At 40.5% G+C, this 128,551-nt stretch overlaps 2 protein-coding genes and 1 non-coding gene across 7 annotated transcripts; 1 reads left to right on the top strand and 2 right to left on the bottom strand.

Moving 5' to 3' along the window:
• Window positions 1-304: 304 nt before the first annotated feature.
• TRAFD1 (TRAF-type zinc finger domain containing 1) lies at window positions 305-22,796 on the bottom strand. Of its 2 annotated transcripts, none has more exons than XM_086681729.1 (12): window positions 22,674-22,796; window positions 20,214-20,293; window positions 13,483-13,618; window positions 13,320-13,373; window positions 12,281-12,686; window positions 10,894-11,100; window positions 6,133-6,209; window positions 4,425-4,655; window positions 3,009-3,129; window positions 1,784-2,123; window positions 1,455-1,527; window positions 305-1,231 (listed from the first exon to the last, which is right to left on the bottom strand). In XM_086681729.1, exons 2-12 carry the CDS (start codon window positions 20,258-20,260, stop codon window positions 1,172-1,174), a joined length of 1,752 nt encoding a protein of 583 aa, XP_086537855.1. In that variant the 5' UTR covers window positions 20,261-20,293; window positions 22,674-22,796; the 3' UTR covers window positions 305-1,171. The 2 variants fall into 2 exon arrangements, with proteins under 2 accessions (XP_086537855.1, XP_086537854.1); XM_086681728.1 differs by having other exon boundaries at window positions 20,214-20,279; window positions 22,664-22,685.
• Window positions 22,797-47,092: 24,296 nt separating this feature from the next.
• On the top strand, window positions 47,093-127,357 carry NAA25 (N-alpha-acetyltransferase 25, NatB auxiliary subunit). Of its 4 annotated transcripts, XR_015242228.1 has the most exons (25): window positions 47,093-47,226; window positions 59,969-60,054; window positions 61,011-61,149; window positions 64,666-64,784; window positions 69,175-69,249; window positions 70,498-70,605; window positions 70,898-70,976; window positions 74,984-75,095; window positions 75,688-75,777; window positions 76,991-77,160; window positions 80,498-80,610; window positions 87,880-88,087; window positions 88,882-88,971; window positions 94,325-94,505; window positions 95,861-95,960; window positions 101,209-101,360; window positions 101,920-102,045; window positions 105,355-105,598; window positions 105,980-106,103; window positions 106,786-106,851; window positions 114,977-115,074; window positions 116,145-116,255; window positions 120,599-120,745; window positions 124,341-125,329; window positions 125,376-127,357. XR_015242228.1 is itself a non-coding variant. In XM_086681702.1 (24 exons), the coding sequence occupies exons 1-24, from the start codon at window positions 47,169-47,171 to the stop codon at window positions 124,461-124,463; spliced, it is 2,919 nt and encodes a 972-aa protein (XP_086537828.1). In that variant the 5' UTR covers window positions 47,093-47,168; the 3' UTR covers window positions 124,464-127,357. The 4 variants fall into 4 exon arrangements, 3 of the variants coding, with proteins under 3 accessions (XP_086537828.1, XP_086537830.1, XP_086537829.1); XM_086681702.1 differs by having other exon boundaries at window positions 124,341-127,357; XM_086681703.1 differs by lacking the exon at window positions 47,093-47,226 and adding an exon at window positions 58,673-59,073 and having other exon boundaries at window positions 124,341-127,357.
• On the bottom strand, window positions 102,885-102,991 carry LOC112870532 (U6 spliceosomal RNA). Its single transcript, XR_003224487.1, has one exon. It is a non-coding gene; the product is annotated as a U6 spliceosomal RNA (small nuclear RNA).
• Window positions 127,358-128,551: the final 1,194 nt, after the last annotated feature.

Below are 128,551 nucleotides of genomic sequence, written 5' to 3'. Positions count from 1 at the left end.
ACTATGAGAAAAGAGGCTTTTAAGGAATCTGCCTTTCTCGATTCAGTTGGAGGCAACTCCGCCCCCATGCCAAATCACAACCAGAGCTGCAGAAACTGCCAGTTTCTTTGAAATCCAATAGAAAACTATATAATGAATGTCTGGCTCTGAGAAGCAGCTTATGCTAGAACTGCTAGGGCTCCAGGAAGCACAGAGAAAGCCTAGTCCTGCTCACCTTTCCCCATACTCAGGGCCGACTCTCGCCTACTCTGTCTTCCCTCAGGTCTCTACAGAGGGCAAAGGAGAAGGAACCACAAGACTCCACTGAACTCCAAGTACAAACTTTATTTCTATTACAAGGATGTTAATAATAGTAGTAGTAGTGGTAGTAGTAAAATAAAAAGAGGGGAAGGGGGCTCTGATACTTGGTTTTCAGAGCAAGCCACGGAGCTTAGGCCTCAGGCCTGATCCCAGCAGAGCCCAGCATGGCCCTGGTGGCAACAGGGAGCCCCCAGCCTTCTCCAGCCGAAGGCAGTAAAGAAAAAGGAGCCGTGCTCCCCACCAGAAACAGAAGGCAGTTATGCCAAATGCCGAAGAAGCAGATTAAAACAAAGCCTCTAGTGCGCTCACCTCTAGCTCAACTCATCTCCAAAAGCCTTGTTCCTAACATATATTGCAACTGGCCTGAACACTCTACCAGGTGCCTCCATACATACCAGAGGCCCAAATTCTAGAGTGTGGAGGGCCAGTACACAGGAGAGGTTACCTAAAAGTTCCCAGATCGAGGCCCCAGCAGGGAAGAGAATCACTCCACTGGTGAGTACCAGGTTTCCAGAACCTTTTCTCTCCTCTTTCCACCAGGACCATACAGCACCAAGAAGCAGTGGTAATAGTATGTCAAAAGATGGAGCCCTGGTGGGCTGAGAGGCCATACACTGTATTTCTGTGAGGCCAAAAGGCAGGCAGCAGCTAAAGCTGAAACATTTCTCAACAGCCTCCCTGCTAACCCTCCCCCAAACCTTCAAACTCCCACAGCACAATCTCAAAAGACACAAAATGGCCATAACCTAGAAAAAGTTAAAATCTGTAAAATCTCCCCTGCCCATAGAGCCCAAGAGGTGGGGCCTGAACTGCGGCAAGTGCTGCTGTGCAGAGAAGATGGAACCAACGTGCAGGTTCTTTGCCGACGCCATTACTCCTCCTCTTCTTCCTCCTCTGCATCCCCAGCTCCCTGCTGCTTGGGGGTTTTTGCCTGAACAACAGAACACAAAGTAGAAAGCAGGAAGTGAAAAAGCAGTCCTCCTCCTTTAGAGCCCTGGAGATGTCAAACTTCTATGGAAACCTCCTCATCCAAAGCCAAAAGAACAGCCCTTTGGCCACGAATGCCTGACCGCTCACCTCTGACTTCAAGAACCACACCAGTTCCACCCATTTCTGAGTCCTAGCTGAGCATCATGGGCTGGATCCCCAATTACCTTTGCAGTTCTGTTGCGGTAGTTGGTGGCTGTGGAGGTGACCCGCGAGTTCCTGCCACCCTCACTCCTACCACTGAAAGAGAAGGATTGGAAACTAGTACCTGAGAGGTTGCTGAACGAAAGTCAGAAAACTCGGGAGAGAACAAAAACAGCTGGAACCAGACAAAAGCAGCTTTCCGCCAGCAGACCAAACAAATGAACAACGGAAAACCCACCAATAGCAAAAGAACATTTTGGAATCAGGTCACAATACACACAAAAGTCCACACACTCCCACTATGTTCTCCCGAGCTATTCCCAAGCTCCACTCCTGGGCTACTGATTCTTACCTTGCTCCATATCTCCCGGAAGGCCCACGGGGGAAGGAGGGTACGAGGTTTTCTGGGTAGAGATTTCGCACCGGGTGAATCACTGGAGCATGTCCAGTGGCCATGGCCGAGTTATGGCTGTTTCGATTCCGCCCCCGGCTGTCTTGGCTGTCTAAGTTGTTGAGCTTCAGTATGCGAGGAGGACTGGGCTGGCACCCAGGTCTGGGGCTTGATGTGGATGTTGACAGTCGGTTACAGGTAGCTGTCATATTGTTAATGGGTCTGCTGGGGGGAAGAGGGTAGGTGGGCCCTTTAGCCATTTCCTGCTTGATATCATCCATGTAACCAGAAGACAGATCTCCTGAGAAGAGAAAAAAGCACCAGTTTTAGGGAAAAGCCTACTCTTGCTATTAGTGCTGGATTTGGGGCAGGAATAATAGAATTCTGGGTAGAAGAGAACTGCCTTAGCCCTAAAGACTGCTGAAACCCACATCTTCAGGACAGGTTTGGGTCCTGACTTATTTTGTCCACACTTATTACCTGGGTCCTCAAACACAGTCTTCCTGACTATTCAACAATGGTGTGCCAGCAAACCTCGAAAAATAATTTGTAATTGGCTTTGTAATGGTTAGGTTTAAAAAACAGCTTACTTGCCTAGTCATGCGGGTTTTTGGGTTTTTTTTTAATGTCTATTTTTGAGGGTGTGCATGTGCTCTAATGGGGGAGGGGTAGAGAAAGACAGAGACAGAGGATCAGAAGCAGGTTCTGCGCTGACAGTAGAGCCTGAAGCAGGGCTTGAACTCACAAGCCATGAGATCATGACCTGAGCCAAAGTTGGACACTTAACCGACAGCCATCCAAGGACCCCCAGACATGAGGTTCCTAAATAATATTATTACTAATGAACTTGAGTACCCTAAACTAGAAACAGGGACCCAGTGCAGACACAGTAAGATCTGAAAATTATTTCCAAATTATCAACTGCACAGATAGAAGACCTACAGCTGAATAAGCACTGACGAGCCTTTCTCATGGCTGTCCCCAAAGCCATTACCCTATAATACACTTGAGACAGCTCAGTCTAACATGGGACCACAACTAGCCTCAAGAGAGACCCCAGTGAGATCCTACTGTGCTTGGGAATTCAGAATTCAGGTAACCCCCATGTTAGAGTAGCAGATGACAAGTGGTAAGCAGGCCTGAGCCAGCAGCAGACCTGTGGCCTTGGCTCAGCCCTGGCTAATACCCTGGTGTCTGACACGCCGCTTGGGCAGCTCTGGTGAAGTCTCTGGATGCTGGAAATCCTGTCTAGGAATCCCCTCCGTCACATGGTTGTTTGCTGTGGTTGGACGTTGGTCACACTGGTCCTGACAAGAAAAAACAGAATTTGTACTTCAGAATTGAGTTAACCCTAAGAGAGGGAACAACAGGAGGAAAGGAAGGAATGGCAGGTTGGGCAAACACACCTTATGGGGGAGGGAGGAGACAGATACAACTTCAACAACCACCGTGAAAAAGGGCCCAGGACTAAGAGGAAACACATCTGGAATGGCTCAATCATTCCCATTAGCACCTAAGGCACTAAGAGAAGCACTCTGATTTCTACTAGGATAAGGGAAGGGTTGATCTCAGGAACCCAGAAAAGCACATCAATACTTTGATCAAAGAGGATATACACGGTTACTTCTTTCATAGTATCTCCTTGGAGACAACAAGCAGTTACTTATGTACTGCTTGATCCAAAAGCAGATGCTTTCTTATAGAAACGTGTCATGTTCTAGCAACAGCTATATCAGACCAACTACATAAATGACGCTGAACACAGCTCCAGGAGTAGCTTCTCATAACAAACAAGACTAGACAGAGAATATATTTTTTACCAACAGGTTGGAATCCTAGACTGCAAAGCTGAAAAAGCACTTTATTTATTTTCAAATGTTTACTTATTTTTGAGAGAGAGAGAGAGAGAGAGAGAGAGAGAGAGAGAGAGAGGGAGGAGACAGAGCACAAGTGGGGAAGGGGCAGAGAGAGAGGGAGACACAGAATCTGAAACAGGTTCCAGGCTCTGAACTGTCAGCACAGAGCCCGTCGTGGGGCTCGAACTCACAAACCGCAAGATCATGACCTGAGCCGATGTGGAACGCTTAACCAACTAAGCCACGTAGGAGCTCCTGAAAAAGAACTTTAGACTGTCTAGTCTAATTCCCTCATTTACAGACATCCCCAGTGAAGGGACAGAACCTATCCAAGGTCAAACATAAAGGTAAAGCCAGAACCAGACCTTCAGGTCTCCTGGAATTAGAGACTCAAATGCCACCAAAAGGAAGAAACTGCCTTGTCAAAAATAAAATGTTGGTCAGTGATCTCAGGGAACCTCGCATCAAAATCTTTTTGGCAGGTCCAGGATGCTTGCTTAAATGGAGTCCTGGCTCCTAGGTCCTCAGCTAATGACATTATGGTTTTAGTTGACAGAGGTAGAGAATGTCTGAAAGCCTGAGGTAGTAGACCCCTTTGATAATTCACAGAACAGGGCATGGCCAATAGCCAGGTCAGGTTTACATGCAACTTAAAAGCTAAAGAAGCATTCTCAGTTCTTAAAGTCTCAGGTTTACTCAGAGGATCTGCATGGAATGAAGCGGACAGGTCCTCTAGAGACTCTTACCTGGTGATGGAACAGCACCTCCTCCTCCAGCTGTACCCCACAGAATTCACACGGGATGATGATGCTATCCTCTACAGGGGGTGAATTGCTCAGGCCCATCAAAGAGTCTAACTGGTTACTTGCAGCCTGCTGCAAAAACTTTTGGAAGATGACATCAGGGTCCTCCACCTCTTTGGGGGGAGTGCTGCCCATACTGAGTGAAGGTAAGGCACAGGAAGGGTTACAGCTTGTCTGTCTCAAAAAACATAGATTAAAAAAAAAAAAAAAAAGCAGAAGTTAAGGAAAACACTACATTCCTAAATCATTATCTAAAAGTCACAAAATGTTAATAATGCTTAATACTGGGGAGAGAGACTAAAAAGGGTGAGTTAGGGCAAACGCAGATGAAACACTCTACTTTTATTTTTAATATTTCTGCTGTTTTGTATTTTTTTTACTGTGTTCATGTTATTTTTTCTTTAGATATTTCATTTTTGGGGTTCCTGGCTGGCTCAGTCTGAATATCTGACTCTTGATCTTGGGGTCATGAGTTCAAGCCCTATGTTGGGTATAGAGATTAAATACATTTCAAAAAAAAAAAAAAAAGATTTTATTTTTAAGTAATCTCTACACCCAACATGGGGCTTGAATTTATAAACCTGAGATCAACAGTCACCTCTCTACCAACTGAGCCAGCCAAGCACCCCAGTGATTATTCTTTTTATTTTTTGGGGGGGCGGGTTGTTTTTGATTATTCTTTTTAAGTTGAAAAGATTGGAGATTCTCCCCACAACCACAGAATAAGAGAGGCTGTTATCCCTATTAACGGGTTTTCTTATGCTGCTCCCAAGACAAAAACTGGATGTATTCAAATACTGTTACTATTCCACTTATGGAGGGGGCACATATGTTCCACCTAGAGCACAGGGATTACTTAATAGTTATGGAAATCCCAAATCAGAGACAGCAAGACTGTGGGAAGAAAAATGGTTCCCTCCACCAGGTAATCCTCAAACACAAAGGCTATTCTCTAACCATTCCTAAATGGCTCAAGAACTTTCAACCATTCAAAAAGAATATGACACCTTTCATATACCAGGTATTGAGAGATTCAGTAGCTAGGAAAACACAGAACATCCTCAAAAAACTCAGCCTAGTGGTGCAGACCAACAGGGCATCAGGAGCCCATACCACAGGGTGACAGGCTAAAAGAGAAGCAGGCACAGCACTTTCAAAGAGTGGGACTTCTGACCTAGCCTTCAGAATTTAGGATAGTTTCCTGAAAGTCATGCAAGAACTAAGTCCATGAGCAAGGAGTCTGCACTGTTGAGTGTGTTGGGGAGACAGGATGGATGGCCACACACCTTGCAGGCAGAAAAAGTCAAGTGCAAAAAAGACCCTTAACCCTTCCAGGGAACTGCAAGGACTTCAGTATGCCTCCAATACATCAAAATGTGGCATGAGATGAGACCAGCTTATAAGATGGTCAGTAGAGATGTACACTAGTGACCACAGAATGGGAGGAGCAATCGGGCCTGCTGGAATGAACATTACTTTTTCCAAGAGGGAACAAGGCAGAGTTTTCAAATCTGTAGGTCAGTCATGCCATGTTAAGAAATATAGTTGCCACTTCTGCCACAGGTGCATTAAAATAGTTTGCTCAAGATCTCATGTGGTCTACAACACCAACGATGGCCTGCACATATTCCTCAAGTAATTCACAACACACCTGATGGTCAATCAGCAGTTCCTCTGGGTAGAGCTCCTCACAGAATTCACAAGGCAACATGGTCCGGTCAGCCGTACCTAGGTATCAGGCCATACAGTCAAACTCAATGAACAAAAACAAACTCAATTCAACCTTTTATCTCCCTTGTGAAGTTTTGTATAAAAGTCCAACTTCCTTTGACATTTCTTATATATAGCAATTTGTGGGGCTATAAATCCTCAAAGGGAAACCATCTAAGAGACAGGCGCTAGGCAAAAAAAACTTCCACTATGAAAAAAGAGATTTCTTTGTCACCATTTCCTGAGTAGGAATAAAGTGATTACTCTAATTAAGGAAGAATTCAAATGTGTACTAACTCTAGGCACTAATCTAAAATCTTAAATTTTTTTAGAAAATTTACGTCATAAATGGATAATCCTAATTCTGAGGGCACTGTATTAATTGGGAGAACTTTATCACTAAGATTCAGTCTTTGTTAAAATAAACATGTTGAAATTTCCAGGGCAACCGTGACAAGAATAGCGACAGAGAATATAAATTCCATACGAGAGGAAAAATGGAATGAAACAAGCAAACAAAAGTCAATAAAACAATCTAATAAATAACCAAGAAAGGAGAAAATAAAGGAAACTACACTGAACCCAGTCTTCACTTGTGACTACTATGCTACTGCATCTTACTTTCTTCCATACCATGAAAGTCAAGTCTGAACAGTTGACAAGGAGACTCACATTAAAAGACGCTGCTTAAGTGTGCCTGGGTGGCTTAGTTGGTTAAGCGTCCAGGTAAGTGTGCGACTCTTGGTTTTGGCTCAGGTCATGATCTCACAGTTCATGAGATGGAGCCCCAAGTCAGGCTCCACACTGATAGCACAGACCCTGCTTGGGATTCTCTCTCTGTCTGCCCCTACCATGCTCACGTGTGCAACGTGCACGCTCTTTCGCTCTCTCAAGATAAATAAAGTTTAAAAAAAAGATACTGCTCAGAGTTTGGAAAAGGCTTTCTTTGGGGCTAGGGCATTTTCCTAAGGGAAGAAACAGCAACTATTAGGTAAAAAACAAATCAAACGTGGGGCCCTGGGTAGCTCGGTCGGTTAAGCATCCAACTTAGGCTCAGGTCATGATCTCATGGTTTGTGAGTTTGAGCCCTGCGTCAGGCTCTGTGCTGACAGCTCAGAGCCTGGAGCCTGCTTTGGATTCTGTGTCTCCCTCTCTCTCTGCCTCTCCCCCACTTGTGCTCTCTCTCTCTCGAAAATGAATAAAATGTAAAAAAAAAAAAAAAAAAAATCAAAGGTATCAGCATACCATAAAAGGTTGTTGAAATGAAAAGAATTCAAAGCTAAACATTACAATGGGAAGCCTTGTACTGCTCCCCAAAATGCAGGATGCCTCTCTAATGAAACCAGCTTTTAAACAATCTCATATTACACATTCACATCCTTTTATACACAAGGACTATAAGGTCACCTAATTACCTGCTGAAAGTGGTAACCTCGGGGGAGAACCAGGAGACTGTTTTCAGTGGGTAAAGACAAAACTTAAACTCCCTCTTACACTCTTTTACAACATTAATTTTTTTTAATTATTTTTACCTTTCTTCTTTAACAGATTGGGATATAATTTACATATAATGCAATTCACCTATTTGATTTATACACAATCATTTTTATTACATATGCAAATTGTTTTAAAATATTGTCTACTCACAGGGATGGAAAGTATAACATAGGGAATATAGTTAATAACTTGTAATACACTTACTGTAGTAAACATTTCATAATGTATATAATTGTTGCATCACTAGGTTGTACACCTGAAACTAACTTAATGTCAACTATACTTCAGTTGAAAAAACCTATAATACAAAGAACATTTTCTTAAGGAAGAAAATACAGCCTAAAATAGTGTTTTTCCAATCTGTGGGGACATCACCCTCTAAGGAGCCAGACTCATCCCTTTATTCAATCTTTGAATTTACATGAATTTACATGTTAACCAGTCACTAGAGTAGATCATAAAAACAAATTATTTTACATATATTTACTATTAAAAAGAATTTTTTTAATGCTTACTTATTTTTGAGAGAGAAAAAGTGTGAGCAGGGGAGGGGTAGGCAGAGAGAGAGAGAGAGAGAAAGGGAGGGGGAGGGAGGGAGGGAGAAAGGGAGGGGGAGGGAGGGAGGGAGAAAGGGAGGGGGAGGGAGGGAGGGAGAGAGGGAAACACAGAATCCAAAGCAGGCTCCAAGCTCTGAGTTGTCCGCACAGAGCCCAACGTGGGGCTCGAACTCACGAACCATGATATCATGGCCTCAGCCAAAGTCAGAGGCTCAACCGACTGAGCCACCCAGGCACCCCTATTTTTTAAATTAACTTATTAGAAACTACAAAAATTTTTTAAAAGGAAAAATACATCAACACCTATCCAAGTTTCTATTAACACTACCATTTACTTCCTTTAAGCAAGGCATACGACACTCTACCATTTACCTCTTTTAACCAGGACCAATTCCTATTTTATCCAAATGAACAAAATGTTAAGAATTATCCTACTATTCTTGGAGTCACTATTCATACAGTGGTATGAAGAAAACTCATAGCTGACAGCTGTGTAATTTTAGGTCCCCAAAATCTCTTACAACTCAAGCGTTTTAAATATGTAGGACATGCATCCCTCAAATATACTGTTCTCCAAACTAGAGACCCAAAGTGATGGTTTACTGAACACAATCCAACTTTTATTTTTATTTAAAAAATTGGGGGTGGGGGAGTGGGCGCCTGGGTGGCTCGGTCGGTTGAGCGTCCGACTTCAGCTCAGGTCATGATCTTGTAGTTTGTGAGTTCGAGCCCCGTATCGGGCTCTGTGCTGACAGCTCAGAGCCTGAAGCCTGCTTTGCATTGTGTCTCCCCCTCTCTCTGCCCCTTCCTTGCCCATGCTCAGTGTCTCTCTCTCAATAAATAAATGTTAAAAAAAATTCTAAAAAAATAAAGATCGGGGGGGGGGGATAAAAAATGTTTAAATAAATAATGTTTATTTTCTTGAGAGAGAGAGAGAGAGAGAGAGAGAGAGATACAGAATACAAGCAGGGGAGGGGCAGAGACAGAGGGAGACAAAGAATCCGAAGCAGGCTCCAGGCTGTGAGCTGTGAGCACAGAGCCCAACGTGGGGCTTGAACTCAAGGACTGTGAGATCATGACCTGAGCTGGTCAGATGCTTAACCAACCAAGCCACCCAGGCGCCCCTATTTTTATTTAAATGTTTATTTATTTTTTATTTTTGAGAGACAGTGCAAGAGGGGGTGGGGCAGAGAGAAAGGGCGAGAGGGGATCGGAAGCCAGCTACATGCTGACAGCAGAGAACCTGATGTGGGGCTCAAACTAACGAAATGTGAGATCGTGACCTGAGCCGAAGTCAGATGTTCAACGGACTGAGCCACCCAGGTGCCCCCCAACTTAAACTTAAACTTAACTTAAACTTATAAGTTTAGTTTTATTTATTTTTTTTAGGAACCTCTACATCCAACATGGGGCTTGAACTCACAACCCAGAGATCAAGAATCGTATGCTCTACCGACTGAACCAGCCAGGTGTCCCAGAATTTTTATTTTTATTTTAAAAGTTGTTTGTTTCTGTGTTTTGAGAGAGAGTGAGCAAGCATATGCGAGCAAGTAGGGGAGAGGGAGAGGGTGAAAGAGAATCTTAAGCAGGCTCTGTGCCCAGTGTGGAGCCCATCATGGGCTTGATCTCCACGAACTGTGAGATCATGACCTGATTCAAAATCAAGAGTCAGGCACTTAACCAACTGAGACACCCAAGTGCCCCCAGAATTGTTTTTAAATGCAGGCAGGGAGGGGAGCAAAGTTCTTTATAGAACCATAACTATTTAGAACAAAGGATAAAAACAAAATCACTATTGCACAATTGTCAGTTATACCTGATTCAAGCAAGAAACCTTAGTGAATAGAAAAAACTACTAAATAAAAGATGGTGTAAATATCTCATTCCCCCACAATCTCAAAATAACAATCTGCATGTAGCTATTATAAAGATAAAAGCTATCCATATAATGAAGGTACCTGACAGACTTCATTTTAATGAGTAATAGGATAAACTGACATGTTGAGAAGGACAGCATCACCAACATAGCAATTCTGCCAAAACTGTGTAACCTGAATCTAAACATGGGAAAACAATCAGACAAATCTAAATTAGGAAAGAAATATTCTGCAAAACAACTGCCCTGGACTCTTCAAAAGTACCAATGCACTGAAAGAAAGAAAGAAAAAAAAAAAAAGACAGGTGGAGGGGGCTAAACTAAATTAACCTAAAAAGAACACAACGTATAATCCTGGATTTTGAAAACAAAAAAGCTCCAAAGAACATTATGTATAAGTCGGGAACCTCTGTTAAATTTCCTGAGAGTGGTATTTGTATTGTGTTTACATAGAATACCCTTGTTTTTAAGATACATGCTGAAGTATTTAGGGATAAAATGTTATGTCTGCAACTTATTCTCAAATGATTCAGGGGTAGAAATAAAAATATATAAAATAAATGGAAAACACTAAAACTGGCAAATATAAACAAGCGGTATATAGATAGGAACTGTACTATTCTGACAATTTCTATGAATAAAAAGTTGGGGAAAGCAAAACAAAAAAGGCAAATCTTATCTGATGGAAAACTTACAATTTTATATAAATTATATGGTGTTAGACAAAAAAAACCTGTAGAGACAGAGACTAGTGCAGAATAAACAAACCTACCCTTTATGTCATTCAGAGCATTGGGACCTTCAAGGGACTGGTCTGCACCACATACAGCCCTCCAGAAGTCCTGCTCAGCCATGCTGTGGGCCTGCCCTTCATTTTGCAGACTTAGGGCCAACATGAAGTCCAGGTTTGCACTATCTTCACCACCCTCTTTTGGGGGCTGCCGGGTTCTATTCCTTTCCTGCCTTTCTTGTTCTTCCACTGGATGGGAGAAAAAAATAAAACAGTACTCAAAATACATTAGAGATGTTGCTACCCCTCAGCTCAAGTCCATGCCGAGCAACTATTCAAGGTTTACAGGCATCTATGCAGGAACAAAAGAGGCCTAGCCTTCCTGTTCTCATAGGACTCCAAATATTAAGTCTGCTGTGATAAAAGTCTCCACTATTATTTTGTTTTATTAATACCCAAAACAATGGGTGTCCAGCTAGCTCAGTTGGTAGAGCATGAAACTCTTATTAATACCCAATATTATTGAACTATAATTATGAAACAAGCACCATGCTTAACATTTTATATATTCTCGCACTATAGCAGAATGGTTTGAAGCATGGCGTCAGATTGCTTGAATTCAGGTCCCAGCTCTGCCACTCACCTACCCTCAAAAGACTGCTTATGACAACTAAATCAGTTAATACATATAAAGCACTTTACAAATGCCTGAAGCACATCAGGTATACTCAGTAAATATTAGCTATTAACAGCACCGTCACTGTCATTGTTATCATTATCATCAACCCTAGCTGTAATCCAACAGTAATCCAACAGCAAAGAGTTTCTACTGTTTCCCATCTATAGGAAAGTTATTCTTCTTAATGTTACCTAAATAAATAGAAACCTGATTGCAGTTTGTTTATTTTGAAGGAGAAAGAGCATGCATGCACGCAAGCAGGGAAGGGGCAAACAGAGAGGGAGAGAAAGAGCATCCCAAGCAGGCTCCACACTGCCAGCACAAAGCTCTACATGGGGCTCAATCCCACGAACTGTGAGATCACCATGAGGCAAAATCAAGAGTTGGATGCCCAACTGACTGAGCGATTCAGGCGACCCAATCAGATTTCTATAATTAAGATCTATTTGCCCCCAAAGCACTCTTCCCATTTGCCCTGAGATTCTGACACCATTCCAGTTTTCTTTTTTTTTTTTAATGTTTATTTATTTTTGAGACAGAGAGAGACAGAGCACAAATGGGGGAGGGTGAGAGAGAGGGAGACACAGAATCTGAAACGGGCTCCAGGCTCTGAGCTGTCAGCACAGAGCCTGACGCGGGGCTTGAACTCATGGACCGCGAGATCATGACCTGAGCCGAAGTCGGCCGCTCAACCGACTGAGCCACCCAGGCGCCCCACCATTCCAGTTTTCTAAACCAAACACAACTCACATAGATTATTCTGAATTGGAAAATGGGCTGTCATGTTCCTTTGGTTGGTAGTCCTACTATGGAAAAGGTCCAAGTCAAAGGCCCTCAGCGGTCTTCGGGGTAGCCTCATAGGTGGGTCCAGAGCCTCAATTTGTCTGAGGAGCTGGGATGCAATCCAGATTCCATCTTGACCCCAAGACTCATCATATGCATTAGGAGGCATGGCAACCTCATCTCTTTTTTCCTCTCCGTCTCTCCCACAAACTTCAGGATGAGTCTTCAGATCTTTCACCAGGACATTGCGCCCACAATTGCCACATAACTCCGTCCGGGCACCACAGTAATCTTCATGGTCCTTCAGTTTGAGAACAGAAAGTTCCAAATCACAGTGCTGGCAAAGGGCAAGCCGTAAAGGACACTCAGTTTCCTGCAACACAGGGTAATGAGGCAGTTAATACGCAGATCTAAGAGAGCCTATGTTTTAATCAGGGCAAGGAAAGCCAAAAATATATATTTACTTCAATATTCTCTTCCAGCCCTAGCTTTGCCTGCCATGCTTTTCTATGCATTTAAGAGTCACAGCTTCCCTCTTGGTCCCTGTCACCAGGTTCTACAGAGGGAAAGAAATTCTTAAAAGGAATCTACTCAGCCACCCTATCATCATTTTTTGCACACATTACAAAGTAACCTAAAATCAGAGGCGCCCAGGAGCAAATAGCAAAAGCATAGCAATTCAGATATGTTTGTCAAAGTTACACCAGCCTAATTTCCCTTTACCATTCCAATCTCTTAAATACCTGGTAATGAGGAAAACAGGCTGTTCTTCAGAAAGACACTGATTTCTCTAATCTGCACATTTGTATATAGCACTGGCTTTAAATTGATTGAATAAACCAGGAATTACCAATGAAGATGACCCCAAGAGTATACATACTCAGCAGATGAAGGACAAAACTTTCATACTTATTTTGAAATTGTAAATAAAACGCTTTTAGGTCAGTAATCTCAGTAATGTTGGCCCTATGATAACGCACTCTCTTCATGGTGCAGGAAAACTAACCTCATGCTTCTTTAATTGCCTCTTCTCCAACTTCTTATTACATTTGCAGGTCACCTATGATAAGAAGTGACAATAAATTGGCTTTGTGACAACATAATCACTTGCTACTGCAAAACAGCAAGTATAATACATTTATGAACATTTGAGTACTTGGGTGGTTCACCTGACAATGTTCTGTATCCATGTGACTCTCCATGTCAGATTTGGGAAACGGTTCCTTGCAGATAGGACACATACCAATGTTCCTTTGACAGTGGATCTCATGGATGGTAAAATTAAACACAGGAATTTCTTTCTTGCTACAGAAACAGATCAAAGTGAAAGACAAGCATTACTGACTTCTGCACAGTGGTATCACATGGAAATCTGGCTTGTCTGATCTTTAGTCTCCATTACTTCTCTTTACTAAATCTAGTCTATTATAAGCCCTTAAGATTGTTACTACCCCTGCTTTTCAAGAAGTCCTGAAAGTTTTGAGTCTTCTGCACAACAATGAGTTATCAGTACTATGTACTACCTTTACAAGCTCAGCCTCACTTTCTACATGCCAGAGCTAATCAAAGCCAGCAACATGAAGTCAGACACCAAGAAATGAGCTGCGCTTCTCTATTGTTTTTTAAATGTTTATTGGGGCGCCTGGGTGGCGCAGTCGGTTAAGCGTCCGACTTCAGCCAGGTCATGATCTCGCGGTGAGTTCGAGCCCCGCGTCAGGCTCTGCGCTGATGGCTCAGAGCCTGGAGCCTGTTTCCGATTCTGTGTCTCCCTCTCTCTCTGCCCCTCCCCCGTTCATGCTCTGTCTCTCTCTGTCCCAAAAATAAATAAACGTTGATAAATGTTTATTTATTTTTGAGAGCACAAGCAGGGGAGAAGCAGACAGAGGGAGACAGAAGATCTGGGGCGGACTCTGCGCTGACAGCAGCGAGTCCAATGTGGGGCTCAAACTCACGAACCATGAGATCATGACCTGAGTCAAAGTCGGACACTCAACTGACTGCCACCGAGGTGCCCCAAGCTAGGCTTTTCTAAAACCATCCATGATCCCAAGCACAACGATACACTCCAGGACTGTTTAAAAAAAAAAACAAAAACAAAAAAAACCAGAACAAAACAGCCTACCATTTATTTTCACTCTCAGTCTGAGGTAGGTTTAATCTCATTAGACTTTATTCCACTAAAAGTCAAACCAAAAAGAGCAGATGCCAGCATTGGGATAGCCAGTGGGGAACAGAAAACTGCCTCCCTGGGGCACCTGTGTGGCTCAGTTGGTTGGGCAGCTGAGTTCAGCTTAGGTCGTGATCTCACGGTTCAGAAACTGGAACCCCTCATCAGGCTCTATGCTGGCAGTGCAGAGCCTGCTTGAGATTCTCTTTCACTCTCTCTCTTCTCTGCCCCTACCCCTACTTGCACTCTCTCTCTCAAAATAAGCTGAAAGAAAGAAAGAAAGAAAGAAAGAAAGAAAGAAAGAAAGAAAGAAAGAAAGAAAAAGAGAAAAAACTGCCTCCCTTATATCCCAGATGCCTTTCAAAGTGGGCTAGATACTAGTCAGGAACATGCTCTCTGTCCTTGTTGATATAAAGTTCACTGCAGAACTGTACAAAAATGAAGTCCTGAATCCCTTCCCCCAATCTTGTCTCCTCACTCACTTTCTGCCATTCTCTTTTAGTTTAAGGAATCCAATTAAATATCCTATCTAGGGGTGCCTGGGTGGCTCAGTCAGTTGAGCGTCTGACTCTTGATTTTGGCTTAGGTCATGATCTCATGGTTCATGAGTTTGAGCCTGCGTTGGGCTCTGTACTGACAGTGCAGGGCCTGCTTGGGATTCCCTCTCTCTCCCTCCCTCTCTGCCCCTCCCTAACTTGTGCCCATGCCTCTCTCTCAAAAGAAATAAATTTTTAAAAAGTCTTGGGGTGCCCAGGTGGCTCAAGCAATTAAGTGTCCAACTTCAGCTCAGGTCATGATCTCATGGTTTGTGAGTTAGAGCCCCTCATCAGGCTCTGCACTAACAGTGTAGAGCCTGCTTGGGATTCTCTCTCTCCCCCTCTCTCCCTGCTCCTCCCCAACTTGTGCTTTCTCTCTCAAAATAAATAAACTTCAAAATTTTTTTCCTTAAAAAAATATTAAAAAATAAAGTCTTTACTTTGTCATTTGGATGTGACCATCAGAAAACTCCCAATTTTAGTCTAGCTAAAAACTGTATTTAGAAAATGTGTCTATGGGGGTGCCTGGGTGGCTCAGTCAGTTAAAAGTCTGAATCTTGATTTCGGCTGAGGTCATAATCTGACAGTTAGTGGGACTGAGCCCCGAGTGGGGCTCCGAGGGGCACTGACAGCAGGGAGTCTGCCCTTCTGTGAGCATGTGCTTGCGAGCGTTCTCTCTCTCAAACTTTAAAAGAAAAAATGTCACCTAGATTAAAATTTCAGAAAAATACTGAACACAATAAATAATGACAATTATACAAGAAATCTTTTTTAGAAGTTTTTTTTTAGTGTTTGTTTATTTTTGAGAGAGACAGAGACAGAGTGTGAGCAGGGGAGGGGCAGAGAGAAAGGAGACAGAATCTGAAGCAGGCTCCAGCTGTCAGCACGGAACCTGATGCAGGGCTTGAACTCACAAACTGCGAAATCATGACCTGAGCCAAAGTTGGACGCTTAACCAACTGAGCCACCCAGGCGTCCCTATACAAGAAATCTTTAATATCCTATTTCACCTCCAAAGCTAAGTACTATAGGAATTCTCTTCCACACTGAAATATAGACAGCTTAATTCTCTTTTACATAGTTTTAATCTCCAACCATAGTGTAAAAAACATTTTAAAGTAGGATGACTGATGTGTCTCCAGCGACAGTCATACTCCTAGTCTGAAAGACCAAGACACCAAATAAATGCAAATTCATTTTTACCGAATGGTGGAATTATTAAGGCAGCTCTTATAGAGAAACTGGAAGGTAATCAACTGTGAGATGGGAAGGAAACTCAAATGGATAAAGAAACTACCAATGTCTTGAAAGATTTAATTTCCCCTATTTCTCTAAAATTCCTAGCTTTCTAAGGAAACCAGTAGTTTTAATTCAGTTTTATTTTTTTCAACTAGAGAATATTAAAATATATAGAAGGAGCTATAAATCAAAGTTATCATCTAAACCTATTAAATTAACAAAAGTTAAAAATTAGTAAATTCTACCATTAAATATGTTGTGAAACTAATATTCTAATACATCACCAGTGATACTGTAAACTGCTTAAAAATAGCCTGAAAATGTGTTTCTAGGACCATAATACAGTCTTTAACGACGTAATCTCACTCTTGGGATTATGAAGATTTTCATTAGTGTGACAAAATGATTAAAAAAAACACTAAAAACGTCTAAGTAAGTTAATGGCTATGTTAAATATGTACAACAAAATGAAAGTAGAGCTATATCATGATTGCAAATCATACATGTACAAATGCCACAAAAAATTAAGCTAATAATTACTGCTGAAATTCATAATTTTAAAAATAATTTTCTTTTTGGGGCACCTGGGTGGCTCAGTTAAGCCTCCAACTTCAGCTCAGGTCATAATCTCATGGCTGGAGTTTGAGACCCCATGTCAGGCTCACTGCTATCGGCACAGAGCCCACTTCAGATCCTCTGTCCCCTTCTCTCTCTGCCTCTCTCCCACTCATGCTCTTTCTCTCTCTCAAAAATAAACATTTTTGGGGGTGCCTGGGTGGCTCAGTCAGTTAAGTGTCCGACTTCAGCTCAGGTCATGATCTCGTGGTTTGTGAGTTCAAGCCCCACGTCAGGCTCTGTGCTGATAGCTCAGAGCCTGCAGCCTGCTTCGAATTCTGTGTTTCCTTCTCTCTCTGCCCCTCCCCTGCTCATACTCTATCTCTCTTGGTCTCTCAGAAATAAATACATGTTAAAAAAAATAATAAAAAGAAACATTAAAAAAAAAATAAAATAAAAAATTAATTTAACTGCCAAGACAGTCACACCAAACATTCCAACCAGACAAAATACCAATATGGTTGCTTCCTACCTACAGATAAAAAACAAGATGTTTTAAGTAAGAAAATGAGAACACAATTCCATATCTAAATAAAACTGCTAAAAAGCCTTAAGGATGGAGGAACTAGCAAGTTAAAGATGAAATTTCATTTTATTTGATTTTTTAAAGTTTATTTTGAGAGAGAGAACAATCAAGGGAGAGATGGAGACAAAGGGAGAGAGAGAATCCCAAGGTTCCTTGTGGTCAGCGCAGAGCCCAACGCGGGGCTCAATCTCACAAACTGAGATCATGATCTGAGCTGAAATTAAGAGTCAGACGCTTAACTGACTGAGCCACCCAGGTGCCCCTCATTTTATTTTAAATGTTTGTTTATTTTTGAGAGAGCGTTCAAATGGGGGAGGGTTAGAGAGAGGGGTCAGAGGATCTGAAGCTGACTCTGCACTGACAGCAGCAAGCCCAACATGGTGGCTTAAACTCATGAACCGCAAGATCATGACCTGAGCCGAGGTCGGATGTTCAACCAACTGAGCTACCCAGGCACCCCTAAAATTTTATTTTAGATAGAAGTGACTGAAAGGCAAGCCAAGGCTTCCAGAAAAATTCCCATCAGCCTTCTAAATGCTAAACACAAGCTAGAAATCAATTCTTTAATACATACAAAAATAAAAGTCTAAGCCTTTTTGTTTGCTTTTTGAGAGAGAGAGAGAGAGAGAAAAGCAGGCCTCACCCGAAGTGGGGTTCAAGCTCACCTGATGAGGGGCTAGAACTCACGAACTGAGATCATGACCTGAGCCAAGGTCAGATGCTTAACCGACTGAGTCACCCAGGCGCCTCCCTCCCTTTTTTTTCATTGGTTTTAGTAATCTCTACACCCAATTCACATTGGGCCTGAACTCATAATCCTGAGATCAAGAGTCGCATGCTCTTCCAACTGAGCCAGCCAGGTGCCCCTAAAAGTCAAAGCCTTCTAACACTGAAGTTCCTGTTCCCTAGAACTACTCCCCACAATCAGAGAAGGGAGATAACATGCAAAAAACATCTTCAATAACAAACTACTCTTTTTACTGGTCTAGTGGATCTAAGGGCAGCTCACATTTTTAACTTTTTAAATTTTTTTATTATTTTTAGTATATTCTATGTCCAAACTCAGGGCCCCAAGATCAAGAGTTGCATGCTCTACCAACTGAGCCAGTCAGGCAAGGCACTCCAGCAGCTCACACGTTAAAGATTATCTTAACTTTTCTTAAGGAACTATAGAAATATGGCTCTAAAAACAAAAATTTTAAACCTGGAATTCAAATAAGGTTACTTAGATGAGAGGCCTGTGCTGGTTTAGTCACCCTTCCATGCTAATCTTTTTTCTTTAAATAAATTGCTTTGGCTTTGAATAACCCTCTTTTCATTAGCTTTCCATTAACTTACCCTTTTTTTTTTAAACTCCCTTAGCATAGTTATTTATATATTGTCCTGGCCTTGAGATTCCTTCAAATTGAAGTGGACTTATAAAGAGTATCGTAACTGATGACACTGCCAGTATGTTTTCTTACATAATCACAATATTTTCTTGTGATTATTAGCATAACTGATTGTTTCATTAACAGTAATGGCATATGTGAAACACAAAGCTCAAGTAGTTTTTAAATTGGCAGAAAGTGATAATGGCATAGTAGGAAAAAAATGCCCCATAAAGCAAGCGCCCTCTTAGAAATGAATCTTAATTCTGTTCAGGGAAGGAATACTGCAATCAGCAGTTGCTCTGATTATATCCTAATTTTGCTGAAAGCCCTGAGCAAAAATTGAAAGAGGCAATAAAAAAATAAAATTGTTGTTAGGTGGCTCGAACCTTCCATCAATCTGAGTCAAACTATTTTCCTTATTCAACATCTCTCCCCTTCTACACTTCCCTTAATTTCGTTAAGTTAAACATAGCTTTTTTTCTTTAGCATTCCATAAGAGCACTTATATGTCACTAAAATACCAAATTCTCAAGAAATTATTAGCTACACTTCTAAGTTTCATTTCAGGAAGAAAAAGCTGCTCTTTCATGTCACTCACGTGGGTTACACACGCCAAAACAGAAAGTTTAATATTCAAGACTACACCCAGTCTTCACAAACAGTTCTGGAATCACAAAGTGATAATGATTAAGCTGGACTGCCGAAGACTTTACCCAGACTTTTTTTTTTTTTTTTAAGTGGGGGAACATTCCTTCGGCAAAATCCTTTATAAAAAGTTGAGCGGCTCTGGTTGAACTGCTCTCACTGTTAGATGTAGAGCCAAGCTCACTAAACCTCTTCCCAATCATCCCCAAGAAAGCCACTGCAGCCACACAGGGAAATCTTTGCAACACATCTGAAAAACACTCATCTACTCCAGACATTGCATTATATTTTTAGTATCTTTTTAAAAATGTATGAGGGGCGCCTGGCTGGCTTAGTCGGTAGAGCATGGGACTCTTGATCTCAGGTCTAAAGGTTGTGAGTTAAGTAGGGCAGTGCCTACCTAAAAAAATAAAAATAAATTAAAAAAAAATAAAAATTTAAAAGTCTGATGTTTTTCAGAAAGACAAAAAATAAATTTGCTGATTTATACATCAGAAAAGTGAAGCTCCAAAAACAGTCAGTGGGGTCATTTGCCAAGTCATTAACTAAAGGCAGGCACCAGAGCTCCAGACTCCCAGCTGCATCATATCACTCTATAGTCATTTCTCTACACTATCTGAACCCACTATCTTCTCAAATTAATAAAACAATGTTATATAAAATTGTTAAAAAGGCTTTAGTCCCATATATTTCCACAACATATGTGGTCTCAATTTTAACCTGCCAATAAATAAACCAACCCTTTACAGAAGCAAGTTTGTTCTCATTCCAATAACATTTCCTAGATTTAATCTCTTACCAGTTGTCACACAGTTGAGTGTCCTGGTCATCTAGAAATTCAGCCATCTTTAGCTCTTCCTGAAAACTATAAAGGAAGAAGTGTAAACTTTCAATTTCGTTTCTGCTTTTAGGATGACATGCAAAACACAAAAGCAAAACACAAGTACCCAGAAAAATGTTACCAAAACCAGTACATTAAAGCATTTTATTTAATAGCTCATACCCTTGGATTTTACCTTTTTATTTTTTAATTTTCATTGTAAAATAATTTGACTTGCAAAAACAGCACCAAAAAAACTCCTGTATACCCTTCACCCAATACATTTTAAACAACCACAGTAAAATTATCAAGTGCAGGAAACTAACACAATATTAATAAACCTATAGATCATATTCATGAATCATCCCACTAATTCCCTTTTTCTTGTTCAAGATCCAATCCAGGGTCACATAGGGCATATAGTTATTTCTCCTTAATCTCCTTTGATCTACGATATTTAGTTTTTCATCTTTCAGAACCTTGTTAAGTGTCCTGGCTAGGTATTTTGTAGAATTCCCTTCAGTTTGAGTTTGTTTGATGTTTTCTCATGGCTAACACATCTTTAGCAAGAATACCACAGAACTGATGTCGTGCTCATTGTCAGTGCATTATATCAGAAGGCACATGATGTCAACAATCTTATTATTATAGATGATGTTAACTTCGATCCTTAGCTGAGAATGTCTGCTGGGTTTGTGCACTGTAAAGTTTTTCCTTCTTTTTAAACAAGATGTCAGCAGAGAGCAAAGTGCTGGCAATTTTTTTTTTTTTTATCACTATTTACTTCAGATTTACAGTGACACAAAAATGGTCTTAAACACTGCCCCGAAAGGGCTCTTTCTTTGATGGATCTGACGGTTCTAAAAGAACTCACTTTTCAAAGCACATACTCATTCAACATACTGAGACGCCGTGTGCCACACACTGGGCCCAGGCACTAAGAACACTTTACAAATTCAAGAAATATATACTGTCTGATCTAACAGATCAACTTAGTAATGGAGAAAAATAAAGAAACGGATATACATTGAGCATTTCTATGGAAAAGTAGGTAGCACACAAATGGAGATGAAGGGAGTCTACTTTAGATAAGGGTGATGAGAGAACTTTCTGAGAAGATGACATTTAAACTAAGACCTGAAGTGTGAAAAGGAAGTAAGAGGACGGGCGTGGGGGAAAAACCCAATCAGGCAGAGGGCCTCAAATGCAATGAAAGAGAAAGTAAAGGTAGCTCTGGAAGAGCATAATGAAAAAGGGGAATGATTCAAGGCCTTATCAAACAGAGCAGAAAGGGTACTGGATTATATTCCAAGCCCAAAGGTAAACCACTGATGGGTTTTAAATTAGGGAGTTACATGAGTCAAGCTAACCGCTCTGATAGGAAATGTAAAGGAGGGACAGGAAGCACCTATCTGTGAAAACAAATCACGGTCCCAAAGCGTCAAGACGAGATACTTCTCTAAGGGCAGTCTGACTGTTTCTAGGTGCCCTCTAGAAACTAAACCAAGACCAGAGCCTCGGATGCGGAAAGTGCCCTCTGTCGGCACGGAGAATGGGGGTGGCGTGCAGGGCTCAGAGCGGGGCCCCCCTGAGGGTCGAGCTCCGGTCCTGACCTTCAGGAGACACGGGACTTAACCTTTCTGGGCCTCAAATTCCTCAGGCAGACAAGTGACAATACTTCAAAGGGTCGTTGTACGGAGTAGATGAGCGAATGCACGAAGTGCTCTGCTACGGCAAGTCTTCGACCTTAGAAGGAGCCCCCTTCTTAGGCATTGGGGGGGGGGGGGCAGCTGCCCCCTCAGAGTCCAGACCCAGGAGGCGGTTTCCAATCGCCCCTTCACCCGGGGAGGCCCGGGAGTTCGGGGATGGGGCATGGAGAGGGCATCAGCTTCGCAAATAACAGCGGTTAACATTTACTGTGCCTCTGATAATCCTAAACGCTCTCCACGTTCTCTTCTCCTTCAGACCACAGCCCCAGGAGGTGAAAGTCATTATCCCATTTCGGAGCCCGCGAAAGCAGAAGTGAGGGGAGACAGCCGCCGCACGGTTGGTCGGAGGGGGGACTAGAGCCGGCAACTAGGCTAACGCGACCCCCCGCCCCCCCGCCCTACACACACACTCGCGGCTCCGCCCGGGGCGCGGTGCCCACAGTGGCGCTCCGGACGACGCCCACTTCCCAGACGCCCGTGCCCAGGCCTCCGAGGGGCGGCGCCGCCGGGGGCTGTCTAGGCTCCGGTTCCCTGAGGACAGCGCGCGGCCTCCCCCACTGGCCTGAGGAGACGCGGCGGCATGGCCGTCTTTCTCCTTACGGCCGCGACCCCCGGGGCCCACAGTCCCCTCGCCCACACACCCCGCCGTCAGGATGCCGGCCTCCTCCCCAACCGGAGGCCACAGGGGGCTCCCAAGGCGCGGGCCACCGCTACACTCACCCGAGACGAGAGCAAGGACTTGCAGCGGACCCGCTAGCCACGGACGCACAGAGCCGCCTCACTCGGCCCCCGCACTGAACAACGGCCCCCGGAGCTGCCTCACCACTTCCGACCTCGCGGAGGAGCGCGCCCATTGGCCACAGACGGCCCCAGCTGTCGGCCCATTGGGTGGCACCGCTGTCGCTCCCAGGGCTCCGCCTCCTACGCGCCCATTGGCGCCTCAGAGCTCCACCGGGGTGAATCCCTGCAAGTCCCAGCCCCTGCACATCTGGGATGAGCAGCTGAGCTCTGAGCTGTGACCCTGGTTCTGTGGGCCCAACGACTGCCCCTGACACAGGCTAATAATATTTGCATGAATAATACTGCACAAACATTACCAATACGCCTAAAATATTAGGATAATTAATAGCATTTGTTCTCTTGTCATGAGCCATTAATACTTATTAGTCATTCTTGTTGCTATTATAATGCCCTGTGCAAGACCTCTGCAAGGCTCTATACGTATTTGAACACTTAGCATTTTGCAGTGGAAGAGGGAGCATCTGAGTCGCAGGTTTGACTCCCCAGTTTCTCACCTGCTGCCTGTATGGATACTCTGAAGTCCTCTTCCCTCATGAATAAAAAAAAAAGAAAAGAAAAGAAAAATAATAAATATTTAAATATAACCAAGAATATACTATCCACAATGCAATTTAAAACCATGATTTTTATTGCACATTTTTAAAATGTTTTAAATTTTTATTTATTTTTGAGAGAGAGAGAGAGGGGGTGTCAGCAGGGGAGGAACAGAGAGGGAGAAGGGGACACAGAATCCAAAGCAGGCTCCAGGCTCTGAGCTGTCAGTACAGAGCCCGATGCAGGGCTGGAACCCACCAAATCGCGAGTTCATGACCTGAGCTTAAGTCAGATGCTTAACCAACTGAGCCACCCAAGCGGCCCTTTATTGCAAATTTTAATTGCAAAATGTTCGTGATATCATGCTATGTAGGAAAAGCAAGTTACAAAGCATTATTTATTTGTAACAGGATAGAATATTTAGTTTAAATAGGCAGTATGTTATGTGTGATTCCAAAGATATAAAGTTCAAAAACAGGCAAAACTAATCTAAAGTGAGAGAAGTCAGAATAATGGTTCCATCTGAAGGGTATGGACTGCAGGGGAATCTGAGAAAGATTTCCAAGTCCTGGAAATGTTCTGAATCTCAATCTTCAAAGTGGTAAATACAGATGTATTGGAAAATAGCCACTAAGCTGAATGCTTAAGACTTAAACACTTTGTAGTATATGTTAAAGAGAACATACCACTCAATATTGTTCTGCACCTTAACTTTTGTTTGTAATACTACATAATATGTCTTAGAGATCTATCCATTATTAGCACATCTGCCTAGAGCAGCTTCAATCTTTTTTGATGGTAACTCCGTTGTATGAACAAACCCTGATATTTTCAACTAGTTCGCTACTGATAGACATTTTGGCTGTGAAATGTCATTTTTTAATACAGCATAAGCAATATCTGAAGTCTAAAACTACCTCAGTGCCAGCCTCATTGATTTGCTCAGCAAATGTATAGAGTGTACCCTATGTGACAGGCCCCAAATAAGATTCTAGAGCTTCAGTGGCAAACAACAGGATGAGCTTCTGCCTTCCCAGAGCTTATCCTGGAGACAGGCCCAGTGGCAATGACAAAGAGTATGATACACACTGCGGCACCTGAAAGAATGTATCTGCCAACAACAAATTGTATATATTTGTAAATCAATATATATGTGTGTACAAATAATTCAAAAAAATAATTAATTTTTTAAATATTTGTTCATTTTTGAGGGAGAGAGAACACAAGTGGGGAGGGGCAGAGAGAGAGGGAGACACAGAATCCAAAGCAGGCTCTAGGCTCTGAGCTGTCAGCACAGAGCCCCCATGTAGGGCTTGAACTCATGGACCACGAGATCACGACCTGAGCCGAAGTCAGATGCTTAACTGACTGAGCCACCCAGATGCCCCTAAGTTTTAAAAAGAATGGATGTAGTTTTTGTCACTGGCTCCTGGCCCAGAGCTTCAAAAGAATGGGATTTCCTGAGTGACAAGAGTGTCTTTGTTTTGGTAGTAGTGACGCAAGGTGTGCCCCTATGTAGCTTCAGAATGGTGGGCTGGTCACCAGAAAGACCCAGGCACTTGATCAGAAGATCGGACCTTTACCCTTCTGAGGAGGGGAGGGCTCTGGATATTGAGTTTAATTAATCACCTGACCAATGATTTAATCAATCCTGCCTATGGTAATAAAACCCCAACAAAAGCTCTGGACACCTAGGCTCGAGGGAGCTTCCTGGTTGGTGAACATACTGATGTACCAGGAGATACATCCTTACTCCACAGGAAGAAGGCACAGAAGCTTTGCATTGTTCCCCTAGAATGAACCTGATGTGTCTCTTCATTTGGCTGTTTCTGATCTGTATCCTGGCGCAAGAGCTTCTAAAACTTTGAAATTCCATGAGAAAATTGTCTTTTGTTGTTCAGTATAAGCTCCTTTCAACCATATGAGAGTTTATGCTCATGAGGTGACTCTTGGTGAGCCCCTAGGTGACTTCAGGATGGGACCTAGTTGCCAGGACAACTAACATTGTGAATAGAGAGTTGGAAAAAATTCAGCCCCACACCACTCCTCTACTCTTGCCTCTGGGGAAAGGAAAAGGGCTGGAGGTTGAGTTAATCACCAATGGCCAATGGTTTTCTGAGTTCTGTGGGTCATTCTAGTGAATTGTCAAATCTAAGGGAGTCATGAAAAACCCTGAATTTACAGCCAGTTAGTCAGAACTTCAGTTGGCCTGGGGACTCCTAACGTGTGGCTGGCGATTGCAATGAGGGCAGTCTTGTTGGGACCACTAAGATCTGTTTTTCACTCACAGCAATTAAGTTCTGGCAACAAATGTGTAGATTTTTTTCTCACATCAACAACCAATCCTTCAACCCTCCAGACTTCAGCTGGGTATCCTACAGTTTAATTCAATTCTGACCCTAAATACCTGGAGTTCGCATCAGATCTTACAAGTTAAGGGCTCAGACCCACAAGATCCCCTCCACCCCCCCACCACACACACACTCACTTCAGATGCCAGTCCCAAGTTCATGTTGTTACCTGTGCTTCTGACCAACTTGTTATAAATCAGAGGTTCCCACAACCCTCTCCTCAGGTTCTATAATGGCCCACAGAACTCAGGGAAACACTATACTTACATTTAGTAGTTAGTTGTAAAGGATATTATAAAAGGTATAGATAATAGCAGGGCAAGGTCTGCGATGGGTCCTGACCATAGGAGCTTCTGTGTTAGTAGAGTTAAGGTGTGCCACCCTCCTGGCAGATGGATGCATTTACCAAACCAGAGGCTCTCCAAACTCCATAGTTTAGGGTTTTTATGAAGGTTCCATTACATAGGCATGATGGATTAAACCATTGGCCATTGGTGATTAACTCAACCCCCAGCCCTTTTCCTTTCCCCAGAGGCAAGAGTGGAGGAGTGGTGTGGGGCTGAAATTTCCAGCTCTCTATTCACAATGTTAGTTGTCCTGGAAACTAGCTTCCATCCTGAAATCGCCTAGGGGCTCACCAAGAGTCACCTCACGAGCATAAACTCTCCTATGGTTGAAAGGAGCTTACTTATACTGAACAACAAAAGACAAATTTCTCAGGGAATTTCAAAGTTTTAGAAGTTCTTGGGCCAGGAACTAGGGCAAAGACCAAACACTTATTTCTTATTATATCACCATATCACAGGAACGGAGCCCTTAAACCTGTGTAGCCGGGTCCTAACTCCAGAAGGTTAGCATCAGAATTGAATAAGTACACCCAGCTGAGACTGACAACAGAACACATGCTTTAGGAGAGAAGCCCGGTTAGGTATAAGACCACCCAACCTACAGTGGGTGTTCAGAGAATCTTTGAGTCACAGCAACTAATTAGGTGCAGTCTCTGCCTGCAGTGAACTTAGGTTATTTGTAAATAGGTTTCTTCTGAACTTTGAAACAGATTTTTCCATAGAAAGAGTGTTATAGTAGTGATTCCTATCTCAAACTGCCCCACAAAATGTTACTCAATTTATAACAACACTCTCCAGGGGCGCCTGGGTGGCTCAGTTGAATAAGCATCTGACTTCAGCGCCGGTCATGATCTCACAGTTCGTGAGTTCCAGCCCCAAATGAGTTCAAGCCCTATGTCAGGCTCTGTGCTGACAGCTCAGAGCCAGGAGCCTCCTTCAGGTTCTGTGTCTCCCTCTCTCTCTGCCCCCGCCCTCAAAAATAAATGTTAGAAAAAATTTATAACAACACTTTCCAGCAATCCTGTAAACGAAATAGGATTTAACATTTTCAATAAATCACAGAGTTTTGTGTCTTGTAATTGATAATCTTGTCTAAAAAAAAGCGCATTATAGGGGCGCCTGGGTGGCGCAGTCGGTTAAGCGTCCGACTTCAGCCAGGTCACGATCTCGCGGTCCGTGAGTTCGAGCCCCGCGTCGGGCTCTGGGCTGATGGCTCAGAGCCTGGAGCCTGTTTCCGATTCTGTGTCTCCCTCTCTCTCTGCCCCTCCCCCGTTCATGCTCTGTCTCTCTCTGTCCCAAAAATAAATAAAAAACATTGAAAAAAAATTTTTTAAAAAAGCACATTATAAAAACCTGAATCTCTGCGAATATATTTCCTTCTCCCATCCACAGATCCTGTGGCCACAGCAAAAGAAGGGGAGTAATTTTTCCCCTCCTTAAAAGTATTAGGCCTTTTCTCAAGGTTCATGAGTTCCAACCCCACATCAAGCTCTGCACTGGTGGGACAGACCCTGCTTGGGATTCTCTCTCTCCCTCTCTCTGTCTGCCCCTTCCCCACTTGTGTGTGTTCTCTCTCTCTCTCAAAATAAATAAATAAATAAACTTAAAAAAAAAACAACAACACTATTATCCTTTTGACCAAGCAACTTAACCAAGAAACTTATAGGAAGCCAACTTATATGTAGAAATACTCATGCTATGTAATTACAGGGATGCCTATTAATGTTTTCAGGAATGAAAAATAGTGACAAATGGTCCCTCAAAAGGAGACCAATTAAATAAATTATACTTCAATGGAACCATCCATACAAAAAGTAAAAAGAATCAAGTATGGAAAGATAATGCAAAATATTTTCTTTTATGAAAAGAAAGTTGAAAACCAAATTAGTAGGATTCTATACTTGTAAATACAATATTAACAATATTAGTAAATTAAACTATCTAGTAGTATGTTAGAATAGGCTTAGAAATAAATTGGAGGAATAATCCATTCCCAGTGATGGACTCTAAAAGGTTGGGCTTACAAGGACTTTGACCTCTTTCCATTAAATAATTTTGCAAGTGGTTTATTTTTGAAAGCAGGGGGAAAAAAATGAATCCATATCTCTTTCTGTGCTCCTGGCTTGCATACAATGTATTGATGGGAGAGACATAAGCCAGATTTTCAGACTTGATGACTGCTTTGTATGCCTTATTGAATGATCTATGGCATGTTTTTCTTTTTTAATGTTTATTTATTTTTGAGAGAGAAAGAGAGACAGAGTGTAAGCAGGGGAGGGGCAGAGAGAGAAGGAGACACAGAATCTGAAGCAGGCTTCAGGCTCCAAGTTGTCAGCACAGAGGCTGACGCCAGGCTTGAACTCATGAACTGTGAGATCATGACCTGAGCCGAAGTTGGACGCTTAACCGACTGAGCCACCCAAGTGCCCCCTTTTTTTTAAAAAAATTTTTTTTTTAACGTTTATTTATTTTTGAGACAGGGAGAGACAGAGCATGAACGGGGGAGGGTCAGAGAGAGAGGGAGACACAGAATCTGAAACAGACTCCAGGCTCTGAGCTGTCAGCACAGATCCCCACGCAGGGCTTTAACTCACGGACCGTGAGATCATGACCTGAGCCGAAGTCGGACGCTTAACCGACTGAGCCACCCAGGCGCCCCTCTTTTTTTTTTTAAGTTTATTTATTTTGAGAGAGAGAGAGAGAGAGAGAGAGCGCGTGCACAAAGAAGGGAGGGGCAGAAAGAGAAGGAAAGAGGGAGAGAATTCCAACAGACTCCAGGCTGTCAGCACGGGGCCCTATATGGGGCTCAATCTCACAAACTGTGAAATCATGTCCTGAGCAGAAATCAACAAAAGGCAGACACCTAACCAACTAAGCCACCCAGGTGCCCCTAGGTTTCTTTCACTCAGCATGTTTTTAAGGTTCATCCACACTGTTGATCACATCAGTAACTCATTTCCTTTTATTGCCTAGAAGCATTCTATCACATGGATATACCATAATTTGTGTTGATGTACAGTAGAGTTGATTCCAGCTTTTGGCTAATATGGATAAGCTGCTATGAACATTCTGTACAAGTCTGTTGGCAGGGCATGTTTTTATTTCTTTTGGATAAATACTTAGGAGTGGAACTGCTGGATCACATGGTAAGTCTATGTTTCAATTTTACAAGAAACTGCCCAACTGTTTTCCAAAGCGATTATACCATTTAACATTCCCACCAGCAGTGTATGAGCACTGTAGTCGTTCCACATACTTGCCAACTTGGAATAAATACATTTTCAATAAATAAACAGAAGAATAGTGGTCCTGTCTCCTGGGAAAAACTTTCTTCCCTTGCTTAGGAAATCCAGACATTCTTCTGAATTCAGGCTTTACAGTGGGAGACAACATCACCCAGGGCAGGATAAAGTAAGAATGACAAGCTGAAACTTGCCTTAACTCCCTGGGGGTGTCTTATTTTTTCTTGCCTATATCCAGCAGGGAAAAAAAAAAAAAGTTTACCAACATTTTATTTCTTACCCAAAGAGGCAGGCAGGATTGTGGTGATTACAGCGGCAGTAGAAAGGATTTAGACGAGATCTGAGGAAGACCTGGCTCCTGTTTTACTAGGAGACTATTGGGAAAAGAGGATTAGATGCAGTTCCCCTTCAGTGCTGTTTCTCCAGCTGTAGCGGAATTTTAATAGAGCCCTGGGGATAGGTGTTGCCTTATCCTTCCCAGCTCGGCCAAACTCAGGTCCCAGCCAGGATGGGGGCAGGGAATCCCTCTCTTCTGGCCAAAGCTGTCACCTACCTAGTCTGAGAAGCCTGAAGGGACCCCATCCCCAACATTTCCCCACAGCCCCTGTCCTGGGCCCCCTTAATTCCCCACAGTCCTCTGCTCCCTCAGCCACAGCCCCTGCCCTGTCTAGGGATTTTCCCTAACCGAAAGCAGCTTTTCCTTGTGTCTCCAGTAGCCAACCTCTTTCCTTCCTCCCATGTTTGCTTCTCAGCAGTGCCTGGAGTCACATATTCCTGGCCTGGTGCCCAGCACAGTCTCTGACACATAGAAGGCAATTAATTCATACTTGTGGAATTACATCAAGGTGTTTCTGATAGTTATCTCTAGTTTGGAGTCCTGATGGTTTGCTTTGTGGGCTGCTTCATGATAAACATTAAAAGTTAGTTTGGGCCAAAACAAAATATGTTTTCGTTTAATTGAATTCCATTTCTCTCTTTTGGAGCATCCCAGCCTTCTTTGCACCTTGCTCAGCTGTCCTCCAGCTCCATCTGTCTTTTAGGTCACTGGCCAACCCCCCCTCCTTGCTGGATCTTCCTGTCACTGTTATGGATGCAGCAAGGGGCAACTTGGCAGGGAGTGAGTCCCTGGCTCCCTGGCATCTCAGCAAACACCATCCCCAACACCTTCTCCCTCTCCACTCATCTTCTCAAATACCTCTGGAGGAAGGGACTACCATTGTCTTGTTCTAATGTGTACTAGGGTATCATCAAACACAATAAAGTGCATAAATCTTAAGTGTACCATGAAATGTATGATTTATAACAGCTTTATTGAGATATAGTTCATGTATCATACAATTCACCCATTTAAAGTGTTTTGTGGTTTTTAGCATATTCACGAAGTTGTACAATCATGACCAAAATCTAATTCTAGAATACGTTTTTTTTTTTCAAAAATGTTTATTTATTTTTGGGGGGGGGCAGAGAAAGAGAGAATCTCAAGCAGGCTCTGCACTATCAGCACAGGCTCAAACTCACGAATCAAGAGATCATGATTTGAGCTCAAATCAAGAGTTGGACAATCAAATGACAGCCACCCAGGCGCACCAGAATTTTTTTTTTAAAGATTTTATTTTAAAGTAGGCTCCATGCCCAACACGGAGCTTAAACTCACAACCCTGAGATCAAGAATCACATACTCTACCAATTGAGCCAGGCAGGTACTCTCATAAGATTTTATTTTTAAGTAATCTCTACACCCACTGTGAGGCTCAAATTTACAACCCTGACACCAAGAATCTCATGCTCTACTGACTGAGCCAGCCAGGTGCCCATTAATTCTAGAATATTTTTGCCATCCCCAAACAACTCTTGGGGATTGTGAATAGTCACCCCCTATTTTTCCCTTATCTTGGCTCCTGACCTGGTGACCACTAATCTCCTTTGTGTCTTCCCAGATTTGCCTATCCTGGACATTTCACATGAATGGAATTATATACTATGTACACTTTTGTGTCTGGCTTCTTTCACTTAGCGTGATATGTTTTCAAGGTTCACCCATGTTGTAGCATGGATCAGTCCTTCATTTCTTTTTACAGCTGAATGATATTCCATTGTAGTGGATATGACCAGATTTTATTTATCTGTTCATCAGTGTGTCCTTCAAAAGTTCCTATGTTTAAGTCCTAATCCCCTAGTACCTCAGAATGTGATTGTATTTGAAGATAGCATCTCCAAGGAGATAATTGAGTAAAATGATGACAGTAGGGTCATCCAATGTGACTGCTGTCAATGTGTCTTCAGAACAAGAGGAGGTTAGGACACAGACACACTGAAAGAAGACCATGTCAAGATACAGGGAGAAGACAGCCATCTACCAGCCAATGAGACAGGCCTCAGAGGATACCGATTAGGCTGAGACCTTGATCTCAGACTTTCCCCTCCAGAACTGTGAGAACATCACTTTCTGTTGTTTAGGCTGACTGGTCTGTAGTACTTTGTTATGGTAGCTCTAGCAAACTAATTAAGGGTTGTTTCTACTTTTTTTTATTCATAATGCTGCTGTGAATATTTGCATACAAATTTTTGTGTGGACATATATTTTCATTTTCCTAGGAGAAATTCCACCTGGGAGTGGTGTTTGCACAGTGAATTTTTACATATGTGTATGCCCATGCTACTACCACCCAGATCAAGAAATAGAAGATTTCTAGCACCAGAAAGTTCCTTTACACTGCATCCCTATCTGTTCACATCCACTGGGTAACCAGTCTTCTGACTTCTACTACTTATGAATAGTTTTTGCCTGTTCCTGAACATCATGTAAATAGAATGACCACTATACACTCTTTTCTGCCTGACTTCTTTCATGCAATATTTTGATTGTTGTATTCACCCATGGTCTTACATGTAGCCTTAGAGTGTTCATTTTCATTGCTGTATAGCATTCCACAATTTATTAATTATAGTATATGACAGTATATAGTATATTATTTATAGTATATATTACAATCTATTAACTCATTCTACTCTTTTTAATTTTTTTACTTTTTAATTTTTTTTAAATGTTTATTTACTTTTGAGAGAGAAACAGAGCGTGAGCAGGGGAGGGGCAGAGAGAGAGAGGGAGACACAATCTGAAGCGGGCTCCAGGCTCCGAGCTGTCAGCACAGAGCCCAACGCCGGGCTCGAAGTCACAAACCGCGCAATCATGACCTGAGCTGAAGTCAGACGCTTAACCGACTGGGCCACCCAGGCACCCCTACTCTTTTTTTAGATGTTTTTTATTTATTTTTTTTTAACATTTATTTATTTTTGAGAGATAGAGAGACAGAGCACAAGTGGGGGAGGGGCAGAGAGAGAAGGAGACACAGAATCTGAAGCAGGTTCCAGGCTCCGAGCTGACAGCACAGAGCCCAACGCGGGGCTCGAACTCACAAACCGTGAGATCATGACCTGAGCTGAAGTTGGATGCTCAACCAACTGAACCACCCAGGTGCCCCTAAATGTTTATTTTTGAGAGAGAGAGAGAACATGAGCAGGGGAGGGGCAGAAAGAGAGGGATACAGAGAAATCAAAGCAGGCTCCAGGCTTTTTGCTGTCAGAACAGAGCCTGCTTGGGATCCTCTGTCCCCCTCTCTGTCTGCCCCTCTCCTTCAGCCTCTCTCTCTCTCTCTCTCTCTCTCTCTCTCAAAAATAAATAAACATTACAAAAAATACACGACATTCATTTCTTTTTTCAATTTTAACTAGGCTCCATGCCTGATGCGGGGCTTGAACTCACGACTCTGAGATTAAGAGTTGCATGCTCTACCGACTGAGCCAGCCAGGTGCTTCACCACTTATTTCCATTAGGTGTACAGCCAAGAATGGAATTGCTAGGCTGAGTTGTGTAATATGCATTTATTTAGCTTTTTCTCATTAAAGATTTTATTTATTTATTTATTTTAGTTTTTTTTTTTTTTTATGTTTATTTATTTTGAGAGAGAGCAAGGGAGGGGCAGAGAGTAAGGGAGAAAGGAAATCCCAAGCAGGCTCTGCAGAAGCAGCACAGAGCCTAATGTGGGGCTTAGACTAACGAACTGTGAGATCATGACTCGAGGCAAAACCAAGAATCAGACACTCAACTGACTGAGCCACCCGGGTGCCCCAAGATTTTATTTTATTTTTATTTTTAAAGTTTATTTTGAGAGAGAGGGGGGAGGGGCAGAGAGAGAGGGAGATAGAGAATCTCAAGTAGGCTCTGTGTTATCAGTGCAGAGCTGGACAAAGGGCTTGAATCCAAGAAGAGTGAGATCAAGACCTGAGCAGAAATCAAGAGTCAGACATACAACCAATTGAGCCAGCCAGGCACCCCTTATTTTTAAGTAATCTCTATACCCAACATGGAGCTCGAACTCACAACCCCAAGATCGAGAGTCACATGCTCTACTGACTGAGCCAGCCAGGCACCCCTAGCTTTTGCTTATTAAAAGTTCTAGCCAGGGGCGCCTGGGTGACTCAGTCAGTTAAGTGTCCGACTTTGGCTCAGATCATGATCTTTCGGCTCATGAGTTCGAGCCCTGCACCTGGCTCTGTGCTGACAGCTCAGAGCCTGGAGTCTGCTTCAGATTCTGTCTCCCTCTCTCTCTCTCTCTCTCTGCCCCTCCCCTGCTCATGCTCTACCTCTGCCTTTCTCTCTCTCCCTCTCAAAAGTAAACAAACATTAAAAAAAAAAAAAAGTTCCAGTCACTGGGGGCACCTGGGTGGTTAAGCATCCAACTCTTGATTTTGCCTCAGGTCGTGATCTCACACATTGAGCTCTGCACCTGGGCTGACAGCCTGGAGGCTTCTTGGGTTTCTCTCTGCCCCTCCCCTGCTTCAGCACACTCTCTCGCATGGTCTCTCCCTCTCTTTCTCTCTCTCTCTCAAAATAAATAAACATAAAAAAAAAGTTCCAGCCACGTATGTGCCTATAAATATTTCCAGTTCTTGAGAGTTGATTTTCAAGTATTTACACTTTGTTTCATTTTTTTTTCCACCTGCAAGTCTTGGGATTCTATCTTCTTATATTTCTTAGTGACCCCAGGAGATGTCATTAGCCTGTCACTTGATGGTTACCAAGAGGGGCTTAGACAACTGATAAGCTGGAAAGAGGAAATAGGGCCTCTACTTGTGGGTAAGGGGGTGGAACGTAGCTATTAGGGAGGCAACCCACAGTATCTGCCCCAGGAAGGGCACTCATCACACATATTTACCCTGTTGATGGAGGTAGGACTTTCAGGGAGGGCTTTAAACATCCACTTTGTTTGCTACTTTGCACATGGTCACAAGTATATTCATCTACTGCTAGAGATTTCACTACTTGTGAAATCACTGCTAAAAACCAATTTCCTCAGCAAGGTGCCAGGCCCCAGAATGTTTACATCATTTTGTCAATTCTGAAGTGGGGGTGGGGTGGGGGAAGGGCGTGGCTAGGAAACTCAGCTGACAACTGGGTACTCATACATATTCATAAGAAGAATGGAGATTGTACCTGAGTTCTCAGAGCATGCTGGGAAATTTTCGAGTGCCTGGTTTACTAGGCAGAATTCCCAGAAGCTGCTGCTCCCTTTGCCTGATGGCTTCCTCATCCCTTAGATGCTTGCACAGTGCCCTTCTAGTGTTGAGAGGAGGAGACATCTTAGGCTCACTTGCGTTGTGGTCTGCTTTTCCAGAAAACCTCTCAGTTCTCTCACCCTGATGCTGCCTAGGAAAGTACTTCTCATTTCCTAGAGGGAAAAACATTAATGCTTAAATTGTATTTTTCAGAGGGTTGTTTGAGGGCTGGCAGGATTAGCATCCTTTGGGGCAGGGAAAATGCTTGTAAAAATGCAAGTGCCCAGGCCCACTCCCCACCTATTAGATACAAATTTCTGTGGTGGGGTCCCTGAATATTCATTTTAGAAGTTTGTGGGTGATTCTTATGCTCAATGAAGTTAGAGAACCCTCTGGCTTAAGTGATCAATTAAAGGAAAATCAATAACACAGACATATTCTTGAAACTATATCCAGTCCCATCCACCTGCTCCCACCAAACTGAGTATCTTGCAGCTTTACCTACCCACCCTTGCCCCACTAGGACTTCTCAAATACTGTTTCTTTCTGCTACAACCCATCTGATTTCCCTCATCCTTCAAGGCTTAGTTTTAATGTCACATATTCCTAGAAATCTTTCCAGAACTCTGTGTAAGGTGCCTCTCCTCTGGTTCCTATTGCTTCCTGTGATTATCCCAGAACCCCTGGAAAGCTGCAGTATTGTTGTCCAAGCAGGCACCTGTCTGTCCCATTGTACTGTTGGAGAAATGAATAAAGTACTGCACCAAAGATGGCTGATGGGACTAAAACAAGCTCTGGCCTCTAGCTTAGAGACCCCTCTTCCGGGTTCTTCCTGCCCTGTTTGCCATGTGCATGTGCGCAAAAACCCACCATGGATGTGGAAGCTGACAACTATAAATTACCCTTCCCACTTGCATTCAGGGCTCAGATCTTTGGAGAAACAGTCTCCTCTGAGCCCACCGGTGTTAAATAAATCTCCAATCCACCAAGATCTCTGAGTGTCACTCGTTTTTTCTGCCAGTGTTCCAGCCTGGTTCCGCAACAGTACTGAACCAGTTCCTGGAAGACTGGGCAGACTTTTTTTTTTTCATGGGCATAGCTGGCACCTAGCATAGGGTGGGGCACACAGTAGGCACTCAGTAAATGTTGAATAAAGTCAAGAATTACCTATTATGACTAATGCTTTTTATGCCAACTTAAGAAATCCTTGCCTACCTCACCACAAAGGTATTTTCCCGTTTTCTTCTAGAAGCCCTATTGTTTTACCTTTTACATTTAGGTCTACGACCCATCTTGAATTAATATTTGTGAACGGCATGAGGTAGGGGTAAAGAGTTTTTTTGTTTGTTTTGAGGTGAAGATTTTTTTTCTATTAAATTTTACTTGGGCCTTTGTCATAAATCCAGTGACCATCCATGTAGGAATCTATTTCTGGACTCTTTGTTCTACTAATCTGTTTGTCTATCTTAAGCCAATATCGCACTATCTTAATGATTATAGCTTTAACATAAGTCTTGAAATCTGGTAATATAAAATCCTCCTCCTGGGGCGCCTGGGTGGCTCAGTTGGTCAAGCGTCCAACTTCAGCTCAGGTCATGATCTCATGGTTCATGAGTTCGAGTCCTGTGTCGGGCTCTGTGCTGACAGCTCAGAGCCTACAGCCTGCTTCAAAGTCTGTGTGTCCCTCCCTCTCTCTCTGCCCTTCCTCTGCTCCTGCTGTCTCTGCCTCTCTCTCAAAAATAAACATTAAAAAAATTTTTTTAAATCCTCCTCCTGTGTTCCTCTTTTTCAAGATTATCTTGGCTATTTTAGGTCATTTGCATCTGCATACAAATTTTAGAATTAGGGGTGCCTGGGTGGCTCATTGGGTTAAATGCCTGACTTCAGCTCAGGTCATGATCTCATGGTTTATGAGTTCAAGCCCCACATCGGGGTCTGTGCTGACAGCTCAGAGCCTGGAGCCTGCTTTGGATTGTGTGTCTCCCTCTCTCTCTGTTCCTCCCCCACTTGCGCTGTCTCTCTCTTTCTCTCTCAAAAATAAATAAACGTTAAAAAAAATTTAGAATCAGTCAGTGAATTTCCTGACTGGTTTTACTCTATTATCTCTTATGCTTTATCTTACCAGAAAATTGACCACACAGCAGGAAATTGCATTATTTCCTAGAGGCTCCTTAATTTTTTTTTTTTTCCAGAGGCTCCTTCATTTTAAATCAAGGGCCAACTTTTTGGCATCCAAGCAGCCAAATGCAGCTAACAAGGCTCTCCCCAGAGTTCAGCAACTCAGAGGCTGAATAGAGCAAGTCCAGATTTAGAACACAGAATCCAGCGAGCTTGGCAAATTCCTTCTTTGGGGCCCCCAGCTTTGACCTGCCCTTGAAGGGAGCCTGTAAACTGTTCCATGACTAGACAGAAGTGCATATGGAAATTTAATACACGATAAAGATGGCATTGTGTGCTTTGTGAAAAAGATGGATTATTCAATAAATGAGGTTTGGAGCAACTGGAAAAGATAAAATAAGACTGGAACCCTGCGTCATTATTCATACCGAAATAAAGTCCAAATTGACCAAGGACTTAAATTTTAAAAACAAAACCATAAAAATACCAGGAGAACTAACAAAGGAATTTTAAAATAATAGTGGAGTGGGGAAATGCTACAAAAAATAAAACATTTCTTCACTATAAAACAACCCATGTCCCCCAAATGAAAAAGCAAACAATACACTGGAAAAAATATGTGAAACACCTGTTTATGGCATAAGGCTAATTTCCTTAATATATAAAGGGTGACTATAAATTAGTAACAAAAGACTAACAATCTGAAAAAAAATGGAAACAGGACATGACCAGGTTGATAAAAGAAAATGCATTACCAATTGGTCTTAAACAGATGAAAATATGCTAAATATCATTCATAACCTGAGAAACATGAGTTAGAATTACACTGAGATATCATTTTTCACTGTGAGATTGTCAAAGATACAAAAGTTTGAGAGCACAGTGTGGCAAGGGAAATTGGCATTTCTACATACTGGTTGTGGGAATATAAATTGGTACAACCTTTGCAAGATGCTATTAGGGAATACTGATTCCAATGTTAGGTGAAAAGAACAACTTACAGAAGCAGATGAATAGTATGATAACATGGAATTTTTAAAGAAAGCAAAACTATCATATATTGTTCATGCATATATACATATGCAATAAAAATATTAAAACATGGAAGGAAAAATACCTGCCAATAGCATAATAGTGGTTATCTCTGGAGAAGTAGGGAGGGGGAGAGATAAAGAATTGTATGTCCAATATCAAATCTCTATGCTTGCAAAATGTTAATGTTTGTTAGAACTGTGTAATATGTATACACGGGTACTCTCACAGATCTTGAAACATTTGAACATTTTTTTAAATTAAAAAATATAGTTTATAGAAGGATATTATTAGGGTGATGGAAATGTTCTAAAATCTGATTATTGGAATGGTTCCACAACTCTGTAAATGTACTAAAAATCATTGAATTGTGCACTTAAAACGGGTGAATTTTATGGTATGGAAGTCATATTTCAATAAAATTGGTATAAAAATGATAGAGATAGCTCACAAAAAGTTCACATTCATATATTCATATTTGCTTTGTTTTATTAAAAAAGTAATTAAAATGAGTACCTGGCTGGCTCAGTTGGTAGAGCATATGACTCTTGATCTCAGAGTTGTGAATTCATGCCTCAAATTGGTTATAGAGCTTACCTTAAAAAAATATTAAAATGAAATCCATCTTAAAAATATATAAATGTAAAAAAACAAAATGAGATCCATTCTTTCCGAATTTGGAAACTGGGCTGGGCAATTTGGCATTCGTGTGCCCCCTGGTGGACAGAATTGGAAGTGCTGGGATGGATTAAAGAGCTAGGAGGCCTCAGACCTATCCTTTCTTTTCCTGATGAGGAAAATGAGTGAGGCCCAGGGTTATACTGCAAATTACTGACCTAACCAAGACCATGACCCTGGTTCTCCCAACTCTTATCTCCAGGTTCTGCGTTTCTTTGTCTTGAACTCTACCTTTAATTCTGTGCCTGCTTTGTACTTTTGGCCTTTTTTATGCTAAGTAAGTGTTTGGACCCAAGCCTGTTTGATTTCAGAGCCAGAATTGCTGTTTTATTCTACTGTCAAAGTGCAGGGAATCAACTGTGAAAACTGAAATATAGCACTTTTATTCCATGAAGGATTAGGATTAGGTATTGAAACATATCCATCAAGGGGCACCTGGCTGGCTTAGTCGGAACAGCATGTGACTCTTAATTTCTGGGTTGTGAGTTCAAGCCCCACAGTGGGTGCAGAGATTACTAAAAAATAAATAAATAAACCTAAAAAAGGAAAGTAACATATCCATCCAGATGGGAAAATAAAAACAAAGAAAAATTAGAAAAGTCATTGGGTGGAGACACCCACAACCAGTACAACCAGTCCCCCAATGCCATGTCACCCAGCTTTCAGGCACAATGCACTTATGTGTCTCATGCCCTTAAACAAGAGTTTCTCACCAGAGCAAATCTGCCACCAAATATGACAAGAATGAAGGGCGTACCCCCTTTTTCTAAGTCAAGAAAATGGAAACTACCATTGAATGAGCACCTGCTGTATGCCAAGCATTTCCTCATAATGTAACGTTGGCTCTAAAATTTTTGAGTTCCAACTTGTACAGCACAAAAGATGGGCTTTTGGCTCCCGTGGGGGTCATCTCCTTTGTTACCTGAAATGATTTAGGTCTGTCAAAGGGTGTAGAGGCTGCCTCTCAGGCAGGAGCAGGTAAGGACAAGCCCAGAGCCAGGTCACTGCTTCAGCCTTAGGTGCTGAGGACATGGGGTAGGAATGGGAAATAAGAAAGGCCAATTCATCCTACTTGGATGCCAAAGAGGCTTTTGGGGTGGAGGGAAACACATTCCACCCGGAAGCGTGACTCAAGGATCTAGAGGCCTCGGTTTGAGAGGTCCATAACGCCCTGGCTTTGCCAAGTGCAGGGAACAGGGTACTGAGCCTGACAGTGTTCTTCTGGGGCAAGGCCAACAAAGGTAATCTGAGAATGTATCTGAGTAACCACAGTCCTGGCCAGAAGCCTCCTATGTGCCCCTACTTGAAGGTGCTGTATTTTTCCATTCTGGGAAATTCTTAAAATGCAGGTGACTCACCAGCTCTTTCATTTACACCAAAGATGAGCCCCAGCCCTCCTCCCTCCTCTCTCCTTTCCAAGCCCAACCTCAGCCTGGTCCTACCTGGCCAAATCATCTCAGAATAATCCTGCAGTCAGTTTACCTAGGCTCTCACCCTCCACTCTTGCTGGTTAGCATGATTTGGGGAGCATGGATTCCTCCTTGGGATAGGGTTGCCAGATTTAGCAAATAAAAATATAGGTATCTGGTTAAACATAAACTTCAGACAAACAATGAATATAATTTTAGTATTAATACTCCCAAATATTGCATTTTATTTTACCTGACATTCTATCCTGGGAGTATTTAAATTTCTTTCATTACTCTAGATCAGGGTTCAACAAACTTATTCTGTAAAGGACCAGACAGAAAATGTTTTAGCCTTGTTGGGTCACTGTTGGGTCTCTGTTGCAACTACTCAACTCTGCTTTTGTAGCGCCAAAGCAGCTATAGACAATACATAAATAGATGTGTCTGTGTTCTACAGAATTTTCTTTATGGACATTGACCTTTGGATTTTATATAATTTTCACGTTATGAAGTATTATTCTTCTGTTGATATTATTCCCAGCCATTAAGAAATGTAAAAACCAACGCACCTGGGTGGGCCAGTCAGTTGAGTGTCTGACTCGATGTCGGCTTAGGTCATGATCCCAGAGTCATGGGATCAAGCCCAGTGTCAGGCTCCATGCAGAGCATGGAACATGCTTGAGACTCTCTCTCTCTCTCTCTCCTCCTCTCTCCCTTGCTCATGCTGTCTCTCAAATTAAAAAAAAATAATAAATAGTTAAAACCATTCTTAGCTTACAGGTTGTACAAAAACTGGTAGAAAGCTAGATTTGGCCTATTGGTCATAGTCTGCCTACCTCTGATCTAAAGCCAAAGAATTCAACTTTTGTCTGGATCTGAATCACTAGAGGATTTATAACAACACAGATGGCTGGGCCCCACTCATAGAGTTTCTGATTCAGTAGGTCCGGGGCAGTGCCTAAGAATTTATATTTCTTTCTCTTTTTTTAAAATGTTTATTTATTTTTGAGAGAGAGAGAGACAAGGTGAGTAAGGGAGGGCAGACAAAGAGGCAGACACAGATCTGAAGCAGGCTCCAGGCTCCAAGCTGTCAGCACAGAGCCCAATGCGGGGCTTGAACTCACAAACCATGAGATCATGACCTGAGCCGAAGTCAGATGCTCAACTGACTGAGCCACCCAGGTGCCCCTCTTTTTTTTTTTTTTAATGTTTATTTATTTATTTTTTTAGAGAGACAGAAACAGAGCGTGAGCAGGGGAGGGGCAGACAGAGAGGGAGACACAGAATCTGAAGCAGGCTCCAGGCTCTGAACTGTGATGACAGCTCAGAGCCTGACATGGGGCTCAAATTCATAGACCACAAGATCATGACCTGAGCTGAAGTCGGACGCTCAACAGACTGAGCCACTCAGATGCCCCAGAATTTGCATTTCTAACAAGTTCCCAGATGCTGCTGATACTGCTAATGGGGGACCACACTGACCTAGGAAAAAATCACATACCCATAATGCCAACCTATTTGCAGTATTTTATTTATTTATTTTTTAAATTTTTTTTTTCAACGTTTTTTTTATTTATTTTTGGGACAGAGAGAGACAGAGCATGAACGGGGGAGGGGCAGAGAGAGAGGGAGACACAGAATCGGAAACAGGCACCAGGCTCCGAGCCATCAGCCCAGGGCCTGACGCGGGGCTCGAACTCACGGACCGCGAGATCGTGACCTGGCTGAAGTCGGACGCTTAACCGACTGCGCCACCCAGGCGCCCCTATTTATTTATTTTTTAAAAGATTTTTATTTTGGGGGCACCTGAGTGGCTCAGTTGGTTAAGCGTTGAACTCTCAATTCAGCTCAGGTCATGATCTGGCAGTTTGTGAGTTTGAGCCCCACGTCAGGCTCTGCACTGACAGTGAGGAGCCTGCTTGGGATTCTCTCTCCCTCTTTCTGCCCCTCCGTTGCTCTCTCTCTCTCTCTCTCAAAAACAAATAAACATTAAAAAAAGATTTTTATTTTTAAATAATCTCTACACCCAACATGGGGTTCAAACTTACAACCCAGAGATCAAGACTCACACACTACTGACTGAGCCGGCCAGGCACCCCTACCTGGAGTACTTTAAAGCCTCCTCAGCATTAGGAATGATTTTCCACACAGATCACAGACTATATCTTTGTTTGAGAGCCTCCCATTCTCAGTAAGAATTTCTCTACGCACTTGCTACTGGAATCTTCTCTTTTAGCTAGCCTTGGGATACAGTTAGGCCGAGAGTTTCCCATACATTTGGTTTTGAATAAATAGCTCTCCTCAATTATTAAAGATGATGCGGGGCGCCTGGGTGGCGCAGTCGGTTAAGCGTCCGACTTCAGCCAGGTCACGATCTCGCGGTCCGTGAGTTCGAGCCCCGCGTCAGGCTCTGGGCTGATGGCTCAGAGCCTGGAGCCTGTTTCTGATTCTGTGTCTCCCTCTCTCTCTGCCCCTCCCCCGTTCATGCTCTGTCTCTCTCTGTCCCAAAAATAAATAAACGTTGGAAAAAAAAATTTAAAAAAAAAAAAAAAAAAAAAAAAAAAGATGATGCATTTACGGGGCACCTGGGTGGTTCAGTTGGTTGAGCGATCGACTTTGGCTCAAGTCATAATCTCACGGTTAATGAGTTTGAGCCCCGCATCAGGCTCACTGCTGTCAGCACAGAGCCTGCTTTGGATCGTCTGTCCCCCTTGCTCTCTGTCCCTTCCCTGCTTGCTCTCTCTCTCTCTCTTACACACACACAAATAAATAAAACATTAAAAAATGGTGCATTTAAAAAATTTTGTGGGGTGCCTGACTGGCTCAGTCAGTAGAGCATGTGACACTTGATCTCAGGGTTGTGAGTGCAAGCCTCACATTGGGCATAGAGATTGCTTAAAAAAACATCTTTTATTTTGTAGTAATTTTAGATTTACAGAAAAGTTGAAAAGATGGTAAAGTTTATATACTCCTTGCTCAGGTTTTTTTTCGGTTTTCATTAATGTTAACATCTTACATTACCAGTGTACAAGAGGCCGACATTAGCACAAACTATTAACTCAACTCTAGACTTTATTTGAATTTCAACTGTTTTTCCACTAATGCCCTTTTTCTGTCCCAGGATCTCACATTACTTTAGTTGGCATGTCTCCTTAGTTTCCTCTGACCTGTGAGTTTTTCTGTTTCCTTAGTTTTCATGACCTTGACAGTTTTGAAGAGTACTGGTCAGATATCTTGTAGAATGTCACTCAAATTAGATTTGTTTAATGTTTTCCTCATGATTACTCTGGGTTTATGGGTTTCCTGCAAAAATTCTACAGAAGTGAAGTTCCTTTTTCATCATCTCATATTGAAGGTATATGATATGAACATGAATTATTACTGGTAATGTTAACTTTGATCACTTAGTTAAGGTAGTTTTTACCAGGTTTCTTAACTGTGAAGTTATTATGTTTCCTTTTCTATACTTAACTCTTTGGAAATTAGTAATTCCAGAGTGTGGATTTCACCACAGACTTACTGTATGACCTTGGGCAAACTATCTAATATCTCTATGTTCCAAATTTTTCATTTCTTCCTCCCCAATTCTCATTTTATTATTATTAAAAAAAAATTTTTTTACATTTGTTTATTTTTGAGAGACAGAGTGAGACAAAGTGACAGTGTGGGAGAGGCAGAGAGAGAGGGAGACACAGGATCAGAAGCAGGCTCCAGGCTCTGAGCTGTCAGCACAGAGCCCGACGCGGGGCTCGAACCCACAGACCGTGAGATCGTGACCTGAGTTGAAGTCGGACGCTCAACCAACTGAGCCACCCAGGCGCCCCTATTATTTTTTTTAAATTAAAAAAAAAATTAGCACCTTTTTTAATGTTTATTTTTATTTTGAGAAAGAGAGAGAGCAGGGGAGAGGTAGAGAGAGAGAATCCCAAGCAGGCTCCACACTGTCAGCGTGAACCCAACTCGGGGCTTGATCTCACAAACCGTGAGCTGAAACCAAGAGTCAGACACTCAACCGACTGAACCACCCAGGTGCCCACCAAATTCTCATTTTAAAATGAAGATCAAAATGATACCTATTCCACCAGTTTGTAAGTCTGAAATGAGAAGATACACGTGAAAGAGCTTAGCACAGTCTCTGCAACATAAGTGCTCAATAAATTCACACTATTATTATTGTTACTATTATCATTAGGTTTTTTTTCTAGGCATGTATATTTAAATTAAAAAAATTTTTTTTTTCAACGTTTATTTATTTTTGGGACAGAGAGAGACAGAGCATGAACGGGGGAGGGGCAGAGAGAGAGGGAGACACAGAATCGGAAACAGGCTCCAGGCTCCCAGCCATCAGCCCAGAGCCTGACGCGGGGCTCGAACTCACGGACCGCGAGATCGTGACCTGGCTGAAGTCGGACGCCCAACCGACTGCGCCACCCAGGCGCCCCTGTATATTTAAATTTTAATAGCAATCGTCATGGGGTGCCTGGGTGGTTTATTCGGTTCAGCATCCAACTTCGGCTCAGGTCATGACTCGAGGTTCATGAGTTCAAGCCCCACAAGGTGCTTGTCGCTGTCAGTGCAGAGCTCGCTTCAGATGCTCTGTTAACCACCCCCTCCCCCCCGCCCCAGCTTACACTCTCTCAAAAAGAAATAAACATTAAAAAAAAATAAATTTAATAGCAGTTATTAACTTGCTGTTACGGTGGATTCTAGAGACTTTTGAGGGGCACCTGTGGGTTGTCAGTAAAGTGTGTGGCTACTGATCTCAGGGTTTTTTTTAAATTTAATTTAATTTTATTTTATTTTTTAAAAAATGTTAATGTTTATTTATTTTTGAGAGAGAGAGAGAGAGAGAGACAGAGTGAGCCAAGAAGGGGCAAAGAGAGAGAGGGAGACAAAGAATCCGAATTAGGCTCCAGGCTCTGAGCTGTCAGCCCAGAGCCCGACACGGGGCTCGAATCCACGAACCATGAGATCATGACCGGAGCCAAAGTCTGGTTTTTAACCGACTGAGCCACCCAGGCATCCCTGGATCTCAGGGTTTTAAGTTCGAGCCCCACACTGGGTGTACAGTTTACTTAAAAATAAAATCTTTCAAAAAAAAAAAAGTAAATAATGACTTTTGATCTATATCCTTTAATTGGTATTTTTCAAAGAGTGGTCCTCAGATTGAATTAGAACCTCTGGGAGTAGAATCCAGGAAATGTTTATCAAGTTCCCCAAGGGATTCTGATATGCACTGAAGTTTAAGAATCATTTTCTTGGACGCTAAAAAGCCCCGAAAGGGAGAGGGAAGGAACACCAGTAGAAGGGGTCAACCCCAGCTGTAGTGCAGGGGCTGACTCTACTCAGAAAGACCTGAGTTCGAATCATAGTGACTAGTGTGGCATTAGGTTATGACCCTAATGAGCTTGGCACACCTAAGTGGCTCCCTCCCTCTCCCACTCCAAGTCTTTAAAAAATTTTTTTCTTAAGGTTTATTCACTTTTGAGAGAGAGAGAGAGAGAGAGAGAGAGAGCACAAGTGGGGGTAGGGCAGAGAGAGAGAGAGACAGAAACCGAAGCAGGCTCCAGGCTCTGAACTGTCAGCACAGAGCCCAACGCGGGGCTGGAACTCTTGACGGTGAGATCATGACCTGAGCTGAAGTTGGACACTTAACAGACTGAGCCACCCAGGTGCCCCCCACTCCAAGGCTTTTAAATATTTATTTATTTTTGAGAGAGAGACAGAGAGAGAGAGAGACAGAGAGAGAGAGAGAGAGAGAGAGAGAAGAATGGGGAAGGGCCAGAAAGAAAGGGAGAAAATCCCAAGCAGGCTCTGCTCTGTCAATGCAGAGTTGGATGTGGGGCTCGAACCCATGAACCATGGGATCATGACTCCAGCTGAAATCAAGAGTTGGTTGCTCAAGGGGTGCCTGGGTCACTCAGTCTATTAAGCGTCTGACTCTTGATTTCAGCTTGGGTCATGATCTCACGGACTGTGGGCTCCAGGCAGCATCGGGTTCTGTGCTGACAGTGTGGAACCTGCTTGAGTCTCTATGTCTCTCTGCCCCTCTCCTTTCTATCTCAAAATAAATAAACTTAAAAAAAAAATTGGTCGCTCAACCAGCTGAGCCACCGAGGAGCCCCTCCCGCTCCCAGTCTTTGACAATTGTCACTTTTTCAGCTAGGCTTTCCCTGACCACATTATACACATAAAAAAATTGTCTCCCACTTTCACTCCCCAGTCCCTGTTTTTTCTCAGAATCATTCATCACCACCTAATATACTATTTTATTTGTGTCTCTTCCACTACAAGTAAAGCTCTATGAAATCTTTGTCTATTTACTGATGTGGCTTCCGTGCCTAAAACTGAAGGTGGCACATAATAGGCAGTCAGTAACTATGTATTGTATGATTTGAATTACTGTTTCCCTCCAGTTTTATTAAGGTGCAATTGACAAACCGATTGGTTTAGTATTAATCTAGGACGCTTCTTAGCTGGCTGAGCCCCATGCGAGGGATGAAGGGATCTTGAACTTCTCAGGCAGATTTTATTGTTGATAAGCCCCCTCCCTTTTTTTTTTTTTTTTTAAAGTCAGCTCGGTGCCCAACGTGGGTCTTGAACTCCCAATCCCACCCCCTCGCCCCAGATCAAGAGTCGCATGCTCTACCGGACTGAGCCAGCCAGGTGCCCCTGATCACCCCCTTCCCCTACTGTCCCCTGGGTCACTCACCCAGAGGAGTTCCCGGTTCCCCAACAATTACTCAGACAAGTCTAACTGTTCCTCCTTCGGGTACAGAGGATAAATACGACAAGCAGGAGCAGCCGAGCCCCAACTTTGATCAACAGTTTTCCTCTCCTTTCCTCGCTACTCAGTACTTGACTCGGAAGGGATTTCAATACCAATAGCTGCTTCTTCCAGCCAGGTTGATTCCATCAGCACAATTGAGAGAAGTTCCCTATAGAAGACAGCACTGCGGTACCCACAGGGATCCGCGGGTGGGGGATAGGGGGTGGGGGATAGGGGGTGGGGGTGGGGCTTCCCTTTCCGCGCAGGCGCCTTTTGTCGCAGCTCCGCGACTATCGCGATAGAAGAGCGAGATCGGCGCTGGCCCTTTAACAGCCCCTTCCCGGGGGCCTGCCCCACGCGTGCGCACTGCGGTTCTGCGCTTGTCATCATGGCGACGCGGGGCCATGTGCAGGACCCTAACGACAGGCGCCTCCGGCCCATTTACGGTGAGTGCCTGGGGCCAGCCCGGTAGTTGGCCGGACGTATCGAGGGCTGTTGAGGCCGGGGCAAAGGTCCAGGAGGGGCGCGGAGGGGGCGGGCGCGGAGCTGTAGGGCGCTGGGGACGGACCGCGCGGGCCTCTAGGCCGCAGCCACGGGCCTCGCGTAGGCGCCGGCCGGGCCTTCCTAAGCCGTACGGTGGCAGTGGCGTGGTCCAGACGGCGGCAGGTCAGCGGAGATGGCCCGGCATGCAGGCTCTGTGAGGGACTTACTCTCACAGAGACCTGCGCTGCCCGTAGGCTGCGTTGTGCCAAGGAAGACCCAAGATCTCAGGTGGATCCCGAGCCAGGTGGAAGCTGGCTCCGGCGTGAGGGTGCGACGTTCTGCTTGAGGGAAAATTCCTCACTAAAGACTTTTTACTTACGGGAAGCGGGCTTAGGGGGTTGTGACTAGCGGTGCTCGATGCACATGGAGAAACAGGTCCAACGAGAGGAAGGGGCTGGCGCAAGGTCACCCCGATCGAGTCTGGAGCAGGCCCGGCTTCGAGGCTCCCTATCTAGAGCTCTTTGGTGGAGAAACAGCTGCTCTGGGCGCACGTGGGAGGCAGCGGCGGGGCTTAGGGAGGGGTCTTGGGCCCAAAATAACGGTGAGAAGACTGTGATAACTCATGTCAGAGGGGCATGCAGGGCTGCTGCAGGGCTTTTCCTTTCTGCAGCTTCTCTGGTTTTCTCTGCAGCTTGCCTTCTGCTTGCTAAGTGGTTCCCCCTCCATAACGCTTACCTCAGCCCCGCAGGCTTGCAGACCTCGAAGTCATTCTGATACCCCGGTTGGGAAAAATCGACAGATTTGAGTCAGGGGAAATGCCTTTTCAATAACCGAGTTGTTCTGTAATTGGACAGTGGCCCTTTTTGCAGCTCTTCTCATAGATGGCTGGTCTCAGTTAATGGTGAGGAAGGCTTCAAGGTCAGTGGTATCGCCAAACTAGACCTCGCGTCTATAGTGTAGATGTTAACTAAATGGAGGTCTCCCCATGGCTGAGATCATTCAAGGTTTTTCGGGGAGGGGCAACTTTATTTCTGGCACAGTTGGTCCTGCTTTTATAATTTGTATGCTGCTTTACTCTCACATCTCATTTGATTCTAGCAACAATCCTGTGAGATGGGAAATGATAGCTGATGTGTATAGACGGGTAATTATGTCATTCTCTGTCATTGGCCCTTCATATGGGTTATCTCATTTAATTTGTACACATTCTTATGAGGTGGGAAGTTTTTTCCAGTCCCACAATGCCCCTCCCCCCTTTTCCCCACGGATGAGGAAGATGGGGCATTGTTGATGTGTAATTATTTGCCTAAGGTTATTCAGGTCACATTTGATGGAGCTAGAATCTTAACTCCTGTGGGCTGTCCTAGGCTCACTCTCTTAACCACTGCTAGAAGGTACCTCACTTTGAGCTGAAGACACTGACTTGCCAAAAGTCACACAGGTGGCGAGTGGCAGAGATAGGACTCTGTTTGCAACAATTTCCCGTTGGTGCATGTTATCATACCCTCTGGTATATGTATATTCATTCAGAGGGCAGGGTTGAAATGAGGTGATTGAAGATAGGAACTGAGTCCAGGCAGGGCTCACACTTTCTGGCTTATTAAAAAACTCTATGCAGCAGCAGCTGCCTGTGGACTTTTTTTTTTTTTTTAAGTTTATTTATTTATTTTTGAGAGAGAAGAGAGAGAATCCCAAGCAGGCTCTGGACCGTTAGCACAGAGCCGGAAACGTAGGGCTCAGACTCAAATCATGAGATCATGACCTGAGCCGAAGTCAAGAGTTGGATGCTCAACCTGACTGAGCCACCCAGGCGCCCCGGACTTTTTTTTTTTTTAAGTTTTATTTATTTATTTAAATAATCTCTACACCCATCATGGGGCTCAAACTCACAACCCCAAGATCAAGAATCACATGCTCTTCCTACTTAACAGTCAGCACTCTCCCCCCCCCCCCACCTCCCGCCTTTAAACTAAAAAAGATTCAGTACTTTTAAAAATAATTGGATTTCAAAAATTGTTGTTGAGGCCCAAAGAAAATGCTTTTGGTGTCCCATAAGTTATTTAGAAATAACAGTGTTTTGAACTACCCAGTAAGATAAACCATGTCCATTTCGCGTTGCTAACCATTAGGATATGTTAACCAGAAGTGACAGGTCATATTTTCCAAACTGAAGCTGGAATTATGTAGCTTTTGTTATAGTTACATGGGAGAGGATTAGAAGAAGCTTTCTTTAAGAATTCCAGAGCAATTGGGGCGCCTGGGTGGCTCAATCGGTTGAGCGTCTGACTTCGGCTCAGGTCATGATCTCACTGTTTGTGAGTTCGAGCCCCGCCATCGGGCTCTGTGCTGACAGCTCACCCTGGAACCTGATTCTGTGTCTTCCCCTTCCTTTGCCCTTCCCCTGCTCTCATGCTCTCTCTCTCTCAAAAATAAACATTAAAAAAAATTAAAAAAAAAAAAAGAATTCCAAAGCAATTAATATAAACTGGCAGGAATAGGAAAAGAGAGGTTACCAACTGTCCCTTGTCTTCAGCACTTTTGACTTTTGACTTCCAGACTTTGGACAGCCCCTGCTTTTGTGTTTAAATATATTAGTCCCTAACCACTCTTGTTCCTTGAATTCAGAGGTTTATTAGCTGGTAAATGAAAAGCTTATGCTTGATAGGTAGTGCTTGTCCATCAGTCAGAAGTTCAACAACTGTCAGGATTAATTGAGTGCTTATTTGTATGCTAACTGTCCTATTAGGTAGTAAGATTATTGTAATCATAGTGGTAAACTAAAGGTCAGAGATTAACTTGCTCAGAGTCGCAGTTATTAAGTTGCAGATCTGGGATTTGAACATAGGCATTGTCACTGAGAGCCCAGTTCTTCACTGAGTTCAGAATTAGCAGCATCACTATCTTTGTATAGCACTATTTATACTGCCAACGTTTTAGCATTTTACAACTGTTGGAAACTTGCCTGTGACCTCAGCTCTTGCTGAATACGGTTTAGGGTAAAAGTGGACAGGGCTGTATGGGTGATTAACTGTGAAATTGTGGTCAGTTGAGATGTGGGTTAAATTTATATTTTCAGTGTCTAGGTTTGGAATAAGTTTTCAGAAATTTCATTAGTTGAAACATCTTCAGAGTGCATCTCATTACTTATAAATTGGTAAGTTTAGGTATTGTATTTTTGGTGTTTGAAAACCACCCCTGACCTTACTAGAGCACCTATTTCATTCGTTTTTCTTTTGCTAAAATTACTCTCCTGTGCTGTGTGGTTTTTCACAGATTTTGTATTCTCATGTGACTTGGTGAGCCCCAGTGCTTTCTTGTACCATTATTATTAATTTTAAACTGTTTTTAGTGGTTAGGGGAATAAGTGGGGTGGAAGTGATGGTCATATATGGCACGTCATAAATTTGTGTAGAAATCAGGAATTACTAGGTCAGCAATTGCAAAATAGGGAAGTTTCAAAGAAAAAAAGTTTCCCATATCCTTTGAATGCACATACACATTTATATTTACTTTCCGGGTGCAATATCTTTTGTTCTAATCTGTCCTACTGGCTTCCAGTCTTGCTGTAGTCTGGATCAGGTATAATATACTTCCTAGCTGTGTTTCCTGAATGATAATCACTTCTTTGGTGAGTTACTATGTTTCCCTTTGGTGCCTGGCCAACTCCAGGTAATTATTCTGATGTAGTTCATTAGTAAATGCTCCTGAGTCCTCAGTCGAATGTGGTATTTATTCTGAATCTTCTGTTGGGCATTGTTAGCTCGCGAGTTGTGTCCTGTTTTCCCCCAGGAATGGCAGGGCATCTTGGGGACTGAAGACCATCTTGCCTTTTTGTAGAAGAGTCACTTGGCACAACCTCTTTTCTACTGTGTGGAAATTATTATGACCATTTAAAAAGCTCTGACTTAGATCTCTACATTCTAAAAGCATTTAATTTAATTTAATTTACTTAATTCATGGGGCGCCTGGGTGGCTCAGTCGGTTGGGCGTCCGATTTCAGCTCAGGTCATGATCTCGTGGTGTGTGAGTTCAAGCCCTGCGTCGGGCTCTGTGCTGGAGCCTGCTTCGGATTCTGTCTCTCCCATTCTCTCTGCCCCTCCCCCACTCATGCTCTGTCTCTCTCACTCTCAAAAATGAATAAATGTTAAAAAAATTAAATATTAAAAAATTTTTAATTCATTTTCTTAAATATTTATTTTTGAGAGAGAGAGAGTGAGAGTATGCGTGTGCAGGCAAGTGGGGGAGGGGCAGAGAGAGGGGGAACAGAGGATCTGAAGTGGGCTCTGTGCCGACACGGGGCTCCAACTTGGGAATCTCGAGATTATGACCTGAGCTGAAGTCAGATGCTCAACGGACTGAGCCAGCCAGATGCCCCTCTAAAAGCATTTTAGACTTAAAGGTTTTAATGCACAGGGGCTCTCAGGTGGCTCGGTTGGTTAAACAACTGACTCTTGATTTCGGCTATCAGCACAGAGCCCACTTGGGATTCTCTCTGCACCCCTCTCCTTTTCATGTGCTCTTTCTCTCTCAAAATAAACAACGTGAAAAAATTTTAATGCACAGAAAATTCTTTTTTTTTTTTTTTTTAACATTTATGTATTTTTGAGGAGAGGTGGGAGAGGGGCAGAGAGAGAGACAGAGAGACACAGAATTGGAAGCAGGCTCCAGGCTCTGAGTTGTCAGACAGAGCCTGACATGGGGGCTCGAACCTGCGAACCATGAGATCCTGACCTGAGCTGAAATCAGACACTTAACTGATGAGCCACCCAGGCTCCCCTGCACAGAAAATTCTTAAAAGAATACATAGAGTAGAACATAGAGCATAGGGCAAGATTTATAGACTAATGCTTTTCATGTTATGCTCTTATGAACTATTTGGATTTTTTTTTTTTTTTTTTTTTGTTTTACCATCACTTGCACAATTTTTGTTATTTAAAAAATTAGTTGAGGGGTGCCTGGGTGACTCAGTCGGTTAAGCATCTGACTCTGGATTTTGGTTCAGGTCTCATGGTTCATAGGTTTGAGCGCCACATCAGGCTCCATGCTAGTGGTGTGCAGCAAGATTTTGCAAAAACTTTTAATAGAATGAAGCCATCGCTAATACTTGGTTCTTTGAACATCCTGTTGTGGTCACTTTGCATGCATATATCTCTCATTTCCCTGATACATTACCTCAATTTCTAGAAGATTGTCTTTTTCTCCGCCCCCCCCCCCACCCCGCCCCATGCAGTTTGTTAATTTATGTATTCCTTTCTTCATTCAGCTTATTTATTGAGAGCCCAGTATGTGCTAGGCACAATGTAGATTCGGGGAGTGAGTGAGTACCAAATAGCACAGCATAGACATGGTTTCAGCTTTCAAGAAGCTTGCGGTTTCAACAGTTTTGTTTTTTTTTTTTCAATAGAATTTTAAAAGATAATGTTACATATAATCAATACATTTGTGTTAAGAGCTTTGAGGGAACAATATAGGTTCCCATGAGTGCATACAAATGTGCATCTCAGCCATTGGGGACAAGACAAGAACAGGTTCTCTGTGGAAGTGACATTTTAAGAAGAGTAGAGGTTAGTCAGGCAGTGAGTGTGTAAAAAGGAGCTTGTTACACTTGAGGACCTAAGAAAAGGCTTGCATGGTCGCAGTGTAGAGATTGGTGAGATGAGGCTACATGGGTAGACAAACTCAGCATTGTAAGCTATTTTAAGAATTTTGAAGTTTGTTGTTCTCCTGGGTGGCTCAGTCGGTTAAGCATCTGACTTCAGTTCAGGTCGTGATCTTGCGGTTTGGGAGTTTGAGCCCCGTGTTGGGCTCTGTGCTGACAGCTCGGAGCCTGAAGTCTGCTTCGGAGTCTATGACTGCCCCTCTCTCTGCCCCACTCCTGCTCATGCTCTCTCTGTCTCTCAAAAAATAAATAAGTGTTAAAAAATTAAAAAAAAGAATTTTGAAATTTGTTTTAAAGACAGTGAGAAGCACCAAAGAGATTAACTAGGAGAGTGGGGTGATCAGGCTTGCATTTTAAAAGGATAGTCCCCCCACCTTTTTTTAATTAAGTAGGGTCCACACCCAGCATGAGACTTGAACTCATGACCCTGGGATCAAGAATCACATGCTCTACCAACTGAGCCAGGCAGATGCCCCTAAAAAGATTGGGAGAAATAGGCTAAAGGGGGGGGGGGGGGCAAATGTAGACTGTGAGGTAATCAGGAGCTATTATTCATTTTTATTTATTTTTTAGAATTTAAGTTTATTTTGAGAGAGAGAGAGAAAGCATGAGTCAGGGAGGGGCAGAGAGAGAGGGAGAGAGAATCCCAAGCAGGCCCCATGTTGTTAGTGCAGAGCCCGATGTGGGGCTCTAACTTCTGAACTGTGAGATCATGACCTGAGCTGAAGTCAGACGCTTAACTGACTGAGCCACCCAGGCACCCGCATCGTTCATTTTTAAATTTAACCTTTCCTGCAGTCTTGCACTTAGTACATATTTAACAAAAGTTTGTTGACTCAAAGAATGTTTCACCTACAATTTGTACTCTTGGTAAAAGCAAGTCTTCTAGCCTAAAACATTTAGGATTTTAAGCAAAGGACATTGTAATTAATTATTTTATTAATGTTTATTTCTGAGAGAGAGAGAGAGAGAGAGACAGAGCATGAGTGGGGGAGGGGCAGAGAGAGAGGGAGAGAATCTGAAGCAGGCTCCAGGCTCTGAACCGTCAGCACAGAGCCCGATTCGGGGCTCAAACCCATGGACTGCGAGATCATGATCTGAGCTGAAGTTAGGCGCTTAACCAACTGAGCCACCCAGGTGCCCCCAAGGACATTGTAATTTAAAGGTGGGGCTATGTTTAGGTGCCTTGAGTGACTCAGTTGGTTATCCGACTCTTGGTTCTGGTTCAGGTCATGATCTGGTTCATGGGATCGAGGCCCACATTGGGCTCATGCTGACAGTGTGGAGCTTACTTGGGATTCTGTCTTACCTCTCTTACCTCTCCCCACTCGTGCTTGCACTTTCTCTCTCAAAATAAATAAACTGAAGGAAAAACGATGGAGTTATGTTGTATTCAGTCTTTTTTTCTAAATTGGAGCAATATCTTTGATAGTCTTTTTGATAGTCTCTTGCCAATGATTTGACTCATTGTTTCCCAAATTTGTTTCATTTTTCTACCCCATTTGATGATTCCAGCTCTATTATAGTATTATCTATACTATTACGTATTTAATAGTTTTTTCTAAGTTGATTTTTTTTTTTTTAAACGTTTATTCATTTTTGAGACAGAGAGAGACAGAGCATGAACGGGGGAAGGTCAGAGAGAGGGAGACACAGAATCGGAAGCAGGCTCCAGGCTCCGAGCTGACAGCACAGAGCCCGATGCGGGGCTTGAACTCACGGACCGCAAGATCATGACCCGAGCCGAAGTCGGCCGCCCAACCGACTGAGCCACCCAGGCGCCCCTCTAAGTTGATTTTTAACTTAAAGTTATTAAAAAAATTTTTTTAACATTTATTTACTTTTGAGAGACAGAGCAAGACAGAGCACAAGCAGAAGGACAGAGAGAGTGGGAGACAGAATGTGAAGCAGGCTCCAGGCTCTGAGCTGTCAGCACAGAGCCCGAGGCGGAGCTCAAACTCACAGACCTCTATCTAGATCATGACCTGAGCTGAAGTCAGAGGCTTAACTGACTGAGCCACCCAGGCGCCCCTAACTTAAAGTTATTTAAAAATAATGTATATCATTATCCTTAATGGAGGACCTGTCGCTTGTGCTGAGAAAAAAAAGCCACAAAATAAGTAAGATGAAAACAATACAATGGTGTTGGAGTCTTTACTAGATTCTGATACTTTTGTGAAACTCTGAGTTTGAGGTCTTTCCTTCGTCATTAAAAAACATTAGAAAGTATTAAAGAAGTGGGGTTCTTGGTGGCCTCAGTTGGTGGAGATGTGACTCTTGATCTTAGGGTTGTGAGTTCAAGCCCCATATTAGGTGTAGAGGTTACTTGAAAATCTTAAAAAAAAAATACTAAAGAAGTGACAGGCTAACACTGAACTGAGACGGTCTCCTTAATATAAGGGAAACATTGGAACAGGTCTGGTTTCTCACTGCGTCATCTAGTGCTGACTGCAAGGGCAGCTTAAAAAACCTGTCACTGAGGATGGCACCCATTCTTTGAAAACTTTGCTTTCACTTATGCATCATTATCTTATTGTTTCCTAGGCCTGATTTGTAAATGGCTGATTTTGGCTTAACTCTTATTATTTTTTAAAATTTTTATTATTTTTTAGTGCTTATTTACTTTTGAGAGAGACAGAGACAGAATGCGAGTGAGTTAGGGGCAGAGAGAGAGGGGGATACAGATCTGAAGCAGGATCCAGGCTCCGAGCTGTCAGCACAGAGCCCGATGTGGGGCTCAAACTCATGAAATGTGAGATAACCTGAGCTGAAGTCGGCTGCTCAACCGACTGAGCCACCCAGGCGCCCCGGCTTAACTCCTGTTATTATAGGAACAACACCAGTCCTCAAGGTCAAAAACCACAGTTACCCTTGAGTAAATTTTAAAACAACTTACTAAAAAGACAGACTTAGGATATCATATTTATTGGCCTGTTAGCTCCAAGGGCTAAATAATTTATATTCCAGAGTTAGTAATGTAGAATGAAAATAGACTTTTCCCACCTCACCATCCAGGAAGGGGAAGTCTGACAGCAGACTGGCTGAATGTAGAGGAGTGTCTTAGTTAAAACTGTTTTGGGTGCAAGGAGCAGAAGAAACTCATTGACACAAGCTCAAGGAAGAGGTTGCTATAAGTCGCGGTGGGATCTTAGAGTAGGAATGTAGTGTTCAGGGGCTGATGGAAACTGGAGAGCTGTCAGGATCTAAGGCTTTTTTTCCAGATTTTCATCTTTATTTTTATCTGTGTGTGTTTATTTTCAGCTTGGTTCTTCAGACTAGTTTTTTCCTCCTTACTCATCAGTTTACCCAGGGCCCAACATGTTGGCTTGGCCCACACCAAGATGTGACCTCTTCCTGCAAGCTTAAGTTAATCAGCACTGCCCTCCTCCCAATCTTTTGATAAAGTGACATTTTAAATTCTTTTATAAAAGTTATGTAAATGAAGAGGCAAGAGATAACTCCTTTTCTTCACTCTCCATCAACCACTTTGCATCCCCTAAGGCTCCTTCAAAATGGAAATTGTGACTGGTAATGTCAGACTCAGAATTATTTATTGCCTTCCAAATGAGTTTTCTCTATAGCTTTCTGACTCTGGCTTTGTGACTCAGTGGTGCAGTTATAGATTACCAGGGAGAAACCTGAGTTACCCTTTGGTTAAATATCCACCTCATTTGGTGTAGTTATGAGCTCTAGATATGGTCATCTAATCATCCCCCTGCAGCAAAGGTAGTGGAAATCATTTCCAGAGAAGCGGGCATGGGCAGGTAGGGACTGAGGGAAAAGTTGAATACCCTTCTATTCCCGACTTCTGGTCTCATCCATTTATGGGCCGATCCTCAGACCTGGGGTCTCATCAAGGATTTTTTATTTTTTAATATTTATTTATTTTTTGGAGAGTGCAAGCAGGGGAGGGGCAGAGAGAGGGGGACAGAGGATCTGAAGTGGGCTCTGCCCTGACAGGCTGACAGCAGCGAGCCTGATACGGGGCTCGAAAACCTCTAGATCCTGACCTGAGCTGAAGTTGGATGCTCAACCTACTGAGCACCCAGGTGCCCCTCATCAAGGACATTTAATTACTGTTGGAGAAGGCTTCAGGGTATGCCCTATGAACCTAGAGTCTTGCAGGAATGAGTCAGAAGTGATTTGGAACTGACTCAGAAAGAGATCAGCATCAAGTTTTTAGGAAGAGAAAGTGTCCTTTATTGAGGTGAAATGTCTCTTGTCAGGTATTCTGTGAGGACAAATGGTGGCATATTGGCTGAGCTATTTAAGAAAACTGGTGTTAGATATTTGGGTATTCAGGCCAAGATTGTATGCATTTACTTATTTATTTAGTTAGTTAGTTAGTTCTTTAGTCTCTCCATCTGAGTGTTTGATCAGAGGCCTGAAAGTTTTTGATCTTCCTTTCTAGATTCCCTGCAGAGTAAAGCTGCTTCTTTTTTTTAAGTGTATTTATTTATTTTGAGAGGGAGAGAGCACACGATCAGGGGAGGGGCAGAGAGGGAGGAGAGAGAGAATCCCAAGCAACTATCAGCGTGGAGCCCATTGCGGGGTTCGAACTCACGAACTGTGAGATCATGACCTGAGCCGAAACCAAGAGTTGGACGCCCAACCAACTGAGCCACCCATGTGCCCCCAGAGTATAAAGCTTCTTAATTTTTTCACCTAAGAATTCTTGGTGCTTATCAGTGTTACATGGATTGAAGAAGGTCTGAAGAGAAGAAACTCGTGTTCATGTGACTGTTTTCAGTTTTAGTAAAGTATTCATTGAAGAAAAATTGAATTTATTAGATAAAATGATAGTCTATTTCTGTTACTTGGGAAACTCTGGGCCACCAGGGCCATAGATTATTTTGAGTTGTTTATGCTTTCTTTGTCCCTATGCTGATTTGGGACCTTGATGGACAGAGAGGTACTATTAGAGGTAGTAGATTGCGAACTGGCCTCTGTTCAGTCATCTTTCTATATTTAGAATTGACAGCTACCACCCTGTTTCCCACTTGTAACACTTCTCACTTTCCTTTTATATACATATATACACACACACACACACGCGCACACACATTTTATTAATATGCTATATTTGTTAGAGCAGTTTTAGGGTTGTAGAAAAATGAGTGAAAAAGTAGAGTCCCTGTATATCCCCACACTCCCACCTCTACCCTCAGTTTCCCCTGTTGTTAATATCTTGATTCAGTGTGGTACTTTGTTTCAGTTGCTGAGCCAATATGATAGCTTATTATTCTTTTTTAAAGATTATTTATTCTGAGAGAGAAAGAGTGCAAGCAGGGAGGAGCAGAGAGACGGAGAGACAGAATTGCAAGCAGGCTCTGCCCTGTCAGTGCAGAGCCCAATGCAGGGCTCAAACTTAGGAACTGTGAGATCATGACCTGAGCTGAGATGAAGTGTCAGATGCTTAACTGACTGAACTATCCAGGTGCCCCAATATATTGGATAGTTTATTTTTAACTCATGTTTATGGTTTTCTAATTTACATTAGGGTTCATTCTTTGTGTCGTACCTTCTGTGGGTTTTGACAAAAGTATGATGACCTATATCCATCATTATGGTATCATATAGAATGGTTTCCCTGCCTTAAAAATCCCCTGTGCTCCACCCATTCATCTCTCCCCCAGCCTCTGGCAACCATTGATTGTTTCACTGTCTCTATAATTTTTGCCTTCTTTAGAATGCCTTATAGTTGGAATCATATAGTATGTAGCCTTGTCAGATTGGCTTTTTTTTTTTAATTTTTTTTCAAGTTTTATTTATTTTTGAGAGAGAGAGGGAGACACAGAATCTGAAGCAGGCTCCAGGCTGTGAGCTATCAGCACAGAGCCCAATGCGGGGCTCGAACTCACAGACTGTGAGACCATGACCTGAGCTGAAGTCAGACGCTTAACTGACGAAGCCACCCAGGCGCCCCTCAGATTGGCTTCTTTCACTTAGCAATATGCATTTTGAAGATCCTTCTTGTTTTTTTGTGCCTTAATAGCTCATTTCTTTTTATTGCTGGATAATATTCCATTGTATGGATGTACCACATTTTGATTATCCATTGGCCCATTGAAGGACATCTTGGCTGCTTCCAAGACTTGGTAGTTATGAATCAAGCTGCCATAAACATTTGTGTGCAGGCTTTTGTGTGGAGGTAAGTTTTCAGCTTATTTGGGTAGAGACCAAGGAGCACGATTGCTGGATCTTAAGGCAGAGTAGTATGTTTAGTGTGTGAAGAACCTGGCAAACTGTTTTCAAGGTGTGTGTACCATTTACATTCCCAGTAGTACTGGGTGAGAGGCACTGATGCTCCATGTACTCACCAGCATTTGATCCATAATTTATTTTGAGTTATCTGTGCCTCATCTGCTCCTACCCTGATTTGGGACCTTGATGAGCAAAGAGGGACTTGGTGTAGTAGTAGTAATAGGTTGTGAACTGGCTTGTGTTTAAGTCATCTTTCTGTATTTAGAATTGACAGCTACCTCCATTTCCCATTTATGACACTTCTTTTCTTTTCATTTTGTTTTATTTTTTATATGTTTTTATATGTTTATTTTTGAGAGAGAGACAGACAGACACACACACACACACACACACACACACACACACACACACACACACACACACACAGATCTGAAGCAGGCTCCAGACTCTGAGCTGTCAGCACAGAGCCAGACATGGGGCTTGAACTCCTGAGACGTGAGATAATGACCTGAGCCAAAGTCACATGCTAAACCAATTGAGCCACTCAGGCACCTCTCATTTTCTTTTAGATCTTAATCTTGAAATTAATCTTTGCTTTTGTTAGACTTTTGGATAATAATTGATTCCTATTTTTACTTAACTCAATTTTTATAACAGGTCTGAGAGATGACTATAGGAATATAAGATTGTATTCTGGATCATCCTAACCATTTAGAGTTAAAATTAGCACCATGATGTTTTTGATACTGAATTAAGATACTTTATGGAACATCTGATGACAGCCTATGCATTTTTCCTATCTTTTGAAGGAATATAATAACTATCGTAATTTGTTTTCGTAGATTATCTTGATAATGGTAATAATAAAATGGCAATTCAGCAAGCAGATAAATTGTTGAAGAAACACAAGGATCTTCATTGTGCTAAGGTAAATTCGTTTGCCCTTGACTTACATATTTGGTGGATTATATATTGTAATCTTAAAAAGAAAAAGATGTTTAATCCTTTTAGTGACTCTGTTCAGGGTTTGTCCCCCCCCCCCCCCCAGGGTATTTTTTTTTTAAAGATTTTATTTTATTATTATTTTTTGTTTGTTTTTGAGAGACCGTGAGCAGGGGAGGGGCAGAGAGAGAGGGAGACAGAATCTAAAGCAGACTCTGTGCTGTCAGTGCAAAGCCCAATGTGGGGCTTGACCCCATGAATGGTGAGATTGTGACCTGAGCTGATGTTAATTAATTAATTTTTGTAAAAATGTTTCTTCAGTTTTGAGGGAGACAGAGGGTGGGAGGGAGAGAGGATGAGTGGGGGAAGGGCAGAGAGAAAGGGGGACAGAGGATCAGAAGCAAGCCAGCAAGTAGGCTCTGAGCTGACAGCAGTGAACCTGACGTGGGACTTGAGCTCATGAACTGTGAGATCATGACCTAAGTGGAAGTTGGATGCTCAGCCAACTGAGCCACCCGCTGCCCCTAAAGATTTAATTTTTAAGTAATGTCTATACCTAACATGGGGCTTGAACTCACAGCCCTGAGGTCAAGAGTCATATGCTCTACTGACTAAGCCAGCTGGGCTCCCCTTGAAGACATTTGTTTTTCTGATTACTTAAATGCCATAAATAGTATTTACTTACAAGCTAGCTGTTTATTTCTTTGGATATAGCTAACTTAATTATACTATTTTGACAGACTTTTTTTTAAACAGTGTCGTTACATCTTACTATGAAACTGAGAAAGAATCTTGATTTGTTGATATTTTTGGTAAAATATGGTTTACTTGATTAGACCTAGGCATACCTTACAACTTATGTTGTGTTTTTGAATTCACCTTGTTTTGTTCATATTTTCTTTTCTGTCCTTTTAAAATGAATTTGTCTTTCTTTTGTATCAGGTTTTAAAGGCAATTGGTCTACAGAGAACTGGAAAGCAAGAGGAAGCCTTCACCTTGGCACAGGAGGTGGCGGCCCTTGAACCCACAGATGACAACTCGCTGCAGGCACTGACTATTCTCTATCGGGAGATGCATCGACGTATGTTTCTCGTTTTCATTGTTTTATTACTTTTCGTTATTTTTTTAATGTCTTACTTATTTTGAGAGAGAGAGCAAGCTGGGGAGGGGCAGAGAAAGAAGGGGACAGAGGATCCAAAGTAGGCTCTGTGTTGACAGCAGCGAGCCCAATGTGGGGCTTAAACTCACGAACTGTGAGGTCACAACCTGAGCCGAAGTTGGATGCTCAGCTGACTGAGCCACCCGAGTGCCCCTTCTTTTTCATTGTTTTTAAACCTGAGCTTAAGGTTTTGGTTACTTCTTAAATTTTTTTTAATGTTTATTTATTTTTGAGACCGAGAGAGAGAGAGAGAAAATGCACATGCGAGAGCTGGGGAGAGGCAGAGAGAGGGAGACACAGAATCTAAAGCAGTCTCTAGGCTCTGAGCTGTCAGCACAGATCCTGACTCGGGGTTCAAATCTAAGAGCTGTGAGATCATGGCTTGAGCTGAAGTTAGATGGTTAACCGACTGAGCCATGAGGCACCCTGAGTTTTTGGTTATTTCTGATTGAGTTCTTTATTTTTCTGTTTTACTGATCACTCATGAGTTGAGTGGATGGCAATAGGTAAAATAATGCATTAACCATGATTTACAAAGACTGTAGGCAAAAAGGATATTTAATTTTATTTTTTTTAACATTTATTTATTTTTGAGAGAGAGCAAGGGGGGAGTGGGGCAGAGGATCCAAAGTGGGCTCCAAGCTGACAGCAGCAAGCCTGATGTGGGCTTGAACTCCTGAACCGTGAGATCATGACCTGAGGTGAAGTCTGATGCTCAACCAACTGGCCCACCCAGATGCCCTGGCAGAAAAGATATTTTGCATGTATTAAGATCCTTGAATTGGAATGAGGACTTGAGGTCAGTTTGTGGCATTTTGACTTATTAAATTGAAGAGTTACCCTTTTTTACTATTTGATATGGAAAATTTCAAACATAAATAAAACCAGAATAGCATAATAAGTCCCATTGTACTCCTTACCCACATTTAGCAGTCATTGTCACATGGCCAATTTTATCTATATCCCATCCCCCTCCCAGATTATTTGTAAGCCTATTCTAGATAGTCTACCATTTCACCTGTAAAGTTTCTCACTGTTGATTTCTCAGATCTTTTACTATGTAATAATACATATCTTCCATAATACATATTATAGAAGTACGCATTTTTGATGTGGAATAATGAATATTCATGGACCTACCAACCAACTTAATACTAAGATGCTTCCTGTGTGTTCTTCATCAGTCTTACTTCTTTTTTACCTTCCAAGATGTATTGGCTTTCCTGAATATATTTTATTGTCTTGCTTTTAAAAACATCTTTATCACATTTGTCTAAGTAATACTTTGTCAATTTCTTACTTTATTATTATTTATTATAACTTAGTTAATAAGTTACTTATTAATAGAAGTTATTATATTGATATAATTGTTAATGTAGTAATACCATATTAATTAGAACTTAATATAAATGTATTCATACTGTGTATGTTCTGTGAGTTGCATGTTTCATCTAATATATACATACTTTTAGTTCATTCATTTTTACTATCACAAAAACATTTTTCTCGGGGACTGCAGTCTAGAAGTAGAGATACTAAGTCCTAGGGTGTGTGTATGTTCAGCTTAAAGATGAAGAAAAATAACGTCACCTTGTTTTCCAAATTTACTCTCCTAATACCGGTGTATAAGAGTTCCAAGTTGTTCCACATCCTTGTTAACACTTGCTATTCTTAGACTTTAAAAGTTTTGCCATCAGGGGCACCTGGGCGGCTCAGTTGGTTGACCGTCCGACTTTGGCTCAGATCATGATCTCAAAGTTCATGAATTCAAACCCCGCATCTCACTGTGTGCTGACAGCGTAGAGCCTGGAGCCTGCTTTGGATTCTGTGTCTGCCTCTCTCCCTCTCTGCCACCATTGCCTTGTTAATGTTGTCTCTGTCTCTCTCTCAAAAGTAAACGTTAAAAAAAAATTAAAAGTTTTGCCATCAAATCATCATGTTGTAGACCTTAAAATATAGTTTTTATTCATCAGTTATTCCTCAGTAAAGCTGGAAAAAATAAAATTTTTGCCAACCTAGTGGGCAGAAAATGTTACGTTTTAGTTTTTTCATTTTTATAAAAGATAAAACTTAAGAGTTGAGGTATTGCATTTGATTATAGGGATTATGTTGATTTAGAGATATGGATTCTCTCCCACTGTTTTTTTTTTTTTTATTAAAAGAAATTTTTTTTTTAACATTTATTTATTTTTGAGACAGAGACAGAGCATGAACGGGGGAGGGGCAGAGAGAGAGGGAGACACAGAATCAGAAGCAGGCTCCAGGCTCTGAGCCATCAGCCCAGAGCCTGACGCAGGGCTCGAACTCACGGACCGCGAGATCGTGACCTGAGCCAAAGTCAGATGCTCAACTGACTGAGCCACCCAGGCGCCCCTCCCAGTGTTTTTTAAAAATCATTTATCTCACAAATATGGTTGAATTTTTTAAAATGTTTATTTGAGAGAGAGAGAGAGAGAGAGAGAGAGAGAGAGAGCATGAGCGGGAGAGGGGCAGAGAGAGAGAGGGAGACACAAAATCTGAAGTAGGCTCCAGGCTCTGAGCTGTTAGCACAGAGCCTGACGCAGGGCTTGAACTCACAGACTGCGAGATCATGACCTGAGCCGAAGTTGGACGCTCTACTGACTGAGCCACCCAGGCATCCCTGGTTGAATGTTTTTCTATGAGAAGTATTATATCAGAAGCAAAGATTAAAGATGCTCTCTCTGCCCTTGTGTTACTCACAGTCTATAAGGGGAAATTCATGGGTGCCTGGCTGGCTCAGTTGGTACAGCATATGGCTCTTGATCTCAGGGTCATGAGTTCAAGCCCCATGTTGGGCATAGAGCTCAGTTAAAATAAAGGGAAATTGGTCAATAAACTGTATACTACATTATATGTTAATAAATGTTATAAGAGACTTACAAAGATTTAAAGATGGCAGAGGGGAGCAGTAATCAAACTGAGTAGAGGAGCACAGATGGTGCTCAGGGAAGGATTACATTTGAACTTGCACAATTCCTTGTAGAGAGGATTACATTTGAGTTGGGTTTTGGATGATGTTCATTGAGTAGAAAAGAGAGGAAAGGTGAATTTAGGCATGGGGAGCAGAGTAAAGGCATGGAGGTATGATAGAGCACAGGGAGTCTAGTGGAACTACAAATAGTTTGGTGTGGCTAGAACATAAAGTGCTGGGGGAAAGAATTAGGAAGGAGAGAGAGGCTAGATTGTGGAGGGTCTTGTATATTGTAAGTGTGTTAGGGGAGGCCTGAGCTATTCCGTGCTTCATTGAATAATGCCTAACCAAGAGAAGAGTAATGATCGGATGAGGCAAAACAAGTACTTTCTTCTTCCTTAATGGTAGGAGACATCGTATCCTCCAAAGGGGGGAGAAATTAAATGCTGTTAAGATTTAAGATATACTTCAATAATTAAAGACTATCTTATTTCTCTTTATTCTAGCGGAGTTAGTTACAAAACTTTATGAGGCAGCTGTGAAGAAAGTTCCCAATAGTGAGGAGTATCACTCTCACCTCTTCATGGCTTATGCCAGAGTGGGCGAATACAAGAAAATGCAACAGGTAACTTTATCCTGGGTTGTGGGATTTGCTATTAGAGACTAAAATTTCTTTAAATGTGATTTAGTTGTAGGAGTGTGTGGGTGCATGTGTGTGTTTGCATATGTGTGTAATACTGAATCTATGTGTGTGGAGATCAGGCATGTGTTTTCTTTGAATGTTTTAAGGATGAACTGTTATTCAAGTTCTTTAAGCATTTTCTTAGGGGAAATTTGATTGTTCTTTTGTGGCCTGCTAGCATTTTTTATTCTGGTACGTTGGCTTCAGATTGTCCCACTGCATGAAATTGCTGTTATATTTTCAGAAAATGGGCAGAAATCCCAGAATAAAAAATGAACAGACTATAGAAAGGCAAACTTTAATGTTTACATTTAGGGGCATCTGGCTGGCTCAGTCGGTAGAGCCTGTGACTCTTGATCTTTGGGTTGTGATTTTGAGCCCCATGTTCCTTATAGAGATTACTTAAAAATAAAATCTTAAAGAAAAAGAAAGTTTACATCTAATTTATAAATTTAATTTTGTTTGTAGCCTGCTGAAATTTTTAAATTCACCTGGGAAAAATCCCCACTGTTTGGAATACTTGTCTTTTTTGCAAAAGGCAGCTTATTTGCCACTTGATACATTTTAGATGTTCCTTGTAGACATATGAAGAAGCCTCATGTGGATACATTTGGACTAGTGGGTGGGTAAAGTCATCATCCCAGAGGAATGAAACTGTTAAGCCCATAGACAGTTATGATGTCAAGCTAGTATTTATTTTAGAAATGTTTTGTTTGTGGGTACAATTTCTTCTGAAAACAAAGCTTTCTTACCTGGGTCTTTGTCTTACTCTTTACTTGAAGTATCAGACTATAACAATGGATGAGTTAGGGAGGGTGGAAGATCCTATATTAAAATAAATCCTTTCTCCATAAAATTAATCTTCGTATTTGCTTATATACAAGTTTTTAAATTGGAAAAATTTTATTCCCCAGATACAATTCTTTGAAGAAGTTTTATTTACGGATGGAGTTTATTCTCAGGAAAAATAATTCAGAGATTGTAATTTTTCTTTTAATGTAAAGTGGGCATATATTTTAAAATTGGCAACTGACATATATATATATATATATACACACATGTACACATACATATATATATGTGCATATGTGTATATATGTATATGTACATAATATATATAAGTTTAGTATTTTTATTTCTAGGATTATGTTTAAAGTATATTAAATATTAATGGTAAAATGCAACATCCCACTCCTCTCAAATAGTACTGTATGTCTTTGTTGACATAGAAAGATGTTCCTAATATATGTTAATGGGTAAAAAGTTGTAAAATGGCCTTCCCCTCTACTCCCTTCACATCTATGGTTCCTTAAAGGATATATCTGTAAGGTTATGTAACCAAAATGTTACCAGGCAGGATACAGGCCTATAGATACTTTTCTTTCTTTTAATTTCTTTCTTTTTTTTTTTTTTTAAGTTTTTATTATTCTGAGAGAGAGTGTGAGCAGGGGAGGGGCAGAGAGAGAGGGAGAGAGGGACTCCCAAGCAGGCTCTGCGCCATCCACACAGAGCCTGATGTGGGGCTCGAACTCAAGAACTGTGGGATCATGGCTTGAGCTGAAACCAAGAGCCAGACTCTCAACTGACTGAGCCATTCAGGCGCACCGCCCCCCCCCCCCCCTTTTAAAGTACATGTTAATATTATGATACCACAATATGTTTTTGAAATACATATACACATACAAAAAAATAACAAAAGGCTAAGTTCATGCAACAACAATATTAAGGTAAATAATGTGCCACTTGAATGGATTTTGTTTTTTATAGTTTGACTTTACATGTGGCCAAAGATAGACATACTTCTGCATCTTGCTCTTTGGAGCCACTGCTTTGATGTGGCTTAACAGTTTTGGATCTTTAATATATTGTAGCTATAGCTTGTTTTTACATTATTCTAATATATTGGAAGAATGGAGCATTCTAGTGTTAAATGTTTTAGAATGAAATGTCTAATTTTACCTTTTTTGCTGCTTAAGGTAGTTATTTCTTAGTATACATGTAGGATTATATTGAAAATGGTGTGTCAGTCTGGGATAATAAGTAGTTTACAAATTAAATGTCAAGTTTTATGAGGGTGAGAGTTTTTATTTTGTTCACTGCTGAATCCTCAGTGCCTAGAATAGCATCTGCACAATAAATTTTTGTCAAAAAAAAACAAATGATTAACCTGGTGGAGGTAGAAGGGAGGGAAGCTAAGGAATCAGAAAACTTAAGGACTTTTACTGACCCAAATGACATCCCTGGCAGGCAGTATTTAAAATCATCTTGGGGGAGCCTGGGTGGTTCAGTTGATTAAACATCTAACTCTGGATTTCAGCTCAGGTCACGATCTCTTGGTTCGTGAGTTCGAGCCCCGTATCGGGCTCTGTGCTGGCAGTATGGAGCCTTCTTGGGATTCTCTCTCTGCCCTTCTTGCTCACTCTCTCAAAATAAATAAACTTAAAAAAAAAATCATCTTGAATGAAGAGTTGCCAGATGTTCATATGGTGATTGGACTTTCTTTTTCTGTAAATGACATTCCTATCCTTTTGTCTTTACTCTTTTTTCTCTTTTCTTTCACATTTCCATATTCTGAGTCACCAATTCATAGCCATGTTTTTTAAACTTGTCTATCGTCAAAAGTTTCCTGTATCAGCAGAATATAAGTGTCGGCAAGATAGTAGGTTATGGGCATGAAATTTTTTTCTTATGTTTTGTGTTAAAAATTCATATTTTATATTCTACTTTTTATTTCTGCATGTCATTATAAAAATGTTTTCCTTCCCCAAATGATCAGGTAAAATAGATTTTCTAGCACTTTTCATTCAATTCCTCCAGAGTTTGGTGTTAGAAGCTGAAACCTTAAGCTATCTTAGATTCTTCTAAACCTGTACGTCATATTGTTTCTACGTCATCTTGACTCTTCCTCCACATTGTCTTTGAGGTCTCTTTTCTATTTGATGTACCTCATCCTGGTGTAGTTCCTCATTACCTCATCTCTTTCTATTTTCTTTCTTCATGGTCCAGTTAAAATATGTTCTTAGAAGAGTGTAGATGTGTACCTATTACTCTTTTACTCTGTAACAGCCTGATTTTTGAGTGCTTCACAATAAGGGTATCTCAGTTACTTTTCAGCCCCATTTCCCTACTAGTCCTCTTAATCCTTATTTTTAGCCAAATGTCCTATTTCTTCTTGTCAATATGTCTTTTTTTTCTTTAATATTTTTGTTCAGATTCATTTTACTCCTACTTAGAATTGATTCACTTACTTACCCACTCACCCCAAATATTTGTATTTGTATATTTGTATCCTTACCTCCATCTTTGCCTGTAGACATACTGTTTGTCCTTCAAGGTTCATTTGGAAGACTGCTATTTGAAGAAGGCTTTATCGATAAAGTTCCCTTCCCTACTTTCCCTTAAAGAAAGGAATAAACAACTTGCCTTTTTTTTTTTGGAAATAAAAGATATGATGTTTTTGTTGTATAGGACATTTTTTTTTTGCCAAGTGTATATTTTAGTCATTTAAATATTTGTCTTATCTCTGTCTCTAGCTTCTAAATGCATTTGGGACCAAGTCTCAATCTTTCTATCATTGGCAGGAATAGACATTTCCTTCCACTTAATAGAGTCTCCGTGTACTTTTTCAAGTGGGTTGAAGATAGGCAAAACATTAAAAAAACATAAAATAGTAACTGTAATAACTAGCTGACTGATTTCTTGGCATTGATTACTAATTGGCTAATTATGGGAGGATTCTCAGTTATGCATGAGTAGATCTACTTTATTCCTTCTTGCCATGTCTCTGCTTTAAGTATTTCATATTATACATTTCACAATGAAAGAGTTCAGTTCTAGTTAATGGTATCTTGGGAGAACCTGATTATTTTCCTAACCTAAGAATTACTGTTTTTTGAATAATGTCAGAGAAAACTTTTCTAATTTTAAAATTTAAATATACTGTCTGGATTTTTAAATTTGTTTTACTATAACTGGTTAGTGCAGTGCCTTTAGTAAAGTTTATTGGTGTACATTCATAAGCCAAATTTTGTGTTTGTCAGTAGTCTACCAGAACCATATTGGATTGCTATATTTTCCAAAAATACTGGGCTTTAATTTGAAGAAATCTGGTTCAAAAGGTGAAATATTTCTGATGTTGTAAAATTTCACCTTTGTGATTACTTATATTGCTATCTACTAGAGAATATTCATCAAGTCACTAGGCATTTATAGTAACTGGGATATGTAGATGTGTTGCTATTCTCCTAGGAACTTCTTGCCACATATCTAGATCGTTAATTGCCCTCTGTGTGACGTTTTCTAAATTAAGTATTTATGGCTCTCTGTCTTTCAGGCTGGCATGGCTCTATATAAGATTGTCCCCAAAAATCCTTACTACTTTTGGTCTGTGATGAGCTTAATTATGCAAGTGAGTATGGTATTCAGAATGGAATTGAGATTTGTTTTTATTTTTGTATATAGCTGTTGTCCTAATTTGTCTTCTGAACATCTTGGGTAATGTGTTATAGCATGTGTCAAATAGGGACTTTCCATATTGTCAGTTGACTTTTTGAGTTGGGGAGTTTTGGCATTTATTCCTTATGAGTTGGTATATTGGTTTATTTGTGTGGAGCACAGACTGTATTTCCCCTGAATCTTAGATCTATTACTGGGTTATTTGATCAAATATGAGACTCGAAATATTTGATATTTTGACTTGACGTTTGTCTTTAAAACAGTATTGTTTGTTAGTGTACAAGTTATTGAACTGGATGGCCTCGTTCTATCAATTCTGGTTTTTGAGCCTCAGTTTCTTCTTTTGCAGAAGGGAGATGCTCATCTCCCAGAGCTACTGTAAGGACTAAAAGGAGATAGAGTATAAGAGAAGATGGGGAGGAAGGAGTTAAAATGTAGCAGTTCAGAACAGAAAGACTCTGGGTTCAGACAGGTCTGCATTCATATACTGGCTTCAGCATATGTCTTAGAGAGCCGTTGGGGAATCTCTTAGTTTATCTGTGAGATAAGCATAATAGCTACTTTGAGTACTGAGGTTCGAGCAGAATCTCAGGCAATGTTAAAATTGTTAATATGCATTGATTTTAATTGTCAATCTAAGATCATCTTAATTATCCAAGCTACTAAGCTGTGTAAAATAGAAGGAATTGGAGTTTTCCCTTTCATATGTGAACATTTCAAAAAGACATCTGATAGGGGCACCTGGCCGGCTCAGTTGGTGGAGCATGCAATTCTTGTTGGGTGTAGAGATTACATAAATAAAATCTTTAAAAAAAAAAAAAAAAAAAAGACACTTGAAAGGCTTTTCTCTTCAAACAACTGATGATACCCCTTACATGTAATAAACAGTGTAGGCATACCTACTGCTTCTTAATATAGTTCTAGAAAAATGTATGAATAACCTATTTAAAAGTTAGGCCATATTGTGGAAACTCAGTATGTCAAAAATATATAGGATAATAAATCTTTATTAAAAGAAATCTCTTCTAAGGCAAACCACTCTGTAATGTATCTTCGTGGCAAGTTCAAATTAGGTCTGATATTGGACATAGTGGAGTGATAAATATGTGCTGGGGTCCCAGTAATGGTCTGCCTGGTAATAATATAAATAGTGCAAGCAGGAGAGAAATAAGAATAGAACATTTATTTTTTTCTCCTACAGTCTATATCGGCACAGGATGAAAACCTCTCAAAAACAATGTTTCTGCCCCTCGCTGAGAGAATGGTAGAAAAAATGGTGAAAGAGGACAAGATAGAAGCTGAAGCTGAAGTGAGTAGTGGAAGCCCTCCTTTTGTATTCCCATGATTTGATATTGCTACTATGTGATGCTACAGTATTGTAAACTGCTGTCTTATTCCAGTTAGAGAGCTGGGCCTCACTCTTGCCTCTTGTGTAAAAGGAAGCTTTGGAAGTACCTAGCTTAGGTATCCGAACATTGTTACTGCTAATGTCATCTCATTTGAAGATAGTGTTCTTTTCTGTTAGGTAACTTTTGAAAGCATGCAAATGATTATATTGAGAAGTTTCATTGGCTGCATTTCTTGTTTGTTTTTTCTGTAAGGTTGAACTTTATTATATGATCCTGGAACGTTTGGGAAAGTACCAGGAAGCCTTAGATGTTATCAGAGGAAAATTAGGAGGTAATTTTTAAAGTTTTCTTTTTTTTCTTATTTAAACATGCAAAATACTTAATTGTGGAAAAATTTCTCCTTGTACAGAAAAGTAAAGATATCAAGACATTAAAAAAAAACAATTACGGTGGTCATTTTATGTTCATATAGATTTTTCTGTATGTTGTATATTTACTTTTTAAAAATATTTTTGAATTGGAAATAATTTAGGAATTAAGAAAATTGAAGATGTCAGAAAGAGTATGACCTCTAACCTTTTGCCCTCAAAGTTCTTTGCCAGTCATTTGTTCTGTATGTCCTTCTTTTTTTTTAATTAAAAAAAAATTTTAAACGTTGTTTTTAATGTTTAGGGTGCCTGGGTGGCTCGGTCACTTAAGCCTCCGACTTCAGCTCAGGTCATGACCTCACAGTTCGTGGGTTCGAGCCCCGCGTCGGGCTCTGCGCTGACACCTCGGAGCCTGGAGCCTGCTTCGGATTCTGTGTCTCCCTCTCTCTCTCTGCCCCTCTCCCACTCATGCTCGCTCACACTCTCTCTCTCTGTCTCAAAAATAAATAAAAACATTAAAAATTTTAACTAAATTTTAAATTTTAATTAAAATTTTAAATTTTAATTATTTTAAATGTTTTCATTTATTTTTGAGACAGAGACAGAGCATGAGTGGGGGAGGGGCAGAGAGAGAGAGGGAGACACAGAATCCGAAGCAGGCTCCAGGCTCCGAGCTGTCAGCGCAGAGCCCGACGCGGGGCTCGAACCCACGAACTGTGAGGTCATGACCTGAGCCGAAGTCGGAGGCTTAAGTGACTGAGCCACCCAGGTGCCCCCTGTATATCTTTCTAAAGATGTACTTTCCCCTCCCCCTGACTCGCCCCAGTTTGTTCAAGTCACAAACGAGAACATACTGTACCTAAGCTAATAGAGTACTCTTACTGAGCTGGCACAATGTTTTTATTCAAAAACTTTTTTCTTTTTTTTTTTTTAATATTTATTTATTTTGGGAGTGAGAGCATGAGTGGGGAAGGGGCAGAGAGAGAGGGAGAGAGAGAATCCCAAGCAGGCTGCACACTGTCAGCACAGAGCCCAGAGTCCAGAGTCTGACGTAGGGCTCAATTTCATGAACTGCGCCATCATGAACTGAGCCGAAAGTGAGAGTCAGATGCTTAACTAACCAGGCCACCCAGGCACCCCTCTTTAATATTTTTAAATGCTAATACCTGTAGTCAGGATTTGTACCCTGGGTGCAAATTTTTTTTCTTTGTTTACCTGCCAGCCCTATCAAGGATTTGATTTTGTGACTTCTGCTCTGTGTACTGTTATACCTATTTTAAAAAAACCTTTTTTTAAATGTTTATTTATTTTCAAGAGAGAGATAGAGACAGAGTGTGAGCAGGGGTGGGGCAGAGAGAGAGGGAGACACAGAATCCGAAGCAGGCTCCAGGCTCTGAGCTGTCAGCACAGAGACCAGTGCAGGGCTCGAACTCACTAATGGTGAGATCATGACCTGAGCCAAAGTCGGAGGCTTAAGGAACTGAGCCACCCAATGCCCCACTGTACCTTTTTTTTTTTTTTTAACTTAAGTGTGTCTTAGAGCTATACCTCGCTACCTCACTCCCTTTAGTGACTGTCCAGTGTTCCATACTATAAATGTAGACAATTTACATAACCAGCCTTTGATGACTATTTGCAAGGAACACCTTGTTACAAACCAGATTACCCTACAAGAGGCTATGGGGTGTGCATTCCCACCTGCTTTTACTTTCATCATGTGAGAGGGTATGTTTCTTTGTATACTTAATAACCTGTATTTTTAAGCTGTTACTTCAAACTTTTTTTTTTTAAAGAAAGCTCTACGCCCAACATGCGGCTCGAACTCACGACCCTGATATCAAGAGTTGCATGCTCTACAGACTGAGCCAGCCATGCGCCCCTATTTCAGACTTGTTAATGTTTTTCATTGTGATAGATAAAACATATCTTACAATTTTTATTTAATTCTGAGGAAGGATAATTACTTTTTAATTTGTTTAAAAGCCATTGATATTTTCTTTGAACTGCTTTTCCTTATCGTTTTCCTATTTCTAAAAATGTGGTTAATCTTAATGATTTGCAAGAGCCCTTTGTGCGTTAAAGAAGTTAGCTTTTGGGGCGCCTGGGTGGCGCAGTCGGTTAAGCGTCCGACTTCAGCCAGGTCACGATCTCGCGGTCCATGAGTTCGAGCCCCGCGTCGGGCTCTGGGCTGATGGCTCAGAGCCTGGAGCCTGTTTCCGATTCTGTGTCTCCCTCTCTCTCTGCCCCTCCCCCGTTCATGCTCTGTCTCTCTCTGTCCCAAAAATAAATAAACGTTGAAAAAAAAAAAAAAGAAGTTAGCTTTCTTCCATTATTGTGAAAATACTTCTTCCCTTTTTGTTGGAAAACTGATTTGTATGAACCGCATAGATTGATCTAACCATTCCTCTTTTTGGGATGTTTGTGAAAGAGATTTAGGTTCCCAAACATTTAAATTCCTGGAAGTGCAGTGTTTTGACAAACATGGTTTTTAGTTGTGCCTTTACAGTGATTGGGAGAAGCTAACTGTAGATGAGTAGCCTCAGATCTCTTATTAGGAATAGTCATTAAAAAACTTTATTTTATACAAGTGTGTATATCCTTTACTAGCCTGTGTGGCCATAAAACTGTAACACTAACTGATAGTTAACTACCTGAATTATATAAAATGGAAGTTTTGTTGGTTTAAAAATTTTTTCTTTTTTTTTAATGTGTATTTTTTTTTTTTTCCAACGTTTATTTATTTTTGGGACAGAGAGAGACAGAGCATGAACGGGGAAGGGGCAGAGAGAGAGGGAGACACAGAATCGGAAACAGGCTCCAGGCTCTGAGCCATCAGCCCAGAGCCCGACGCGGGGCTCGAACTCACGGACCGCGAGATCGTGACCTGGCTGAAGTCGGACGCTTAACCGACTGCGCCACCCAGGCGCCCCATTTAATGTGTATTTTTGAGAGAGAGAGAGAGAGAGAGAGAGAGAATGGGGGAGGGGCAGTGAGAGAGGGAAACACAGAATCCGAAGCAGGCTCAAGGCTCTGAGTCGTCAGCACAGAGCCCGACACGGGGCTCGAACTCACGAACCGTGAGATCATGACCTGAGCCAAAGTTGGACGCTTAACCAACTGAACCACCCAGATGCCCTACCAAAAAAATTTTTTTTCAATGAGAGAGTGGGAGAGGGGCAGAGAGAGAGAGGGTGGGGGGGAGGGACAAAGCATCTGAAGTGGGGTCTGGGCTGTCAGCAGGGCTCGAACTCACGAACCATGAGATAATGACCTAAGCTGAAGTCGGATGCTTATAACCGACTGAGCCACTCAGGTGCCCCTGTTGTTGTCTTAATGTTACTTATTCTCTAACTTCAGCCTCCTTGCAGATGGGTGTAAGTCAGCCTTTCTGGTTTTACCCAGCTGGATTATAATCGTATGGTTGTTAAAATGAAGATTCCCTGTAGGAAACTCATAATGTAATTATTGGTATATGTAATCTGCTGAGCTGCTCTAAAAGGTCAAGGCAAATTTAATTTGGTCAGAAATAATAGTTGTAGTTTTCTGTTCCTAGCTCTATTTATTTTTGTATTTCTAATATTTTACCTTGCACATTCCATTCCAGTTCAAGCTCATTCGATGTTTGGGAACTATATGTATAGATGGGAAGCCTGTCTGTGGATCAGATATACTAGTCCCTAGATGCTTTTTCTGTTTTACAAGTTTATCCCATATACGAGATTCTCACTTCAATACATTCGTGATCCTTGTATTTTATAGAAAAAGTGATAATAAAATGTTTAGTATCAGAAATGTACTTTTTTCAGCAAAATAATCTTTAATAAGATAATAGTTTATATCTAACTGTGGTCCCATTTTCTCATAGAATGAATAAGAAAATGCAACATTTTTCTTCTTGTGTTTGGACTTTATTCTGATTTCTGAGCAGAAGTGAACCCAGCTTACCAATTTTTATAACTTTTAATTGTAGAGAAGTTGACAAGTGAGATTCAGAGTCGGGAAAATAAATGCATGGCTATGTACAAGAAGCTGAGCAGGTGGCCAGAGTGTAATGCCCTTTCCAGGCGCCTCTTACTGAAAAAGTGAGTAGAGGCTTCTCTTTGGACTATGAGACTGTAGCAGGGCTCTCAGTTTGCACTACTGCTTTTCTTTCTTTCTTTCTTTCTTTTTTTTTTTGGTTGTCTTTTATGTTGTCCGGGCATAAAGTGAAATCTTGTAGTAGTGTGTTTTAGGTATTTTTAAAAGTTTTTGATGAGCCTTCATCTTTCAGTAAAGAGGTATAATCATACTTACACCACCAGGGTGCTGAGTATTAGGTCTTGAGAGTGAATGCTGAAAATCATTAATTTGTTAAATTCAGTATTGGTCTAAAAGACACACCTTCCCCTCCCCAACACCCCATCCCACGGCCCTGTTTTGGGGAAGTGCTAATACGGGTGTTTTAGGAGCATTTGTTTTCTGGATCTGGTCATTTCATTGAAGGAAATAACAGTTCCTTAAAAGTTTTTTACTTGGAAAAATGCCTCTGGAGTTGCCCTTTTAGGGAAACTTGGAAGGGTGGGCTTCTCCTTGTAAAGACTAAAATATAGAAAGTAAGTTGAGTATTATGGTTCTTAGGGCAGACTTGTCACAACTTGGGTTTAATCCTGTGTGCACCATTCAATCTGATTTTAGCTCAGATGACTGGCAGTTCTATCTGACTTATTTCGATTCTGTGTTTCGACTGATTGAAGAGGCCTGGACTCCTCCTGCTGAAGGTGAACAGTAAGTTGATTCCTGAATTCCAGTGGCACTTTTTAGCACATTGTAGCAAAAGGATTTCATTGGAAGCCTAATTGAATTCTGTTTTTCAGTCTCAATAGTGTATCCCTTTCAAAATAAGATTTTTCATTTTTTTTATTGTAAAATAAATATGTTCATTGTAAAAATGTTAAACTAGTGGAGAAATATATGGTGTAGAAAGTGTTAGTTCCTGATTATCCTACCATCCCAGAAATAACATTTTTTTTTTACCTTTTTCCACTTTTATTGAGTTATAATTGATCCAAAGAGCGATCTCTCTCTCTCTCTCTCTCTTTCTTTCTCTCTCTCTTCCTTTTTTTTTTTTTTCTTGAAGTGAGCTCTCTGTTCAGTGTGGGGCTTGAACTCATGACCCCGACCCCAAGATCAGGAGTCGCATGCTCTGCTAATTGAGCCAGCCAGGTGCCCCCAGAGATAACTCTTGATGGCAGTTTAGAGTTTTTTCTTCTAGATTTATTTCTGTCCATATACTAACATAATTATTCCCCTTATTTAACATAAAAATGCAATCATATTAGTGGTTTGCAACTTGGTATTTTCTCCCTTAAAATATATCTTGGGCATTTTTCCATTTTTGGTACATAGAGATCTGTTTCATTCTTTTTTAGTGACTTAAGAGAACTCCCATTTTAGAGATGTACTGTAATTCATTTAACGTGTCTCTTGTGGATGGACTGATGGACACTTGGATTGTTGCTGATTTCCTTTTTTTTTTTTTTTTTTTGATATTACAGATAATATAATAAACATGAATGGAATCTTTTTGAAAAGTGAATACATAAGCAGGATTTAAGATGCTGATGAGCTTGTGCTTACTTTGTAATATTAACTAAATCATCTGAATTTTCTTAGCCTTCATTCAAGCAGTAAAGTAAAATTTACTTAGACTTTTTATTAGGTGATATTTGATATATATAAAGTGATCCCTTGTCTTTTTAAGAAAGAGGTATAGGTAGTTAGTCACTGTGTAGTAATCAGATGCCAAAATTGGGAGTAATCATATCCTATGTTACCTGTCAGAATGTGCGCCTAGTTCTCTTTTGCCCCCATGTTATTTTATAATTATCAGAATGCTTTTTATTTTTTAATTTGTTTTTTGAAATCAATTTGGCTTCACTTTAAGTTTTGGGACAGACAGTAGAGGCACAAAATACCTTTTTCATGTGTTTACACCTAGCTCTTTAGAAGGAGAAGTCCATTATTCTGCAGAAGAAGCTGTGAAATTTATAGAAGATCGGATAACAGAAGAATCTAAAAGTTCCCGCCATCTCCGAGGACCACATCTTGCTAAACTGGAACTGATTAGACGTTTAAGACGTCAAGGTTTTAATGATGAGTACAAACTAGGTAAGAAACCCTAATATTATTTGGGAACCCTGGAGAAGATGCAGGGATGCCTTCCATACCCAAGTGCAGTATTCATTATGTGAATTTTGTGAGGTCATTATGTGAGGTATACGATGATGCCGTCATGTTTGGGAAGCAGACATCTTCATAACATGAAAATATTTACTAACAAATGGATTACTGATAAAATTAGCCCTCGATCACATCTTCAACTTGACTTAACATTAGCATCTCTTCCTATTCCACCAGAGTCTTTTTCAGGCATTCTTTTTGACCTGACATTAATGTCAAAATCAGTTTCAAAGTAAAATAACCAGTTTTGTAAAAGTTCTAAGATTTCATGAAGAGGATGGAAAGTTTCTTGAAAATCTCCAAGCGCTCAGAAAACCATTGACAAAACAACATCTGGTGGAGTTAGAGCAATTAACAGTTAAAGAGAAAATTTACAAGGACAATGACAAGATAGGAGAAAAAACATGATTTGGATAGTAAAGCATGAAGAAATGCCTTCAGGAAATTTGATGAAGTGCTTAGATGTTTATTTGAAAATGCCTTTTTAAAAAATGATTATTTATTTATTTTGAGAGAGAGCACATTTGTGTGAGCATGAGGAGGGGCAAAGAGAGACAGGGAGAGAGAATCCCAAGCAGGCTCTGTGCTGTCACCGCAGAGCACATTGTGGGGCTCCATCTCATGAAACGTGAGATTGTGACCCAAGCCGAACCTGAGTTAGACACTTAACCAACTGAGTCACCTAGGTACCTGAAAAAAAATTTTTTTTTTTTTTTTTTAATTGAGAGAATGCACAAGTGGGGAAGGGACGGAGAGAGGGGGACAGAGGATCTGAAGCTGACAGCAGAGAGCTTGATGCAGAGCTCCAACTGATAAACTGTGAGGTTGTGACCTGTGCCGAAGTCAGATGCTTAACCAACTGAGCCACCCCGGCACCCTGAAAATGGTTCTTTTTTTTAAAATGCTCATTTATTTATGAGAGAGAGAGAGGGAACACGTGTGCACGTGAGAGGGGGTGGGGCAGAGAGAGGGGGACACAGAATCCAAAGAAGGCTCCAGACTCATAGCTGTCAGCACAGAACCCGATGTGGGGCTTGAACCCACGAACTGCGAGATCATGACCTGAACCAAAGTTGGACACTTAACTGACTGAGCCACCCAGGATCCCCAAGAAAGAGAATCTTAAGCAGGCTCCACATTCAGAGTGGAGCCTGACACAGGGCTTGATTCTATGACCTTGGGATCATGACCTGAGCTGTAGTCTAGAATCAGATGCTCAACCGACTGAGCTACCCAGGTGTACCTCTCACAACCAGTTTTGAATTCCATGTTGACTTCTGTAGGTCTACTTAAGGAACCTTAGTCTCTGTTATTTCCAGAAATGCAAACGAAAATTTTCATGTGACCCTCTGCAAAATGTTGAGATAGATTCCAAAGAATTGCTTTTTTTCCAAAGCTGGATAGAAAAGTTTGAATCTGCATTGACACTTGGCTGTATCTATCTCTTGTCTTTTTCTTCCCTCTCACCAGCCTTCATGTTAGAAATTTGTGACTTTTTAAAATTTATTTATTTATTTTTTGTGACAGAGAGAGAGTGAGAGTGAGAGTATGCACATGCATGCGAGCCAGGGAGGAGCAGAGAGAGAGGGAGAGAGAATCCCAAGCAGGCTCTGTGTTGTCATTACAGAGTCTAATGTGGGGCTTGATTCCACAGACCGTGAAATCATCATGACCTGAGCTGAAATCAGTTGGACACTGAGCCACCCAGGTGCCCCAGAAATTTGTGACTTTGTCTAGTCTACCCAAAATTCTTTTTGAAGTAAACTCTACCTCCAACAGGGGGCTTGAACTCATGACCCTGAGATCAGGAGTTGCATGCTGTACCGACTGAGCCAGCCAGGGGCTTCTGCACAAAATGTTTTTTACCCAGACGAGTGAGTGATTCTTAGTGACTTGGATTATAGTCCTATGAGAATCTGATGAAAGCCATGGACTTCTGTTCCCAGAATTGTGAATAGGAACCAAGACCTAAAATCTTACCGAAATTCCAGGTTAAAATTTTATGTTTCTTATTTTAATTTTTTAAAAAAATGTTTATTTTGAGAGAGAGAGAGAACGCTAGCAGGGAAGGGGCGGGGAAGGGGAGAGAGAGAATCCCAAGCAGGCTCTGCACTGTCAGCTCAGAGCCTGAATTGGGGCTTGATCTTACAACCCTGGGATCATGACCTGAACTGAAATCAAGAGTCTGAAATCAAGAGTCAGATGGTTGGGGCACCTTGGTGGCTCAGTCCATTGAGTGACTTCGGCTCAGGTCATGATCTTGCAGTTTGTGAGTTCAAGCCCCACATCAGGCTTGCTGCTGTCAGCCTGTCAGCACAGAGCCTGCTTTGGATCCTCTGTCACCCTCTCTCTGCCCCTCCCCCGCTGGTGCTCTCCCAAAAATAAGTAAATATTAAAAAAGGAAAAAAGTTGGATGCTGACTTAACCAACAGAGCCACCCAGGTGCCCCCAAAATCTCTGCTGCTTAAATCTAGTTCAGTTTGAGAGTATCTTACTATTATTATTATTATTATTATTATTATTATTATTTTAATGTTTACGTAGTTTTGAAACAGAGTGCCAGCAGGTAGGGAAAGAGAGAGGGGGGGAAGGAGGATCTGAAGTGAGCTCTGTACTGACAGCAGTGAGCCTGATGTGGGGCTTGAACTCAGAAACTGTGAGATCATGACTTGAGCTGAAGTCGGATGCTCAACTGACGGAGCCACCCAGGTGCCCCTATTATTTTGTTTTTAATGTGAGGAAAAATAAAAGGAACTGGTAGCTTTCTGCAGATCCAGGTTTAAATTTTCCATAGTGAATGATCTTGTTGGAGTTACTGGCTTGTGACTCTCCTCATTTATTTTCTCTCCGTTGGTGTGCCTGTTAAACATTCCCTTCCACTTAGTTAACATTTATTTAATACTTGGTAAGTATTTCAGGAACTGTGGAAAGAAACGTGCTTGTTTAATGTTTGTTTATAAACTTAAGTCTTTATTTAAACTTTAATGAAAACTTTTTAGCTATTTAAACTTTAATTCAATGGAAAGCATCATGTTTCCTACATGTAATAACATGTAAGCTGATTTTGTAAGATTCAACTTCTTTTTAAAGTGTTTGTTGAGTTTTAAATGGGCAAGCCATCCTCCAGCCCTCACTGCCATTCTCATTTAAGCACTCAAGCAGAATTTTTATTTAATTGAAATAAATATTTTTCAAATCATACCTCTTAATATAAAAATTATTTCAGTCCTTGAGTTAATTTATTGATTTTTGTTTTCTCTCTTAGGTGATCCAGAAGAATTAATGTTCCAGTATTTTAAAAAGTTTGGGGATAAGCCTTGCTGTTTTACAGACCTCAAGGTGTTTGTTGACCTCTTGCCTGCTACACAGTGTACAAAAGTAAGTATACTTCAGAATCCTGTTGGGTGCTTGTATTGAGGGTAACAAGGGTAACTGTATGTAAGTTGGTGGATGCTAGATATCAAGATAACTGCTCTAGCAAGCAGGGACTCTAGGTGCTATCAGATGAAGACATGATTTCTTGTTAAGCCACAAGGAAGATAATTGGATTGTCTTTTTTGTTTTGTAGTGTGTGTGTGTGTGTGTGTGTGTGTGTGTGTGTGTGTGTGTATGTGTGTTTTGAGATAATTGTAGATTTATACGTAGTTGTAAGAAATAATACAGAGATCTCTTTATACTCCTTCCCATTTTGCCCCAGTGGTAACATCTTGCATAACTACAGTATAATAACTTAATTAGGAAATTGACATCGATACAATCCATTGACCTTTTTCAGATTTCACTGTGACATTTGTGTGTGTACGTGTGGTACCTTACATGTGTGTTTAGTGTGGTATGTAGTGCAGTGGATTCGGTGACCTCCACTAGAGTCAGGATACAGAACAGCTTCGCCACCAGATTCGGTGGCTGCCTTTTTTACCTGCAAACTTTTCCCTGCAGCTCTCTCTCCTGCTTTCACCCCCTCCCCCGGCAACCACAATAATGTCTTCTATTTCTGTAATTTTGTTATTTTGAGAATGTTGTATAGCTGAATCTGAATCATATTATATGTAACATTTTCAGATTGGCCCTTTTTCCTCTCAGCATAATTCTCTGGAGATTCATCCATGTTACATGTATTACTAGTTCAGTCTTTTGTATTGCTGAATAGTGTTCTGTGTTATGGATGTGCCACCATTTCTTTAACCTGTTGAAGGACATACAGTTTCCTGTTTTTGGCTGTTACAAACAGAGCTTCTGTGAACATTTGTGTGCAGGTTTTTTGTGTGAACTTAAGCCTTCATTTTTCTGAGGAAAATGACCAGTAGAGCAAGATAGCTGCATGTTTAGTCTTTTTTTTTTTTTTAAGATATGACCAAACTTTTTCATGGTGACTGTACCATTTTAAATTCCTGTTAGCAGTGTATGAGTGATTCAGTTTCTCTGTGTCCTCATCAGCACTTAGTGTTGTCACTATTTTTTTATTTTAGCCATTCTCATAGGTGTGTAGTGATATTTTATAATGGTTTTAATGTGTATTTTCCTAATGGTTAGTGATGTTTAACATCTTTTCATGTGCTTATTTGCCATCTTTATATTCTCATTGAGATGTGTTCTTCTATCTTTTGCTTGTTTTCTAGTTGGTTTTGTGTTTTTACTGTTGAGTTTTGAGAGTTTAACTATTCTAGATACAAGTCCTTTGTCAGATATGTGGTTTCACGTTTTCTCCCAGTCTGTAGCTTGTCTTTTCGTCCTTTAACAGGATCCTTTGAAGAGCAAAATTTTACATTTCGATGCATTTATTTTGGAATACTTTTCAATTTACAGAAAACTCACTTGGATAGTGCAGAAAATTACACTACACCCTTCACCTACCTTGTTAACATCTTAAATTACCATGGTACACTTGTCAACAACTAAGAAATTGACATTGGTACATTACTATAACCTCTAGATTTTATCTAGATTTCTGCAGTTTTCCCATTAATATCCTTTTTCTGTTCTGCGATCTAATCTAGAGTACCACACTGTGGTTAGTTGTCATATATTGGGAGTTTTTGATGTGAATGAACCAATGTAAGATTGTTACATAATGAGATGGAGAACCTTGTTTTTAGACTCCTCATCCATGGCAACATTTATCCAGAGTATCCCTGGTAACAGGCAGCTGGAGCATTCTATCAATTGGAAGGACAGTGTATGTAGAGTAGGAGAGAGCACCACATAAAGAAATACTGGCATGTATAAAGAAAGTCTGTGACTCTGGTCGGCTTTACTCATTAGTGCCTCTGTAATTAGTGAAGGTTGGAAGCCTTCCTAATGCAGGGGTGCCACCACCTGTTCTCTCAGAAAGCCTTCTGTCACCTCCCATAGTGGAGGTGACTAGACTATGTTTGGTGAGTCATGTCTTCAGTCCATCAGGTTTGATACTTGGCAGTCTTGAGGTGACACATCTAGGGCAGATGGAGCAGTGTTTTCCGAAACTGGTAAGTCGCCAGTGGTCTGTATTTAGTTATGAAATGAGGCTCACCATTCTCTTTGATTTAGTAAAGCTATTCTTGGAGCACCATGTTACAGGGCTCAGGCCAAGCTTTAGAAGTTTCTGGATTAATTACAATTAATTACATTTACAATTGTAATTAATCCAGAAACTGGATCCTGGGTTGTAGGAGGACGTGAAAACGTATGAGAGAGAAATAGTTGAGTGGAAGAGAGAGGTTTGGTCTGATGAGGACAGAGTCCTTTTCTCATATTTGAAAAGCTCCCTTATAAAAAGCGGATGAGAATTGAGACCAGCAGGAAATTGTTACAGGGAACTTGGAATTTGGCCAGTGAAAAATAGATTTTTTTTTAATAGAATTCTCTAAAAATGTAGTGTGTGAGTTTCATGGTGCTGGTGGGATTTAAGCAGAATCTAGAACCACATGGGAGAACCACATGGGACAGGCCTTCAGTTAATGTTTGTTGCATGTATTATGTGTAAGTGCTAAGATTTGGAACAATTGATCTTAGTGTCCTTCCCATCTTGTAAGTTGAAGCACTAAATGATGGGACTGCATTAGAGGAAACCTTAAATGGCTTTCAGCTGAGATTCATAAAGTTTTGCTAACATAAATCTAGTACAAGGAGATCTACTCTGTTGGTTATGTTTGACAATCTTAGGTCACCTCACATGACCTCATATATTAATAATCTGTGGAGAGGAACCCTCTAGAAATGCTGGGATACTGTCAGTGATAGGTAGTCTTTGTTCTGTGAGACAAAGGATGTGAAGCTGTTGCAATGAATTTGTAATTCCACTTAAATTTTTCATTGAGGGGTAATTTTGCTGCCAAAACTTTTTAAATGTAGGATGACTTCAATAGCTAAAAATCCTGCTACTCAGCAGTGTATTTGTCAGAGGATTAAACTGTTTGAGTAAAGTTCAGGCTGAGAACTGTAGTCCCAATTAATTAGGAGCCAAATGCTTTTAAAGTAGGCCATTGAATCCAGTTATCTTGAAGTGGCTCAACCAGGGTGATGTTTTTATCTTCTGTTTTCTTTGCCTTGGAATTTTAAGCTAAACATATGATTCCAGTTTTTAAAGAAGCTTTTTGTACAGTAGTAAAACTATACAGACTGAAATAAAGAATGAATGTATTCTTTTATGACAAAACCTATTTGGAAGATTCTTTAAGCATTCCCTAAAGAAGGCATTAATAGTAAACATCACTAATATATAAAATGGTTTACAACAGTGGAACAGCTGGCAGTAGAAGCTATACAGGCATTTAATCAAAAGCATGGAGACCAGTGCTTTAGTTTCTTTGTTGCAAATGATTACCTGATCATAATAATTAAATTTCATACAATTGGAGATAAATTGAAGCAAAATTGTTACAGATGTGAAACTGCACAGCGTGGGGAGGGGGGTGGTTTATTTTACTTTAATTTTTATTTGTGTAGAAAATATTACATGTATAAAGTTAAAAAGCCAGGTAGTACTAGAAGGCTTTTGTTGAAAAACAGCAGTAGCTCTTTGCCACCTTCACCCTGGTTCTGGCGCTCTACAGGCAAATCACTCAACTCCTGTTTCTTCTGTTATTTACCTCCGTATTTCTAAGTTATAGACTTGTCCGGGTATTCGTTTATTTTTATAGTTATAGTCTTCATCTGTTGGAGCCCCACCACTGAAGATGATCATCTCATTTACAACATCTCCCTTCTCTTCTTACATACTTTCTCCCCAGTTTAGTTCAGTCATTATTCAGAATTTATATTTTTATGACCGAAGGCTGAGCCACTTTGTATACGGAGATTACCTTTCTCAAACAACTTTCTTTCTTGGAGTTAAGATTGTTTTGTTTGATTCACCCCAGTCAATTGGACAGAACCATACAAGTATAAAACTCTGTTAGTTTAATACATGAGGTGGTAATATGTTCTGTTCTCCCCCAAACCTCCTCCATCCCCTGCCCCTCACCTCAGAAATACTTTATTTTTTTATTTTACTATTTTTTTTTAACATTTATTTATTTTTGAGAGACAGAGAGAGACAGAGTATGAGCAAGGGAGGGGCATAAAAAGAAGGAGACACAGAATCCGAAGCAGGCTCCAGGCTCTGAGCAAGCTGTCAGCACAGAGCCCGACACGGGGCTCAAACCCATGAACCATGAGATCATGACCTGAGCCAAAGTCAGACGCTTAATTGACTAAGCCACCCAGGCGCCCCTTGAAATTCTTAAAAAAAATTTTTTTTCATGTTTATTTATCTTTGTTTATTTTTTCATGTTTGTTTATTTTGAGAGAGAGAGAGAGAGACAGAGAGACAGAGAGAGACAGAGAGAGACAGAGCACCAGCAGGGGAGGGACAGAGAGGGAGGGAGGGAGAGAATCCTAGGCATACTGCGTGCTGTCAGTGCAGAGCCTGACTCGGAGCTCGATCTCATGAACCATGAGATTGTGACCTGAGCTGAAATCAGCCAACTGAGACACCCAGGTGCCCCTAGAAATACTTTTCACGGAGCCTGTTTGCCATCGTCTGTGTTTGGTGTCTCAAACATTTGGCAGGTGGCATTCTGGGATCTGGTTGGGAGTTGGGGGGTGGGGGCCAGGGTGCGCATCACCGAATAATGGAGTTTCACTTTGTCCTTGTTTCGTTTGTTTTCTTTTCCCTTTCCTTTCCTTTCCTAATACAGAGATTTTATCTTTTTATTTATTTAATTTTAATTCCAGTATAGTTTATATACAGTGTTAAATTAGTTTCAGGTGTACAATATAATGATTCATCAATTCTTTACATTAATCAGTGTTTATCATAAGTGTACTTGTTATCCCCTTCACCTGTTTCACCCATTCCCCCTACCCACCTTCCCTCTGGGAACCATCAGTTCTCTATAGTTAAGACTGTTTTTTGGTTTGTCTCTTTTTTCTTCCCCTTTGTTCGTTTGTTTTCTTTCTTAAATTCCACATGAGTGAAATCAGGCAGTATTAGTCTTTCTCTGACTTATTTCTCTTAGCATTGTACTCTCTGGCTCTATCCATGTAGTTGGAAATGGCAAGATTTCATTCTTTTTTGTGGCTCAGTAATCCATTGTGTGTCAATGGACACTTGGGGTGCTTCCATAATTTAGCTATTGTAAGTAATGCTGTAATAAACATAGTGCATATATCGTTTTGAATTGGTGTTTTTGTATTTGGGTAGATACCCAGTAGTGCGATTCCTGGATCACATGATAGGTGAGGAGGTGGAGAATAAAGAACCCTTGTGCACTGTTGGTGGGAATGCAAGCTGGTGTAGCCACTGTGGAAAACTGTGGAGTTTCCTCAGACAATTAAAAATAGCACTTTATCCCCATTTCTAGCTATACCTGTTGTCTGTGAATCTATAGTGCCTCTGGTTCAGCTTCTCCTTGGGACTATACCTACAGGCATCTGCTGGGTTTAGGAAGTCAGTCTATGAGCTAGGGAGCAGTCAGACTTCTTAGATGGAATTTAATTGTTCTTCCATTTCAGTCCCACCAACACTTGGGCTTTCTGGGGCCCTGAATTTCTGCCTTCTAAGGTTCTGTGTCAGGAATAGACTTGCTGCCCCTTGTGTGTGTTAGATTTCTGCCCTGTGCATCGGTTAGCACTTGACACCTGCCCTTCTGCTGCTTTTTATCTTTGAAATCCTGTTAGTGTTTGTTTGCTGTCTGCTTTTCACATGTTCGTGATCCTTGTGGTTTGATGTTTTGTTGTCACCTTAATAGGATTTTGGCAGTGAGTAGTAAGCCCATGTTTAATAACGTGTAATGGGAATGATACATGTTTTTTTAATTCCAAATTTAAAGATTCAAACACATTAAAATTTTTTTTTTAACGTTTATATTTTGAGAGGCAGAGAGACAGAATGTGAGCAGGGGAGAGGCAGAGAGAGAGGGAGTCACAGAATGTGAAGCAGGCTCCAGGCTCTGAACTGGTAGCACAGAGTCCAACATGGGGCTCGAACTCACGAACCATGAGATCATGACTTGAGCTGAAGTCCGATGCTTAACCAACTGGGCCACCCAGGTGTCCCTGGAATTAAAAACATTTTAAGACAAGGTGTTACCGTTGGGAGAAACTGGATGAGAAAGGTACATGGGATCTCTCTGTATTATTTCTTACAACTGCATGCAAATCCATAATTATGTCAAAATACAACAATTAAAAAGCAAGTTAAGGCCACTGATATGACATAACTATTCCTCTCAGTGTGTAACGTTTTCTTTAAGAATTTACTCGTATATCAATTTTGTTTTTGGTACTGTGCTCTTTGCAGTTTCCTAATTAAACTTTTCATTGCCACACTATATAGTATGTTGATATGCTGTAATTTATGAAACCTTTTTGCAATTCTTTTTTTTAATGTTTATTTTTTATTTATGAGAGAGCAAGAGAGAGTGTGAGCAGGGGAGGGACAGAGAGAGAGGGGGACAGAGGATCTGAAGTGGACTCTGTGCTGACAACAGAGAGCCCGACGTGGGACTCGAACTGATGAACCATGAGATCACGACCTGAGCTGAGGTTGGACGCTCAACCGACTGAGCCAGCTGGGTGCCTCATTTTCACATTTCTTTTAATCTTTTAGTTAGTATAGTACCTGGTATTGACCAATACTTGTGGCCAGCAGTGAATGAGTGTACTATTTTTATTGGCATTTTACCAGCATTATGTGCTGTTAGAAATTTTTTTTTGTTTTAGGGGCACCTGGGTGGCTCAGTTGGTTAAGTGTCTGACTTCGGCTCGGGTCATGATCTCATGGTTCGTGGGTTTAAGCCCCGCATTGGGCTCTGTGCTGATAGCTTGGAGCCTGGAGCCTGCTTCAGATTCTGTGTCTCCTCTCTCTCTCACTCTCTCTCTCTCTCTCCCTCTCCCTCTCTCTCTCTCTCTCCCTCTCCCTCCCTCTCTCTCTCTCTCTCTGCCCCTCCCCACTAGAACTCTGTCTCTCTCTCTCTCAAAAATAAATAAACATTAAAAGAAAAAAAAATTTTTTTTTTGTTTAATTTTGGTAGATAGAAAATGATCTACTAAAGGGGTTTTAATTTGTACTTTTTCCTTGATGTCTTTTTCTAGACCATTTCAACATTTGTTAATGTTTAATTTGTTAATGCCTACCAGAGACTAGTTCTGTTTTGAGATCTGTGCTCCTTTTTTTCTACTTTGCAGTTTATTAATCAATTACTTGGAGTTGTTCCTTTGTCGACACCAACAGAGGATAAGTTGGCACTGCCTGCCGACATCAGAGCTCTGCAGCAACATTTATGTGTGGTGCAGCTGACGAGGTTACTTGGCTTGTACCACACTCTGGATAAAAATCAGAAACAGAGTGTGGTCAGAGAATTGATGTTAAGGTACCAGCATGGACTGGAATTTGGTGAGCAGCCTTTCAAAGTGTGCAGTTGTTCCCTGATTTGCTAAGTTTTAGAAGACCTTTTTTTTAATCACCTGGAGCACCTTGTTGTAATGAGTTTGGCAAGGAGGATATTTTGTCAGGTGGGAAGACTGTCCTAATGTAAAGCCTTTCTTAAGTTTGGAGTTTTAAGTGATTATAGTTGTCCATATTCTTCCTGATTGAGCTATCACATTGGGGCTCCTATGAATTACATGGAGTTTATGATAATTGTCACTTTTTCTGCTTTTATAGGCCTTAGTATTTTTAATACATAGACTGAAATTGCACTAAAGGAATGTTGTTAATTGTGAAGTAAAAATGTAGTTTAGAAATAGATGATCTTTAGATTGCTAGATACATGTGATAAAATATAAGTTATCTGACCAGATGACATCAGTATTTCTCTAACTGTATTCTAAATCATTAAGTGAAGTAATGAGCATACTATTACTTTAGTTTTACTGGCCCCTGGCTTCTGGTCTTTTCTTAACCTGAACCCTCCTTCCAAATCTTGCTTCTCTCCCTTTGGGGTCATTTCAGATACCACCTTTGTTCTGGAACGCTTTCTTCTGGTCCAGCTGAGTGTGGCCTTACCTTATTTTGAATCTTTTGATTCATGACTTATATTTTCTTCTGGTATTTATGCTAATCTTATTACTTTCATTTCCTCTCTTTATCTTCCCTCTCCTGTCACTTTCCTGCTTTAAAAAAACTCCTTTGGGGCAGTGATAGTTGCACAAATGTTAAAATACAAATATGGGATTTTTTCCCTACAGGGAAATCCTGTTTGAAAACCGAATTGCAGTTTTCAGACTATTACTGTCTCCTTGCTGTCCATGTGCTTATTGATATATGGAGAGAAACAGGTAAGGAACAGTGATTTCAATTTAACTTTTTGCTTTGTTTTTATTGATTATAAATCCTGAGACTAATTATGTAATCCAAGAATTTTATTTATGCTTTTAGGTTTTTCTTCTTTGACGTTGTCCAGGGTGCTTCTAAAAGAACCCATCCCCAGATATCCCTCTCTCTCTAATCAGGATAATCTTTTAAATCAATGCATATATGTTCTTATTTTTATTATTTTATTTATTAAAATGTTTATTTTGAGAGAGACATACAGCACGAGTGGGGGAGGGGCAGAGAGAGGGAAACCAGCAGAGAATCCCAAGCAGGCTCCATGCTGGTCCAGGCAGGCTCCTGATGTGGGGCTCGAACTTAGAAAACGGTGAGATCATGTCCTGAGCCAAAATCAAGAGTCAGATGCTTAACCGACTGAACCTCCCAGTTGCCCGTTTTTATTTAAAAAATGTTTTAAATTGAAATATAATTGACACATTAATTTCAAGTGTACAACACAGTGATTCAATAATTTTGTATATCATGCTATAAATGTAGCTACTGTGTGTCCCCATACAGCACTATTACAGTACCATTGCCTGTATTTTCTATCCTGTGCCTTTCACCCCTGTCCCTATTCATTCCAGGACAGGAAGCCTGTACCTCCCACTCCCTCTTTTTGCCATTCCCCCCCGACAACCACCAGTTCTGTGTATTTATGGGTCTGTTTATGCTTGGTTTGTTTTATGTTTTAGATTCTACATATAAGTGAAATCATATGGGATTTGTCTTCTCTGACTTATTTAGCATGAAACACTGTAGGTCCATCCATGTTGTTGTGAAATGGCAAGATCTCATTCCTTTCTATGGCTGAATAATATTCGTGTGTGTGTGTGTGTGTGTGTGTGTGTGTACACCACATCTTCTTTATCCATTCATCTATTGACGGACACTTGGTTTGCTTCCATACCTTGGCTGTTGTAAATAATGCTGCAGTAAACATGGGGGTGCATATATCCTTTTGAATTGGTGTTTTCATTTTCTTTTGGTAATACCCAGTAGTGGAATTACTGAATTGTGTGATATTTCTGATTATTTAAGGAACCTCCACATTGCTTTCCACAGTGGCTGCACCAACTTATATTCCCACCAACAGGGCACAAGGGGTCCTTTTTCTCCACATCCTTGCCAACACTTGTTATTTCTTGTCTGTCTTTTCTGTTTTTAAACATTTCTAAATATAGTGAATAATGACTGAAGTGCGAATTACAAAGTTACAGTAATTAAAATACGGAGAAACTGTTTCAGAGATAGATGTATAGGCCCATGGAATGGAATAACCCTTTGTATTCATTTAAAAAATATATATGTAGGAGAATGCACTTTTTTTGGAATAGTTCTAATTAGCCTATTTAAGACAAAAATACAGTCCATGCTGAAGGAGGCGTCATGTATCATTGAGCATGAAAAAGATGATTCATTTTTTTTAGGGCTCACTCCTGACATTTTCTTTTATGAGCAGTTTTTTTGGGGAAAAACTTAGGTACTTGTTGCATATTCACGAGAATAAACTGCACAAGAAACAGAAGGCCCAGGAGACAGCACTGTGCAATATAGATAAAACCCCTGCCCTCGGGGGTCGTTTCGTGGAGCACTTGATTTTGATTTCATCATCCTCCTGCTTAAAATCCTTCAGAGGTACCTGTTTTCCTGGGGATAAAGATCAACCTTTTTAGGGTAGTTTACAGTGCTCTTTACCATCTGGCCTCTGCCTCTATCTCCAAATTCTTAGGTTACTTACAGCCTGTATCTATTGTGTTTTGTTTGTTGGTTGGTTGGTTTGCTACTATTAGTGAACACTGTGGTGCCTCTCTTTGAAATAACTTTCTTACTCTCTTCATCTAACTTTTACTCAAACAGTGCCTCTGACAAGCCTGTCTTGATTTTACCCCCGTACCCATTGCGGATTTTATGCCCCTTCTGAACTTTGTAGGATGTTGTGTGTGCCTCTGTGCTAGCACTTCTTGCACTGTATTGCAGCAGAGATGGGGGTGAAATCCTTTTTATCAGACTTGTCATCCGAGGCTCAGAATTGTGAGTGTGCATAGGGATGTAATAAAACATCATTAATGAACTGACCACTCAGTAATTTGGTCCCTACTCAGATAAGATACCTTTCCCCACTTACCCCTAGCATCCATTCTTGCTCGTAAGAGACTGTGGCTTTGCTAATCTCTTGTTTCTTTGAGCAGTGTGTCTGCCCATATAATAATAGCTAACGTTTGTTGATCATCAGGTACTTGGAAGTGTCTTATATGAATTAGCTCATTTAAACCTCATAATAATACTGTTAAGATTGTTGCAGTTTTATAGATGAGGGAAAGACAGGGCAGAGAGAAAGAAGTTAGGCAAATTTTCCATAATCATACCGTGTAAATACATTGGAAAATTGCCAATATAATAAAGATGCAAGGATTGTTGAAGGTGAAAATGATACTGAAGTGTTCCAATCAGAGGCACAGTCATTGTCTAACGTGGATCTGGCAGAGATTAGAAATCTATGGAAATTTGGTGAGGATGTTGAAAGAGACTGATTTGAATGTGAAAGATTAAGAAGAACACTTGAATACATTGACGCTGTCAAATATTTTGCAGAAAAGCATTTCTTTATGATTTAGCAAAAGTAAAATATGGAGTTAAGCATGTCATTTTTTCCCCTCCAGTTTTATTGATATGTGATTGGCATACTACTTTGTACTAGCTTAAGATATGTAATGTAATGATTTGATATGTCTACCATGAAATGATTATCACCGTAAATTTAGCGAACGTGGATCACCTCACAGTCACAGATTGTTTTTCTTTGGAATGAGAACTAATATCTTCTCGCTTAGCAGCTTTCGAGTATACAGTACGGAATTGTTAACTATAGTCACCATGCTGTACGTTATTATATCCCAGAACGTAATATCATTTTGTTATGTTACAACATTTAGTTAGAAAAATTTTGTCCTGGAGTACCTGGCTGGCTCAGTCGGAAGAGCATGTGACTCTTGATCTCGGGGTCATGACTTCAAGCCCCACAATGGGTGAAAAGATTACTTTAAAAAAAAAAAAAAGAAGGAAAAATTTTGCCTTAAAACTCATCAATCCTTGATGCTCTTTTGATTTGGTGAAGAATTTGCATAAAGCTATAATTACAGCCTAAATTTGGCAAATAAAGTAAAAAACGTCTTTATGACATTTGATTTAATAGATGAGAATTAAGCCTTTTTTCCCCTATTTAAAATTTTGTTTCCATCTTAAGATCTTTTTTTAAATGTTTTGTTTTTGGTTTTGGTTTTTGAGAGAGGGCAAGTGGGGAAGGGGTGGCAAGAGAGGGGGACAGGGGATCCGAAGCGGGCTCCACATTGACCGGCTGACAGCAGTGAGCCTGAACATAGGAACGGCAAGATCATGACCTGGGTGGCTCAGTAGGTTAACCATCTGGTTCCGTATCCGGTCATGATCTTGCGGTTCTTGAGTTCAAGCCCTGCATCGGGCTCTTTGATGACATCTCAGAACCTGGACCCTACTTAAGATTCTGTGTCTCCCTCACTCTCTGCCCCTTCTCTACTTGCTCTCTCTCTCTCTCTCTCTCTCTCTCTCTCTCTCAAAAATAAATATTTAAAAATTTTTGAAAAAAAAAAATGATCATGACCTGAGCCTAAGTTGGATGCTCAACCTACTGAGCTACCCAGGTGCCCCAAGGAGATCTTTTTTTAATACTAGTTATCTTTGAATAACTGGAACTTCTTAAAATTATTTATTCCATTATAATTGTCCAGCCGTCTCTTCTACTCACTTCTGAGCTTCTTGAGGGCAGGAACTATCTGTGACCCTTAAATTTAGTGTTGTTCCAGAGTTTAGGTCAGTGAGTGTTAAATTCAATAAAATTATGATTGTGAAGATCATGTAGGAACATCAGAAAACACTTTAAAAGCAAAGAGCAGAACAGAAAATTGGGTGCAGGTTGTGATTACTACCATGTAAAGTAATTCCAGCCCAGAGGCAGTACACTAAGATCATAATGGTAGTTTGCATAGATTATAGGTGTGTATAGTTTGGTTAGGATTATGCATGATATTTATCTAAAGCTCCAATTGTCGATTATATCTTGTTTCTTCTCTCTTAAAAAAAAAGCCTGTAGGATATAATTTTAAAAGCTCAATTCATGGAGCTTTTACTTTAAATTTTTTTTAAGTTTTATTTTTTTATTTTTATTTTAGAAAGAGCACGAGTGGGAGAGAGAGGCGATGGGGGGAGAGAGAGAGAGAGAGAGAGAGAAAGAGAAAGAAAGAAGAGAACAAAAATCTTAAGCAGGCTTCACGCTCAGCGTAGAGCTGGATGCAGGGCTCAATCCCACAACGGAGCATCAAGAGTCTGACGCTCAACCGACTGAGCCACCCAGGCACCCCAAGTTTTAGTTTCAGTTTAGGTTTTTGCTGACTATAAAAATAGCTTATACAAATTTTGGAGAACAGTTTATTTTAATCTTCCATTTCCAGCTTCCAAAAGGCACTCTGATATTTTGGCATATTTCCTTCTCTCTCTGTGCATGTTTTACAGACTGAAGATCATTTCTTCACACTAATTTTAACTGTGTGTGTTTTATTGAACGTTAATAAGTATTTATCCTTAATACTAAAAACTCTTCATTAATGTCACATGGCTGCATGGTGTTTTCCATGTGTGGGTTTTACTATAACTTATTTCCTCGTCCCCCCATTATTAGTACAGTGAATATTTTTGTATATAAATCTTTATTTCATATTTTCTTTGGTACACAAAACAGAAGTTACTTGGTCTTTAAGACTCTTGATGCATGGAGCCTTTTGAAGGCCAAACAAAAAAAAAAAATGTGTCATATTAGTCTGATTATTAGTGAACAGTTTTATTCAAGTATCACTTGACATTCAAATAGTAGAGTTACATATGGAAGAAAAATGATGTGTAGTGAGAGCATCTGTCTGGAATCTTATAGAGAAAATCTTATACCGAGAAGGTTGGTGGACTCTAGTTCTCCTTCAGAGTCTATCTCTTCTCAGCATCTAGGATTCTCTGAGATTCCGTAACTTTCTTCATAAGACCTTGCAGCTTAATGTTGGCATCACTTTTGTAGATGCATGATTAAGAACTGTGAGGTAACTGTTGAGAGACTCTATTCAGGGAAATTCCTGATTTTGCTTATAGGTATGTATCTAAAATTTGTTCTGAGACACCTAAACTCATTCTTTAAATAGCTAGGGGAGGTGATACATCAGTAAGTTTTGTCTTTTGTTTGTGAGAAACCTCCCTTTGTTAAGCACTGTGGATAATGCTGTTACATTTTGATTCTAGGTGATGAGACTGCTGTGTGGCAGGCCCTGACTTTGCTGGAAGAGGGATTAATCCACAGCCCTTCCAACGCTCAATTCAAATTGCTGCTTGTTCGAATCTACTGTGTACTGGGTGCATTTGAACCAGTGGTGGATCTGTACTCCAGCCTTGATGCTAAGCATATCCAGCATGACACCATTGGGTTGGTAGTATATACTCTGAATACCGAGCAGCCAGCTACACTACGGTGGGGTCCTTCTACATGGAACTTGGACTTTTAGAGTTTAGCAACAGAGTTGTTTCTGTTATTAAGCTTTTTAGATTAAGTAATCCCCCATTATATGGCCTATTGCAAAGCAGAAAGATTTTTATATCTTCCAGCATTTTGTGGTAATTTTAAAATTTGCACAATTTAGAAAAGGCAAGAAAGTTTTCCCCAGAGATAGCAAACAACTATATACTTTGAACACTTTTTCTTAGCACACGTTGTCTTGAAGTCTTGACTTCTGCTTTGCATTTGAGATTTACACATGTACTTCATTTGTTGACCTCAGAGATTCTTTTTCTTTAATGAAGGGGTTTTTTTGTAAAAAAAAATTTTTTTTACATTTATTCATTTTTGAGAGACAGGCAGAGTGCAAGTGAGGGTGGGGCAGAGAAAGAGAGACACAGAATCTGAAGCAGGCTCCAGGCTCTGAGCTGTCAGTATGGAGCCTGACGCGGGGCTTGAACTCACAAACCGTGAGAGCACAACCTGAGCCGAAGTCGGACGCCCAACCTACTGAGCCACCCAGGCGCCTGGTTTTTTTTTTTTTGTTTGTTTGTTTATTTTTGAGAGAAAGGGTGGACAGAGTGTAAATGGGGGAGAGGCAGAGAGAGAGGGAAACACAGAATCTGAAGCAGGCTCCAGGTTCTGAGCTATCAGCACAGAGCCTGATGCGGGGCTCGAACCCACGAACCATGAGATCATGACCTGAGCCGTAGTCGGACCCTTAACCAACCGAGCCACCCAGGTGTCCCTCGGTATTTTTTTTTAATGTTTATTTTTGAGAGACAGAAACAGAGCATGAGTTGGGGAGCGGCAGAGAGCAAGGGAGACCCAGAATCCAAAGCAGTCTCTAGGCTCTGAGCTGTCTGCATAGAACACAACATGGGGCTCAAACTCATGGACTGTGAGATGTGACCTGAGCCGAAGTCAGACACTTAACCAATAGAGCCACCCAGGTGCCCCTACCTTAGAGCTTCTTTGAATGTGTATTTTGATTATTCTTTGTGATGAATCAAGGGTATATTTTCTTTATCCCTTGTGTCCCGTTAATCATCTGAGTATAAGAAAGCATGGCATAGAACTTTAGGTCTCCCACAAAACTGAATTGACTTTGCTCTTTAAAAAAAATGTTTTTTGATTCCATGAATTAGATAATTTATGTGGCAGGATGTTTTAACTTTTCTGTGTGCCTAGCTATGTCTCTGCTATAGTAATTTGAAATACAGTGTTTGATACTAGAAGTGGGTAAGTATAACATGGTTTTTTTTTTTTCTTTCCTTCTGACCTAGCTATCTTTTGACCCGATATGCCGAGTCCCTAGGTCAGTATGCTGCTGCATCCCAATCCTGTAACTTCGCGCTCAGGTTTTTCCACTCCAACCAGAAAGATGTAAGTGAAAAATACTTTTTAAAAATATGACCTTGCCCGCTGAATGCACACGATTCAGAGAACATCTTCCCTCGTGTGGTGGGTACACATGTTGAAGTGTGCCATGCATACTTGCCAGTGCCCTTAGGCCATAGCATACTCGCCATGGCTGTTAGGTAGAGGTAAAGAGTTCTTTGTGGTTGCTAGAATGGGTGTGTTTAATAGAATCCATGCAAAGGTGCAATTAAAACTAGGTGTTAACAGACTACAAAGTGGTATTTTTCCTAGATTTGTCTTTTAATTTCTCTTTTTTTAACATTTATTTATTTATTTTGAGAGGGAGAGAGAGAGAATCCCAAGCAGACTCCGTGCTATCAGTGCAGCGCCCAACGTGGGGCCCGAACCCACGGACCTGTGAGATCGTGACCTGAGCTGAAATCAAGAGTCAGACACTCAGCCGACTGCACCACCCAGGGCGCCTGTCTTTTAATTCCTTTAAAAAAAAAAAAATTATTTCATGTATTTATTTTATTTTACTTTTTATTTTTTTAAAAGACTGCATCCTTTTTTTAAAAAGAATTTTTAAAATATTTACTTGAGAGAGAAAGAAAAAGAGCACAAGTCGGGGAGGGGCAGAGAGAGAGAGGGACAGAGGATCTGAAGCAGACTCTGTGCTGACAGCAGAGAGCCTGATGCAGGGCTCTAACTCGTGAACCATGAGATCATGACCTGAGCCAATGTTGGATGCTTAACCTACTGAGCCACCCAGACGCCCCTTATTATTTTATTTTTTGAAGTTTATTTATTTATTTTGAGAGAGCGAGCAGGGGAGGGACCGAGAGAGAGAATCCCAAGCAGGCTCTATGCTCAGCGTGGAGCCTGATGCGGGGCTTGATCTTTCAACCAGGAGATCATGACTTGAACTGAAATCAAGAGTTGTATGCTTAACTGACTGAGCCACCCAAGCACCCTGTCTATGAAATTTTTTCTAAGGGTGTAAGACCTAGCCCATAAAGAGTTCATAGCCTGGGATGCCATGGAAGATTCTGCAGTAGCAGCTGCTCTCTGTTACCTTTATTTGTTTCTAAAGTTTATAACCACTGTGCCCTTTGCCAGTAGCCAGTGCACTTGTATTTTCTTAGAATTATGAAATTGACCAATTGAAGGACATTTCAAGAAACTTTTGTCAATAGTATGTTTTTAAAAGTAGCAATAAATAAGGTAGAGCTATGTGCCATAATGAAAGGATGGGATTTGCGCCATATTTTTCACTGCAAGCAGACTTGATCTCCACTTGTCAGTTAAGCAGAAGTTTTATATGGTTTCTAGTCAGTCAACCAGCTGCGCAAAACCACCCAGAACATAGGAGAAAGAAGGCACGTCTTGAGGATGGTCATTGCCTGCTTTGTTCTCATGTGCTTCTAAGACTCATCATCTGGAATTTGGCCATGCCAGATATCTACCCATAGCTTTCTGTGTTCACGGTCTAAGAGCAACTAAGGAACTTGACCAGGAAGCCGGTTTTGGGGGTGGTTCTTGGCAAACAGTCATGAGGATTTTTTTAAATAAAAAACCCTTTCATAACTGTAACAGCTTTGGCTAATCTATCTTCCATTGAATTCTTTAGCTTTGTATTAAGTAGAAGGCAGGGCAGAAGCATTTCTGAACAATGGAATATAGGTTTATTGTTGTCAGCTTGCAATAATTATGTCCTGACAAGCCTCAGGGCAAGGCCTAGAAGGCTGGTGTAGCAAGGGATGGTGAGCTGTGCATCATTTGGCTTTTAAGCTCTATTCCCCTCCCTCAAATGGCATTTTTCCACCACAGTGATTGGTGGTATCTTTGTTCAGACTTCATTTTGTGTCATAGCTCCTAATCAGGAAGAGAGGGAAGTGTAGGCATCAGCATCTGAACATGCTGCTTAGAAGGTGCTGGCCTGGCTTGGAGATCCGAGGGCATCTCTAGGACCTTGGGTTTCTAAAGTATCCTGGCACAAGTAGGCAGTTGAGTTATAAATCTCTTTTTGCACTGTGTATTGAAGTATCTGTGATTGCCCTTTCCCAGTTTTTAAGAAGTTGCATTAACTCAAAAAAAAAAAAAAAATCAAAAGGGTTTCTTAAATCTCATTAATCTGGCTGTCATTCCTTATTTCTAAGGAAGATTGACTGATGATGCCTTTTCAAAGTTTTGTTCTCAAATAGCTCTGAGGTGGCAATTGGGGGTAAATAAGGGATTATTCCAAGCCTGGAGGCTGGTTTTACTCCAGTTTAATCATCCAGCATTCAAGAAGCACTATATGATTCATGATTTGGTCAATAATGTATGTTATTTTATACTAATGAAAATTAAGCTTTAGTTTCCCCCCCACAAATACTATATCTAAAGAGTTGTTTTGAAAAGAAAACAGCCACTCCAAAACAACAACTCAAGTTATTGTTATAGGAAGGGAGATATCCTTAGGAGTGATTTGAGAAGGGTATGTTGTTCTTAGTGACTTTTTTTTATCTTTGATGTTTTGCTGATGGTTGTGTGTGGCAGGAGTGACTAATTCATCTGAATATATGTGATGCTGAACCTGATCATTTTATTGATCTGGGACTAAGTAAGACTCTCTACTTGGAATTTATTTTTATTACTACTAAGAAGAAAGAACTTACTTAATCATACTAAAGTAGATAATCTTTGGGGGGTCCTAGAGGCAAAAGCAAAAACCAATACAGCAAGTAAAATGTACCCTCAACCTTAATGCCTAGCCTGAGTCCCAAAATAGGGAAATGGAGACTGTGGTGTGGACTGTTTCCTATAGGACTTGGAGGGTAAGAAAGAGCATGATTGTAGTGTTGTGTTAAACCTAATAGTATTAGAAATATCTCTGGAAAGCTAAAGCTCTGTGTTCTGATTTTTATTCTTGGGAGTTTTTGAGATCCCCAGATGGTTTTTTCTTGGGTGACTGATGTGTTTCAATTCCCAGCTTGCTCTTGAAAGAACACATTTAATCCTTCAATGGAAAATCCAGCGTTCTGCTTTGTAAGGCTTTGTGCTATGAGGTTGAAAGTTAAATTGGGAAGGTCTACACAGGGATTTTCTTTCTGGAAAGGTCATCATTGTTGCTGTCATCTTACTTTGGAGTAGATTTTTACAATATGAGAATTAGAGTCAGATTTTCTTATCTCCAAAAGTTACTTACTTGTTTGAATTTAAAAATAATTTCCCTTGAAAAGTCTAACATAAGTATTCAAGAAGATGATTATTTAGGGTTTGATGTCCATCTATTTTGCTAATTTTTACAGTGACCAGGGTTCATTTCAGGAATCCATATGGGATATAACTAGCCTCATTGGTGCATAAATGAGTAGAAATAGGTACGGACAACATTCTCTGATAGTCAGAAGTTTTTCAAGTGCCTGTGGCTTCCAGTTTTGCCTGCAGTTCCAGTAGGGGTTGTTTTTTCCAATCATAGAACTTCCCCAGGCTCGGTCTTATTGGAAGATGCCCAGGTCCTTTGCTAGCTCTGCAGCGATACTTTGCTGCAGCATTAAAGGAGGACTGTCTTAAAAACAGAAGCGAGAGAACTACAGTTACTTTCTCAGTTTGTTAAAAGGACTACGTTTCCTTTTTGTTGCCCCTTATTTTTCTTTTTTAAAAGCTATTATCTTTTTTTCAGTAGTGGTAGTCCATGGACCACTCAAATTAAAACACCTCTGTACTTCGTAAACTTGGGTTCTTTTCTTTAATCAGCATATTTTGGAACTGTAATTGATAAATTTGATTGGAGTCCTCAGAGTCATATTTTTATCCCCATTAACTGCCGGATCATATGTTCCCAAGCAGCTGGTTTTTTCAAGCTGTAAATTCCTATTGCAAGGGCTTCTGGTAAACCTTGCTTTCTCCTAGCCATGAGGCCTTTGGATAGGCATTTGTGTTTAGAGCATCCTGGCCTCTTCTTGATGGGGCATATCACTGTCCTTTAATCAAGCTAGAAGGTACACTTGAGCTTTTTTGGATAGTCCTTCTTTAAACCTGCAGGATCACAAGTAATCTTTTTAATTTTCTTGTGTCCGTCCGTCTTTAATTTCTCCAGATACTGCAGGCAAACAGCTCGCCGAGGTGTCCCATGGGGTTTAAAAGCCGCATCGAATGCAGTTGAATTAGCGCCCGTGGCGCAATCCCGCGGCCTGAAATGAACCCTGCGAGGCTGTGTATCAGAGGGTATGTTGTTGAACTATTGGCCTATTTTCCTACTGGGCAAATTATTCAGTCATAATGGAGATGGGGGCAGAGCTGACTGAGGCTGTGTTTAAAAAAACTGGCTTTTCTAGAAAGGATCTTTGGGGCAGATATCTGCTTTGAGCGTAACATTTTCCGTGGCCCAAAAGGGTGCCCTCCTGACTTGTGATCCTGATGGCATAGGCCCACACCCATGAAATGTTCTTTCCTGAGATTTTCTTCTGTTGTGCCAGAATTTCTGTTGAGAGTTCTTTTTCTTGCCTCTGTTCACAACATTTCATCTGTACATATGTATTAATTGAAAATTAAAGTGCACGTGGTGAGTGTTCCCTTCACTTACTTGTTCATGGAATTTTTCAGCATTGGTCTTACGTAGTTTGGATGGATAAGAAACCTGGTTCTTGCAGTCTTTCTGTCCTCATAATGGATTCTGATGAATTTTTATGGGTCCTTTTTTTGTTGTCTTCTATCCTGTTGTAATGCATATATGCCCTATGTTTGTGACATATAGTATTTAGAAATAAACAAAACCAGGGAGCAGCCTGTCTTTTCTGAAGGAGGGTGATTTTTATTTGGGTTGATTGTGGGTGGTTATATTATTCCCGGTGTTTTTGGAACTTTTGTATAAAACACAGTTTATCTTAGTATATGTGCTGCCGAAGCGAGCACAAAACACAGTTTATCTCAGATGCAGAAAAACATGGAGTAATATCCCTTCCACAATGGCACTAACCAAATTTTTGACTGACGTGGCAACCTCCAGTCCTATTGAATTGAAAGACATAACTGCTAAGAGAAAGTCTCTGGTGGTAGCAGCAGCTGGGTATTATTACAAGTAGTAGTAGTAAAGAACACATATGATTCTGGTATAGGAAAGAAGAAAAATAATGTTTTTAATAGCTGATATTCTACTTGGTGACCTTTAGAGATTAGATTTCATATCTTAATTTTAGTGTGAGTGTTTTGTTTTGCATGACAAGGTTTGCCTTCCTTTGCCTGATATGTGAGATATTTATACCGAGGTGGTATCTTTCCTTCCCAGACCTCAGAATATATTATTCAAGCTTACAAATATGGTGCATTTGAGAAGATCCCAGAGTTTATCGCTTTTAGGAACAGGCTGAATAATTCTCTTCATTTTGCACAAGTCCGTACTGAACGGATGTTGTTAGACCTTCTACTTGAAGCAAATATGTAAGTATTGCATAAGAGCTAAAAAGGAACTAAGGGATTAGATCAGATCCTAGGAACCATTGGCTAATGGGTGATATTGGCAGACCTAAGATAAGGAAAAATGGAAAGAAAAAAAGAGAGTGAGAGAGAAATTTGGTAGGGACAGAGAAGAAAGGGGAAATAACTCACTGCGTGGCATGGGTAATGATCGGGTGCTGCCGGCACCATTTCATGTTCCGTACAGAAGCCAGCCAGGTGGTGGTCCTCACCCTATTCCATGTAATTTTTAAAAAGTTCCCCTTCCCCTGTGAACATGAGATTTCAGGAATTAATGCTGATCCACTTTATTTTATTTGAGCTTCCAGACCCTTTCTCTTGCTGTGTAGCAGGCCAACATGATATAGGTGGGCTTGGTTCTATGTCACCTTCTGTGAGCTTTTACCTCTTAATAGTAAATCCTTCTACCTCCCTTCCTTCCTGTTTCTTTTCCTTTCTTTCTAGTAAAACAAAGTTGTGGCTAATATGTTTTCATGGCTGGTTTACTATTGAAATAATACATAAATAAATTTCTATATCACAGATCAACCAGTTTAGCAGAAAGTATAAAATCAATGAATCTTCGGCCAGAAGAAGATGACATTCCATGGGAAGCCTTGCGAGACAACAGAGACTTAAATGTTTTCTTCAGCTGGGATCCAAAAGATAGGTAACTGGAATTTAACCCCAAGCATTTATTTTTGCAGAATTAGGATGAATCTAACAGTTAAAAAAAAAAAACAACAAAACATCTTTTTTACACAAATATAATAACATGGTTATTATATGGATACGAAGATATAAGTAAGCCAAAGGAGGAAAATGAATCTCATTCCTATGTTGGATTATTGACTAATATAAAAATTAGATTTTCCTTCGTAGCATACATAAAAACAGATTCCAGATGGATCAAAGGTCATGTGCTAAAACTCCTTAGAGAATCTATAAGAAAATATAAAAATATTTTTAAGTGGTTAGGGAAAGCCTTTCTTAGCATTACATCAAACCTGGAAACATAAAGGATTTGATCTCTGTAAATATTAGTCTTCTATATAGAAGTAAATTTGTTAACAAGTTCTAAAGGTATGTGGTAAATCGGTAAATTTCTTCATATATATTAATATCTTTCACATACAAGGAGAAATCTTTTTAAAGTTTGTTTTTTTTTAATTTTTTTTGAGAGTGCAAGCCAGGGAGAGGGAGAGAGGGAGTGAATCTTAAGCAGGCTCCATATTGAGTGTGGAGCCTGACCTGGGGCTTGACCCCATGACTCTGGGATCATGACCTGAGCTGAAATCAAGAGTCAGGTGCTCAGGTGCCCCTGTCCAATAGTTAAAGATTTTTTTTTTTTTAATCACCGTACAGTGCATTTCATTGAACTTGTTAAGTCCAATTTGGGTTTTTTTAAAAATTAAATTTAATTTAATTTTATTATTTTTTTAAATTTACATCCAGATTAGTTAGCATGTAGTGTAACAGTGATTTCAGGAGTAGATTCTTTAGTGCTCCTAAAGATACTGAAGCTTCATGAATTTGCGTGGCATCCTTGTGCAGGGGCCGTGCTAATCTTCTCTGCATCGTACCAATTTCAGTATATGTGCTGCCGAAGCGAGCACAAGTCTAATTTGTTTTTTAGTTATCTTCTTATTGATTTATTAAGAGTTCTCCCGGGGCACCTGGGTGACTCCGTCGGTTGAGGGTCCTACTCTTGATTTTGGCTCTGGTCATGATCCCTGGGTCATGGGGTTGAGCCCCATGTTGGGCTCCACACTGAATATGGAGCCTGCTTGGGATTCTCTCTCCTCTCCCCTTGCATGCTCTCTCTTTCTAAAATTAAAATTAAAAAAAAAAAAAAAAAAAACAACTATTGGACAAAGATAAAAAAGATTAATGCTTGTGGTCAGCAAGGTTGTAGGGAAAATGGTTGTTGTACATTGTCATGATGGTAAAACTTTATATATAATCTTCCTATAGGGAATTTTAGTGATCTGTATTAAGATTGAAAATTCCAAATGTTCTGCAGGCTGCACAGATCCTGGGCTGAGCCTTTATTAAGCAGATCTAATATTTTTTGATGCCCATGGGCCAGTGGCCCTGGGCTGATCTGTAGCTCCCAGCAGTCCTCAGCCTTCTCCTCTGGCTCTGATGCATCTAGGGACTCCGGCTGTGAGCTAGGGGAAAGATATGGGTCTTAGCATTGGGGGATGCTGCCTGCTCCTGTGCTGAAGGCAAGAATTGTGAACCAGAATCCTGGCAGGAACTATTTTTCACCCTCCCTGGTGGCCACTTTGTTCTCCCATTTCTGATTCCCTGGCTCCACTCTACCCCAAATTAACCTTTTCTTTTGTTGTTTCTATATGACCTTTTTTATACTTGTTCAGGAAAAAAAAAAAGATTGAAAATTCCATATCCCATTTAATTCAGCAGATCTACTTCTAGGAAAGTACAACCTAAGGAAGTAAGTGCAAAAGCATGCAGAGTTATGTATATGAGGTAGTTCTGTATACAGTTGACCCTTTAACAGTGCAGGGTTGGGGCACTGACCCCCTTACACAGTCAAAAATCCATGTGTTAACTTTTAACTCCCCAGAAACTTAACTACTAATAGCCTACTATTGACCGAAAGCCTTACCAATAACACAAATAATTGAGCAACACATATTTTGTATGTCATGTGTATCATATACTGTGTTTTTACAATAAAGTAAGCTAGAGAAAGAAAATATAAAGAAAATCATAAGGAGGAGAAAATACATTTACAGTAAAACGTATTTTTGCTAGGCTTCATAAGATTCCACTTTTGGTTGTCATCACAGCTAAGGTTTATTATAACAGAAGGATACATGACAGGATTAGCAAGGGAAAAAGACACAGAATCTGGAAAACTCCATGCACAGACTTCCAATGCTGTCTCTCTCCTGTGAGGAGACATATCAAGTGTGCTCCTTTCTTTAGCAGTGAAAAATGCAATGATGCATGTGCAGTGTTTCTGCTCAGAGAAGCCCATTTCAGATTTGGTGCCCAAGATTTTTACTAGCTGGTTATGTAGGCACCCTCTGTGTAGTACGTGCCAATATTCCAGACTCCCAGAAGGAAAGTAGGTGTTCACCATAGACCATATGGTTTGTACAAACAGTTTAGGCACAGTGAGCCGCTCTTACCATTTAGGGAATGGTTGGAGTGCCAAGTTCCTAGATACCAGCTACAGGTCAGCCTTGTAAGTTGGCCCTTCTAAAGACAATAACCTCAGGCTTGTTGTGTGAATTCTTTTCTGCAGAAAAGAAAGAAAAAGATACAGTTTGCAAAATAGTATAAATATTGTGAACCCATCTTATTTGAAATGTGTTAAATTATATAAATATTTTTAGTTGCAGTTGTATACATAATATCTGTGTTGTAAGAGTCTGAAAGGATGCATACCAAGCTTTTTTTTTTTTTTTTTAAATATTTTTATTTATTTTTGAGGGAGTGCAAGCAGGGAGGGGCAGAGAGAGGGGAGGGTGGAAAGGGGGGTGAACAGAGGATCTGAAGCCTGTTCTGTGCTGACAGCACAGAGCCTGATGCAGGGCTGGAACTCACAAACCATGAGATCATGACCTGAACCAAAGTCAGATGCTTAACTGACTGAGCCACCCAGGTGACCCATACCAAGTTTGTTAATATTGCAGGTGTTTGGTTATCAGGGCACATTTCCCTTTTATTTTTCAGTTTTCTGTCATTTGAATTTCAAATATGTGATACATATTTTGTTGTTATTAGAAGTCTCCCTTAAGGGGAAAAAATGACCTGTTAGGTAGGTTACCGCTCCCATTTTATCGATGCTGAAACGGAGACTTGGGCGATTTGGGTTTGTCTGAGATCATTCAGTTAGTAGACAAATGCTGGCAGCGTTCAAAGGCATTGTGATTGATGAATGTGAACTTTGAAAGATGGCAACACATTAACTAAAATGGATGGGTTGGGGATCTTTCTTTTTAAGGGATGTTTCTGAAGAACATAAGAAACTTTCCTTGGAGGAGGAGACCATGTGGTTAAGAATCCGTTCCTTAACATTGAGGCTGATCAGTGGACTTCCAAGTCTTAATCATCCTGTGGAGCCAAGGAACTCAGAAAAGACCACTGAAAATGGCGTGTCCTCCCGGATTGATATTTTTCGTTTACTCCTTCAACAGCTGGAGTTGGCTATGGAGACAGGAAAGCGATTTATTGAGAAAGAAATTCAGGTATCAACAGTATTTACCATCAAATCTACAATAATCTATGACTGTCTTTTTAATAAATAGGAATTTGGGTTGGGGGGATAGTAGAGAACAGTATTTTGTTCCAGTATTTATGACACTTGAATTGCAGAGGCTTCCTCACTATCCAAACTGGATAATGAGGAAAAACAAAATAGCTTCATTTGTGATGGTAAATTTGTAATAGCTATCAACAAATTAATGCAGAGCTTCTGTTTTCACTGTAATGACTTAGTGATTAGTTTGATGATAAGTGGTTTGCAACTTAATCACTGAGATAGACTTTAGTAGTTGTAGTCCCGTTTTCTTGTTTTATATAAATTTAGGTGGATTTAAAAGACATTACTTTCCCTCCCTTTTTTCCAGTATCCTTTCCTTGGTCCTGTACCCACCAGAATGGGTGGATTCTTCAGTTCTGGCTGTTCTCAGTGTCAGACCAGTTCTTTTTATCTTGTTAGTGATATTTATGAGCTGGACACCAGTGGTTTAGGTAAGTATACATTTTTGCGAGTATTTACTAGGTCTTTGCCATTGAAAACTTAGTAAATGTAACAAAATATTTATAACCTCACATCTTTAGACAGATTGGGAGGAGGTAGAATCTATTCTGGAAATATCTGGTTTAATATCCAACAAGGTACATTCATAGGTAACAGAGTAATGTTTTAGAAATTTAAGTCCTTTTCCTCTTTCAAATCACTTGTTAGGTCCAGAAGTTGAAGAAATCCTTAATTTGTTGAAATATTGTTGGATTTCAGATTGAATTCTTTACTAAGCTTTGTGGAGAAAAGTTTTTTCCTTAACCCAGTGAGAATCACACATACTGCATAGATTCCCCCCTCCCCACTCCCCACCCCCCTGGCCAATTATAAATTTTGTAGATTCTGTCTATAAGTATTTGAGAGTATTTGAAGCACATAGATTTTAATTCTTCCTAGACAATTTGAGGTATTGCTCTTGATAGATAATTAATGCCTTTCTTCTATTTTTCCTTTTCTTCATCTTTTTCTTTGTCTCTCAGTAATAGAATTTGAGGCCTATGAGTCTTAAGAGAAAAGAAAATGTCCTTGCCCATGAGTTGCTTATAGGTGTTGATCTTGCTTTTTTCTTCCTAGCAAAATGAATTGAAAGTTTTTCTTTTTCTTTTTCTTTTTTTTTTCTTTTCTGTTTAGAGGATACAGTGGAGATCCAGGAGCGAGTAGAGAATAGTCTTAAGACTTTACTAGAACAATTAAAAGGTAAGCATTCTGATTGTGGATTTCCATGTTTTATCATGTTGTCCGACACTCATTTTTTAGTAGAAACTTGCAAGAGTTGCAAATAATAACTTGAAAATAATAATGCATACTTATGGTATTTTGAAAGACTTGTTTTTAATTTTAAAAAGTTTCGACTATAAAAGTAATAGATAACCTATTATGAAACAGTACACAAGTGGTCTTTCTCCCTTTCCCAGCCTCATTTCCCCAGAGAAGTAAGTACTGTTACTTACAAGGTAAGTAACACTTTGGAGTTGATACTCCTAGCTAGATGCCCCCTAAACAGTCATCCACGTGTATGTGGAAATACATACTAGTGATTTTTATTTAACATATGAAAAGGTATAATACATGCTTTTCTGATTTTAATTTTCTGTTGTCTTGGACACTTAACCATGTCAGTTGCATATAATATTCCACAGTATTATATCAGTGTACTAAGTTTGAGTTATTTATAACTATTTTTTTTTAATGTTTATTTATTTTGAGAGAGAGAGCATGACCCAGGGAGGGGCAGGAAGAGAGGGAAAGAATCCCAAGCAGGCTCCACACTCAGTGTGGAGCCCGATGCGGGGCTTGATCTCACAACCATGAGATCATGACCTGAGTCCAAATCGAGTTGGATGCTTAACTGACGGAGCCACCCTGGCGCCCCATATAACTGTATTTATAACAGTGCTGAAATGAACATCTTGGGACATAAATGTTTGGGTACTTACTTGAGTATTTCTTTGGGATTAAATTCCTAGAAATGGAATTGTTGGTGAAAAGGATACATATATGCAATTAAAAACATTTTTTTTAATTTTTTATTTTTATTTTTTCAATATATGAAATTTATTGTCAAATTGGTTTCCATACAACACCCAGTGCTTATCCCAAAAGGTGCCCTCCTCAATACCCATCACCCACCCTCCCCTCCCTCCCACCCCCCATCAACCCTCAGTTTGTTCTCAGTTTTTAAGAGTCTCTTATGCTTTGGCTCTCTCCCACTCTAACCTCTTTTTTTTTTTCCTTCCCCTCCCCCATGGGTTTCTGTTAAGTTTCTCAGGATCCACATAAGAGTGAAAACATATGGTATCTGTCTTTCTCTGTATGGCTTATTTCACTTAGCATCACACTCTCCAGTTCCATCCAGGTTGCTACAAAGGGCCATATTTCATTCTTTCTCATTGCCACGTAGTACTCCATTGTGCATTTAAACCACAGTTTCTTTATCCATTCATCAGTTGATAGACATTTAGGCTCTTTCCATAATTTGGCTATTGTTGAGAGTGCTGCTATAAACATTGGGGTACAAGTGCCCCTATGCATCAGTACTCCTGTGTCCCTTGGGTAAATTCCTAGCAGTGCTACTGCTGGGTTCATAGGGTAGGTCTATTTTTAATTTTTTGAGGAACCTCCACACTGTTTTCCAGAGCAGCTGTACCAATTTGCATTCCCACCAACAGTGCAAGAGGGTTCCCGTTTCTCTATATCCTCTCCAGCATCTATAGTCTCCTGATTTGGAGACTGGCGTGACTGGCGTGAGGTGATATCTGCATGTGGTTTTGATTTGTATTTCTCTGATGAGGAGCGACGTTGAGCATCTTTTCATGTGCCTGTTGGCCATCTGGATGTCTTCTTTAGAGAAGTGTCTATTCATGTTTTCTGCCCATTTCTTCACTGGATTTGTTTCTCGGGTGTGGAGTTGGTGAGCTCTTTATAGATTTTTGGATACTAGCCCCTTGTCCGATATGTCATTTGCAAATATCTTTTCCCATTCCGTTGGTTGCCTTTTAGTTTTGTTGGTTGTTTCCTTTGCTGTGCAGAAGCTTTTTATCTTCATGAGGTCCCAGTAGTTCACTTTTGCTTTTAATTCCCTTGCCTTTGGGGATGTGTCAAGTAAGAAATGGCTACGGCTGAGGTCAGAGAGGTCTTTTCCTGCTTTTTCCTCTAGGGTTTTGATGGTTTCCTCTCTCACATTCAGGTCCTTTATCCATTTTGAGTTTATTTTTGTGAATAGTGTGAGCAAGTGGTCTAGTTTCAGCCTTCTGCATGTTGCTGTCCAGTTCTCCCAGCACCATTTGTTAAAGAGACTGTCTTTTTAGCATTGGATATTCTTTCCTGCTTTGTCAAAGATTAGTTGGCCATACGTTTGTGGGTCTAGTTCTGGGGTTTCTATTCTATTCCATTGGTCTATGTGTCTGTTTTTGTGCCAATACCATACTGTCTTGATGATTATAGTTTTGTAGTAGAGGCTAAAGTCTGGGATTGTGATGCCTCCTGCTTTGGTCTTTTTCAAAATTACTTTGGCTATTCGGGGCCTTTTGTGGTTCCATATGAATTTTAGGATTGCTTGTTCTAGCTTCGAGAAGACTGCTGGTCCAGTTTTGATTGGGATTGCATTGAATGTGTAGATAGCTTTGGATAGTATTGACATTTTAACAATATTCTTCCAATCCATGAGCACGGAATGTTTTTCCATTTCTTTGTCTTCTTCAATTTCCTTCATAAGCTTTCTATCGTTTTCGGCATACAGATCTTTTACATCTTTGGTTAGATTTATCCCTAGGTATTTTATGCTTCTTGGTGCAGTTGTGAATGGGATCAATTTCTTTATTTGTCCTTCTGTTGCTTCATTAGTAGTGTATAAGAATGCAACTGATTTCTGTACATTGATTTTGTATCCTGCAACTTTGCTAAATTCACGTATCAGTTCTAGCAGACTTTTGGTGGAGTCTATCTGATTTTCCATGTATAATACCATGTCATCTGCAAAAAGTGAAAGCTTAACTTTATCTTTGCCAATTTTGATGCCTTTGATTTCCTTTTGTTGTCTGATTGCTGATGCTAGCACTTCCAACACTATGTTAAACAACAGCGGTGAGAGTGGACATCCCTGTCGTGTTCCTGATCTCAGGGAAAAAGCTTTCAGTTTTTCCCCATTGAGGATGATGTTAGCTGTGGGCTTTTCACAAATGGCTTTTATGATGTTTAAGTATGTTCCTTCTATCCTGACTTTCTCGAGGGTTTTTATTAAGAAAGGATGCTGAATTTTGTCAGATGCTTTTTCTGCATCGATTGCCAGGATCATATGGTTCTTATCTTTTATTAATGTGATGTATCACGTTGATTGATTGCGAATGTTGAACCAGCCCTGCAGCCCAGGAATGAATCCCACTTGATCATGGTGAATAATTCTTTTTATATGCTGTTGAATTCGATTTGCTAGTATCTTATTGAGAATTTTTGCATCCATATTCATCAGGGATATTGGCCTGTAGTTCTCTTTTTTACTGGGTCTCTGTCTGGTTTAGGAATCAAAGTAATACTGGCTTCATAGAATGAGTCTGGAAGTTTTCCTTCCCTTTTATTTTTTTTGAATAGCTTGAGAAGGATAGGTATTATCTCTGTTTTAAACGTCTGGTAGAACTCCCCTGGGAAGCCATCTGGTCCTGGACTCTTATTTGTTGGGAGATTTTTGATAACCGATTCAATTTCCTTGCTGGTTATGGGTCTGTTCAAGCTTTCTATTTCCTCCTGATTAAGTTTTGGAAGTGTGTGGGTGTTGAGGAATTTGTCCATTTCTTCCAGGTTGTCCAGTTTGTTGGCATATAATTTTTCATAGTATTCCCTGATAATTGCTTGTATTTCTGAGGGATTGGTTGTAATAATTCCATTTTCATTTATGATTTTATCTATTTGGGTCATCTCCCTTTTCTTTTTGAGAAGCCTGGCTAGAGGTTTATCAATTTTGGTTTTTTTTGTTTTTTTTTTTTTTTTTTTTTCAAAAAACCAACTCTTGGTTTCATTGATCTGCTCTACAGTTTTTTTAGATTCTATATTGTTTATTTCTGCTCTGATCTTTATTATTTCTCTTCTTCTGCTGGGTTTAGGCTGTCTTTGCTGTTCTGGTTCTATTTCCTTTAAGTGTGCTGTTAGATTTTATATTTGGGATTTTTCTTGTTTCTTGAGATAGGCCTGGATTGCAATGTATTTCCCTCTCAGGACTGCCTTCGCTGCATCCCAGAGCATTTGGATTGTTGTATTTTCATTTTCGTTTGTTTCCATATATTTTTAAATTTCTTCTCTAATTACCTGGTTGACCCATTCATTCTTTAGTAGAGTGTTTTTTAACCTCCATGCTTTTGGAGGTTTTCCAGACTTTTTCCTGTGGTTGATTTCAAGCTTCATAGCATTGTGGTCTGAAAGTATGCATGGTGTGATCTCAATTCTTGTATACTTACGAAGGGCTGTTTTGTGACCCTGTATGTAATCTGTCTTGGAGAATGTTCCATGTGCACTCGAGAAGAAAGTATATTCTGTTGCTTTGGGATGCAGAGTTCTAAATATATCTGTCAAGTCCATCTGATCCAATGTATCATTCAGGGCCCTTGTTTCTTTATTGATCGTTTGTCTAGATGGTCTATTCATTTCTGTAAATAGAGTGTTAAAGTCCCCTGCGATTACCACATTCTTATCAATAAGGTTGCTTATGTTTGTGAGCAATTGTTTTATATATTTGGGGGCTCCTGTATTCGGCGCATAGACATTTATAATTGTTAGCTCTTCCTGATGGATGGACCCTGTAATTATTATATAATACCCTTCTTCATCTCTTATTACAGCCTTTAATTTAAAGTCTAGTTTGTCTGATATAAGTATGGCTACTCCAGCTTTCTTTTGACTTCCAGTAGCATGATAAATAGTTCTCCATCCCCTCACTTTCATCTGAAGGTGTCCTCAGGTCTAAAATGAGTCTCTTGTAGACAGCAAATAGATGGGTCTTGTTTTTTTATCCATTCTGATACCCTATGTCTTTTGGTTGGCACATTTAGTCCATTTACATTCAGTGTTATTATAGAAAGATATGGGTTTAGAGTCATTGTGATGTCTGTAGGTTTCATGCTTGTAGCAATGTCTCTGGTACTTTGTCTCACAGGATCCCCCTTAGGATCTCTTGTAGGGCTGGTTTAGTGGTGACGAATTCCTTCAGTTTTTGTTTGTTTGGGAACACCTTTATCTCTCCTTTTATTCTAAATGACAGATTTGCTAGCTAAAGGATTCTCAGCTGCCTATTTTTTCTGTTCATCACATTGAAGATTTCCTGCCATTCCTTTCTGGCCTGCCAAGTTTCAGTAGAGAGATCCGTCACAACGAGTCTTATAGGTGTCCCTTTATATGTTAGAGCACGTTTATCCCTTTCAGATAGCTGCTTTCAGAATTTTCTCTTTATCCTTGTATTTTGCCAGTTTCACTATGATATGTCATGCAGAAGATCGATTCAAGTTTCCTCTGAAGGGAGTTCTCTCTGCCTCTTGGATTTCAAAGCCTTTTTCCTTCCCCAGATCAGGGAAGTTGTCAGCTATTATTTCTTCAAGTACACCTTCAGCACCTTTCCTTCTCTCTTCCTCCTCTGGAATACCAATTATGCATAGATTATTTTTCTTTTTCTTTTTTTTTTTTAATTTTTTTTAACATTTATTTATTTTTGAGACAGAGAGAGTATGAACAGGGGAGGGGCAGAGAGAGACGGAGACACAGAATCTGAAATGGGCTCCAGGCTCTGAGCTGTCAGCACAGAGCCCGATGTGGGGCTTGAACTCACGGACCATGAGATCATGACCTGAGCTGAAGTCGGACGCTTAACCGACTGAGCCACCCAGGCACCCGATTATTTTTCTTTAGTGCATCACTTAGTTCTCTAATTTTCCCCTCATACTCCTGGATTTTTTTATGTCTCTTTTTCTCAGCTTCCTCTTTTTCCATAATTTTACCTTCTAGTTCCCCTATTCTCTCCTCTGCCTCTTCAATCCGAGCCGTGGTTGTCTCCATTTTATTTTGCAGCCCATTTATAGCATTTTTTAGCTCCTCCTGGCTGTTCCTTAGTCCCTTGTTCTCTGTAGCAGTAGATTCTCTGCTGTCCTCTATACCGTTTTCAAGCCCAGCGATTAATTTTATGACTATTATTCTAAATTCACTTTCTGTTACATTGTTTAAATCCTTTTTGATCAGTTCGTTAGCTGTTGTTATTTCCTGGAGATTCCTTTGAGGGGAATTCTTCCGTTTCGTTTTGGATACGGAAACGATAGTCCCTGGAGTGGTGCGGGACTGCAGAGCACTTCCCCTGTGCTGTCTTGAATAACTTGGGTTGGTGGGCGGGGCCGCAGTCAGACCTGATGTCTGCTCCCAGCCCACCGCTGGGGCCACAGTCAGACTGGTGTGTACCTTCTCTTCCCCTCTCCTAGGGGCGGGATTCACCGCGGGGTGATGTGGCCCGTCTGGGCTACTTGCACACTGCCAGGCTTGTGGTGCTGGGGATCTGGCGTATTAGCTGGGGTGGATCGGCAAGGTGCATGGGGGTGGGAGGGGCAGGCTCAGCTTGCTTATCCTTTGGTGATCCGCTTCGGGAGGTGCCCTGCGGCACTGGGAGGGAGTCAGACCCGCTGCCGCCGGAGGGGTGTATCCACAGGAGCACAGCGTTGGATGTTTGTGGGGTGCAAGCAAGTTCCCTGACAGGAACCGGTTCCCTTTGGGATTTTGGCTGGGGGATGGGCGAGGGAGATGGCGCTGGCGAGCGCCTTTGTTCCCCGCCAAGCTGAGCTCTGTCGTCCGGGGTTCAACAACTCTCCCTCCCGTTGTCCTCCAGCCCTCCCGCTCTCTGAGCAGAGCTGTTTACTTATAACCTCCCAGATGTTAAGTCCCGCTCGCTCGCTGTGAGAACACACTCCGTCTGGCCCCTCCGCTTTTGCCAGCCAGACTCGGGGCCTCTGCTTGGTTGGCGGGCTGCCCCTCCGCCCCGGCTCCCTCCCGCCAGTCCACGTAGCGCGCACTGCCTGCTGCCCTTCCTACCCTCTTCCGTGGTCCTTTCATCTGCGCTTGGCTCCAGAGAATCTGTTCTGCTAGTCTTCTGGCGGTTTTCTGGGTTATTTAGGCAGGTGTGGGTGGAATCTGAGTGATCCACAGGATGCGGTGAGCCCAGCGTCCTCCTACGCCACCATCTTCTCCCCCTTTACTTTTTTTTAAAAACAAAAACAGGAATCTCTTTTTGTTGTTAGTTTATTTTGAGAGAGAGGAGTGCATGTGCACAAGCGAGGGGAGGGGCAGAGAGAGAGGGAGAAAGAATCCCAAGCAGGTTCCCATGCTGTGAGTGTGAAGCCCGCCATGGGGCTGGAACCCATGAACTGTGAGATGATGACCTGAGCCGAAACCAGAAGTTGGAAGCTCAATGGGACTGAGCCAGCAAGGTGCCCCATGTATATATATGTATTTTAAATCTGAGGGTCTTTCTTTTCAAGAACCTAAGTGGTCTTTTATTTTATTACCCAAATGCAGAATGATAATTAAAAGATCAAGATCCTGAGAATAAAATGTAGTATTTACTATGAAGGTGAATTTCTACCATGCACTTTGGTCTTTTGGTCTATAATGGCACACATTCTTCTATATCATTCACTTGGAGTCTTAATTTTATTGTGACAACGGTCTGTTTGTGGAAAGGCTAGCTGGTGTTTAGACTCTAGAACATATAGTTTATAAGGCCACTTTTTATATTTTGAAGACAACAGAGCAGTAGTTACATGGCTTTTTAAAGAGCTTAAAATAGGGGCGCTTTGCTGGCTCAGTTGGTAGAACATGCAACTCTTGATCTTGCGGTTGTGAGTTTGAGCCCCACCTTGGATATAGAGATTACTTAAAAATAAAATCATAAAAAAAAAAAAAAGCTTAAAATAGATATTCTTTGTTGTTTGGTTCACGTGGAGGAGAAAAGCTTTTGGATTAAGCTTTTATATTTACTATATTTGCTTATTCTTTCTTAGAGTGTATATAGTGTTTCTAAGGGGCGCCTGGGTGGCGCAGTCGGTTAAGCGTCCGACTTCAGCCAGGTCACGATCTCGCGGTCCGTGAGTTCGAGCCCCGCGTCAGGCTCTGGGCTGATGGCTCGGAGCCTGGAGCCTGTTTCCAATTCTGTGTCTCCCTCTCTCTCTGCCCCTCCCCCGTTCATGCTCTGTCTCTCTCTGTCCCAAAAATAAATAAAAAACGTTGAAAAAAAAAATTAAAAAAAAAAAAAATAGCATTGAAACAAAAGCTATATAAAACAATAAAATATTTTTGTTTTCAGATGTCTTCAGTAAATGTAAAGGTGACCTCTTAGAAGTTAAAGATGGTAACTTGAAAACGCATCCTGCTCTTTTAGAGAATCTAGTCTTCTTTGTTGAGGTAAGTTTTGTTCCCTTCCAGAAAAACTTGATTTTCCTTAGAGTGAAGGATTAATTTTTAAAAAATGAACAGGTAAATAGGCACCTTATACCTGTAATTTAATATCTCGCCCCCACCTTTTGTTAACTGAAAAGCAGTTTAAATCGTTTTTTTGAACGTGCTCCTTCCACGCATACCAGGAAGGTTTTGTTGATAATGAATAAAACTTGTAATTTGCTTTACCAATGTTTAAAAATTCCTCAGGTTCACTCCAAATCTGTCTGTTCTCTGTTCCTTTTCTTTTTTGACTTAACTATTACGTACTTTAAGTTAATTCCACTAGCTTTTTAAATTTGTTGCTACTACCAATTACTAAGATTCTGCATTGTGAAGGAGAATCTGGGCGCTGATTTAGCAACTCTTTTTTAACCAGAGAGAAGAGAAGGATTACAAACACGTATAATCCATTATCTTATTTTTGTCACGTTTATTTTCCTCCTCCTAGTCTGTTCTGGTAACTGGCACAGTGTAAGCGTATAAGCCTCTGAACAAATCAGTAATAACTGCATGTATATGTACATGCACACTCTGTAGCAGAGAAGAAGCATAGGTGTAAACACCTAAGTTACGACAAAGAAGAAATGTACTGACCAACTAGGGAGATTTCTGTTTATATTTAAGTTTAAGATTTGCAGGTGAGGTAATACCTTAATCGGGGAAGTGGGTGAGGAGAGGCATATTGTAAAGAACCTTTGGCTTCCATGCCTAGGAATTTGGACCTTTCACTTGAGTGAAAAAGATGTTAATAAATTGCTACAAATTTAAAAGGAAGCTGGATAGAGTAGAGGATGGGTTTAGAGCTGGGAGAGCTAGAAGGAAGGCTAAAGATTGAAGCAATCATAGTATTCTGAGCAGTATTCAGATGAAGGTCTTCTGGGTCTGTGTGGTGATTGTAGAAATGAATCTGATCACTCTAATCTGTAATGAGCTAGAGGAGACCTTGAAGGGATTTGCACAGCACCGTTGGCAAGGATTATTTAATCCATAACTTTGAACTGTTATTGATGAATTTGCGGTTTTTCCTCTTTCAGACTATTTCTATTATCCTTTGGGTGTCCAGTTACTGTGAGAGTGTCTTGCGACCATATAAATTAAATCTACAGAAAAAGAAAAAGAAGAAAAAAGAAACCAGCATCATCATGGTAATAACAGAAAACACAATAACTTGGCTGCGTGCAGCTTTTAATTTTCACTGTTTTCCTGCATATTGAAGGAGACCTTAGGATCCTGTGTACATTCATTTTCTCTGTCAAGCTTTTTTTTCTTTTTTTAAATTACATACCTACAGAAAAGCTTAAAGACCAGCATGATAACACTCAGATATCCTTACTTGACACTTGTTAACACCACGCCCAAAATATTTTCTGATTTTAATTATGATTTCTTTCTTGGCTTAGTTATAACTTAGAAATGTCTTAATTTCCACATTTGCCACATCTCCTTTATCTTTCTCTCATTCTATCATCTGTCCCAACCTCTTGTTTGTTGAACCGTTTAAAAGAAAAGTACAGACTGTGATACAGTCTCCTACAGAATCACAGTACTGAAGAAATTTTCATACCTAAGACATTTAATACTGATGCAATCCTGTTATAATGTCTGTATTCAGATTTCCCCACTTACCCAATTGTGTTCTTTATTATAGTGCTTTTCAAAATACTGGGATCCTGTTAAGTTTATCTGACATGGCTTTTAGTTACCATGTCTTTTTACCCTCCTTTCACCTTCCTTAGTCTTTTGTTTATCTTTATTGTTCAACGGTCTAGCTCAGTTTTTGGTAGAATGTCTTACAATCTGAATTTGGCTTATTGTTTCCTTGGGTTTAGGTTAAATATAGATGCTATTTCCTTTTTAGCAAATTAAGTCAGGGGGCACTCATGTTAAGTCCCATTATTGGTGATCTCAGATGAAATTATTTGATAAAGGCAGTGTCTATGGATTTCTTCATTGTAAAGGTGCCTTTCCCACCCTGTGATTAATAAGTCATCCATGGGACAATACTTTGAGATCGTGAATATCCTATTACCTGCCAGCCTTTCATCCGCTGGTTTTAACATCTGTTAAGTCTAACTTGCATAATCATTTATTTAAAGTTATGGTTCCACACTGGTGATTTTTAAAAATTCTGTCAATCCTTTTATCATGTATTGGTTGGCATTTTTGGTAGAGCTGTCCCACACTCATTCATATATATATTTGTATGTATATTTTTAAGTATCACCATCTATTTGAATATCATTCTTTTTTGTTTGCTTTTTAAATATTTATTTTGAGGGAGAGAGAGAAAGAGAGCGAGAGAGCATGAGCATGCGTGGGAGCACACAGAAGCGGGGGAGGGGGAGAGAGAATTCTAGTCCAATGATGGGCTCGATCCTATGAACCATGAGATCATGATCTGAGCTGAAGTCGAGTCAGATGTTCAACGGACTGAGCCACCCAGGCACCCCTTGAGTATCATCCTTTAAAAAAAATTTTTTTTAATGTTTTTCTTTGAGAGAGAGAGAGACAGAGAATGAGTATGAGAATGAGTGGGGGAGAGGCAGAGAGAAAGGGGGACACAAAATCAGAAGCAGGCTCCAGGCTCTGAGCTGTCAGCACAGAGCCTGGGACTTGAACACACAGACCACGAGATCATGACCTGAGCCAAAGTCGAACACTCCACCAACTGAGCCACCCAGGTACCTATAAATAAATATTTTTTAAAAAAGAATATGTTCCAGTTAATATAGACAGTTGCAGTACTCTGCAGAAACACTGGAATTAAAAACTGAGATTATTAGTGTGATATAAATAAAGTTCATTTATTTCTCTTTCTATTCAGTTTTGTAGTGTCTTCCCATCTTGATTGATTTAGTTTTTGAATGCGTAAAACATTAATATAAATTGTATCCTTTTCATAAGGAAAATTATTTAGGATTCATTCTGTGCAGGATATGCTATTTTATTAATGTTTGCATTTATCCTAGGTGGGAGATTTTTGTTCACTGTAGCAACATAGCAACCATTGTCATTTGAAAATGTTGATTTTTTTTTTAATGTTGATGGTTTTAGTAGTAATTTTGACTTCCTGCATAATTCAGTAACAATTCAGGAATTCTTTAGATTTGACACTGCTTTGCTGGATGTTTCTATTCATTCAGAAACAAAGGGTAGTTCTATTTGGAGCAGGATGTAATGAAGAAACCTGTCCTTTTTTTTCCCAATGTAATTTAACATATCATGAGTGTTAAGTTTGATGGCATAGAACAGAGTTGCTCTGTTACTTTCTCTTCTGATGAAAGCCTGTGCTCTTCAACTGTGTCAAATAGCTTTTTCGTATTTGGATTGGGATGGAGGTGGGTTATAGTTATTGCTTTTCTAGTTTCTAAAAATGAGAATAGCTTTTGTATATTTCTGATCATCAAAGTAACCTAAAGGTGTGAATAAAATGAAGACCACCCATATTCCCACCAACCAGTAATTGCCACTGCAAACAAACCAGAATTACACTCTATGGGAGGTTCTGCAACTTGTCTGTTTGTGTTTGTTTTCATTTAACAGGTTATCTGGGCATCTCTTCAGGAGATACGTAGATGTATCTCATTACTTTAAATGGTTATATGATGAAACATTGGTATTCCCTGTTTTCTCATTTGCATTTAAAAAAAATTGAGTGGAGGGTTGGCGGGGTGGGGCACTGCCTGACTGGCTCAGTTGGAGGAATGCATGACTCTTGATCTCAGGATTGTGAGTTCAAGCCCCACATTGGGTGTAGAGTTTACTTTAAAAAAAGAAAAAATGTTGAACCTTCAAGGAAAACTTCTTGAGTCAAAGGCTAGCCTTACTAATTGATTGGCCAGGTTTCTTGTGTTTGTCTGATTTTTGAATTTTGTCATATGTTTCTGGGATTTCTTTGATGTCTTTTTTGTTCATCTTTTTGCCCAGATTTCCTGTTGTGGTAGTAATATTTTTTCTCTTGATGTGTTTTGAGCTATTCAGGTCTTAATAATGTTACTCTATATCCTATATGATGCAAATTTTTCTTTTCATTTGTCTTTTGAGTATTTTTTTTGGTCAACATAGTAATTATATATATATATATTTTTAATGTTTATATTTGAGAGAGAGAGAGAGAAGGAGAGAGACAGTGTGTGAGCAGGGGAGGGGCACAGAGAGGGGCACAGGATCTGAAGCAGGCTCCAGGCTCTGAGGTATTAGCACAAAGCTCCACACAGGCTGGAACTTCCAAGCTGTGAGATCATAACCTGAGCCAAAGTCAGATGCTTAACCCACTGAGCCACTCAGCACCCCTAAAAATATTTTTTTTTATAGTTCTTAGCTTGGTGTAATGTTTAGAAAGGCCTTTTCAGTTTATGATTACACGAACCATTACCTAAATTTTCTTCTGGTACTTGGGTGGATTTTTTAAAGTTAAGTTTAAATCTACCTGGAATTTATTTTGGTACTTAACTATTTAATTCACTTAATTTATTTTTTAAAAGATGTTATTTTTAAGTAATCTTTATACCCAGTGTGGAGCTCAAACTTACAACCCTGAGATCAAGAGTCACATGCTCTACTAACTGAGCCAGCCAGGTACCCCTGTTTTGTTTTATGATTGATTTATTTTTATTTATTATTTATTATTATTTTATGTGGTTTTTTTGTTGTTGTTTTGTTTTGAGAGTGAGAGCTCACGTGTGTGTGCAAGTAGGGAAGCGGCAGAGAGAGAGAGAGAGAGAGAGAGAGAGAGAGAGATTGAGAATCCTAAGCAGGCTCCATTCTCAGCTTGGAGCCCTCATGTGGTGCTCAAACCCATGACTCTGGGATAATGACCTGAGCCAAAACCAAGAGCTGGCTGCTTAACTGACTGAGCCACCCCAGGCATCCCTTAAATTCATTTAAATTCCCTTATATTCTTCAGTTTTATCTTAGGACCTGTTTCTTTTCACTTTTTTATCACCTTACTTATATATCCATACTATCTGGATTTCATGTAACTTTATGATCTACTCTAATATATATGAGGGCAAATTCTACATAACCATTGTTTTTCAGAATTTTCTTGGCTGTTGTCTCCCATTATGTTTTCTATTAGAACTTAGAAAACTCTTATTTCTGTTATATTTCTGTTGTTAACATTAGAGGAAATCTCAGTGACATATAGAGAAATGAAGTTTTGGTTTCTTTCATCTTCTTTAGTGTTCCAGAAGAGTACCAGCCTGAAGTTGAGTAATAGCCAACTAAGATATTTTCTGTTGGTTTTTCCATCTCTAGTTCCCCATTTAAAAAAATGCTTGTCATTGTTTCTGAATTAGCATTATTTGGTGCCAGTTAAATTTACCTTGGTTTAGAGAGACTGTCTTAATATCCAAAACTGTATCCATCCCTGTTACTATTTATAGCATTAAGTAAAACTATAGCATGAAGTTAATATAGCTTATGTGATATGAGTGAAGGAAATATGTTTGATAATCTTTCATCTTTTAAAAAATCTTTTTTCCAGCCACCAATCTTTACCAGTTTCCAAGACTACGTTACTGGGCTTCAGACTTTAATTTCCAATGTTGTGGATCACATTAAAGGGCTTGAAACACATCTAATTGCACTTAAACTTGAAGAACTTATTTTAGAAGATACTTCTCTCTCGCTGGTAAGAGACTGTAGGCGATCAGCAATAATAATCTTAAAGGTCACAAACTTGAAAGAATGTCACATTGCTTCATGTGGTTGGGCTTTGCTGGGTATCTTTGAGAATGTTAATAAGCAGATAAATACAGTTTTATTGAGCTCGCTGTTGTTGGGTAAATGCTCATAGAAATACAGTGATCGAAAAACCTGGCTTTAGAGAGATATATTCAAAAACTACTTTAAATTGGAGATATGATATATGCACAGAAATGGAACGGGCCAGAAAGAGTCTCACTGGAGAGGGGACATTTAAGGATTAGTAAGTTTTCAGTAGGCAGACTGGAATGGATGAAAGGAATCTGAAACAGAAGGCACAGAGCAGAGGCAGAAAGGTAAATTGTGTGGGGCACCATGAGTCCGTTGGCAGAGCTAGAGCACATGGTATGTGGGAAGGACTGTCCGCTACAAAGATGACAGGCACAGTAGGCCACTGTTGATGGTTGTGTGGTTGTTGTTAAAGGATCTGTCTGCCCTCTGACATGAGGAATAAGATTGATCATTTTGAGTATTCTATTTTTTTTTTAATTTTTTTTTTTTTTTTTTTTTTTTACTGTTTATTTATTTTTGAGACAGAGAAAGACAGAGTATGAATGGGGGAGGGTCAGAGAGAGAGGGAGACACAGAATCTGAAGCAGGCTCCAGGCTTTGAGCTGTCAGCACAGACCCCGACGTGGGGCTCCAACTCACGGACCGCAAGATCATGACCTGAGCTGAAGTTGGACACTTAACCAACTGAGCCACCCAGGCGCCCCTCATTTTGAGTATTCTAAAGGTTATCTTTAACTTTGGGCTACTTTAGATTTTTCGAGCCTTGACTCTGTCCTCATCTTTTGACCTTGGGAAAGTCGCTTACCCTCTCTGGGCCTCAGTTTCTTTATCTGTATAATGAAAATCATAATACCTATTTTATAGGATTATAGTGAGCAAAATAATAATGGCCTTATATTGCCTATTTTTGTTGAAGTCATGATACATATACTGAGCAGCATCAGCCACCAAATATAGGATCCATATAGTGCTATTTATCTTTAGGGTAAAAACAAATTTTTTTTAAATTCAGTTTCCACTAGGTTTATTTCTTTATTCTTTCTTTATTTTTTAATGTATTTATTTTTGAGAAAGGGAGAGAGAGACATAGAGTGTGATAAGGGGAGGGCCAGAGAGAGGGAGACACAGAATCCGAAGCAGGCTCTGAGCTGTCAACACAGAGCCCACATGGGGCTCGAACTCATGAACCGCAAGATCATGACCCGAGTCAAAGTTGGCCACTTAACAGACTGAGCCACCCAGGCGTCCCTCTTTCCTTCTTTTCTTTCTAAACTTGAAACAACTATCCATAAGGCCTCTGGACTACCATCTCCAGTCCTGGTTCTTTTCCTCTTCCGTAGGGGTATCCACTGAAACTGGTCTGTGCCTAGACCTTTTAATGTAACCTTAAAATATACGCTAATAGCTGTTAGGTTTTTGAAAGTAAATGATACATTGTTTTATTCTGAAACTTGGCTTTTTTTTCACTTAACCTTATATTCAAGAGATTTGTTAAGGCTTCTTTTAAACAACTGTATGACATTCAAATATGAGTGCATCATAGCCATTGGATATTTCAGTTTTTTTGTTTTTTTGAGAGAGAGAAGGAGCACATGGGAGCAAGTAGGGGAGGGGCAGAGGAAGAGGGAGAATCTCAAGCAGTCTCCACACCCAGCATGGGTCTTGATCTCACAACTGTGAGATCATGACCTGAACCCAGATCAAGAGGTAGACACTTAACTGACTAAACCACCCAGGTGCCCCTTAGGTTGTTTATATATATTTACTTTTACTACAGTACTGAATGAAATGTATTTTATATACCTTCTCTTATGCACATGTGTACTTCCAAGATAGATTAGGTCTCGAGTAGTAGTATTATTTGGCTATAAGGTATGCTTACCTAATTTCTTCAGGGTTTTGCAATACTGCCAATTTCATGTAAGCCTGATTAGTTCTTAGCCAGCCTCCTTTTTTCTGTTTGAACATTCCATCCCTTTATTTTTTGTAAAATGTGCAGTAAGTATTTAACTCACATATTTGAGTAGGTCTCAGAAAGCTTTGTTCTTTTTTTTTTTAAGCTGTTTGGTCTGTGGAACCAATGGACTTTGTCAATATAGAGGGGGACCTATCAATATTATCGCTAGAAAAGGTGGCAGAGGTAAATTTGATGCTTTTAAGAAGTGGGTATGATAATGTCCAAATTAATAATAAATTTCCATTTTTGTTTTCTGATGAAGTAATCAGAAATATTAATTTTTCCATTTTGTGTAGCCTATAACAAAATATTAGTGATTTTATGTTCAAACTACTTAGTAATAAATTTTCTACCTTTTTTCTATATGAAAGATAATAATCGGAAATCTCAGTTTTTTCACTTTGTATAATTAAAACAGAGAGGGGCGCCTGGGTGGTGCAGTCGGTTAAGTGTCCGACTTCAGCCAGGTCACGATCTCGCGGTCCGTGAGTTCGAGCCCCGTGTCAGGTTCTGGGCTGATGGCTCGGAGCCTGGAGCCTGTTTCCGATTCTGTGTCTCCCTCTCTCTCTGCCCCTCCCCCGTTCATGCTCTGTCTCTGTCTGTCCCAAAAATAAATAAACGTTGAAAAAAAAACAGAGAATACTGATGGAAGAATTAAAAATAATAATGCTAGAGGCTCCTGGGTGGCTCAGTCAGTTTAAGCATCTGACTTTGGCTTAGGTCATGATCTCACAGTTCATGAGTTAGAGCCCTATGTCAGGCTCTGTGCTGACACCTCAGATCCTAGAGCCTGCTTCGGATTCTGCGTCTCCCTCTCTTTCTGCTCCTCCCTCACTCACACTCTGTTTCTCTCCCTCAAAAATAAACACAGGGGTGCCTGGGTGGCTCAGTCGGTTAAGCGTCCGACTTCAGCTCAGGTCACGCTCTCACGGTCCGTGAGTTCGAGCCCCACGTCGGGCTCTGGGCTGACAGCTCAGAGCCTGGAGCCTGTTTCGGATTCTGTGTCTCCCTCTCTCTGACCCTCCCCCGTTCATGCTCTGTCTCTCTCTGTCTCAAAAATAAATAAAAATGTTAAAAAAAAAATTAAAAAAAAACAAAAATAAACATTAAAAATTAAAAAAAAAGTAAAGCTAAAGTAATAGCGTTAGTGAACAATCACATGGAAAAATGTACATCTCTGATGAGCTTTAGCCTTCTTTGCATTTTTTGAAACTGAAAATGACCCACTGTATTCTGATGAAACTTGCCATGAGACCAAAGGTAATGGTAATTTTTTTTTTTAATGTGTATTTATTTTTGAGAGAGAGTGCATAAGTGGCGGAGAGGCAGAGAGAGGGGGCAGAGGATCCGAAGTAGGCTCTGTGCTAATAGCAGTGAGCCCGGTGCAGGGCTCAGACTCACAAACCGCAAGACCATGACCTGAGCAGAAGTCTGATGCTCTACCAACAGAGCCATCCAGGAGCGCCATTGGTAGTTTTAACATCTGTGAGAGGAACTATAATCTGGGAGAATGCTTTCAGAGCAAGACCACTAATTCTTGTCTCGTTTGTAGGAAGAGAGAAAATTTTCAAAGACTGTGCAAGGGAAGGTGCAAAGCAGTTATCTACACTCACTTCTGGAAATTGGTGAGCTGCTGAAGAAAAGACTGGAGACCACAAAGAAACTAAAAATTTAAGCAAGTGTGAACCACAGGCATCAATGACTCTGCAGCAGAAAATGACATCATCTTCCCAGGCAAAAGCGACATCTGGTTGACCATCATTTTAATCCAGAACTTCCTCATAAAATGCATGAAGGACTTTGATTGTGAATTAATTTTTTAGGTATTAAATGTATACAACTGATTAAATTATTGTATATAAACCGGAAGCAGGACCCTTATCTGGGTTTGACCACTTTTTATACATGTTCATATGCATATGGCAGCCACAAGAGAACCCCACTTTTCTTCTTTCCTTCCATCGCCAGAAACACCTGGTGGGGGGGAGGGGTGTCCTATAAAAGCAGCAATAGAAATTAAGCATAAAGCATTGACCTCAGAGCAGCTGAATGGCCCTACCATTATAGCAGTGGGTGTTTGGTCTGGTTCTTGAGCCTTAGGAAGCAGAAAGCAGTGGAGGGGGACCATGGCTGGGAGCAGGCCCTCTTTCCTTTCCACATTAGTTTAGTTTTGAGGTTTCCTCAGCTGCTTTGCTCCCACAGAATCCAAAGCAGGTACCCAAAAGGCCTCAGATGAAATTTGGCATAGGCACCTGTCAGTGAAGGGTGCCCCTCAGAAGACCACAGGCACTCAAGTGTTTGGTTTAATAGTCTAATAGCCAAGACATCCCCATCCTAGCTCCTGTGAGAGTTAAATCACAAATAGGCTTGTGTTAACTTACGGCTGTATGGAGGGGAAAGCAGTGCAGGCCACTTACGGTCCTGCTGAGTACTAGCTTGCTGTCTTTCATCCATCTTTGGGAAAGATGGGAATCACTGTTTTAAAGAAGAGAGGTGTACATAATTTATGCAGGCGAGTCTAATACCAGTGTCATTGGTTTTGTGAGATATATATATATGTATATGCTTTTACATATATATTTTCAAGCATATATATATATATATATATATGCTTGAAAATAAAGATTTAATACTTTAGTGTTTTTTAAGTGGGGAGTTTGGGGAGGAAGGAAGGAAGGAATGTATATTATGGACTTAATCTAGGTTTTAAGTTTTAGGCTGGCAAAAGAAATGTTACCCATTGGGTTTGACTTTCAGTCTGCTTTCTTCAAACTTGAGAATTGCACCAGGGTGGTGTTTACATTGTACACCTGGAGCTCCCCAAGACTGTAGCTTCAGAGGTCAGTCTGACAGAAAGGATAAACAATGCTCTTGAAAATGTTATACAGTTTATACAATTACTTTGATAAGTTTTTGTGTTTGAATCTGTGCTTCTGTTTTTGGTCTTTGTTACTCAAATACCATTAAGTTAATAATTCTGTAAGAGCAAACACATGAGTTTGATGAGGAAATTCAAGCATCTGATGGAGGACTGATTGGTCTTGACGATCTTACAGGTCATTTCCAATGCTTCTCCAGTGAAACGTGATACTTTTTTTCTTTTAAAAGCAACAAAAGAGAGCTCGGAAAATCTCTGTATGCAAAACAATTGTATTTTGTCCCCTCATCTTGACTTTCTTAGATTCACAATTTGATAGGATGATAAATAGCTGTTTAAACTTCCAAGGAAATTTTTTAGAAAATTACAAAATTATCTGTTCAAAATAAGACTTGCTGGAAATCCTAGTCCATCAAGTAGTTTCAAGAAGTTATTTTTTGATCTAAGTTGGTATCCACAGCCGTCATACCCCATCCCAAAAGGAAGAACTGCCTTGAACAAGATGAACTGAAAGTTCTAATTGATTCCAAATCTAATTTAAGGACAACATATCATAATTTTGTAAAACTATTGCCTATTTAGATGGAACTTGGTGTGTGTATGGGGGTGGGGGATGTGTGTATGACATGTGTTCTTGAAATGATGCTTCTTTGAATATCCAAAAATACTGTACATAGAAATAGAAATGCTCTATGAAACAAGTCTATTAACTGACCATGGTCAATCTAGCATATGTGTGCTCAGTGAGCTGGCTTTGGTCCTCAGGGACAGTGCTTGACTCCAGTGGTCTACCTAACTAGTCTTTTGCCTAGGGGCACCTGGGACCTCTACTGGTTTTAGTGACAAATAATGTTACGTCGAGGTTATGCTTCTTTTGTTACTTGCTGATTTTCCTACTAAATGTAGCATTTCAATTAGATCCAACCTCTTACATTTTGAGATAATTGTAAAAAGAATGAAATTATGCAGAAATGGCCAATATCTTTTATTGATCTGTTCTTTTGGAAACTGTTATGCACTATAAATTGTGTACAGTTAAAAAAAAAAAATATATATATATATATATATTCTTACATGAGTAAAAAGCACCCTCTCCAGCAATTGTATGTCATTGGTATTTGAAGAGAATTCCCAAATAACCCATTGCTGCTGCTGCTGTTTTTGGTTTGTGTGGGTTTTTTTTTGTTGTTGTTGTTGTGTTTGTTTTTGTGTGGTAAATTGATATTTAAAAAAAAGAAAAAACACGACTACTGTTTACAGACTGAAAAATTACTGCTTTTTATACTACTGAGATCCTAAGTTAAGACTCTCCAAAGCAAACATTTGGTTTAAATCATTTATCTGATGTGGATAAAACATAGAGAAATTTTTAGTGTCCTCCACATAATGGAAAATGTACAAATGCGTAGCTGTGTTGCCCATCAATTTTGTATATTTTCATAATTTTAATTGTTCAAAATTGCATTATATTTTGCAATCACTATGTTCAACCTGGATTTGTCTTTCATTTAAACTTTTAATATAAAAAGGGGTTTCAATGTATCTATGGCCTTGTTATTGAAACTCTTCCTACTTATTTGATGTCATTTATTAATATGGGAAGTATATATTCTTCCTTCTTCAGTACTACGTGAAGCATACATAGCAAATTAAACTAGATGGGTTAATTTATATAAACACTTCCATCTTAAGTTGCCTACCTGCCTGGGTCATTTCTGTTCAGATTCCTAGAAGCCACAACTTTTTTTTTTTTTTTTTTTTAAGATTTTAAGTAATCTCTATACCCAACGTGGGGCTTGAACTCACAACCCTGAAATCAAGAGTCACATGTTCCACTGACTTACAGGTGCCCTGAAGCCACAACCTTTTAAATGGTGTAATTCATCTCAGTTTTGTACTGAGAGTTACATTCCTCGGCAAAATTGTAGTATTTGTGAATTTAAAATTTTTATTTCAAGGCTACTAGTCTTTTTGTTTAAAAATAGTACCTCATGCTAGCATTCATGAATTCAGCATATATGAATTGAATGCTTCTTTACAATGTGCCAGATTCCACTTTAGGCTGTGTTGATAGAATGGTAAAATGATAGCGTATGTCCCAGTTAGTGGCCAAGGTGGAGAAGATAAGAAATATAAACCTTAGTTTGTAAGCCCTGTTTTAAGTAAGTCAGGATATGTGATAACCTGAATCATGAGTAGAGCCCTCTGACCCGACTGATGAAGAGTCAGCCACCAAAAAGGGAACCCAAGTGGAGAGGCCCCATGGCAGGAACTACTGACCATGTTTCAGTGACTGGGGGGAAAAAATGGGCTCAAGTGCTGGGTTTAAAGGAATGGAAAGGGGGAAGGAACTGAGGTAGAAAATACAGTTGGGGGCAGGGGGATCCAGAGCAATCTTAACTTTTTAGTCAGGGGAAGGAATGAGATTTCTAAAGTTAGCGGGAAGTTACTAGAAGATTTCAGGCAAACTGATGACATGATTTATCCAACCACTTGGGCCCACAGGCTGGGATCCAAAGTTGACACACACTGACAATACAGTGGAAAGAGGAGCTCCTAGTTTCCTTTGTGTCCAGTAATATTAAATGCCCTTGTCTGGGCCCTGAGAAAAATGTTTTCACCTGCTACTCCATCCCGATGCTGTTTCCCTTTTAACAAAAGGTGTGTAATTGGATATACCTCACTGCCACTTTCAACCTTACCTAAAAGGTGGGCTCAGGTTTATACTTTTTTCTTGTTTTTTTTTTTTAGATGCTGTCACTGCCTCGATGCAGAGATGTATTTCATAGTAATAACTGGAAGGTAAACAACCATGAGCCAAATATTTATAAAAATTATTCGTGGTGGGAATGTAAGCTGGTGCAGCCACTCTGGAAAACAGTATG

Source organism: Puma concolor, chromosome D3, assembly GCF_028749965.1.
Source record: "Puma concolor isolate L17-30 chromosome D3, mPumCon1.1.hap2, whole genome shotgun sequence".
Lineage (NCBI taxonomy): Eukaryota > Metazoa > Chordata > Mammalia > Carnivora > Felidae > Puma > Puma concolor.
Note: the sequence above shows the minus strand (reverse complement) of the source record. Positions and strands in the feature narration are given on the sequence as shown.

Excerpts from the sequence above, each read along its gene's own strand:
- TRAFD1 (XM_086681729.1), bottom strand. The coding sequence starts at position 20,260 with ATGGCTGAATTTCTAGATGACCAGGACACTCAACTGTGTGACAACTG. Across the intron at positions 11,101-12,280 it reads TCCAATTCAGAATAATCTAT|TGGAAGAACAAGAAAGGCAG; the intron begins GTGAGTTGTGTT and ends TCTCCCATCCAG. Across the intron at positions 4,656-6,132 it reads AACTGCTGATTGACCATCAG|ACAAGCTGTAACCCTTCCTG; the intron begins GTGTGTTGTGAA and ends TTTTTGAGACAG.
- NAA25 (XM_086681702.1), top strand. The coding sequence starts at position 47,169 with ATGGCGACGCGGGGCCATGTGCAGGACCCTAACGACAGGCGCCTCCGG. Across the intron at positions 70,977-74,983 it reads TATCAGAGGAAAATTAGGAG|AGAAGTTGACAAGTGAGATT; the intron begins GTAATTTTTAAA and ends TTTTAATTGTAG. Across the intron at positions 115,075-116,144 it reads ATCTAGTCTTCTTTGTTGAG|ACTATTTCTATTATCCTTTG; the intron begins GTAAGTTTTGTT and ends TTCCTCTTTCAG.